Source organism: Rousettus aegyptiacus, unplaced genomic scaffold (assembly GCF_014176215.1).
Source record: "Rousettus aegyptiacus isolate mRouAeg1 unplaced genomic scaffold, mRouAeg1.p scaffold_m13_p_14, whole genome shotgun sequence".
NCBI classification, from domain to species: Eukaryota; Metazoa; Chordata; class Mammalia; order Chiroptera; family Pteropodidae; genus Rousettus; species Rousettus aegyptiacus.
This window is the reverse complement of record NW_023416289.1, coordinates 31144134-31287161: the sequence shown is the minus strand read 5'-3', so window position 1 is coordinate 31287161 and position 143028 is coordinate 31144134. Positions and strand designations below refer to the sequence as shown.

At 46.1% G+C, this 143028-nt stretch overlaps 4 protein-coding genes, 2 non-coding genes and 2 pseudogenes across 11 annotated transcripts; 4 read left to right on the top strand and 4 right to left on the bottom strand.

Annotated features, from left to right (window-relative positions):
• The first annotated feature begins 12042 nt into the window (after window positions 1-12042).
• Window positions 12043-27697, top strand: SLC7A10 (solute carrier family 7 member 10). Its single transcript, XM_016133264.2, has 11 exons — window positions 12043-12341; window positions 21529-21733; window positions 23755-23906; window positions 24139-24264; window positions 24334-24487; window positions 25234-25357; window positions 25440-25543; window positions 25897-25993; window positions 26193-26342; window positions 26914-27091; window positions 27334-27697. Exons 1-11 carry the CDS (start codon window positions 12197-12199, stop codon window positions 27462-27464), a joined length of 1566 nt encoding a protein of 521 aa, XP_015988750.2. The 5' UTR covers window positions 12043-12196; the 3' UTR covers window positions 27465-27697.
• A 1053-nt stretch (window positions 27698-28750) lies between these two features.
• Window positions 28751-41374, bottom strand: LRP3 (LDL receptor related protein 3). 5 transcript variants are annotated; one of them, XM_036231572.1, is made up of 7 exons: window positions 40919-41347; window positions 39125-39172; window positions 33402-33576; window positions 31699-31913; window positions 30160-31276; window positions 29702-29834; window positions 28751-29406 (listed from the first exon to the last, which is right to left on the bottom strand). In XM_036231572.1, the coding sequence occupies exons 1-7, from the start codon at window positions 40989-40991 to the stop codon at window positions 28822-28824; spliced, it is 2346 nt and encodes a 781-aa protein (XP_036087465.1). In that variant the 5' UTR covers window positions 40992-41347; the 3' UTR covers window positions 28751-28821. The 5 variants fall into 5 exon arrangements, with proteins under 5 accessions (XP_036087465.1, XP_015988745.2, XP_015988746.2 ...); XM_016133259.2 differs by having other exon boundaries at window positions 33402-33540; window positions 40919-41337; XM_016133260.2 differs by lacking the exon at window positions 40919-41347 and adding an exon at window positions 40552-40882.
• A 20824-nt stretch (window positions 41375-62198) lies between these two features.
• Window positions 62199-62272, bottom strand: TRNAT-AGU. Its single transcript has one exon. It is a non-coding gene; the product is annotated as a tRNA-Thr (tRNA).
• A 2106-nt stretch (window positions 62273-64378) lies between these two features.
• WDR88 (WD repeat domain 88) lies at window positions 64379-104305 on the bottom strand. Its single transcript, XM_016133222.2, has 11 exons — window positions 103464-104305; window positions 93066-93176; window positions 91815-91903; window positions 91139-91202; window positions 88566-88704; window positions 87221-87350; window positions 80085-80272; window positions 78202-78284; window positions 76544-76612; window positions 66454-66546; window positions 64379-64552 (listed from the first exon to the last, which is right to left on the bottom strand). The coding sequence occupies exons 1-11, from the start codon at window positions 103779-103781 to the stop codon at window positions 64379-64381; spliced, it is 1458 nt and encodes a 485-aa protein (XP_015988708.2). The 5' UTR covers window positions 103782-104305.
• On the top strand, window positions 70205-70323 carry LOC118611700 (annotated as a pseudogene).
• Window positions 98769-98899, top strand: LOC118611541. The gene has a single exon (XR_004954501.1). It is a non-coding gene; the product is annotated as a small nucleolar RNA SNORA70 (small nucleolar RNA).
• A 3-nt stretch (window positions 104306-104308) lies between the features above and the next one.
• LOC118611902 lies at window positions 104309-104427 on the top strand (annotated as a pseudogene).
• A 488-nt stretch (window positions 104428-104915) lies between these two features.
• On the bottom strand, window positions 104916-140766 carry GPATCH1 (G-patch domain containing 1). Of its 2 annotated transcripts, XM_016133256.2 has the most exons (20): window positions 140654-140766; window positions 134925-135059; window positions 132758-132843; window positions 130028-130188; window positions 129408-129505; window positions 128827-128885; window positions 128194-128436; window positions 127045-127192; window positions 124120-124199; window positions 121419-121623; window positions 119350-119646; window positions 118263-118441; window positions 117863-117990; window positions 116743-116879; window positions 116233-116399; window positions 110963-111179; window positions 109457-109564; window positions 107622-107719; window positions 106316-106464; window positions 104916-105193 (listed from the first exon to the last, which is right to left on the bottom strand). In XM_016133256.2, the coding sequence occupies exons 1-20, from the start codon at window positions 140724-140726 to the stop codon at window positions 105163-105165; spliced, it is 2799 nt and encodes a 932-aa protein (XP_015988742.2). In that variant the 5' UTR covers window positions 140727-140766; the 3' UTR covers window positions 104916-105162. The 2 variants fall into 2 exon arrangements, 1 of the variants encoding a protein (XP_015988742.2); XR_004954266.1 differs by lacking the exon at window positions 104916-105193 and having other exon boundaries at window positions 106446-106464; window positions 106675-107719.
• Window positions 140767-143028: the final 2262 nt, after the last annotated feature.

The window sequence follows — 143028 nt, the reverse complement described above, 5'->3', positions numbered from 1 at the left end:
ACTCCAGACACTCACATTCTCCCAGTTTCCCATGAAGACTCTCTGGGACTCACACCCACATGCTCACTCTCACACCCTCTCTCGGGTTCATCCTTCTCGACACAGTGACAAAGCCACTTGGGGCCATGGGGGTACCCTTGGGTCCTGTATCCCAGGGCCACTAGCCGCCACCCACCACCCCGCCACCCCCAGGTGTGCCCCAACCAGCCAGTCCACCCTGAGGAGGGAGGTCTGGAGAGGATTACGCAGTGATACCTTGGACTCTCCGCCACTGGGCCTCACAGATGCTGCTGATAAAAACAAACCCGGGACAGAGGCACGAGGCCAAAGTCGAGAAGCAGCAAGAACGCAAGAGGTTGCCATCCTGACCAGAAGCCTTGGGAGAACCAGCCCGTGGGCAAGGCCCGCACCAGTGAAGGAGGTGACTCTTGACACCAGGCAGGGGAAGGGCCCTGGGAGCCGGGCCAGACCCAGGAGCGGGCATGTCCACATCAGCCAAGAACAACCTCAGCTGAGCCAGGCCCAGGCTGTTTGCATCACTGACAGGAGCTTGAGGAACTGGGGGAAAGGCCTGGTAGGCAGGATACCCAAACCCTACCAACTGAGACATGGGGCACACACAACCAACAGTGCAGGGAGGTGCCTGGGGCCTGAAGGGACCCATTTCAGGTATGCCAGCAGGAGAGGAGGGCAAAGGTCTTTTCCATTTCCCCACTTCCCAGTCGGGGGCACTGAGGCCTAGAAGGAGCTGACAGTGACAGGAGTCGTGTTGCCTCACTTCCCAGGCTGCAGAGTATCAGGGTCTCCACCTCCTCTGTCCTCCCAGGACCCAGACGTCGCTCAGCACTGTGCGCCCAGCCCTGCCAGCTTAGAGGTAGCCTCGTTCACCAGTGCGCTGCCTGCCAGACCCCTCCCAAATCTGGCCTGTAGTGGCTGCACTGCACAGAAGAGGCGACTCAGAAACCAGGGCATCCACAGGACAGGAAGGGGTCTCTGCCAAGGGCTGAGGAGTGACCAGGTAGGGGCAGCTGCCGTATTTCACTGCCCTTGCCCATAACCCTCACCTGCTTGCCTGGCATAAACCTTGGTCAGGGACAGGCAGGCTTCAGGGGTGGACAAAGAGAGAAGTGAGGGCCGGCCCCGGGATGCCTTTAGCTGCTGCCGTGCTCAGTGCTCCACGCTGCGGGGACACATTAGGAGCTGGAAGTTTAGGTGGGTACCAGGGGCTGGGCTCGAGGCCGGCCTCCTTAAGGGGTAGGAATGAGGGTACCCCTCTGCCTCTCCAGGCTCTCCCTCAGCTCCAGCTCCACTTCAGATTAGAGCGGAGTTTCCCAGTTGAGCACTCTTGGTTGGAGAGATTCATGTCCACCTGAGCCCCCAACCTTCCCACATTCCTGTAGGAGAAGGGGCAGAAACTCTGGGCAGGACGCCGAATAGCCGAGTAGCTGCGTCCCTCCCAAGTTGCTCCCCTCCAGTGCTGTAATCCACTGCTCTCCCATGTATGCCCCTAAGTGTGCACCCCTTCCGGTTTGTGGGGGGGGGGGCGGCACTCGAGGCCTCACTGAATGAAAATAGGATCGAACTGAGTCATGGTCTCAACCATGCCAACTTCTTGGAGCCAGACTCTGACAACAGCACTGGGAATGGGGCCGGAGAGTGGGGGGACAGGCGAGAAGCATGGAATGGTGGATGGGGCTGGGGGGGGGGCTGGGGAAAGCCATGCGGGGGAGGGGCTGGTCAGGGAGGACTCCCTGGAGACGGACACCTGGGCTAAGAAAGCTCCTCCAGACCTGGACTTGGATGGAATTCCAGGGTAACCCAGAGGGAAAGGCGCTGAGGAAGGACAAGACCCCACACCACTGGGAGGGAGAGGCAGGAGGGGTGAGGCAGGCAAGAATGGAGCTTGGGGGCGTTGGGGCTGTGGCAGGGATGGGCCAGGTGCCCGTGCGTGGGCCAGGGAGGAAGCGATGGCTGGGCCTCCTCTGCGGGAGAAATCAGGATGGCAGATCTGACTGCGTGTGTAGGGAAGGGGCCAGGGCTCCTTGGCATGGCTACCCCCGCCCCCAGATTAGAGGACCAGACAGGCGAGAGGCCCTCAGCAGGGGCTGCGCTTCTCCCACGTGGTGTTTTGGGAATGGAGGGGAAATGTCGATGTTGTGGTAACGAGGGCGCTACGGGAATTGTCGGTGGGGGCCTGGGATGTGACGGGGGTAGGGGGCGTCCTGCCCAGCAGCAAGCTGTCCTGCCTCCCACACAGTGTCTGAATATTCCACTGGACACTTAGACACACCAGTGGTTCCCAACTGGAGAGACCTTTGGCAAGGTCTGGAGACATTTTTGATCCTCAGGACCAGGGGTAGGGGTGCTACTGGCATCTAGTGCGCCAAGGCTCGGGGTGCTGCTGACACCCCACTGTGCACACATCAGCCCCAGCCCCAGGACCAGTGCAGAAGCTGAAGGTCCTGGAGAAAGTGAAAGCCCTGTGTCAGTAATGATCAGAGTCCGGAACTTACCTCTTTTTTACATGGTTTTCAAATACGGAATTTCCTGGGGATGCAAAAAGCATGAAAATCTAGGGGAGAATGGAACCTTCTTTCATTTAAAAATTTACCAAAAATTGTTTGCCATTTGGGAAAATCATGTCCCTGAGATGGCACAGGGGCTCCAGCAGCCATCTGAGCCTGGAAGGACTCTCCGACCCGCCTGCGTCTGCAGCGCTTACAGCCTCCGAGTCTGCAGACCCAGCATCCGAGTCCGCCGTAGGTCATACCCAGGCATTTTTCAGATCGAATACGCATCACGAAGTTATAAATTACTTTCTTTTTATTTTCTCTTTTTTAAAATTTAGAACATTATATTGATTTTTAAAATTATGACTGTAGGTTAAATTATCTATGAATTTTATTTTGGAGCAGCAAGAAGGCATTATACAATTCTTTACAGGAATCTGACTGGACGGACCAGATTTAGGTGCTCACAGGAGGTGGGAGATGTCAAGGAGATGAGGAAAACCTCCAGGGTTCTTGCCTGAGCAGCAGAATAAGGGTGAGGGAAGGTAGGGGAGACCTGGGCATGAAGGAAGGAAGACCCATGCTTGGCTGGGACCCTCAGCTTGAGGGGGGCTGGGTCTTCGAGTAGGCAGCACAGCAGAAACTACAGACCCATAAATCAGCAAGTGCATGAAGGGGCCTTGGAGGGAGCTCCAGGGGCATCATGGGAGCAGGTGGAGGACAGGGGCTGTGGAAAAGACAGAGAACACGTAGACAGTCAAGTCTACAGTGGCTCACAGAGCAGAGGTCTGTGGGCAGCTCCTCGAGGGAAGTCTGAGCCGTTCCGGGGCACGGTAGGAGCACAATAGGGGCCACACATCCTCTGACCTATGTGGGGGCCTCCCTTTAAGACCACAGGCAGTTTTGGGAAGAAGCCACCACTCGGACCCACTTGGATTCACAAGACTGGCCACGTTGGGCCATCAGCAGACCAGAGTTTCTGCCCGTCAAACTGACAGGCCGGGGTGAGTGCCAGAAGGAACCCCAGAGCAGTATGGGGGTGAGGAGCCCCAGGACCAGGAGGCCCATGCCACCCAGGGGCTGCAGAGACAGGATCTGGCTATCCTAGCTCCCTATTTATCAGCTATCTGACTTTGGACGGACTATTTCCAGTCTCTGTGCCTTAGCTTTTCCCTCTTTAAAGTGGGAAGATAACGCGACGCTCCCATCTCCCCCAGACAATGACCTGATCCTACCAGGCCAGCGCCTCCCTCCTGGCAGGACCCAGTCCTGGCAGCCTGACTGGGGCCCCAAGCCATGGGAAGCCTGGAGCCGACTGAGGCCCATGGAATCCTGACTTCACACTTCTGCCTCCAGGTAAGGGGGCCCCGAGAGGACGTGCCATCTTCCTCTTAGCAAAGAATTCCAACAGATGTTGGTCCTGAGGACCCCAGGTTCCCAGCCCCACTGGTGATTCACGCGAGGACGGGGCAGCAGGGCCAGATTCGCACCCTTCCTTAGTGGAGGTTTCAGCCCAGCCCATCCACAGAGGTGGTCCCAGCAGGATGGCCAGGTGCTGAGAGTGGGAAGATCCTTGTGACACTGAGACCGTTTCTCCTTGGACCCCTCTGAGGGCATCCGGGAGCCCGCAGGTGCCTCCGGACAGGGTCCCTGGAGAAGTGGGCCTGGTAATTCAGAGTGGCTCACCCCACAACCCAGGGACGTCATCCCTGCTTCCTCCCTGCCGGCTCTGGTGTCAATCAGCACAGGGGTGCCCCCACCGGAGGGAGCTCTAGCCGCAGGTGGAGGCACCCAGAGGGCCATCCTGTCCAGGATCCCATGGTCAGACTTTCTGTGTGGTCCCCCAGTGACATTCCACACATGGTCCCCGAGCTACCCACAGGACTGAGGACAGTCCACACCCCTGGAATGACCTTCCGCAAGGTCCCATGTGTTCTCAGATCTAAATAATATCTGGTGATGTGCAAAGTCTTGTTTTCACATTAAAATGTCTTGGTTCGCTAGAAGCATATACCTAGATCGTCCCGATTTTTTTGTCACTAGTTTTAACATTTGTTGGTGTTTGGAGCCTCAGGGGGTATTGGCACTCAGCCCCATGGTGCCTGCTCCCCTCCAGCGGGGCCCACTAGGCCGCCCACGCCTTTCCCAGGCTTGCTGCCTCCCTGCATGTTGGGCAGGTGGGGAAGCTGGCCCATGGGCCCTGCAGAGCCCCTGCCCACTAGGTCATGGTTGGCCTGCCAGGGCAGCTCCGCTCCACTGTGAGAAAGGCTGGGGCTCATCAGATAAAGCTCTGGGCCCTCCCCCACACCACCGCCACCACAGAAGGCTGTATCGCCTCCCAGTCCCTCCTCAGCCCTGCACCGAGGCAGGTGTGCTGCACAGAATGAATTTCACTACGAGATCTCTCTGCTTTCACTATGAGTTTCCTGACCCAGGCCAGCACCCACGACCTTTGGGGCCTCCCCTGTTCCTCTCGAGCCAAGAGGCGAGCCTCCTCACTCAGGCAGCAGCCCTCAGGAAGGACTTGCCTGGCTCCCAGCTGAATCCAGGGGTCCGAGGACAGGCGGGGTCCTAGGCCTAGGAAGCCTGGCCTGCCCTCCTCAAACCCCAGGACAGAGTCCAACAGAGGTCTATGCAAGGGAACAGGAGACTGCCCTCTGGTGGTACCTTGTGGAATGGCAGGCATCCTTAAACAGCCAGGGAGGGTGAGGGTGCCCCTGTGAAGGAGGCTGGCAGGGCAGAATTTGGTGCTCGGATGACCGAGAGGGAAAAGAGAGCCTAGTTCCAGAGCAGAGGCCGTAGTCCCAACTTCTCATGTTCCCTAATGGTTCCTGTTAGCCAAAGCCCCCACTACCAACTACAGGAGGCTACACGGGGCTATACCTCAGGGGAGAACGTTGGGTGACACAGGGAGACATGAGAGTCCCAGGCCTCCCAACAGGTCACCCCTCCCCTCCATTTTCCTGTTCTTACCAATAGGCCCAAAAATCCCATAGCCTAGGCAAGCTGCCACTCAGAACAGCCATTGACACTGAGAGATCACGTGCCCCCTCCACTCTCTCCATCTCACAGATGTCACATGACTCGCCAGTTTACAAGTCAGTGGCAGAGCTGGAACTAGAACCTGCATCTCTTTGTTCCCAGGTCAGACACCTGGGAATCTTCATTGAGGACCTACGATGTGCTGGGCTTAAGGCCAGGTCTCTATCTTTGAGGAGCACCTGGCCCAGTGGGACGAGAAGCAGTAAGGAGACGTAGCAACACGGACACAGAATAGACACATCATCCAGTCTGGGGACCAGGATGGCTTCCTGGAGGAGGTGATAACCAGGCTAATTCATGAGGGACAAATGAACATAAAGGTATGAGGGTGGTGCAGGCCAGGAAGACAGCATGGGCAAGACAAGGTAGGGACCACCATCTGAGCATGCAGAGCTGGGGACAGTGGCTTTACAGAGAGAGACCACACATCCCAGTTTGCTCTGACATCCAGCTTTATACCTGTTGTCCCGGTTTAATTATTAATAGCACTCCCTTTCATTTTCAAAAGTGTCCCAGTTAGGAAGTAAGTTAAACGATCTCTCTTACTGAAACATCACTGTATTTGTAGCTGCTCCCCAGAGCTAGCATCACCACCTCAGCTCCACCTCAGATCATCAGACATTAGGCTCTCATAGGAGCACCGGTCCCTGGTTCCTAAAAGGTCAGGGACCACTGCTATAGTTAACACTCTAATTACCCCCAAAGAACTTATTCTAGCCAATGCCTCTTGATTCATTTATGTTTGGTCTACAACTGCCTCAGCTGATAGTGCCCATCTGTACAGGCATGGGGTACAGGGCCAGGGTGCAGATGAGTAGGTCATGGCAGTTTCATTTGTAACTTCCAAATATTTAGGCATGTGGCATGTGGAGCCTTCGTTTATCCTCTTGCCTGGGGAGTGTTAGGCCTGGACTTGAGTATGAGCTATCTAGACAGGGTGCAGAGGGAGGAGAGAAAAGAAGGCAGGAAGGGGCAGCAACAATATCCAGGGCGAGAACCTCACGAAACAAAAGCAGAGAGTGGTCCCCAAGACCATCAACACAGAGATGCTTTTGACTTGGACAGGGAGTGGTTTAGTATCAAGATAGTGGAAATCAAGGAGAAACTGAGGCTGCCTGAGTGGACGTCTGGGCTGGGACTGCGGGTAAGAAGAGGGGCCAAGGCCAGAGTGAGTGTGGGAGCGCTGAGCAGTTTCAACACCCATGAGGAGCTGGTGGAGAAAGAACAGAGACACCCAGTGCAGATCCTGTGCCACCCAGGGGCCATGCCAGGACATGTTTACTGTCCTATTCTTGTTGAATTGAGTGTAACCCACATACAAAAAAAACTGTACAAATCCTAAGTGATCTGCTTGATGAGTTTTCACAAACTGAACATATACATATAACCAACACCTAGATCAAAAAATAAATATGACCAGCACCCCAGAACTTCCTCTTGTGCCTCCCCAGTCCTTGTGTCCAAGGCTGACATCTTCCTTGACATTTCACATCCTATATTAATTTTTGTCTGTTTTAGAACTTCATGTGAATGGAATCATTCCAGAATATACTATTACATTTAGCTTCCTATGCTCAATGTTATGTTTATGAGACCGATCCACACTGTGGCATGTTAATTTGTTCATCTCCTTTGCAGTACGGGACTCCATAATTTGAATGTTCTCTGATGTAGTTAACCATTCTACTGATAATGGTTATCTGGGCTTCCAGTTTGGAGCTATTGTGAAGAGTGTTGTTGGGTATGTACCTGGGAGTGTATTTTAGCCTGGGCTCTCCAGAGACAGAGCTTGAGGCAGAAGCTTAGGTGGTACTTCTTAATTCAAGGGTGGAATCAAGAGCAAGGGGAAAGGGAGTGAGGCAGAAAGGCAAGACAGCCAATAGGAGGATAAGTTTCTGAGCTGACCATCACGTAGCATCAAGAGCATCTGATTGCTGGGCCTGTGGGAACTCCTCGCAAGAGACTTCATTGTGAATGTGATTTGTAACAGTCAGTCTGGAACAGAGAAGAATTTGTCCACTGACCCCCATCTGCCCTCATTAAAGGTTAGGCCAAAGTCTGTTCACTCCCCTGCATTTTTGGTTACAAGTTGTGAGTGCCAAGTTGGACCCTCATCATCTTATACCTTGAGGACAGCAGAAAAGCCCTGATGAGAGGTACCAGAACGTTGTACTTAAGTGGGAGGAAAAGTAGCCAAGGCGTCTACAGCAAGGTGAGTTTAGAAGATCTGAACCAGTACCCAACAGGTGTTTGCTAGGGAATGGAGATCCTGGGCCATAAGGATTTAGAGATACTATTGCCAAATTGTTTTCCAAACTGGTGGAAGCAATGCGCACTCCCTCCAACAGTATGTGAGAGTCTTGGGATTCTCCACATCCTTGCCAACACTGGTGTTTAATTTTAAGTGTTCTCATGGATATGCAGTGTTTCATTCTGGTTTTAATTTGCATTTCCCTGATGACTAATGAGGTTGAACACCTGTTCAGCAGTTTGCCAGCCATTTGGACATCCTCTTTTGTGAAGCACCTATTTTAAGTTTTTTTCCTATTGATTTGTAGTCGTTTTCACATTTTTCAGATACAAGTCCTTTATCAGATATATGTTTTGAAATAACTTTTCTCACACGTGGCTTACTTTTTCCTCTCTCAATCATAGCTTTTGATTAACAGAAATTTCTAATTTTAATGGAGTCCAATTTATCACATTTTTACCAATAGTGTTTTTGTGTCCAGTTTAAGAAAATGAATTTATTCTCTCCCTCTAAGTCTTCTTCTAACAGCTTTGTGATTTTACCTTTCGATGTACAATAACCTTTCACATACACACCCATGGATTTGGTGTTGGGGAATGGTGTAAGGTAGAGATGAAGAGTCTTTTTTTTTTTCACTATGGATACTCAATTGATCCAGCACTATTTATTGGAAAGTCTGTCCTTTCTCCACTGCTCTGCAATGTCAACTTTGTGGTGATAAAACAGGAATCCATAGATGGATGGGTCAGTTTTGTTGTGCTAGTTAATTCGTTTATCTTTGCACTGGTATCATACTGTCTCCTAGTAGTATAAGTCCTCCAACGTTGTCCTTCTTTATATATATTTTAGATTCAACTTGTCAAGTTTCATCCAAAAAAAAAAAAAAAGCCAAGCTAACCACAACAGAAACCTTTGGGGCTTTGTGAGTGCATTGGATCTATAGAGCAATTCTATAGATCAACTTAGAGAAAACCAACATCTTAAATTCCAATGCATGAACAGAGAATGCCTTGCAATTAATTTACATCTTTTATAGTTTCTCTCAGTAATGTTTTATGGTTTTCTATTTAGAAATTACATACATAATTCACTAGCTTTGATTTTTATGCTATTAAAAAGTTCATTTTCTAATTGTTGCTGATACATTGAAATACAATTAGGCTTTTAAAAAAAAAATATTGAACTCATATCCAGTGCTAAATTAACTAACCTTAAATTTACTTATATATTTTTTTTTATATTTTCTATCCAATTATGTCATATGTGACAGTTATAAGTCCTCCTTTCCTATTTTTATACTATTTTACTTCTTTTCAGACTGTCCTTTTTCACTTAGTAACATGCAGTTAAGTTTTCTCCATGCCATTTTATGGATTGATAGCTCATTTCTTTCTAACTGAATATTATTCCATTTAGTAGATGTACCACAGCTTACCTACCAGTCACCTACTGAAGGACATCTTGGTTACCTCCAAGTTTTGGCAATTATGAATAAAGCTGCTATAAACATCCATGTGCAGGTTTTCATGTGGATATAAGTTTTCAGCTCCTTTGGGTATATGCCAAGAAGCATGATTGCTGGATTGCATGGTAAGAGTATTTTAGTTTTGTAAGAAACTGCCAAACTTTCTTCCAAGGTACCATTTTTGCATTCCCACCAGCAATGAATGAGAGTTCCTGTATCTCCACATCCTTGTCAGCATTTGGCATCGTTAGTGTTGTGGATTTTGGTCACTAAAAGGTGTGCCTTTTTATTGCCTTTGCTTGCCTTATTGCAGCAGTCTCCAACCTTTTTGGTACCAGGGACCAGTGCTCCTATGAGAATTTAATGCCTGATGACCTGAGGTGGAGTCGAGGTGGTGATGCTAGCGCTGGGGAGCGGCTGCAAATAAGGACGTAGCTTTGTTCGCTCACCTGCCGCTCGCCTCCTGCTGTGCACCCTGGTTCTTAACAGGCCACAGACTGGTATGGGTCAAGGGCCCAAGGATTGGAGACACCTGCTTTATTGCACTGGTAGGACCTCCAGTATGGTGGCGTATAGAACTGTATAAATTTTCTCATTTCCAGTCTCAATGAAAAAGCATTCAGCATTTCACCATTAAACCTGATGTTACCCGTAGGATTTTGTTTCTCGGGGAGTTTGGGGTTTAGGTAGATACCTTTATCAGGCGGAGAAAGTTCTCTTTCTTTTCTAATTTGATGAAGGTTTTATTGTTTGTTTAAATCATGGATGACTTTTCTGAATTAAGAAGATCTTATAATTTTCCCTGTTTTTCTCTGATAATGTGGGGGATTGTATCGACTGACTTTGGGGTGGAAAACAGATTTTACCAACCTTTTCTTCCCATTGAGTTTGCAGGTTCTAGCTCATTTCCACTAAGATGGCCTCCTGACTGTGTCTGGACAACATGCAAATTCCATCCCAAGCAGGGTGCTAGAGTCTCCCCTTCTCCACAAAAACATACTCCACAAGTCAGGCGCCATGACAGGCTTACCCTCGAAAACCACAGGCTAGTGAGGCTCCAGCCAGGTCCTGAGTGCATTGACCCTGGCTGGACTTTCTCCCAGTAGACTTTAGCATTACAAGGGTAACTGGGTAGGGAGAGTCAAACCAGCAGGTAGAGACCCCGGCCCCCCCACTACCCACGAAGATCAAGAGTCTCTAGTGCTGTGCTGCTTCCTGCTACCCTATCCTACGTGAGGCTCCTTTAAGAGAGCGGGCACTGAACTTGTCTCTGGGGTGGGAGGTTGAAGGCGCCAAGAATGCCGACTGCAACCCCCAGAGAGCAAAGGCCGAAGCTTCGCAGCCTTGGCCTTCACCTTCGCCTTCGCCGGGTGGCCTCCCAGTCCTTGTCTCCCCAGCGTGTCCTCCCAGGGCCGTCAGGCTCCCTACCCCTAGGTCCCCGCCCCCAAATTCGAAGGTCTCTCCTGGTCCAACAAGTGCCCTGCTCCTCCACTCTCACAGGATGGATGCTCTGCGTGCAGTCTGAGACCAGAACCCGCCCCAACCCCGGGTCAGCCTACAGCTCGGACCTCAGGAGGCCCCACCCCCACCCGCAAGCCCAGAGGCTGCCAGCGCGAGTGGGGAGTAAGGGGTAAGGAAAGGGTGCCCCGGGCAGCCTCATCCACATGCAGGGGACAGCGCGTCGCAGCGGCCGCCAGAAAAGGACAAAGGCTGTTCCGCTGCCGGCCGCACTGTGCCAGGCTCGCTCTGCCCGCAGCCCCGGTGGCCCCCGACGCGGCCCCCCTAGCGTCTGCTTCGCGGGCGGGGCCTGCACAGTCCCGACAGCTTCCGGGAGGATGAACCTTCTCTGGACCCTGCACACCCGAACTCCTGTGACCTCAAGCCCCCTTCTTCGTGCCTCCCGGGCAGTTGAAGTGGCCTCATCTCCTTGAGCGAGGCCGAAATGCGCGGGGCCTTCGACGAAGACCCGAGTTCTTGTTCAGGGGGCCCTGAGTCTGACCTACCGTCAGGTGTCTGCAGATTGTACCTGCCAGTAGCAGCCCAGAACCCAGACGGGTGGCAGGGCAGAGAGGGTGAGATGGTTGGACCGAACTCCTTTCAGAACTCCCACAAGGCAGTGGGTCCCTTCTGGATGAGGGTTGGGGGCTCCAGAGTCTTCACCCGACCCTGTCTCTCCAGACTTTTGAAAGTGGGTGCTTAGGGTCTTCGGAATCCTCAGAGGGATTCCTGGACACAGCCTCCAACCCTCTTAGGGCTGTGCCTTACACCTCGCTGTCACCGTCTGGAAGCTAAGGAGGCATCTTGTGTCTTGCTTGGCACCGTCACTTGATCTTACGAAGCTCTGAGCCTCCGCTTCCACCTGTAGCATGGACCCAACCTCCACCCCTCTCCCCGCACACATGCTCTCAGGGTCCGTGCCAGAATTTAATCTGGGTCCCAAGACACGGACAGCCCTTATTTTGCAGGCCTCCTTAGTCTCCTTGAGGGCAGGGACAGTCTTGCCTTTGAGCTCTGCTCCCCCACCCCCACCGCCACCCCCACCCCCACCCCCACCCCCACCCCCATTCAAGAATGTAACTCAGGCAGCAAGAGGGGCCCTTCCCTCACTCAGCGGGGAAGTTCTTCCCAGGTCTGCCCCAAGTCTCCTTCTCTCCCAGGCCAGGACTGGGGACTGGGGGCGCGGGGAAAGTTCCCTTTAAGGAAGGTGGGGGAGGAGGCTGCCAGCCAGCCCTCCTTCCGTCCCTCTCTGGCCCCTGCCGCCCCGGGGCCCTCAGCCCGGGCCCTGCGCCAGCGCATGCGCCCGCCTGTGAGCGCTGTCCCGGCTGTGAGCGACTCGCGCACCGACAGTCTGACGGACTGACTGACTGACTGGCTGCTGGTCGGACAGACAGGGCAGCGCAGGGAGTGGGGACGCGGCGGGACAGCGACATGGCCTGCCACACACTGAGCGGACGCGGGAACCCAGGCCCTACGCCCTCGCCCTCACCCGGCCCGGGCCCGGGCCCCGGTGCCTTGGAGCGGGTGGCGCTCAAGAAGGAGATCGGGTTGTTGAGCGCCTGCACCATCATTATCGGTGAGCGGACCCCAGACGGGCGAGTGCCTGAGGCGGCGGGGCCAAAGGCTTGGGGCGCACGGCTGCTTGGAAAAAGGGGCACCCCTCTCCTGGAGTTCTATCCGGTCTGTGACTGTGGGACAATAGGTGAGGAGGGCTTCTTGTTCCCACCTCCTCGAGGCACCCCAAATTTTTGCATTTGAGGGAGGTGCGGATTCCATCCACCGCTGGCCTCCTCCTCCTGCCTTTACTTTGCTGTGGGGCTTATGCAGACAATTACAGTCTGTTTTTCTCATCTGTGAAATGGGGAGGACCATGGCGGGGACTGGGTAGGCTGACCTCAGCAAAGGTCTCAAGTTCTGGGCTGTGGCTCTAGCTACTTTCTACTGTGTGCAGGATCCAAGTACCAGGCAGTGTGGGTGACTTAGTCTTCGAAAGCAGGAGGGACTGTGGGTAGACTGGACACAGAGAGCCAGCCCACGGAGGAAATAGGTTTAGAGTATGTTTATTGCAGAGTTTGGTGGCAGGACTCTGAGGGAGGGGGCAGAGCAGTCCCCTGGAGGAGGCCAGTATTGGGGTGGGGCAGAGGAAGCCTGAAGAAAAGCCCACCACTCCCTGGGCTGGGAACTCAACAAGCACGCACATCCTCTGGCTTTCTGGCCCCAGCTTCCTTAACTGAGAAGGGGTCCATATGTCCTGCCCCCATATAGGGACTTCTAGGTAGGCAGAGGGCCCATGGGACAGTGAGAACAGTGGTGAGATTTTCCTCTTTCTGTCCCAAGTCATGAACACTGACGTCTTAGGAACTGGCTAACCCAGACATGTGCCTGTGTCCACACCAGGTACCTCAGAGACCCTCCTGGGAGGCATCTATTCCACCCCTGTGTCCCAGGAGACATGGGCTGGAGGGATGAATGACAGGGGTCTTGACTACTCTCGATCTCCCACCTGCTCAGTCTTCCCCTCCCCACCAGTAGGAGCTACTGGAACATCCACAGCCCACCCATCCTCAGACCCCTGTGAATGGAGAAAGCTCAGAAGGGCAGGTGGGCTCTTCACCTCCTCCTCCTCTGCTCCCACATTGGGGGCTCCTGGACAGGGCTGAGGCCTGGCTGTTAGCCATCCCCTACACTCTCACCAAGAACTGCCCCAGCTCACAGCCTCTGTGCAGGCAGCTCTCCTGCTTTCCCATTGCCCCTGGAATGGTACCTTCCAGGAGTAGATCCTGGCCTGGCCCTGAGATCTTCTTTGCCTAAGGTACCCTTGCTTGACTGTCTGCTGGGAGGAAGGGTTGGTTCCAGGGACTATGCCAAGATACTGATCAAAATTTTGTCATAGTCCACATTCCATCCAAGAGCTGTGCCCACAGGAAGGGGATATCCACACATATAGGTGGGCCAAGAGGCATGTCTGGAGCCAACTACAGTGCCAGGAAGGTGCAGGGAGAGGTATGGATCTTCTTGGGCTGGTTCAGCAAGCCCAACATCCTTGATTGGTGTTCCTACTCTGCCTCTTCCCCACGTCCCCTCCCCATCAGGTCAGACAGAGCCGCTGGCTCCTCTCTCCACAAATGAAGGCCCTGGTGGTGGTGGGAGTGAAAGAGGCTAGCTCCACCATCATGCTCTTCTCTTATAGACTCTGTGAGAATTTCGCCATGTGGCCCAGCTCTGCCCTTACAGCTTCCCCACCTTCAGTCCACTCTTGCTGTTCCAGGTCCGCTGTTCCCTTGGCCTCCAGACCTTGACAGTGGAACCAGGGTGAGGGGTGATTTGGCCAAGGACGGCCCACTCAGGAACAGAACCCAGATGACCTGACCCCATCCCAGGACACTCAGTGGTGGTCCAACAACTCTGCTTGGGGAGCTTTGAAGGATAACAGCAGACGAGAGGCTGGACTGGGAAGGAGACCCGGGGAGCATTGATCTAGACCAGGAGGTGACAGGTGATGAGGGAGGAAACAGGTGTGGACTGGGTCAGGATCTGTGCTGCCCTCCCCACCTGATGCCCTGAAGGCCCCCACCAATGACCCATTCACTGTTCTGGGGCCATCACCTCCCACATCTTACCCCACCTTGGTCAAAGTCAAAAATGTCTGCACAGTGTCATGTTTTAGCTTTAAAAGTTTTGAGAACTTTATATCCAACTCCATAATCTTTCATTTGTCACCAGCTACTAAACTTATTATCTCCAAATCTCCCAGATTGACTCACCCAGAAGACTCTATAATTCTCTTCCCTGTACTCCCTGCCCTGTCCCAGGCTGAAGAGTGAGACTTTCAGGAATGGAACAAAATGGAAGGGCTTTGGGCTGGAATAAGACTTCACCTAAAATGTGTTTAGGACAGCTCCTAATGGCCTCAGCAAGCATGCCTGGAGGGGGACAGGCCAGCCTGGATGAAAAAAGGCCAGCTGGGGCGGGGCTGTGCACTGCCACGCCCAACATCTATTCAGAAAACCACCTCTTATTACATTATAAAAACATATTCTCCCTTTATCTCATTTGGTCTCGCGCCCACCTTGCAAGATAGAAATTTTCATACCCGTTTTACAGACATAGAAACTGAGGCTCAAAGTTAAATCGCACTGTTGCAGGCGGTGGATTCAGGATTTGGGACCAGATGAGGATTCACTTCCCAGTCCAGAGCCCATCTTCATACTGCTCTCACGCTGGGCAAAACTGGGGCCAGATTCAGAGTCTTTAATGGGGGAAGGTTGAGATTGAGCTGGGAGCTCATCCAACCAAGATTTACTGAGCTCCCCTCTCCACTATAGATGGGTGAACAAATGGACAGAAATCTCCCCTGACTCCCCCACCCCCACCCAGGGCTGTACATACAGGACATCTTGTCCTGTCTCAGGGACATCGGCCAGCTCCCTCTCTCAGTCCACACCCAAGGAAAGGATATGCCCAGGTCCAGCAGAGTGATAGTCACCCCTGGGTCTGCTGACTGGGCTGTTCTGCCCTCCACTGTCTCCCTTTGACTCGAGTATCCAGCCCATACAGGTCTTTGTGGATCAGGCTCAAATATGCTCAGGGACTCAGGAGTCTGCTTCATGAAGTCCATCTCCTTAGAGCCAGCCCCTGCTCACCTAGCCTTGGCCAGACCCCTCTCTGTGGTCTTCAGGACCGGAAGTGGCTGGTCTGCTCAGAGGATGGCCCTCTCTAGAATCCTGGCTCCTCCTCACCGGAACCCTGAAGAGGCATAAAATCACACAGGAGCTTGTCTGTGCCTCACCCAATTTACAGAGGAGGAAACTGAGGACCTGAGGCTGGCCCAGGGTCAGGTGCCCTAAGTGTGCTCTGGGATGCCATTTGGAACCAAGGCAGCTCCAGCTACAAGGACGGGGCCTGCCAGGGCTGGACACATTCATTCATCTGTTCAGCAATTAGGTACTGAACAGTGCTGGGCACTGTTCTAGGTGCTAGAGACACAAAAGGGAACAAGACAGATAATATCCCTGTCCCCCTGGAGCTGACATTCCAGCATGGAAGTCAAAGAGGAAACAAGATAAACAAGCTGACTGTTCAGCATACAGGGTGGTAAGTGTCCTACAGTATGAAAACTAAGGCAGGAGCAGGGATTGCAGGTAGCAGATGAGTCAGGAGTGGGATGGGGCCTGGTTTGTGTGGGCCTTGCAGGCCCCAGTAAGGACTTCGCCATTTTCTTTGTGCGATGGGAGCCCCAGGAGGACTTTGAGCAGAAGAGGGATGGCATGGGGTGAGATGGGGCTGACTATGGAGCAGAGGCTGTGGGCATCAGGGGCAGAAGAAGGAAGCCCAGTCAGAATGAGTCACCTGGGTAAGAGATGACAGTGTCTCAGAGCAGGTGGCAGCTGTGGAGGTGCTAAGAGGAAGCTCGATTTTGGGTGTGTTTGGAAGATAGAGCTAAAGATCTGTAATGGCAAAGGATTTGTGAGGACACCGGCTATGGGAGAAAGAGAGGAAGCACTAGCAACATCGAGTTCAGGCCTGAGCAGCTGGGAGCATGGTTTGCCATTTATTGATCCCAAAAGACTGTGAGAGAAGCAGATCAAAGGGAAAGGCAGGGGTGAAAGTCAAGAATCCTATTTTGAACGTGTAAAAGATGAGATGCCTATTTGTTGAGTAATCAGTTGGATATACAGGTTTAGATTAGCAGAGAGGTCTGTGCTGGGAATATAAATTTGAGACTTGCTAGCAGAAGCTGGGGTACTGAATGAAGTCTCCAAAGGAGAGAGGGTAGAAAGAAAAGCAAAGAGGCCCCACCCAGGACTGAGCCCTGGGCACCTGCTGCCTAGAGGTCAGGACAGATGAGAAGAGGCCAGCAGGTGAGTTTGAGAAGGAACAGCCAGCCAGGTGGGAGGAGGGCCAAGAGGCTGCCTAGGAGATAGGGGCTAATCTGCCAGATGCTGAAGATGAGGCAAGTATGATGCAGCCGGGGGTTTGACTGCTGGAAGCAGCAACATGGAGCTCATCAGGGACCCGGCAAGACTTGGCCTAGCAACAGGGCATGGGCGAGGCTGGGCTAAGCGAGCCAGGCAGAGAGCGCTCCACACTTCTGCTCATCCCTCTCTCGAAAGGAAAGTGGGTTAGGCCGGACATGCACGCTGGCCAATTGGCAATTCCAGGCATGTCCTGGAAACATCCCCACTCACCTCCCTGGAGTTCTGTCAAGACCTCAGCAGGCACTTCTGTACCCCTGGAAGAATTCCTAACACGTGCTTACTGTAAGGACCCTCATGTGGTTGGAGGTGCAGGTTCAACCAGGGCGCTGGCAGGGCCCCTGAAGCAGGGCCCTTGCTGCTGACCCGGGGCGTTGAGGTCCCATAGGAGTAGATCTCCAAAGGCCAGATAGGTTGGCCTAGGTGTCTCCAAGGCATATGACAACAGTGAGATCCATAGGCACTTCCTGGAGCCTCTGATGTGCCAGGTGGGAGGGAGTATGCCTGCGTCACTGCCTCCTCGCCCCATTTTACAGATAAGAAAGCTCAGAGGGATGAAGTACCTTGTCCACAGCCCCCATCATGAGAGATCTGGGATTTGAACCCAGACCTGGGAGTTTTCAACTAGGAAGTGCCACTGCCCGTGGCCTAGGGGTTTGAGACCAATGGGAATTTGGAGCTCTTTTGGAGCTCCTGTACGTTCCAGAGAACAGGGAGACCAGAGGCCTCATTGATCCCATCCTAATGCAGAGGTGCTGGGACTCATTGCCAGGGGCAAAGGAAGACGGCCTGGCCCACTGCCTGCCCCTGAGCAGGCCTAGCAGAGCAGTGCGACCATGCTCTCTGAAAGTCAGGGACAGACAAGGCGGGTGTATGTCAACCTAGCCCTGTGGGTTCCCTGTCCTTCTAGGGGCTTGGGCCTTTCATCTCCTCAGGCCATGGCACTGACCCTGCCCTCTGAGAGTACACGATCCACCCAGGATGGAAAATAAAGGAATCACTTACTGGCCGTCCTTGGATACCATAGCAGTGGCGTCCAGGTCACAGGGACTAGGTGGGAAGTCCTGGGGATAGTGTTGTTTCTGGAAGGCTAGTGAGCTAGGGAGAGACCTCAACAGTGGGGTACAGGGGTCCCTGAGCAGACTGTTTCCTTGCGCCCTGTGCAGATGTGCAGGACACAACCACTCTGCCCAGCAGTGCTTCCGCCAAAATCAGGTTTGGACTAGCCCTTTGCTGCTCCCTAGCCCGATGGGCCTACCTGGCAGAAAGGGAAACTGAGGCCCAGAAGGGCAGCACAGGCCTGAGGCCACATAGCTGACTCCTGGAAGTGTTTCTAGGACTGAAAGGCGATGCCCACAGCCTAGTCTGACAGGACTCCCCATACCCTGCCCAAGTCAGACTGTACATTCCCCCCACACACCAAGGACAACTGGCTCCTCCCACCACCTTGACCTCCAAAGTCCACCTCTGTGACCTCCATGGATGGCCACTGCCTCCCAAAAATAGGTCAGCGTGCACTGCAGCAGCCTGGGGAACAATGGCCCTTTCTTCATTCCTCCACGGAGCCCGGTAAGCCCCATCAGGCCAAACATCTTAATGTGATAAAAACCACCAGCGCAGGCTGAGGAGAGAGGGGCGGGAGGGGGCGGGGCTCGTGGTTGGAGCACTCACATCTTCACCCATCTGTCTGGGAGCTCCAGACCCACTGAGGACTTGCAGGGACCACAGAGCAGCTGTCCCATTAGGTGGATGGGAATGTGGAGGCCTCACAATCTGAATTTCTCCAGCCCAACATCAGTCAGACACCTGAGCAGACACTCAGCAGTATCTCCAGGCTCATCCCATGTTCCCTAGTTCCTGCCCCTCCTCCTGTTCCTCCAGAGCAGGATGCCCCAGGGGCTGGGCTTGTCCACTGCTGCTCCCCAAATCGGGCAGAACTGATTCTTCTGGGCCTGAATGTGAGGACTGAAAAGAAGGCCTGCGCCCACCACCACCAGGAGGGCTGGGCAGGTGCCCCTGCAGCACCCCCTTATAGCTTCATGGTCTCTTCCCTACAGCTCCTTAATCATCCACGCACTGGAGGCTCCCACCCCTGTCCTCAGCGTCCTCCATCCCCCTCCTTGCCCTCTGCCACTCGCCCAAGACTACAGCCCCTGCTGCTCCTTGCAGAGCTCCACCCAGCCTATGCGATGTGGTGCCAAGAGTAGCCAACAGATTTGGGGTTTTCTGCCACCTTCTAGCACAAATCTACAGTTGCCCAGGCCCAGAAAGAGAGGCCAAGGACCTCAGAGAAATAAGCTGGCAAATGTATTCCTTTGAGCCACATTGGGAGAAGTCCTGCGCTATAGCCTGAGGTCCTGTGTCCAAAACAATAGTGATGCCCTATCCCCCAGCACCGGAGTCTCCAGCTCCTGGGCACAGGCTAGTGATGTGTTCCTTTCAGACCCAGGTATGGCTTCCCTGAGGGCAATGCCTAGGATGCCCTGCCAGGCTGAATGGTGTAGAGTGGTGGTACCCCTAGCGCGAAGGCACCCAGTTCCTTCCAAGGCCACCCAGCCCCCATTGGCTTCCAACCTCACTGGCTTTTGGCAAATCCCACTCCACCAGGTCCTGAGAATAGAGGCTCTGCTGCTGGGTAGAGTGAACTCAAAGGCCCTTTAGAAACCCAACAGCCCACCCAGGGCCTGAGCCCTTGTGGGAGATGTGGGTGGCGGCCCCTCTCCCCTTGGAAGGCTGAGGGCACAGCTTGCCTCTGGGGGATGGGGGACAGGAATTCTTTCGTCCTTATCTGGATGTATTTAGGGCTCCTGGGATGTGACTGGAAAACCAAGTGGGACGTTGTGGCTGTCCAGACTGGGAATCTGTGTCGGCCGGGGGTGGGGACGGAGGGGAGCACCGTGGACAAGGAATGCATGCAGATTGGCGGCCACAGCTGTGTCCTCGTCCAGACCCGCCTGTGGGTCTAGCAGGTGGAACAGCCAGGTGGTGCTTTGCCCTGATGGATGTCTACTCTCCCCCAGACCCCTGGCAGGTGGGGGCCATGTTGTTAAGGGGCTGAGCCCCAGGGCCCAGCAGTGTTGCTCTTTTATTCATGTAGTCTGTGGATTCTGGGATTATGTTCTTTGGGCAAGCCCTAGTACAAATCACCAGTGACGTGACCTGATTCATTCGCAAGGATGCTGAGACCTAGGTAACCCAGAACGCTGCCCACTGTTTTCCCTAACCGGCAGGAAGCTCAGGGCTAAGTGGGAACCTACTCTGCAGACCATGGCTTGACCCTCTGAATATTTCCTACTGTTCCACCCCCAGACACTGTGAGTCCAGGGAGCACCACCGCCCCCTGCCCAATGCCCAAGACTCAGAGTCAGCCTGAGGGGCAGGGCAGACCTACCATGAGCACAGCAGTTTGCACTTGTACCTGAGCTGGCCACCGCCCCCCCCCCCCACTCTCTGTTCCCCTTCACACTCCCCCCCCGGCAGGCCGAGGGGAGAGTGTTGCCCCCACTTCACGGATGAGGACATCAGTCCTTCGCATCAGGGTATTGGTGCCACTTCGGGCATTAGGCCATTTATTCCCCCACTAGTTTACTCAACTGATGCATATTGAGCACCTACTGTGTGCTAAGGGACTGAGGTGAGCTAAAGCAAGTGAGGGTGCAGACAGTACACACAAATGAAGATGCAAAGTACATCTGGATACAGCTGTGGACAAGCCGAAGGCTTCTCTTACGGTATCTCACTGAATCCTCACGATAATCCCATTGTACAGACAAGACCGAAGATGTGGCCCAAACAAGGGAGAGGTCCCCAGGCCTCCCGAGCCTCGCCGGGTTTCCCATTGTAGTCCTGGAATTAGAGCATTGACTTCTGTTTGCAACCAGGGAGAGGCACTCGTGTCCAGACCTCAGGCTGGGCCAATAGTCCCTGCCAGCCTTCCTCTGCCCACTCAGTTCCTTACATGAAGACTGCTGACCAACCCCCGGCCCTGAAATCGCATGCCGGTTCCTCTCTGTCACCCCACTGGCCCTTGCCCAAGACCTGAAACATTTTCACAGTGCCAGAAAACAAGGTCTCTTCAGCGTCTGTGTCCATAGCCTGAGTCCTCGGTCTGGGAGGAGCCCAGGAAGCAGTCAGAGCGGATCCTCGATAGGGAAAAGGGAGATGGACGATAAAGAAATAAAGCATAGGGCAAGGTCTGGGGAACCACAGGGCTGAGAATTGGGATAGGAGCCCAAACTAGCATGGTCAAGGAGGGCTTCATGGAGGAGGTGCTACTTTCTGAGCTACTCTATCAGTTTGGACTTCAGCCACTAGGAAAGTGGCATGCATATGAGTGTCATGGTCAAGGTCTTGCTTTAGGCAGTCGGCTCGGGCCAGCAAGTTGGAAGGACAGGTGGCTAGAAGTTAAGAAGACTAGAGGCCTCGGCCAGGGGCAAGGGGCAGAGCCTGGGCCCTGTGGGGATGCACAGGAGTCGCCGGCACTCTGCCATCCCTCGTATGACTGAGCCCCATCTCCTGTGGTTGCCCCCGTTGTGGGAGTAAGCAGGGGGAGGAGCGGGGGAGCAGAGGAACTTGGAACAGGTCCCATCTCTGGCAGGGAAGCCTGGCTGAATGGATGAGGTGCCACTCCCCATGCCAGGAGCTAGGGAGGGAAGACGGTGTACCCAGAGTGGGACTGGCAGGACTTGAGGAGCCCTCTTCCTCTAGGGAGCAGCCTGGGCTCCCTTCCTTGCGGCCGCATCTGGAGCCCCACAGAGAAAGCTGGTGCCTCCCCATCTCCCCCTGCAGGGAACATCATCGGCTCCGGCATCTTCATCTCCCCCAAGGGGGTCCTGGAGCACTCAGGTTCCGTGGGACTGGCCCTCTTCGTCTGGGTCCTGGGCGGGGGCATCACTGCCCTGGGCTCCCTCTGCTATGCGGAGCTGGGAGTCGCCATCCCCAAGTCTGGCGGGGACTATGCCTATGTCACCGAGATCTTCGGGGGCCTGGCTGGGTGAGTTGATGTGCCAAGGACTCGGGGTGTGGGTGGGGCGCCTCTGCATAAAGGACCAGTTGGGCCTGGACCTGGATTTCCTCTTGTTTCTCACATCACAGGGAGGTCATGGGGGTGGATGGAGGGAAGGGGGTGGGGGCACCTTCCCGTGCTCACCCCAATCCAGCTGGACACTTCAGCTCACCAACATGACCTCTCCATGTTTCCTTTTAAATAATTCTGTGTCTAAGCCCCATCCCCTGCACCTGGGTGGGGAGGCTCTTACTATCTGAAATCTCTAGATAATGCTAGCATCTGGGCAAGGATGGCTTTGATTGTAGTAAGCCCATATGCGGGGGTAGGAGGGACACGCTATACTATCGACACTCTGCAAGAGCTCATCTTTAAATAGCTCCCCAACATGCCCTTTTTAACCAGTGAACATTAGCTGAGCACCTACTGTGTGCTGAGGGCTAGGGATGCTGTGATAAAGAGATGCGTCCCTATCCTCACGTTACTCACAGTGCAGAAGGGAAGCTGCCCCTTACACGTGAGTAATACCTGGAGGATCCCAGCTTCACGGGTGTGTGTGAGAGGCAGCAGCCCAGCAGCCAAGAGAACGAGGTGCCAACCACCTAGGGAAGGCTCTCAGGAAAAACCAGATTTGTGCCAAGGCTTGGAGGAAAGGTGACATTTTCTCGGCCACGCAGTGAGGAGGGGGAGCACGTACGGAGGGTGGTGGCTTGGGCCAGCTGGTCATATCCACAGTAGGCAATGGGGCTTGGAGGGGGTAGGGCAGCCTGTGGGTGGAGGGGACTCAAAGCTATTACAGTCATCCAGCTGAGCCTGCTGAGGGCCTCAACAAAGGTACAGGAAGATTCCAGAATCCTTTAGGAACCTGAATCAAGAGGATGTGGCAGCCAGCGCAGCATGAGGGAGAGGTGGGTGCAGCTGGCGTGGCACCTACTTTCCATTGGAGAGACTCCGTAGATGGCAGTTCCGGGGCTGGGGAGGAGGAGGCTTTGGGATGGGGCTTGCCACATCAGTAGGGTCTATGGCACATCCAGGGAGATGCTCGGTCAGGTTGCGTGGGGGCTCTGGAGCTCAGAGGAGAAGTCTAGGTTGAAGTACATGAAGTTTGGGTCAGGAGCCTTTAATGGGGCAGCCATGGATGGCGCTCCAGCAGGGTGCGGGTGTGTCCATGGGTGCGCTTCTCTGGGATAAGGTCTTCAAAGGGCCTAGGAGCCAAGAAAGCAGAAAAAAATGTGCTGTGCAGCTTAGAAGATGGGAGGAAAAGGAGGGTCCAAGACCCTACCTCCTTACCCAGCCAGGAGGCACCCAGCATCAAGGGTGGGCAGAGGCGAGCACCCAGCAGGGAGGACGGCCATGGGGTGTGGGGTACAAAACAGGGAGTAGAAAACAGAGCTACAGCGCAAAGGTCAGAATCAAAAGGAAGCCACCACACTTGGTGCCCCAGAGGTCAATGGATGAAGCAGTCCCGACTCTGGAGGGCTAGACGGGGGGGCTCAAACCACCTCCATGGACAGGCCCAACCCCCAGGAGTAGGCTGAGCCCCCAGCCATAGGTTGGGCTTCACTATGACCTACGTGGGCACCCTGCAGAGGTAAGATTTTGGCTGAAAGAACATAAATTACTCCCCAGCCTCTGCCATAGCTCTCTGCAAGGTCCGGTCCCTCGGGGTTACAGCTCAGTCAGCCGTTTGCAGTCACAGGGCTCTGCCGAGTGCTGGGGCTGGAGCTATGACTGCAGGTCCCAGGATAGCTCACCCAGCGCAGGAGACAGCCTGAGGCGGGGGGCCAGGTGGCCATTTCCTGACACCTGCCCCAGGGCCGCACTTCACTGTTTAACTGTACGGAACACCAGCTCTGTCGAAACCATCCACGAATAGAGCAGAGCCTAGACAAGGTCGGCCATGCATGCCTGGACTGAAGCTGGCCTCCGGCAGCAGCACCAGCCTCTGTGTTCTGGGGCCCACACACCTTGGCCAGAGGGTGTGCCACTCGAGCCCTCGCTCATTCCAGCTTCTTGCTGCTCTGGAGCGCCGTCCTCATCATGTACCCTACCAGCTTGGCCGTCATCTCCATGACCTTCTCCAACTACGTACTGCAGCCCGTATTCCCCAACTGCATCCCCCCGGCCACAGCCTCCCGCGTGCTCTCCATGGCCTGCCTGAGTGAGTACCCATCGTGGGGCTGGGCTGGGCCTCTGCTCTCAGCTCTGTGTGCATGGGCTGGGGGACGTGAATTACTGCCAGCTCCTGAGAGGTCATCCTCAGGGAAGAGCTCCTTGCAGTCTGATTGCTGCATGGGATGCTGTCCTCCTGCAACTCAGGCTGGACTTGGCTGTGGCCCACCATGGGGGGCTCAGCCTCAGGCCCCACCTGCCTGCTCGCTTTTCCTCCCCAGTGCTCCTGACGTGGGTGAACAGCTCCAGCGTGCGCTGGGCCACGCGCATCCAGGATGTCTTCACCGGCGGGAAGCTGCTAGCCTTGTCACTCATCATTTGCACGGGCTTTGTCCAGATCTTCCAAGGTAGGGCCAGGGTGGGGCTGTGTCCAGGGCTGGGGAGACGATGCTGAGCCTTGACCTCTGGGCCCCCAGGACACTTCGAGGAGCTTCGGCCCAGCAATGCCTTCGACTTCTGGATGACGCCCTCCGTGGGTCACCTGGCCCTGGCCTTCCTCCAGGGTTCCTTTGCCTTCAGTGGCTGGAACTTCCTCAACTATGTCACTGAGGAGCTGGTTGACCCTCGAAAGTGAGTGGGGCACCCGGCCAGGCTCTGTAAAGGCAGCCTTCCTGCACAGACCCACTGTCACCTGTGCCTCAGTCCGGTCATCCGCCTGATCGCACCACTACCCCACAGGAATGGCTCTGGCAAGACAGCCAGGAAGTTTGTGTTCCAGCCCGGCCCTATTCTATATGGCTTTGGGCAAGTCACAGTCCCTTGCTGGGCCTCAGAAACACCGGGCATCATTGTTCTGCTGTAAATGGATCCAACTATTTGCATTTGGCCAAAAATTATACATGTGCACACAACATGGTCCCTGCAAATGAAGCCAGTGGCTCTATCTGATGCTCAGCCAGAGACTCCGAGAGTGAGCAGCTCTGCAGCTGGGGCTGAGGCTGATAGGGAGTCCCGGGGGGCACCCTAGGTCTGTGGACTGGGCTCTCAAAGCACTTTGGGGATTTTCAAGGCTGATTTTGGCTGTATGCAATTTTCTCTTTATGTGCAGATGTTAGACCCGCCCCTGAGAGTGCAACGTGGCCCCTCCCTCATACGCCTTTCCTCCTACCAGCCTACGCCCAGGCTGGAGGTTGAGGCAGGGGGTAAACAGACAGCCATGCTGCCCCCTTCCCTGTCCCAAGGTCCCTCAGCAGGTGCAGGAGAAGGAGACTCTAAGCCGCTCCCTTTGCAGGGTCCCCTGGCCCTCCTCCTCCCCCCTGGGCCCCGCTCCCAGCTCCCAGAGCCCTGACACTGATACACTCCACCATCGCCCCCAGGAACCTACCTCGTGCCATCTTCATCTCCATTCCACTGGTGACTTTTGTGTACACCTTCACCAACATTGCCTACTTCACTGCCATGTCCCCACAGGAGCTGCTGGCCTCTAACGCGGTGGCCGTGGTGAGTGGGGCCTGGTGCGACCCCCAGCCCTGCCCAGCCCCCACCCTGCCTTACGTGCTGCTTCTCTTCTGTGCCCACGCAGACCTTTGGAGAGAAGCTGCTGGGCTACTTTTCTTGGGTCATGCCCGTCTCCGTGGCACTGTCCACTTTCGGAGGGATCAATGGCTACCTGTTTACCTCCTCCAGGTGACTGGACTGGGGAGAGGGGGGTCCAGGTGAGGCCAGGCAGGCGCCCTGGCACACAAGCAGTGCAGGGGGCCAGAGGAAGAGAAATCCTGCCAAGTGGGGCCCACCTCAAGCTGGGACCATGAACTCCCCCCAACAGATGTCTCATCCCAACTCTGAGGAACAGAAAGCAAGAGGGAGGTGGGCTAGATGAGGGAAGAACTGCCCAGTGGGGCTGTTGGGGCTTGGAGCAGGGGGTCAGAGGCAACAGCTCAAGATGCACATCAGGTCCAGAGCTGAGGTTCGTGATGTGGCTGTGGGGAGGCCCAAGGCCAGGCTCGCAGCCCCCACCCATCTGTGTCCTCGCCCTGCAGGCTGTGCTTCTCTGGAGCCCGAGAAGGGCACCTGCCCAGCCTGCTGGCCATGATCCATGTCAGACACTGCACTCCTATCCCTGCCCTCCTCGTCTGTGTAAGTTGGGGGACCCTGGCTGGCCGGGTGGGGAGCTGAGCTACCCAGCAGTGTGGGTAATGGCAGGGACGGCCCTGGTCCTGGAGGGCCGCCCACAGTGGGAGTGGGCGGGGCCAGGGCTCAGCAACCTCCTGGCCTGAGCCGTCAGGGCTGACCAGAGGCGGGTGGAAGGCTAGCCCTCAGCCCAGCCCTCTCCCAGTGCGGGGCCACGGCGGTCATCATGCTTGTGGGAGACACGTACACACTCATCAACTACGTGTCCTTCATCAACTACCTCTGCTATGGCGTCACCATCCTGGGCCTGCTCGTGCTGCGCTGGAGGCGGCCGGCCCTCCACAGGCCCATCAAGGTGAGGCCTGGGGGAGGACGTCCTGGAAACTGTCAGAGCCTCACCCATTTGGGCACCGGGGGAGGTGACGACAGCAATGGGGATTCCAGCTTTTGCCATGTGCTGGGCCTGCTCAGGGCTCTGCGTGCACTGACCTAGGCAGCCCGCATAACAACCCCTGAGGTGGGCGCTTCGAATACTCAGTTTACAAACAGGAAAATGAGACTAAGACACTTGCTCACGAGTTGCACAGAATTCCACGAGCCTACACAAAAACAGAAGACCCCAAACCAAGCTAAAAGTCCTCCCATTTGCATGTAAATCCTTGAGCCGGAGAAGTGTCCAGTGCCTGAAATGTGACACACCAAAAAATAACTGACCTTCAGCCAAGTGTAGGCCACGGGTCCACATGCAGTCGCTGTGTGGAGCGTAGAGCTGCCGACACTGACAAAGCCTCAACCGTTAGACCGCGAATGGGATTCTTGCACGCTGGGCTTCCGCTCCCAGGCGAGGGTGGCAAGCGTGGCCCCCAGGGCGGTGGGGCAGGAGAGCCCGGGGTCCTGCACCACTGGTGCTCCGCTCGCTCTCCCAGGTGAACCTCCTCGTCCCCGCCACATACTTGGTCTTCTGGGCGTTCCTGCTGGTCTTCAGCTTCATCTCGGAGCCCATGGTGTGTGGGGTTGGTGTCATCATCATCCTCACCGGGGTGCCCATCTTCTTCCTGGGAGTGTTCTGGAGAAGCAAACCAAAGTGTGTACACAGACTCACCGGTGAGCCAGGCAGCGCCCCCACCCCCAGGTGCCGGGGCCGAGGACGGGACCCTCGTGGGCGCTCACCCTAGAGCAGGGTCTCCCAGCAGCGGCGCTGGCAACACCGGGCCCAACCACCACCCACGGTCTTCCCACGATCTGGCCCAAGTGTCTGGGACCCACCTCAGAAGGAACAGCTCCCCGAAGACCCCTGTCCATAGAGTCAGAACCCCAGGTCCATCTGTCTGTCTGTCTGTCCTTAGAGTCAATGACACGCTGGGGCCAGGAGCTGTGTTTCGTGGTGTACCCCCAGGAAGCCCCCGAGGAGGAGGAAAACGGCCCCTGCCAGGCCTCCCCACTGCCTGCCACAGACAAGCCCTTGAAGACACAATGAGACATCTGTGGAGCCTGAAGCAGCTATTTCTGTTTACATGTTGTTTATTGAGGAGGTGTTTTGCAAAAAAAAAAAAAAAAAAAAAAGGGTTGGTTGTTTTTTTTCCTGGAAAAAGAGATCCCACTCTTAGAGGCCTGTGATAAGGAAGCCCTAAGACGAGGACTGGGTTCCCTGCCGGCACTGCCCTTCTAGCTTTTCCTGAAAAGATCTATGAATAAAACAGAGCTGGCGGTGCACTTGTCTTAGGTGAGACCCAGGGGGCATAACTTGGCGGCCCCCGTGGAGCTAGTGGGGGAAGGTGCCCGGCAGCCTCTGGAGAATGCCCTTGGCACTGGGGATTCTGCCGCTTGAGCTAGGCACTCCACCTCTGGGGCTGGCACATTGGGTCCAGAGCCACTCCTACCCCAGAGGGACATTGAAGATTGAGAAGTGTTTGGTGCGCCCCTCCCCAGGCCCAGGAATGCCAGCCCAAGGCTCATCCCCCCGACCCTCCACCCCAGAAAGTCCAGAGATTCCCTCCAGAACTGTCTTTCTTCCCCAAAATCCCCATAAAATGTCAGGACTTCAGAGCCCATGGCCCCTAGTTTACAGGTAGGGAAACTGAGGCTCTGAGACAAGATGGGATGGATTTGGCCACTGTCAGTTTGTGCCTGGGCCTCTGTCCCCTGAGAAAGCACTGAGCAGCATCTCCCAGGGTCTCAGGGTCTGCAAGAGGTCCATGGGCTTCCTCTGTCTTGTGCACACATTCTCAGCCCTGCCCTAGTGCCCAGGATATTGACCCCCTCAGCTAAAAGGCAAAGAGCAAAGGTCGTCAGCCTGGACAGGCCCATGCTAACACCACAGGCATAATATGGATGGGGGCGGAAGCCTCCTAGCCCAGCCCCTCTGGGTCCTGCTGGGAAGACGGAGGAGAGCTCAGTGTGGACAGAGAGCTGGCCACGGATTGGGTCCAACATGCCCATGACCCTGTTCCGTCCGGGCACAGCTCTGGCGCCCTTCAGGGTGAATGAGGTGAGAAGCCACAGATAACACCCCCAGAGAGCCCTGCCCCGGCCCTCCTGTTTCTCTGAAAATGGGTTCCCAGAATGGAGAGGGAGAGATTGAGGTGAGACCTTTGGTGCCTGGTGGACACCAGGGCCTCACAGTGGGACTCATCGCTCTATTCTCCTCCCCTGCTGAGGCCCCCACAGCCCCGCCCACCTCACCACCAGGGATGGGGGATGCTGACAGGGCAAGCTGGCCGGGCTTCTGAGAGGGGATCTCTGTGAGAAAGAAATACACGGAGGCAGGGTAGAAATGACTGTGTATTCCCTGGTTACAAAGCGGGGCTGTGGCAGTCACCAGTGCATCCAGTGGGTCAGCAGACCAGCAGGGCCTCATCGTCACTGGCCTCCAACGTTGGGGAGCAGGGGGCCTGGGGGCTCCTGCAGACACCCAGTGGCTCTGCTGGGTGGGAGCCTAGGGTGCTGCTGGCAGTGGGCGCTGGGGGGTGAGCATCTGGGGCCGAGCAGGGCTCCCAAGGCGTGTCCACAGGGGCTAGGCTATCCACCAGAGGGTCCCTGCAAGCCTTTCTGTCCTTGTCCACAGGCCTGCACTCTGGGTCTCGCAGGCCTGAGGCAGGCGGCACAGAGGGCCCCACCTCTGGCACATGGCCAGGAGCACTGGGGGGCATATCCCCAGCTGCCCCAGGGCTGCCTGTGTCTGTAAGGGGTGCCTGGGGGTCTGCGGCGGCCCCCGGTGCAGGCTGGAGGAGCCCATCACCCAGCACTGTCTGTGAGGTGCGGGTAGCGGTCAGCAGCGGGATTTGTCCACGTGGAGCCCGAGGCCGGTGAAAGAGCCGGTTCCAGAGGCGGCCGAGGCGGCGGCGGGAGGGCCCTCGGCGGGAGGCGTGCCGGCGCATTTGTCGTCGCATGGCCGTTCGAAGGTTCTGCAGCACAGAGGCCTGGAGGGTGGGGCAGCGGCTGAGGGGGCAGAGGTCAGCACGACCCCCAAAGGGCTCAAGACCCCAAGAGACCAACTTCTCCCCTGCATCTAGCGTGGTCCAGTCCCCGCCTCCCACCCTCACCCCTCCCCCACCCCGTCTCGACCTGCCCAGGCCTCACCTCCTGCCTCCGCTGACCCCTGGACCAGCCTGGCTACATGCTGTCCAACCTGCCCCTCGAGCTCCCTCTCAGGCATTCTCGGAGGTCCAGCCGGGACCCCGGGGCCTGTGGGGTCGCATGCTCTCTGGCGCTCACCTGGGATGCACTGTAGACGGGGAAGTCCTCCACAGGTGGGATGAGGCCCTGTGCTATGAGCTGCCCGTAGGATGGGGGTGCCTCCCGCCGCACAAACTCAGCCTCTAGGCGTGTCATCTGGGTCTCGAAGGCCCTGAAAGCAATGAGCAGAAGGGCAGCATGGCAGGGCTCGCCAGGACCCCACACTCCCTGCCTCCCGCAGCGCCCTATGTAGGTCCTTGGGCAGGCCATGGGGCCCCACCGCTCCCTCCAGGCATTCTAAGATGCCTGGACCCTCGTCTCCACAAGAGAAGTCCTGTGCGGGTGGCTCGAGCCCCAATTTACAAACCCACAGCTGTAGCGACAGTGAGCCCAAGGCCTCTCTCAGGGAACCGAAGAGACCAGGGCTCCGGGCCTGCGACCCCAGACGCCCTGCAGCAGGGCAGCGCCACCCGCCCACCTGTGCGCCGCCCGCCCACCTGTACTCCTGCGTGCGCAGTGAGTAGAGCTTAAAGGCGCAGCCCAGGGCGATGACGAGCAGCAGGCCGCAGACCAGGCTGCCGATGAGGGCGGCGGTGATGACCTTCCGGGGCACCGCGGCTAGGCAGCCGTGCTCGTCGCTGCCATCCTGGCAGTCCTCCTGGCCGTCACAGCGCCACGTCTCAAAGATGCACAGGTTGGTGCCACAGTGGAAGGTGCCGGGCTGGCAGGAGAAGCAGTTCTTCTCGTCGGCGCCATCTGGGCAGCTTTTCTGGTTGTTGCAGCGGTCGGCAGACGTGTAGCACAGGCCGCTGCCGCCCTCGCAGGGGTACTGGTCAGGTGGGCAGGCAGGGCAGCCCTGCTCATCTCGGCCGCTGGCGCAGTGCCACCAGCCGTCACAGCGCTGTGGCTCCGAGAAGCAGCCCTGCTCGCCCACGTCACTCACGTCAGCCTCGCTGCTGCTCCCACACGGCTGCTCCCACGGGAGGCAGTAGCCCTTCACCTGGTAGGTGGCGTTGAAGCCGTGGCCGGCGCTGCGGGCACGGGCATGGTAGGCCACAGTGAGGCGGCCCTGGGCGGCCTCGAGGCTCACGGGCCGGTGGTTGCTGCGGTAGGACAGAGTCTGCAGCAGGCGGTCCCCACGCTCGCCTAGGCCCTCGTACACCTGCACGTAGTCGTCATAGCCCAGCCGCAGCTCCAGCTGCAGCAGCACACGTCGCGGGTCCTGTGTGTCCACCAGCCATGTGCAGTGAAGGTCCGAGGGTCCGCGGGCTGCGCCAAACAGGTCTGGGGACGCGAAGGAGCCATAGAAGTTGCCCAGCCGCCGGCCGCACGCCAGGTCAGGGCAGCCGGCCTCGTCGGAGCCGTCGCCGCAGTCCTGCGTGCCATCGCAGCGGCGCTCTGCCGGCAGGCAGCGCGTGGACCGCGCCCCACTGCAAGGGAAGGTGCCCCCAGGGCACAGGCTCCCCGGCGGCTCGGAGGCAGGTGCTGAGCAGTTGCCCTCATCGGAGCCGTCGCCACACTCGTCCACGGTGTTGCACTGCCACGGGCCCGGCAGGCACTTGCCGTTGTCACAGCGGAACTCATCAGACTGGCAGGATGCCTGGCCCAGCTTCCCTGTGGGACGAAGAGCACGGGGGGAGGCAGTGAGGGGCAAGCAGAGCCTCCCCCAGCACGGGGCCTGGGACCAGGAGTGGGCAGGGTGGTCCCTATCCCAGGGGGCCTCTGCAGGGCCCAGGATATTACAGGGCCCCTGGCCACAATATGGCCACCTGACAGAGACTTCTGGAATGCCAGGGTGGGCTCAGTCCCTGATCTGAGATGGGGATAAGGGGTGAGCCCCCACTCTAGCCAAGTCTGTGAAGTGGGGTCGGTGACTTCAAGGGGCTCCAAGGCACCCTGAGGCAGCAACGTGAGCAGTCCTGGTCCCACCACTGATGGGGCTGCTGGGGGAGACTGTAGGGGGTGGGCCGGTGGGGGTTACTGCTCTGACCCCGGGAGCTCACATGGTGCCCCACAGCCCCTGCTGCCAGTGTCACCTCGGATGTATGAGAGACGGAAGCCCTGGGCCTGGCCAGAGCTGGAGGCGTCCGAATGGAAGAAGATCCAGACGTGGTCCCGGGCGGAGATGAAGGCAGGCGGGATGGCAGAGCCACAGAGCCGGAAGGCTTCCTGGCGGGGCGGGGCCGCTGGGCCCAGCATGAGCCAGTCCAGGGAGCACTGGTGGGACTCCTCCACATCAAAGTTGCGGAAGCTGCAGGGGTGGAGAGGACTGTAGGAAGGACCCACGCGGCTGAGGACCAGCAGGGAATGGTCAGGCCTGAGCTTACGGAAAGGATGGCTGGCCCCATCCCGCCCCTCCTCTCCTCTACTCCTAGCCTCCCAAGGGTCTAAGGGTGGGTCCGTGACAAGTGTAGACAGCATCCTTCACATCAGCTCCCTGCAGCTCTGGGAAGGCTTTGTCACCTCCCTTTCTACCCTTTCATCAACACGCGCACAGCATCCCCAACCCAAAGCCAAAGTCAGGAGCCCCACTGTGGGCAACTCCGCCCCTGACACTCCCTCCTGAGGGGGTAGCCCCGAGGGTCCAGGTCTCACCCCATGCCGGGTCTACTGGGACAGACCCTTCACAAACACAAAGGCCTGTGTACTGGGAGCAGGAGGACGTTCCCATGGGGCTGGCCTCGGCTAGGTAGGGCTAGGTGACAGTTTGTCACTTGGGGAAAAACACTGGCCCTGGACCCCCAGCCTGGGGGGTGAGCAGGCCACAGGACCTGGAGTCTGTGGAAGGTGGAGTCTTTGAAGAAAGGGTGCCTGGAGTCCACAGCCCTGTGGCCAAGGGGACGCAGGCGCAGACACCAGGACAGGCCCCGGCTGCCCATCGCATCCCATGCTTTGGAGCTTTGGAGTAACTGGCGGGCCTTCTGGGCACTGGCATTTAGGAAAGTGACTTCCCAGCCAAATACCTCCATAGCCACCCCAGGCCAGGGGTTCCATCATCTGGTCACCTCACCCCATTTCCTTCTGCACATCCTTGCAGCTCAGGTACCTGGGCTCTTGCCTGGTTCCCTCTCCTGCTGAGACTTCCCCGAGGCCCCTGGAGAAACCCTGCTCTGGGATCCATGCTAACCTGGCCTTAAACCACCCCTGCAGGACAGAGAAGATACTTTTGCCTCCTCAGAGACAGTTGGACCATGCCCACCAGCCCCCAGGGCTCCCTCCCTGACAGGCCCTGAGAGAGGCTCAGGGCAGGACCGGGCCCAGCTCCATGCACCCAGCCACAGAGGCCCAGAGACCCAGGGGGGAGCTGAGCAAACTCACATGCTCACACGTGCTCACATGCACTCATATGCTTATAGCTCACACATGTTCACATGTAGACTTACACATCATGCATTCACACATACATGTGTTCACACATGTGCCCTCTGAATTTGCTCAGGTATGTGATCATGCACGTACATACGCTCACACACACTCACTTGTCCTTTATAACTGCTCAGATGTGAATGCATGTATATACACAAGCACATATGTGCTCACACACATACACACTTACACATCTGCTCATGCATGTGCTCTCCACACATGTCCACACATGTGCTCCCATATATACATACTCGCACATCTACTCACACATGCACTCGTGTACATGCACCAGCACACATGTGCACTCACACATACACACTCGGCACACGCAGACCCGCACGGATTCCGCTGACACCCCCCAGAACCCACGTACCTGATGGTGATCATGTCCCCACGGTCGCCTTGGATGTACCAGCTGCAGTTGGTGCCCGGCGGGTAGTTGAGGGGCCAGGCCGGGCTGTAGATGACGCCACGCCGCTCCGTGTGCTGTTCCAGTTTCCCGCTGCAGGCAGCTGTCAAGAGAGGAGGCCGAAAAGTGCTGGCCTCGCCTTTGGGTAGGAAGCAGCGGGAAGGGGCACTTGAGCCCCACATGGATTGAACACAGACCTCCCAGGGCAAGGCCACAGCTCAAGACTTCACAAAAGTAGTGTGCATGACAGGGCCAAGGAGGACCCAGATGGACTTAGGGCAGCTATAGTCCCCAACCCCGTCCTGTGCACCAGATCCTAGGTCCTATCCTCCGCCCCTGGCAGAGCTGGGAGTGAGTCCACTAACAACACCCCTTGGCACCTAAAAGGTGCAGCCTCTTGGCCTTGGGACCTCAGTTCAGTGGAGAATTCTGTACCGCTAGGCCTGCTGGCCCTGCACAGGCCGTCCCGCTAGGGCTCCCTGCCTGCCCTCCCCAGGGCTTGACAAATACAGGCCTAAGCCCAGGAGGCGGGGAGCTTTGCTCACCCAGCACAGACTTACTGAGTACCTACTATGTGCCCAGCACAGTGCTAAGCATGCTAAGTAATACAGGAAAACATCCTGCTCTGCAGAACTCACAGGCTGTGGTGAAGGCAGGCCGACTTTATGCAGATGTCCTGAGTGGAATGAGGATAATAAAACAGGCCTGAAGGGAGGGCCTGATGTCCAGATGGGGCTAGAAATGCAGTCTGGACCTGACCATACTTCGTGCAAAATTGGGAATTTTTTTCCCCTGAGCGTAAGTTGGAAGCCACTAGAGGTAGCTGTCATAACCAGATGAGGAAACTGAGGCACAGAGAAGATAAGTCTCCAGCCCATGGCCACAAAGCCAGTAAGTGCCAGAGTCAGGATCCACCCGGTCCCCTGGCGGGCTCCGCTCTCACTGCCAGCCCCGAACCAACACACTTATAAAGTGTCGAGTGGATGCTGTCGGGGACCAGCACAGAGCATCACGCCAGGCAGTGTGCGTGAGGAGCCGCCATGCCAGCCCCGCGGGTTCGCTGTACCCACTTGGTCATACACGCCCTCTGCTTCCTAGCTGGAGGTGCAAAGCCTGCCTTGGTGTGGCCTGGCCCCCTGGAACCAGGCAAGGCCCTGCACTGAGCAGCCCCCACCCCCACAGCCCCTTCAACCCTCAACGCCCTGCTTCACCCCCTCCTCCCAACAGCCTGTGGCGACGGCAGGGCCCCATTACACAGACAGAAAACCCAAGGCTCAGGGAGACAAATGACCCTTTTCCTGTGCCGGTTAACATCACCTCCTCACTCTCCCACTGCCTGGCACCCTCCGCTGTTGCCCTAGAAACAGGAGCCTCTGCTGGCTGTCAATGGACTCTTCAGGACCCCAAACAGCACAACTGTACAAAGGAGAGTAAAAACTCTCCAGCCAGCTCTCATGTTCTTAGGACAAGGATAAAATTCATCATAGTGACACCAGTCCCCTCTTCTGTCTCACCTCCCTCCACAGCCTATCTTGGCCCCCACACCTCCTGTGGTCCCTCCTAGGGCAGGGAGACTTGTCCTGCAGGATCCTAACAAAACACCATCCCCATTTCTCTTTGCCCGTCAATTCCTATTGGCTTCTGATCTCAGCCAAGCGGCTCCGTCCCCAGGGGGCCTGTGCTGCCCCCATTGGGACTCCGGTCCTCCCCACCTGCCTCTCTTTCCTTCCCAGTCCTGGCTATAACAGCAACTTCCCTTTGGGCTGTGTTGGCTCTGGCTCCACAGTGTGTCCCCAGGATCCCACACAAGGCCTGACACACAGTAGGTGCTCAATAAATATGGATCAATGAGTGAACTGGCAGTCCAAGCGCCTACTTGGCATTTAGAAGCACGGGCTGTGGGGTGAAACCCCTTCCACTGGGGCATGCCATGACTGGGGGTCGGGTGATCCAACATTGTGACTAACAGGAAGCCAAAAACCCTCACCGACAGTTCACGAGAGATTCGAAGGTCTAGAAGAGAAACACCACCACTCGACACTAAAGCAAAGCTGACCACCCTCGGCTCACCACCAGAGCCTCAGCAGTCTCAGGGCAGGGAGGTACCAGCCAGGCCTCTCCACATGGCACTCACCTACGACCTGGGAGGCCAGCCTCCTGATGCATTTTGCTCACCAGCCTGGAGGGGAAGGACTACACAAACCAAATGGAGCCAGAGGCCGTTCCTCCTGACAGGTGAGGCCACCAGCTTTGTAGACGTCACTGAGAATCCTGGGTACTGGCCTGCAGACACCCTGGAAGGTGCGGGGTTATGCAAACCAGAAGAGGCTTCTCCAGAGGGCGGGAGGGAGGTCCGCAGGCAGGGAGGACCTAGGATATATCTTTTCCCCACATGGAGTCGCTGAAGTGTATGTTAAACCAAAGCCCCCAGCCTCTGAGAAAGGGGGCTCCATCAGTCAGGCCGGGAGCCAGCTCCCGTTCCCCCGAATCCTGTCCCCAGGACAGGGCCTGGGACAGAGCAGGGCCCAGTCGATACCTGCCCCAGCCAGGGACACGGTGCTCACAGAGTTAGTTTCTCACCCACATGGGCTGGGAAAGTCAAGCTCGCAGCAGGTGTCCTGCAGGCACCACCTACCACCTTTCTCTCTTCCGCCCCTGCCTTGGCCCGAATACTGCTCCCTCCAGAACTTATGTCTGGTGCTCTTTCTGGGGTCAGAAGGCCTGTCCCAGAAATTCCCACATCCAGAGCAGCAATGTCATTTGGTTACTGTTTGCTCTTCTCTGAAATGGGCCACAGCCACCTGCCAGGCCCATGAAGAGTGAATGTGGAACAGGAGAAAGGCAGGGTCAGTGCGAGGAGCTGGGAGCTCCTCAGGGCCCCTTGACTGGACGCCTCTTGGCCGTGGGTGCTTCCAGCTCAGACAACCAGCCCCAGGCCTCTGTGATAGCAGGCCTCACTCCCACACAACACACCACCCCTGGACCCACGCACAGGTGGGAGAATGGGGCTCGTGAATCCAGTCCTGGGGCCCACAGTGCCAGATACACCATTCCACCCTAGGCCTCAGCTTATCCGTCAGTAAAATGGAGTTAGTGGGCACTGCTTTTCTGAGGATGGTTGGGAAATTCAATGAAAGTGGCAGTCTCTACAGACATTCGTGTGATGGGGTGAGTGAGGCCACACCCCAAGGGAGGTGAGGGCTGTGACAGGGTGTGTGATGATGAGCTAGCAGTGAGGGGAGCTGTGAGAACTGTGTGTTTGGGACGATATTGATGCAGGGTAAAGGGTCTTGAGGGTATCCAGGGTGCAGTCAGAGAGGACCAGCTGAGCTTTAACAGGGGATGACCTGTGTTCACCTGGGCAGAAGATTGCCTCGGCCCACGGGCTAAGGTGGTCTGGTCAAGTGGGCAAGGGATGACTGCGCACTTTTAGACCAGTGAGCATCTTCACTTCCTGCTCTAAAGAGTCATCGAGTACTCCTGAGAGGGCATGAGCTGAATGCAAAACAATTTGCAGATCCGGTTTCTAGAGGCAATCAATACTCCAGACAACCCGCCTGGTGTCAGCGGATGACAGGGGACTGATAGCCCCACCGCAGGCACTCGGGGAAGCTGCCAGAACAGATCTCCCCAGACTACCCCTGGGGTCACAGTGGCTGCGTGGAGGAGCCCAGAGTCCAAGGTATGGGAGGTATTAGTCAGCGCCTGACAACCTGGGGCGAGACAGGGGCTGAGGGGCAAAAACCCGTGAGGTCCCCAGGGCCAGGAAATAGTTGTGATTCAGCCTCCTCACAGAAGGAGTCACAGGGGAAACCCAGAAAATGCAGGATTGTGGGGCCTCGGGCCTGGAGGTAGTGGGACACCTCAGGCAGCCAGAGGCTGTCTCTGCAATGCTAGAGGGGTTGGAACTAGACTCTGAAAGAGCTAGGGCCCAGACCGCCACCTGTGGACACAGACACTGTACTTGCAGCTCACGACATTGGGGGCTCCAGGCACAGGCATCATGATGTGAACTTCAGCCCCTGGAGTTGAGCCACATGGACCCTGCTGGGGCCTGAGGTCTCGATAGGTAAGAACAACCAAACACGTGGACTAGGGTAGCTGTCTTTATCTCCTGGCTCTATGAGTGAACCTTGTCCCTGGAGCACGAGTCTTCTAAACCTGGGGCACATGCATGTGGCAGACTTGTTTGGGGTGACATGCCCGCCCACCACACCAGCAGAGGGGCTGGCCTGGGACTCACATTCGTAAGACCTGCCACCTCCTTCCTCTCCTTCACAGCCAGTCAGTCTTCTCTCAGAAACTGTATGGAGAGACTGGCAGCTAACTGTGGGGACCAGGATGCCAGGCAGGGCTGGGGCTGGCTCAGTGATGAGCAAGGCGGGGCCCTAGACCAACGGAGTCAGCAGAGGAGTCCAGGCTGCAGGGAGCCAGAGCTGGTGGGCAAGGAGAATCGGGAGGGAAACTGAGGCCACATCTGAGACACGGGCCTGCAAGACCAGCTGCTGTGGACCCTGGGCCTCCCCATCCCGGTGACCTTGGCTAGCAGAGATTCTGTTCCCTGAGCCGGCCTACAAGCTGGGCTCTGAGCAGAACTAGAAATCCCGGGTACCTCCTGCCCCTCCATGCAGCACAGCAGACAGCAAACAAATCAGCAAACAAGTCCCCCAAGACTAGGGACCACACATTCTCCCTGCCTCCTGAGGTCCTCCTTGGTATGGTCTCCTGGTAGCACCAAGGGCCATGAGGCCCTGGACTTATGCATTTGCCAACCCCTGGCAGTCCCTTCAGCAAAGAGCAAATGCCTCTGATGGCCCAGGCCACCCCTCCCGCTCTTGACAATCTTTGCTGCACTCGGTACTAGGCCCAAGTTCGAAGATGGCCAGTGGATGCACAGACCCACTCTGACAGGCAAGAGGCAGGGACAGAATTCCAACTGTGTTTTCTTAAATTCCATATGCCTATTTGACATCCGCTAATCACAGGGCCAAACTATGAGCCAAAGTGTTTCCAGCATGCCAACTTGCTTAGAATGCGCCTTTCCCCAGGTTGGCTGATCCAAGGCTGAGCCCCAATTCACCTTCTTGCCTACCTCACGCACCAAGCCAACACTTCCCCTGCCCTAGGTCATCCCAGGGCCAAAGGTATTCAACCTAGCCAATCCCGAACTGTTTCCCTTGCCCTGCCTTGCCTTTCCCACAGAAACTCCAGTTGAGGCTCTGGCCCAGGCCTGACCAAGCTAGTAATTGCCCCCTCGAGACCTCTAAGTAGCAAATTCTTCTGTCAGTGGCATTGGCCTCCCCGTGTCATCACTCAGGCATTTCAAGTTTTAAAACAGGTAAACATCTCATGGCATCTCATGGCCCTTTGGGAACCCTACGACCTACATTGTACCAGGCCTGCGATAGTTTACTAGTGGTATTAAGCCACCATGTGTCAACACCATGTGCTTAGGGCCTTGCCTCATTTACACATTCAACCCTAATAAAGTAGGTCCTGTTATTGCACCCCTCTTATGGAGAGGAACCTGAGACTCAGAGGTTTAAGCTTGCCCAAGGCCAAACAGCTCCTATGGGATTAACAAGGACTGACCTCAGGGGGAGAGTCAGGACCCTGAGGCCTGTGCTCAGACATCACTAAACCAGAAGACAGGAAGAACAGAGGAAGGAGAGAAGCATCTCACTCACCTAAAGCAGGAACTGCACTGCTGAGCCGGCCGCTGAGAACGATGTTCACTGTGGGAAACACAAAGAATGTCCAGTGGAGGGCAGTAGCTCTTGTGACCCAGGCACCTGCCTGGAGCCAGCAGCAGCCCTTGTGCGGGCACAAAACAACATGGCCTGAACTCAAGGCCGTTTCTCTTCCTCTCACAGGACAAAGCCCAGAGTGCTGCCACGGAAACTCCTGCTTCCAGCCTGGGCCCGCCAGGACCTCAGAGGGTCCCAGAACCCAGCGGAAGAGAGCAGTGTGTAAGCCTGGCTGCCCCAGACCACTCCTACTGCTCCCCACACCTGGGAATTTATTCACTTGGGAGGGGGTGTGTTTCTGTCTCTCGATGGGCTTGGGAATCTTGGTCCTGGACCACCGTCACAGAGGCACTGGCTGTCCACCATGAAGAGCTGCCTCCCTTTAAGGGGCATTACTGGACACCTTATCCACTGGCAGTCAGGGAGGGAGGGAGACAGTTCTGATTACCCCATTTTACAAGGATGCACAGTTAGCAGAGTTCAAGGCTGTCTTCACTGTGCTATGCTGACCTTGAGAACGGAGGCAAAGAACTCTCCTGCCACCCATCCTCTCAAGTACCTATCTCCCTTTGCTTTCACTTGTACTTCTTTCCAGCAGGGGGACCAGGAGGAGGATACAGACAAACCCAACATGGGGAGCGGGGATCAGGGTGGCCCCTCCCCCCAACACCAAGTGTGCCAAGGAAGGCGGAGGGCATCTCTATGGGGGCTACCCCCCACCTGGTGAGCAAGCGGGGGCAGCTGTCCCCTCTCAGAATACCCAGGCTCCCAGCGACATCTGAGCAGGAAGGGCCAAAGGGCTGGTCCCTCTGTCCTGTTCACCCAAGAAGCCCACCCAGCAGCTGAGTCCAGAGCACGTGACCAGCACCAGACTGAGGAATGAGCACTCTGGGGGGTCACAGCCCTCATCCAGACCAGCTCACAAAAGGGAGGCAGGAGCCTTCCACCCGAGACACAGCTTAAAATCTTCAGGTTTCTTTTATACTTTGTCATTTCAGTGGCTTCAGCAAACCTGAAGGGTTACAGTGCCTTCCTAGGTGACACCACAGGGCGGCCCCTAATGACCTCAGGCTCAGATAATGGTCTCCCTCATTTATCATGGTAAATAAAAGAGCCATGTGCTTTTAGGATTTAACTCCTTCCTTCTCTCCCTCACACGGAGCCCTGGAAGGGTGGACAGAAAGACTTCTGGGTTGGACACGAGCCCTCCCCACCCAGGTGCCAGGCCTGGACAGGCCCCTCGGTCCTCCCTGAACACACCACTCTGGGCTAAACAGGCCAGCTCCAGGGTCTGAGAAGGGAGTATTCTCCAAGCTCTGTCCTGCCCGGCATCCTAAGTCCCATCTCCATCCAGCACCCGCCCCTACCCCAACTCCGGCAGGAAACAACTTCTTCAGGGGACAGCCGGCCTCGCCTTTGTCCGCAGCTCTGGAGGTCCCCATCGCCAGTCGCCACCAGGCCCAGCGCGGGCGGCCCAGGCCGGGAGAAAAGCCGCTGCCTACGCACCCAGGCGCCTGCACACACGCGCCGCCCAGCGCACGGCTCACGCGCGCTCGCAGCTGCTATTCCCAGGGGCGGGAGCGGGGGCTCCGCGGCCGGAGTCGCCCACCCAGGCCTAAGACCACAACAGGCCCGAGCTCTCGCGGTGCCGGCTCCGGAAGCCCGGGCCGCAAACCCGAGGCGGGGCGGGCGGGTCCGGCCCCGGCGCGGCGCGGGGCTGCGCGGCCCACTCACCCAGGCAGACGACAGCCAGCTGCGCCCGGGCGCCCGGCGCCCCTTCCGGCCCCGCGGCCGCCCGCTGCTCCATGCCGGGGTCGGCCGCCTTCGGGCGCCGCCTCTTGCCCCCCGGCTCCCGCTCCAGCTCGGGCTCCGGCTCCCGCGGCGGCTGCGGGCCTGGTGCGGGCGGCGGCTCGGGTGGTGTCTTTGTGAGGCGGCGGTGCAGGCCCGCAGCACGCGGGGCCACATCGGCCGCGGCGTCACGGGCCCCGCGGGGGCTCGGCGGCGGCCGCCAGGGAAGACCCCTGCCCGCCGCTGTCCCAGCGCCCCGGGCGCCCCGCCGCGACCGGCCACTGCCCCAGGGCCCCCGGCGAGCCCATGCCCCACGCCGTGCCGCGCCGCCCGCCCTGGCCCAGCGCCCCCGGGCCGCCCCGCGCTGCGCCCAGCCCGCCCGGCCGGTGCCGCCGGTGGCGTGTCCGTGGGTATGTGGATCCGCCCGCCCGCCCGGCCCCTCGCGCGCCCCGAGCCTGGAGGCCGCGCCGCGCCTGCCACGTGACGCGCCCGCGGAGCCGCAGTGGCGCTGACAGGGCGGGAGGCGGCGGCTGGGGCGGGCCGGGGGCGCGCGCCCCGCCTTGGGTGCTGGACAGCTCCGCGCCGGCGGCTTGGTCCAGTCCGTGCCCTCCGGTCTTGAGCCTGGCATTCAAAGCTGGCCTTTGCCCAGGGCCCCAGTCGAGCGGTCTCCTGGCCTCCTTTGGGACCTCGGAGCTGGTCCCTCCCCGGAGCCTTACTGCGCAGGGAAGGGAGGACTGGTAGAAATTGGCAGAGAAAGGGGCTACTCAGGGCTGTTTAAGAAACCTGAGGGCAGGACAGCACGTGGCGGCTAAAGCCTTTTTTCCGCGTGAGGTTCCTGCCCCTCGGACCTTACTCCCTGGATTGCCACAGCCCAAAGATCCATATCACATCCCTGAGATGAATCCCCCTGTGCAGAGCAACCCCTGTGAGGGGATATTGGTGCCACTCTAAGAAGCTTCCGGAAATGCACCCCACCCAGGGACCCCTGAGCCCAACCAGTCATCCCTACAGGCGCTGGGAAATGGAGAGGAGGCCTGCTTTTCTGACTTGGGGCCTGCCACCTGGCAGAGCAGTCAACAAAGGGGCTGGGCCCAGAAGAGGCAGACACTGGAGAGACACCAGAAAGGACTGAGGGAGCCATTTAGACTCAAGCGCGGTCAGCCTTTCTTCCTTGAAACTGATGTGAAACCAGAGGCCCCAAAGGTTCCTTGGCACGGAGGCTTGGTATGGCCTGCCCAGCCTCAGTGGAGGCTCAGGACCCCTCTACAACCCCTCCCCCCCTCCCCACCCACCTTTGATAAGCGTTTAAGAGATAAAGTAGAGAGGAGCTGGTGTTATATTACTAAAAGTTGAAGACAGAGTAACTCACTAATTCACTTGCACTATGCAGGTTAACTGGATTTTAATTTTAAAAGTTTGTGAAAAATCGCTTTTAGTTTTTCCTTTGGTTATTTTTCCAAAGCAGACTTGTCTTAGGAGATGTATTAAAGGATTTAAGATGATAACATGATAAACAACTCATTCATAGTAAATAGCACTAGCCCGCCATGATTTAGTTTAGAATTTTCTCATACTACTGTCTGTTAAGACGTTCGTGCATGGCAAAATGTTCAAGCAAAGCAGGGGCACCGGCAGGGAGGGTCTGCATCGTTTCCACTCCAGTCTATGCTTTCTACTTCAATCTACATTATGCAAGTTACATAAGGAATCCAGGGTTGAAACTAATGCCTGAGGAGTCCTATTAAGAGCCTGTGAGCCCTCATATACATATACACTTATCAAAATATTTTTCCATATTTTGAACCAAGTGGAAAAGGTTAATAAAAGCTCAATAATCACAAAACATGAATACAATAGTTGCCCAATCTGTGCATACCCAATTGTCAGCCCTCACAAAGCCACAGGGCAGGGGACAGCCTAGCTATCTGGGAACTCCCGGCTCATTGGAAACAACTTCCCATCGCACAACAGTGCAAGGTCATAAAACAAACAACCACCTATCTTTATATAAACGCAATAATTTGTTCATCATGAATTTTTTGCATTTATTTTTTTAAAAAATATGATTCGTCTTTCCCACAGTCACATATCCTTGGGTCTGTGGGTCCTCCTGTCTGGCTTGTTCTTGGTCACAAACTTAGACCCTGTCCTTACGGAACTGACTGACACCCCATTTCCAGTTTAGTCGCGCAGTGGTCTAGTGCCCTCTAGAGGCTACTGCCCAGGCAGGGGTTTCTCTGGGGGTCCCTCGTGTAGGCCTGGCCCTGTCCTCTCCCTCAGTCTCACCACTTCTGTCACATTTCCTGGCATCCCAGTCTCTGCTGCAGGATTCAACATCCTGGCTGCAGCCCCTCCGCCTCTGCAACTTTTTAACAAACATCCCGTATCAACTTGATCTGTATCCAGAAGGTTTCGGTCCCATACAACCCATAATCTTCCAACTTGTGGAGAATTTAGTACCGGAAAGAGGGTGCTGTGAGTAGTAGATCCTGAGAACGTGTAGACCATTTGGGGAAGAAGAGAGAGCGACAGGACGGAGAAACCCAGGCAGGGGGTCAGGGTCCTCGTGGTGGGAAGCTGGCCTTCCTAATTAGGAAGAAGGTAAGATGCTGTCACTCTTGTGTGTCTCATGAGATGTGAACTGTGGCCCATGAGGCCTTCTGCAATCTCTTCCAGGAGTGAGAAGAAGAGAGCGAGCAGAGGGGAGAGTGAGGGGGCACAGAGGTGTCCTACATAAATCTATTCAGAACAACAGTGTCACTGACATTGCCCACTCACTGGACGGATACCCTCAGGCCACCATAGGACATGGAGGAAGCCACTGCCACTGGAGAATCTCCTATCCGCCTCCATCTTTCACCTGCATGCAGATGCAAACTTAAGTCCATTCTTATCCAACCAGTTGCTGGATACTACATAGAGAATGCTGAGTTGGATGGTAATTATCTTTCTTGATTTCAAATAGTCAGAATTTATCTGAGGACAGAAGACCAAAAGTGGCTTTGGCAAGTAAAACTGAAACAAAATCCTACAACTACCTGGCCTAGGTTTAGCTCAGGTGCCATCCAGGTTGGCAAACCCTTCATCATCCCAACTGTATTCTAGTCCTGACACCTCTTACTCCATTGTACCCAGCTCACTTCACGGCCACACCACTTACTGAGTCAATACCCAGCCACCATCCATCACTAAGTCCAGATAGCTAGTTCCCACATGTATCTCCATCTGCCCACTTCTCTCCATAACCATGGCCACCTCCCTGGTCCCAGCCACCAACTCCTCTTTCAGACCTCCGCAGAAGCCTCCTATGTGGTCCCCTCCCAATGAACAGCTCACATTTTTAACATGCAAAGTGGATCATGCCGCCTGCTGAAAGCTCCAGAACAGACTTCAACATCTGTTGAAGCTTCATGATCCTGTAGGACTAGCCCTGCCTACCATGCTCTCCAAGTCCCCTCTCTCCACCCAAGTCTTCCTGGCCTCAAAACGTTTCTATTCTTCCCAGAGCTAATTTCTACCCTTTCTCTGCTCTGCCAGGAGAATAACCAAGAGGCAGAGCAGAATGCATTTGGAGAGCTGTCCTCAGCCCTATGAGCAGCCCCTCCAGCATGTGGCTGTACTGACTGACCCCCAGGTTCTAGTGTCCCCTTGGAGAGAAACATTACAAGCACACAAGGCCAGCTACTCACTCAAGCCAGTGGTAAGAGATAGCTCTGTCTGCATTAGTGAGCTAGATTCTCCTTGGACAGAAGCTGCCCTTGGATGCTTTATAAGATTCCTTCTTGGGATCCCAGCAGAGAAGTCTCACAGGACAGAATCTTCTAAAAGGCTATTTTGCTCTCATATACATTAAAATTCCTGTTTCTCAAACAATGCTATAAAATCTCAGCCATGTAGGTATAAACTAACATGAAAATGTGTGACTATGGGATTTCGAATAGCGATTCATATTGTGCAACTTTGAAACAGAATGGTGGGAGGACAAGAAAGGAGGTAAGAAGAGATAAAAAGAGCTTTAGAGAAAGGGAGTTAAGGTTTCTTTGAATTAAAAATACTGGAAATATCAAAACTACAATGAAATACCACTTTACATCCATTAGGATGGCTATTTAAAAGGATGGAAGGAAAGAAGAAAGGAAGAAAGAAAAGAAGAAAGGAAGAAAAGAAGACAGAAAAATGAAAGAAAGAAAGAAAGAAAGAAAGAAAGAAAGAAAGAAAGAAAGAAAGAAAGAGAAAGAGAGAGAAAGAAACAAGCAAAGAAAGAAAGAACAAGAGAAGAAGGAAGAAGATGAAGGAAGGAAGTAATAAGGCCCTGAATTCAAGCCGTACTTCTTCTGGAAGGATGCGTTGAGGTTGGAGGTGAGGGAGGGAGGCGCAATTGGGGAGTTATTGATTAGCAGGTACAGAGTTTCAGTCTGGGAAAACGAAGGAGTTCTGGAGATGGATAGTGGTGATGGTTGCACTGCAATGTGAATGTGCTTAATGCCACTGAACTACACACTTAAAAAAATGGTTAAAATGGTAAATCTTGTGTCATATGTATTTTACCACAATACAAATTAACTGGCAAAATTCAGAATCGTCACATTTCCATCTGAGCTCTGTGGGGCGAGCCACCCCTCCGGCTCGCCGCTTCGGGTTTAGTGTGGCTTCGTAGTGTCCCTGCCCTCCTAGAGCCTTGGTCTGCTGGGGTTGGGAGCGGGAGAAAAGGGAAGGAAGGGGTGGGGGCGAGGCAAGGCCCACAGCTCAGACCCTGCTTCCCCCTGAGAGGCCCAGGCCCAGGCCCTCCGCCCACTGCCACCGTCCGGCGATCCTGCCCTGTCGCCTCTGCAGGCACGTCTGCGGTGATGAGCCCGGTGTGGCCAAGCACATCTACGCACAGACACGCTTCAAGCCATTGCCGATTTTCACAGCTTTAATACACCAATGCCAGCAAAATCATTTCACCTTCAATATGGAGCAGGAATTTTAAAATTATAGGCCTGGAACAATGATAGTAAGTATGTCGTAAAAGCACCATTAAAAAAAAAAAAAGGCTTTATTGCAATATAAATATTAGCACCCCTTGGTTTATATAACCCTCTCCACAGTAATTTTGAGTGATGAGCGCAGCTCCAACTTTCCATCCAAAAGCTCCCCTTGGCCTTCCTGAAGGCCTCAGAAATGCCCTGAAACAATAACCATTTGTATATTGATTTGAGAGAGTCAATCCAATTCAGCCCACCTCACTAAATTATTAATGGAGCAAAACAAACCAGTCAGAGGCCCGAGGTGGGTCATCAGATAGGATTTGTTCCTTAACCTTGTTGCTGCCACAGGAATCAAGGCGGCACGTGGAGAGGACCTGAATCCGGAGGCACACGTGCAGAACTGGGAACCCCGAGGCTGGAGGCATGGGTTAGAAAAGCTTTTGGGACGAGCCCTCACGTCCCTAGGAGCACGTGTGGGAGATGAAAGCAGCCTGTGGAGGTGGCCTCTAGTGAGGCCGCCCGTCCCTGCCAGAGCTCCTAGGACTTCCCGGGGGACACAGAGTGGGGCAGTGAGCTGCTACCCACTTGCCAGGGTGCGAAGGGCCCCTCTTCCACCATGGTGGACACCAAACCTTTATTATGGACATAACGATTATACTCAGATCAACTAATTTTTAACTTTTCTTACTTCAAAAGGAAATTTTATATCACTACCTTGAATGTAAATCCAGTTCTCTAGCCATCGGTAGGTAACCCCCAATATAAGCATGACCAAAATGCATCCTTGTTTCCCTCTTTCTCTCTCTCCCTCCTCCCCCTCCCTCTCCCCTCTCCCCACCCCAATTCTGCACCAGGAGAATTCGAAAAGTAGTCTAGAGCAATCAAGGCACACTAGCATCAAAACAGAGACTTCCTCCTCAAAGAGAAACTCTGGAGGGGAACTGAAGAGAACGATGTTGTTGCGACGTGGTTCAGAGGTATTTCCTGCAAGATGTGACATCCTTGATCCGGATCATCCCGGTCACACGGGAAGTCACCCCCAAGCACCCCACAAGCAGGAAGACTGGCACAGGGAAGTGCAGAGGCTCTGGGGTCCCCTACTCACTCCCCAGTGAGCGGTTTTCTGAACCTTTATGAGCTTTGGCTTCCTCATCTGTGAAGGAGCACAGCGGCACCTGCCTCACTAGGTCACGGTAAGAACTAAAAGCGTTCTACCTGTAAGGCACAGAGGAAGCCCTCGGCAAACACCAGCCGTTCCCTGACTGCTCCCCTCGGGGAAAAGTCCTCTTCAGTCTTCAGAACCCAGGTCAACTATGCCCTCCGTGCCCTCCCAGGGAGAGATAAAACTCCCTCTCGCTTCACTGTGCTTTCTGTTCACGGCACAGATGTGGGGCGGCACACGTCGTCTTCCCATATGTGATTTGTAGGCTCATTTTCATGGCTGTCTGTGTCCTTAGGCTGTCAGCTCCTTCCCAGAGGTATTAACATGTCTTCTCCATCCCCATCATCCAGGGTAGCTCTGCTCACACCTACGTAGGTGATGAGGATGTGCTGACTAACAGGAGTTAAAGCAGATGACATCATGGCTCGGGTTGCCTATGGGAATGGTGTTCTTTCATTGTGTCTCTAACCGCTCATTCCATAAATCACAGCCTGTGGGACAGGAATGCCACCCAGCATCCCTTGGAACTGGACATCATTGCAGGGAATCCTGCCCCATGCCATCCTCTTCCCTCCGTATCCCGGCCTGGGTCAGTGTGCATACTTCTCTTCCCCATTTTTATACTTTTACTACGTGCTATGTACCCAGGACCAATGATCATATTGTTTTGTGTGTTTTAAACTTTTATGTAAGTGCCAACGTATTGCTCGTATCCTCTGACAACTAGCTTTTTTCACCCAACATTATTATGTCTTCAAGATTTAGCCACACGAATATGTGAAGACCTAGTCTGGTCACCTGGCAGCCATGAAAATGGGTGGTGCCCAGGCCATGCTTCCCGCATGCTGCTCCCAGCCAGCGCTGAGCCTGGCAGCGGCACTAATGTCAGTCCATCGCTGTGAGTCGTGGGACTCCTCTAAGGAGCAACTCTGACGCAGCCTGGCTGAGCCTTTCTTGTGCTGCAGTGCGAATGTCTCCCTACCCACCCTTCCCTCACAGGGTCATGTCTGCATCAGACCTGCAGGCAGGCCCCCACTTCTAGGGCTCCCTCCCTTTATTGTTCAGGCATTTCTTCCAGTAAACACCTTGTAGATCTAATCTCATCTAAGTGTCTGCTTCTCAAAGGACACAAACTAACACAATTCCTGTTAAATTTTTTTTTTTGTATTATTATTCTATTGGATACAGAATGCCGTACTTATGTATGCATTCCATACTGAGCGACATTCAGACTGTTGCAGTATTTTGCTATCGCCAGTAATGCTGACACGTGTGATGGTTTCTGAGTCATGAGAGACGTACAACTGGGGTTTCCCCCTTAGCTTGGCACTGGGGTATTTGAGATCCTCAATGGTCCGCAATGACCCCAGACTCCTGGCAGTCATGTTCTCGTATACTCCTCTCCTTGAGTGTAGGCTGTACCTAGTGACTTTCTTCTGAATGGTAAAAGCAATGAATGTCCATTACAAGATTAGTTTACAAAAAAAAAAAAAATTACGGCCTCCACCTTGGGCTGCCCTCTCCCGCACACTTGATCGCCCCAAGGGAAAACGTGATGTGAGTTGTCCGATGGGCAGGCGCACAGGGCAAGGACTGAGGGAGGCCTCCAGCCACCACTATCAAGAACTGAATCCCACCTATGGTCACTGCATGAGCTTGAAAGAGGGTCATCCCTTGAGGGAGACTTTAGTTGAGCCTGCAGTCCCTTGACTGCAACCTCCTGAGGCTCCCAGCTGAGCAGAGTCCTGACTCACAGAAACCATGAGAGGATACATGTCAGTTTTAAGCCACTAAGCTTTGCAGAACTTTGTCATGTAGCAGCAGATAACCAATATCATGTCCAAGTGCATTCATAAACATCTATCCAATTCTCTTACCCCAGAGCTAGCAACAGACCCTGGGCTCTTGCCTATGATGATGCATGGCCCTGATCCTCTTGTAATTATAGGCTCGTTTTCATCCTCGCTCAGCCTCAGAGGCTATGGGGGGCAGCACCATCTCCAAGCTGGGCACGCCTAACAGATCCTCACTCCGCAGTGCCCACACATTCATTTTTCCTTCCTTCCTTCCTTCCTTCCTTCCTTCCTTCCTTCCTTCCTTCCTTCCTTCCTTCCTTCCCATCCCTTCCCTTCCTTTCCCTTCCCTTCCCTTCCTTCCCTTCCCTTCCCTTCCCTTCCCTTCCCTTCCCTTCCTTTTCTTGCTTTTCCTTCCCTTCCTTTCTCTCCTCTCCTCTCCTCTCCCTCTCTCTCTCTCCAAATATATTTGAACATTTATTAGGCATCAGGCAATGTCTGGGGCTTAGTGATACAGCAATTAAGAAGAGGACCAGGACTCTGCTTGGGGACTGTTATGGGATGAACTATGTCCTTCCAAATTTTACATGTCGAAGCCCTAGAACCCTAGTACCTGAGAATGTGACTGTATTTGGAAACAGCGTCTTTAAAGAGGTAATTAGGTTAGACTGAGGCCATTAAGATGGGCCCTAATCCAATCTGACCGGGGTTCTTATAGGAAGAGGAAATTGGACCGAGATGTGTGCGCACATAGAGAAAAGGGCCACATGGAGACACAGCAAGAAGGCGGTCATCTGCAAGACAAGGAGAGAGGCCTCAGGAGAAACCAAACCTGCTGATGCACTGACCTTGGACTTCCAGCCTCCAGAACCATGAGCAAATACATTCCCAGTGTTTAGGCCCCCAGTCTGTGGTATTTTGTTATGGCGGCGGTATCTGACGAATTCAGGAACTAACAGAGAGGTGGCTCTAAAGATGCAGGTAAGTAAGTGAGCATAACACGCTGAGGTGAAGATAAGTGCACTACTGGGATCAGGATGGAGGGATCTCAGGTGGCCTGGCAGAGGGATGCGCCAGGGTGACCAAAAGCTACCCAGGTGGCCTTCGAGCTGAGAAGTAAATAACAAGGAGCTAGTCGGACAAAGGTTTGGAAACGGAGGGAACAGCTTGTGCAACAGAAGAGAGCTGCCGAGCAGACAGGAGCAGGGCTTAGATGTTCTCCCTCCCCGGCCCCGTGCCTCAGTTTCATTTTGAGGATGCTCTGCCCCTTGCCATTGCAAGAAGTCCAGAGAAGTGTATCTATCAATACTCTCTATCCCGCTCCCAGCAAACATGGACAGAGACTTGACCGAGACTGGCCAGTCACCACCTCTCTCAGGCCCTGGTTCCAGAGAAGGGCGGGCAGAGGCGGGAAGTGAGGGCAGGAAGCGGGGGACAGGGAGTTTGGCAGCTAGCCTTTGAGTCCGCCCCTTGTTCCACCAGTGCCAGGCTGATGCCCAGTTTTGCTGCTGTGGGTTCCTTTGTCCTCTCTCTCCCTGACAAAGTCCCTCGTGGCTAGAACAGGCGGTGGTGCCCACTGTGGGGAAGGGCAGGCTGCAGGGGTGGAGATTGATGCTGTCCCCACACGTGGCAGGACCCGCACCCAGCGTCTGTCTTCTCAACCATTCTTGTGGGAAAGGGTAAGAATTACACATTTGCTTCTAAGGGATAATTTGGCAAACAGAAACACCTGACAGAGGGCATGGGGGCAGGTTCCATGTCTACATAGAGACATTTTAAAATTTTAAGTGGAAAGAGAGGTATTCTTTACAACAACGTATTCTTGTTGTAAAGAAAACAATGACCGACCACACAGAGAATAACACTATTATTTTGGCAAATATCCTTCCAACTGCTTTTGTAAAAAAATTTTATTGTGGTAAAATATGCACAACATAACATTGACCATTTTAACCATTTAGGTGCACAATTCAGTGGCATTAGGTGCATTCGCACCGTTGTACAACCATCACCATCACCCATCTCCAGAGCTTTTTCCATTTTCCCAAACTGAAACTCTGTCCCCATTAAACGGTGACGCCCATTCCCCTCCCTCAGCCCCTGCCACCACCATTCTGTTTTCTGTCTCTATGAATGTGACTCTTCTAGTATCTCATGTAAGTGGAATCACGCAGTAGTTGTCCTTTTGTGGCTGGCCAGACTGCTTTTTCAAACCCACACACAGACTTTACCCAGAAATGGAATCACAGTAAGCAAGTTTTGTAACTTTTTTATTGGCAGCTCATCGACACCACATCTCCACGTGGGCATAGGAAGTTCTGCATCCTCATTCTGAGTGCCTGCCCCACACTCCAGGGGAAGCCGTACATGTCATTTGCCTAACACGCACCTGCTGGTGAACATTAGGTTGTTTCCAGTCTCTCTCCTGAGCGATCCTCAGTAGACGACCTCCTCCGTCTTCATCCTCACAAAGGGATCCAGTCAGGTCTTTAAGATGAGTGCCAAGGGGTCTGGTTTCTGAGCCACAGGGAGCCGTTTAAGCACTAAAGCACACTACCAGATTGTGCCTAGAAGATGGGGCATAAAAAGGGCTCGTTTTCTAAGCAACTCAGGCTTATCATCAGCCTTTATTATACTAGTTTCTTATGTGGCTAGAGGGGAAAAACCTCACCGCTTCAGTGCATTTACTGATTGAACATCTTCTCATGTTTATTGGCCATTTGCCTTTCTTCCTTTGTGAATTGCTGATCCCTACTTTTGCAATTTTTTCAAGGAAAAAAAAAAGGATTCAGAAATAAAGAGGTATGCTTATGAGGAACAAAGCTAAATAAAATTGTGCCTCCATAAGCTTCTCAGAAGGGCACATTTGTCAACAGAATGAACGTGCTTTGAAATTACTCCTTTAGCAGGTTTCCGGGATATTTTTTGTCAATATGTGAATCATTAGCATCATGATAGCTGAAATAATCAGCACCCAAAGCTCACAGGTTTCCTTCCAATCCCTAAATCTCAGATAACAAAGAAAATAAGCAAATTATCTAGCATTGGAAATACAAACTTACATTCTCTCAGGATGCTGAGGCCAAGCTACACTTAACATCACTTCTGGTACCTCGTGAGCTGTGTGCAGACAGGAGGTCACCAAGATCCTTGGGGCAGGCTTTCTTGCACTTGAATCCCTCTATCGTCAGCAAAGGAAATTATGCAAAATATAAGAATGTAACGTTCACCCCCACCCACAGAGAATGAGCATCCCAAAAGTTCACTCAACTACTTATTTAAATAATACTCTGTGCCACTTAGAAAACGAAGAGATAATGTTCTTTTTTATTTTGTCTGTTCTTTTAGATTTCTAATAAAGAGGAGAAAATAACTCTAGTTTTCCTTAATTTTGTCAGCAAGAGCCAAAGTCTAATTTGATTCGATCTGAAGTGTGGCCATGGGTAGCCATGAAGTAGTCAAGTCTGGGAGGCAGGGAGAACATAGGCATACCCAAAACTACTGCACCCAGTCGAGTGGAGTTATAACAATAGTGACAATGACAAAAACGATAATAACAGCTCTCAGAAACACTGTAACACCTTCAAGGCAACAAGTTTGTTTTCTGCTCCTTGGGAGATAAAAATCTCAAATCACTATCCCCATTGTCACTCTTCGATACACCTTAGTCCCAAATTCAGCCTCGGTGTTCCTCCTTACAATATCTTGTCCTGGCTGTCCTCTGAGCACCCTCTCCATGCAAGATCCTGTGTGCAGTAAGTCAGAGTGGATTTCCCTCACTCGATGAAATATAAAAGTGGGAGCAGTATGGCTCAGCCACAGTGGCCCACCACTTAGACTAAGGAGGAGGAAGTCAGTTGAGGAAAAGTGACAGGTGATATGGAAAAACTCTCCTTTCTAGAAGAAAACATAAATTATCCAAGGAAAGACATTAGAATGCTTTCTGCTGCAAGTAACGGACACCCGACTCAATTTTTCCTAAGGCACTCTGGCCTGGGGTGTGTCGCAGAGCTCAGGGTAAGAATGAACAGAGAAACTTGGAAGTAAACTGTATGGTTTGGGTCTCTCATCCCAGCCTGCCTCCCTGTGCCTGATCTGTTCTCTTCCCCAGCTTCTTCTGTTTCTTGCAACCACGTGGCAGAAAACAATGCACCCCATCACCACCACTATCATCCACAGCACCTAGGTCTGCACATTACAGGCCAGCCACCCAAGTTCCAAATTCTATAAAAGGGCTGTTGTCGGCCTAGCCTGATCAGGTGCTCTTCTTCATAGGCCATCCTGGGTCAGGTGTCCAGCTGTGGTCCAGGGCTGGGGATCTCTGGTCTTGAGGCCCTGGAAATTGGCATCAAGTAGAAGCAATTTTACAGATATTCCTGTAGTATATCCTACAACTTGCCATGAACTTCTGAATTACAAGGTTTTGGTGTGAATATAAGTTTTCAATTCAGTTGGTAAATGCCTAGGGGTGCAATTGCTGATCGTATGGTAAATATATGTTTAACTTTATAAGAAGCTACCACAGCGCAGTCAAGAAGAGGTAGATAAAGTGAATAGTGCTATATCTATCAAAGAAATTGAAATTATAACGAAAACCTTCCAACAAAGGAAGTTTCGTGCCCATGTGGTTTCATTGGTGAGTTCTACTAAACAATTAAGGAAGAAATCATATCAATTCTACACAACCTTTTTAAGAAAATCAAACAGGAAGGTAACTTCCCAATTCACTATATAAGGCCACATTTATCCTGAAACCAAAACTCCTTTATAAGAAAAGAAGGCTACAGACCATTAGGCCATGTGAACATAGATGCAAAATTCCTCAACAGAGTATTAGCAGCTTTAATTGAGCAATATATTAAAAGGCTAATATATCACAACTAAATGGAGTTTATCCCAAGAATGCAAGGCTAGTGTGATATTTCAAAATCGGTCCATGAAATTTGTCAAAAAATTATAGATCTGTACACCACAAAAAGGGAATTTTACTGCATGCAAATTTTTAGAAATCACCCAGAATGTCAGGGGAATCCAAGATGGAATGAACACTGTGACAAATGAATCTGCTTACAGATGGGTGGCTTAATCACATTAAAACCGATGAGGAAGAAAGGAGCTAAACCTGAGTCTTGACTAGATGCTAAAGGCTAAAGAAAAAAGAGCTGCTCAGAAACTCTGCTCTAGTTGGGAAATTTGTTTCTCAAACAGATAAAGGCGATTTTATATGTATAACAGAGGTGGACAAATAAGTAAATGTACTGTAAATAATGAGAGAGACAAAGAAAGAAGTTACACAGAAAGCAAGTGGGGAATGTTAGAATGAATGCTGGGGTGCTGCATTGGAGTATGAAGTATCATTATGCAACCATCTGTTAAAGTCAGTACAAAGACAGACAGAAATACACATGTGTGTGTATGCATGTTTAGAATATGTGCATAAAATCTCCCAGCTCTGTTTGCTGAGAGGGTCCTGAAGCAGAGACGCCCCAGTAGGAATGAACACACCCAACACTCATTGACCTCTAAATACCATTCTCTAACCAGGATCCTTGAGGAAGAAGGGGATTCTAGGGCTGCAACAGAGAATACACAGATGAGCTGGCAGAAACCTGTATGGTATTCTCCCCAAAATACGTAATCTCAGTCAATGAGAAAATATCAGACAAATCTAAACTGAAAGACATTCTGCAAAATGCCTGAACAGCAGTCTTCAAAAGTGTCAGTCGTAAAAGACAAAGTCATGACGATCGAGGAACTGTCACCTGTTGGAGGAGACTAAGGAGACATGAGGACTACATGCATTGTGGGGTCCCAGACTGGATCCTGGAACCAAAAATGGAAAACTGGGAAAATCTGTCAAAGCCTGTATTTTAGTTAATAGTATAGCACCAATGTTAATTTTGTTCTTTTGATAAACATATCATGGTTATGTGATATGTTAATATTAGGGGTGCTGAGTGAAGAGTACATGAGAACTCCCAGTACAATTTTCTCAGCTCTTCTGTAAGTATGAAATCAATTCCAGGTAAAACATTTCTTTTTTAACCACGAATAGAAACGACTATACACTTAATACAATGGCTAAAATAAAAACACTGGTGGTACCAAAGGGTAGTGAAGTTAACAGAGCAACTCGAATTCTCATACATTGCTCGTGAGAATGCAAAATGGTATGGGCGTTGTGGAAACCAATGTATAGATTTTTATAAAGGTCAGCATACACTTCCCTTATCATCCAGCAATCCCACTCAGGTATTTATCCTGGAGAAATGAAACTATGTTCACACAAATCTGGATTTGAGTGTTGATAGCAATCTTATTTATGAAAAAAAGAAAGAAAGAAAGAAAGAAAGAAAGAAAGAAAGAAAGAAAGAAAGAAGGAAGGAAGGAAGGAAGGAAGGAAGGAAGGAAGGAAGGAAGGAAGGAAGGAAGGAAGGAAAGAAAAAAAAGAAAAGAAAAGAAAACTGGGAATAACCCAGCTCTTGTTCAAGAAGATAAACAAACCCTTGTACACCCAAATAATGGAATGCTACTCAGCAGAAAGCAAGAAACAAACTACTGATCTGTAAAACAACATGGGTGAATCTTAGTGTGGATGAAAGAAACCAGACTCGCAAGGCTCGCTACTGTATGATTCTATTTATATGACACCAACAAGCAAAACCTTAGGAAAATAGTAAATCAGTGGTTTCCAGAGGCTGGCATTTGTGGAGGGGTTAACTACAAGGGATATTTTGGGGGTGATGAAACTATTCCTTATCATGATCGTAGTGGTGATTACATGGCTTAATGTGTTTGTCAAAACTAAAAACCATACACTAAAAATAATGAATTCTATATGTAAATAACTTTTTAATTAAATTTTTAAATTTAGTCTAGCATATAGAAAGGCAAAGGCCTCTTGACATTGACACTTCATTCCAGTCTCCATCCCACCTTCCCAGAGGTAACCTCTGAAATGAATTTAATATCTACCCTTCTGATCCTAAAAAAATTTTTTTTGACATATCTATATGTGTACCCATAGAAAATACACCATTCAAATTTGTTCTTTTAAGCATAATAAACATATCCCATTGCATGTATCTTCCTATGTTTGTTTTATTTTTGCTCAGCAATGAAGGCGCTTTCGAGGGTCCCCTCAGAAGGTATCTAGAGTCATCCAGGAACAGATGCTGATGTGTCACCGGGACCACATGAGGACACTGTGGCCTTCGCTCACCCGTCCCTCCCTTCCATTCCTCCTGGAGACGTCATCTCCAGCTATCTTTGGGGACTCACCACCCCCGTGCTCAGCCCAGGGGGTGAGTGGAGCTGATAAGCCACCGAAACCCCATCAACCCCATCTCAGGGACCGGCCTGTGACTCAGGCCTGAGCCAATCATTACACATTTTATATTCCTTCCCTAGGTGTCAGAGACCACATCCAGGAAAGGTGCAAGGCCCAACTCTAGCTCACAAGTTTGGCCCACGACTTTAGAGCAGCAAGAAACTCCTTGTCCTGAGTCGGTGGGGTAGCGGGATGTCAGTCTGGGGCCGCCAGCAGTCAGCTCTTCTCCTGCCTGAAATGGAGGCAACCCCGGAGGGAGCAGAGCCAAGGAATGGAGAAGGAGTGGGTATTAAGGCACTGCCAGAGACCCTAGAGCCACCCCAACATGAAGTCAGTGCCACACTCGGATTTCCCAGTGTCAGGAGCCACTTTGGTCCTAAAGAGTCCTAAGGAGCATGCAGGCCCATGTGCCAGCCGCAGACTGCAGGTCACCCAGACCCACCCAAGAGGTCACTTCCCTCCCCATCTGGTCTCAGTCCTGTGCGCTGCTGCAGAGGCTGCCCTTGTGCCCTCCATGTGCTATGACACCCTCTCCTTCAATTGGACTTGCCTCCAAAAGGCACTGAAGACAATACCAGGAAGCACAGCCCGGTCAGTAGCACATGCTTTGTTTACATCCACTTTATCTGTCGGAATCCTCTGGCCTCTTTGTCAAGGACTGCTGCCTGCATTTGCATGTTCCGATCCATCATGCTGCATGTTTTGGTGGTGGAAAAAATTTTAAAGAATATTACTACTATTTAAAAATTACTGCAAAAATGATAGATTAAGAGATGCAACAATAAAAGTGTATATACCATATCGTGGCTGGATATCAAATCCAACATTATCTCAGAATTATTGGGAGATTTCAAATTGTGGAACTGCAGGAAAAATATTTGACTATTTAAGCAATAAAACTACTAATGACTATTATTCGAAAAAAATTATTAGAGAAATTGTGCATGTTTATGTAGCTAATAGATTACTACACACTAATTACAAATTTGTTTATTGTAGAAGGAATAAAGACTATAATAATCGTAATTGCAGGTTTCTTCATTTGCCTACCTCCGACCTCATTTTGAAATGCTGTGATCTAGCATAAATTCTTAACTCATATTTTACAAATTTAGAAAAAACGTGGTCTAGAAATGTGTTTGATGAAATACGTTTATATAACTATATTTCTGTACTATAAGTTATGGTGATTCAAACAAAAACATGTTAGTACCATGCACTAAAAAGAGCTTTGGGATATGCTGAAAGAGGGAGCTCAGGGCTGCAGGTCCAACCATGAACCTGGTCAGCTCAGCCATCTCCCAGGAAGCCCCACAGAGGCATTCACCAGCAGACTCACCTCCAGAACTCCCTTAAAAACAAGGCTCCCAAGCTCCTCCTGTATGTAACTCAGTCCCAGATACACCACAGCACACCAGGTACCCTGCCATACTCAGCAGAGTAAGCACAGCTAGTGGCTGACCTGGGACCATTTTATTTTTCAAAATAATTTATTGTAAGAGCGTTCTAAGGAGCCAACCTCGGTTCAGAGGGAAGGGAGAGTATCTCAGAACCACAGATCAGTAAGGAACCCATTATGGAGGCTGGAAATCAGTCCACACTAATTCCTACACCTGCCTTTTGCTCCCCATCCTAAAGCCCCACCAGCCTGAACTTGCCCCCCTAGACTTTCTAATCTGTTTACAAGTCCCAGAACACGCAGTAAATCATCCTATGTCTAGTAGGCACTCCACGTTTACTTCATTCAAGCTAAACTTGGATGAGTTTTTTGTATTAAAGTATAATTTAATTAACTTTAAGAAATAAAATGTGTTGTGAAAAGTTTTCTGTTTCTACATTAGTTAACCTATTAAATAAATAACAAAATCATGTAAATATCATTTGTACAAATATATTCATCATTATGGTTCAATTTATAAAAATAATCACATGATTGAGCAGGGGTGGGGGAGGGAAATCAATGACTGATTTTGTCTCCCTCAGCTGAGAACCCAGCACAGCGGAGACCTAATTTCGAGCCCTTCCCTGGCAGCATGACCACACCCCTCCTGAGGGTTCTTCTCCAATGTGGAGGCCGTCTCTCCGGAGGATCATTAAATGTGAAAGCCTTCCCAGGAAGCAGCTGTTCTCTGCTTTCCTAACCCAGATGAACCTTTATCTGGAACCCCTTAGGCTGGATTTGCACAGGAGGTAAAGAGTGGGCGATGAGACAGCCCCCAAATGGAAGCCTTGCCCTACTGTGAGGGTGCAGGCAATGGGCAAGAAAAGCTAAATCTGCATGGAGCCAGGGGTGGGCAGACTGGGGTGAAGATCTAATTGCTGTCAACATGACTTTGATTGCTTTAATATTTTAATTGAGATTAACTTTCATGCAGTGAAATGCCTAGATCTTAAGTGTACAATTAAATGAGCCTGAAAAATACTTACTGGTACCCTTACTAAGATAAAGAGCATTTCCATCACCCCAAAAAGTTATTTTGTGCCATTTCTCAGTCAGTCCCTCTACCACACAGGCAACCACTGGTCTGTTGTTTCTATAGATTAATCGGCATTTTCTCAAGTTTCATATCAAGAAATCACAAGTTCTGTGCTGCACAATGTGAAATTTCATCCATGTCGTATAAGCACCAGAAGTCCATTCCTTTTCATTGCCATTGCTTGGACATGGCACAGTTTATCTATGTCCTATGGTGGACACTTGGGCTGATCCCAGTTTGGGCTATTATATTTAGAGCATCTGGAAACATTCGTGTTCAAGTCTGCTGGTAGATATTGTTTTCATTTCTCTTGGAGAAATACTAAAGAGTGGGATTGGTGATAGTTAATATGGCTTTTCAATGCTGACAAAATAAGGTAATTTCCACTGCTCTGCTAATCTCACCAGGCCTTCCTCTGCCATAAATTATTTTGTTACTTATATGTATTGCAGGTATATTTTTCCAGTTTGTAACTTATCTTCTCTTTTCCCTATGATTAAATATACCATTCAATAGCCCAATTTGCACAACCCAGAATCTGACAAAAAAAAAAAAAAATCTAACAAATTACTGGCAGTAATAAAAGAGTTAGGCAAGAGGGCCACTTTAAAGAGTCACATCCAAACATCAAGGGAAATCATACATAGCAGTAGTGTAGGAATTAAAAATTAATAGACAATTATCCCATTCACCATACTTAGAAATAAACCCAGCAAGAAACGTACAAGACCTAGATTAAGAACACTGTAAACTGACCAAAGGACTTGAAAAACAATGTAAATAAATGAAAAGATAGAAGATTCTGTAACAAAGTCAAAAGGCAAATGACAGACTGAGAGACAATACTGATTTTATCTATGATAAGCAAAGGATTCTTATCTAATATAAATTCTACCTACAGATCAGTAAGAAACACACAACTGAAATAATGAGCAAAGGATACGAACAGGCAAGTCACAGGAGGAATGCATAAAACCAACAAACATATAGAACATATGTATTTCCAACATATAGATTCCCAACTCCACTTATAAGCAAGAAAAATATGGATTAAAATAACAATAAGATGGGTTGTGGTTCTATAGTGTAGCAGTTAGCACCTCTGCTTTACATGCAGAAAGTCCTAGGTTTGTGCCCCAGTGGAGCCACCATCCATGGTCCACAGCTATGCCTCCCCGAACAAGCCCAATGTCTGATCTCAGAAGCTAAGAGGGTCAGGCCTGGTTAGTACTTGAATGGGAGACCACCTAGGAAGACCAGGTGCTATAGGCAAAAAATAATAACAATGAGATGGCATTTTACATAACTGCCCCTGATATTGGCAGGGTGTGAAAGAGTGAGTACTCTAGAAAAGCTCAAGGAGGGGAAAATCAGTGTGGCCTGTACGTACTGCACTCAGCAATCCTCTCTCAACCTTGTTTTTAAAATACTCATGAGCACAAAGAAACCTGTGTTTGAGGGGAGCACCATCCCAGCTTTGTCCATCGTAGTGAGATTTAGAGAACCCCACTCTACCAAAATGTCCACCAACAACGGATGGATCCTCGTCTTCATGTAATAGTCACAGCCAAGCCAGAAACACTGTAGAGTGAAAACATAAGAAATCTAGGGCCACTCACCTGGTAAGACTTCCAATGTGAAAATGTTGATCATTTATGTTAAAAACACATGCAGGTGAGATTTATCTCAGAAATGCAAAGTTGGTTTAACTTCTGAAAAGAAATTAATGTAATACACCATATTAGAATAAAAAACAAAACCCACATAATTATCTCAACAGATGCAGAAAAAGCATTTGACATAATCCAATACCTCTTCCTAGTAAACACACTCAACAAGCTAGGAATAGAAAGGAGTTTATTCAACTTGATAAAATGTACCTATGAAAAACCCACAGCTAACATCATGTTTCATTAAGTATGAAGTACAAAAGACTAGATGCCCCTAGACTGTGAAAAAAACAAAGTTGTGCTCTCACAACTTTTATTTAATATTGTACTGGAGGTCTAGCCAAAGCGATTGGGCAAGAAAATGAAATAAAAAAACAACTGGAATGAAAAAAAGAAGTAAAACTATTCACAGAACACGTGATTTGTATATAGAAAATTCTAAATAATTCACTAAATGTCATTTGAATTAATAAACGAGTTGAGCAAGGTTGCAGGATATAAGAGTAAGATACAAAATCAAGTGTATTTCCATATATTTGCAATGAACAATCTGAAGATGCAATTAAGAAAATAATTTCATTTACAATAACATCACACAGAAGAAAATACTTAGGGATAAACTTACAAAAAAAAAGAAAAATGTATACTCTGAAAACACACACACACATACACACACACAACACACACACACACACACACACAACATTGTTGAAAGAAATTAATGCTCAAATGCTCAAAACTGACCTGATATACCACAGGCTAACAGTAAAGATGTGCCAGAAAAATATCAGCCCCACGAGGACTCAAGCCCTGTTAGCAGTAAACTCATCTCTTATGATCCTATCAGAACTGCAGAGCCTCAGAGTATCCTTACAAGTGTTTCTTTGCAATGTCAATCAAAAACAACCAAGCTGCAAAAGGCAAGAAGTGACCCCGAAACAAGGGAAAAAAGAGACGAACTCAGACACACGGGGGAAAGCAGAGAGTGGAGCTGCTTCTGGGGCCGGTGAATTTAACTATTGACAGAACTGCAATTTTTGCAACTCATTGAAACTCTCCTTGTTGCACCTACATGAATTTTGTTGAGTTTGGCATAAGAATTCCTGGGTAACTTTAAAAAAATATTTCCATGCCTCACCGCACCCCCAGAGATTCCAATACAATTGCTCCAGGTCAGTCCCCGCAGCCGCATGTTCGTACCCCGCCCCTGGCCTGAGGGAGCCGCCTCACACCTGGCCCTCTGGAGAACCCGGCTCTGGACTCCGCACACGGAGACCCCAGTCTGTCTCCCTCCGTGGAGTTTTCCTACTTCTATCAGCCTGGGGGTCACGAGGCCAGATTCAGTTCTCCACTCTCCCCGGCGCCCCTGACTTTGGCCCTCACTCGATCTCGGGGAGTTGATCTTCCATCTGTGACTGGTGACAGCGACCGCAGCGCTGGAGAGGAAAAAGTCAATAGGTCAGTGAGAGACTCAAGACACGGCGTCCAGTCGGCTGCTTCCCGGAGAAATGGTGGAGGAGACCCTGGCTCTCCCTCCGCAACGCAACCGCGAGGGAACAGTGACTCCTCAACGTCCCCCGGCCGTGGAGACAGCACTAACGAGGTGTCTCGTTCTGACTGGCGGGTGTGAGAGCGCCGAGGTCGTCCAGCGGCTCGCGGAGGAGACCCAAGGGGCGGACCATGGGGCCAGCTAGCGCCCCACCTCGCGGTAGGCAGGGAACCCAAAGTGGCTTCTTAGGCTCACTCTCCCAACCCCAAAAGAGGATGGGTAAGGGTACAGAGCAAAATAAGAAGCGACAAAATGTGAGTCGGGGTGCTCGGTTAAGGCACCGCTGGGATTCGAACCCAGGATCTCCTGTTTACTAGACAGGCGCTTTAACCAACTAAGCCACGGCGCCGCCCGCATGAGTACCGCGAGAATTTGTTCCTCATTACCATTTACTCCAACAGTCGTATACATGCGCACAAGTTCTGTCAGTGGTGGGCGCATGCGTGTTGTAGGATCCTGGTCACAAGCGCTGGAGTAAAGCGATAGAATGCAGAGGACTGAAGCTCCGGCGGCTCGCGGTGGGCGGAGCCGGGCGGAGTTCTCTTCCCGATCTCCTCTAAAGTGCATATCTGGATGTGGAGCTAGGGCGGCCCCTTTCTTTAGGCAATGCTAACACGAGGTCTGGGACTTCTGCCCTCCAGAGCTGGAGCAAGAAAGTACCCCAGGCTGTCCGGCGAGATCAGGCCCCCTCCTGCTCCGGAAATCTCCGCCCGGCCAGCGCAGCCGAGCTGCGGGCTCCTCCGGCTTATGATCAGGGCTCACGCCCTGCGGTGGTCCCTTCGGGACCGCGCATCCTACTCACCGCACTGGCACCCTCCGCAGGGAGGCCAGCGGCCCACCTCGGCCGCACTCTGACCATAGACGTCAACAGCCCCGTTATCCTTGGGGCTCATCTGCCCTCCTGTCGAGACCAGACCCATTGGGCCGCTTCTCCGGCGGACCCTGAGGGGGGAAGAAAGAATCCGGGGACGCTGAGGGATCGAAAGCTTCGAGGGGTCCAGGCTGCTGGCCTTAGAGCACCAACGCCATTCGTGGGGAGAATTTCACTGCGAGGCAAGGCCACCCTTGCCCAGTCTGTGTGTCCTCACTCAGAAACATCTGCCGCTTTGTCCCAACACTTTAGGGGACCTTTGAGCAACAACGAAACCAAACATTGCTAATCTATTCACCCAGCAACTCCTCTGGTGGGAGGGTCTCATCCACAGAAATTTAAGTCTTCGCAAAAATATATGCTCAAGATGGTTCACAAACGAAAAACAACCTAAGTGGCCGTCAACGAGGGCAGTGTTGGTGCATGCAGTCCGGCCACCCTCCGCGGCAGTAGGAAAGAAATACTTCTATGCGGGTCTTCGCGTGCCAGAGGACGGAGAACACTAGCAATAAGACTTCTCTTCGAAGGAGAGCCGAATTGCTGAGAGAGCGTGGAGTGGAGCTTTGACATGTTCATATGTTATTCGTGTAAATGAATGGATAACTACTGACCAGCCAGCTCCAGTCTGAGCAGTCATCAGGGTTGTGACTGAGAAGAACATTACCAAACACAGGACCTGCCCAAAGAATGACTACCAGGTTAGATGCTCCTGGGCAGAATTATTGAATGCCAGTCAATCGACACTAAATAAATCAGCCCTGCAATTAAGTTTTAAAAACAGGCCAAAAATAATAAATAAATAAATAAATAAATAAATAAATAAATAAATAAAAAAAGACCAATGGGCATACAGATGATATTTGAGGGGAATCATGATGTGAACAATCCCAAGTGGAAAAGGGAGCCCTTCACATTTGTCTGCTGAAAAGTTCACTCCTTAAGTATTTATATTGTCCTATAACTTTCCTCAGCATATAGGATATCAAGCATTATGTTGTCGTATAGGCTGTGGAAGGGCTGTGTATATGCATGGACACAGTGGAAATTGAAAAATCTGGAGAGCATGAACCATTCTGAGATGGAAATGTCCACCACCCGCCTGCCTCACCATACCTTCCTCTGCCATGGTCAGGTAACCATCTGGGAGCATTTGACAGGGAGACACCCACAATGCCTTGCCACAGTACAGTGCTCTCCACGGAAGGGGCCCCACACATCTTCTTCATTTGACATGCTCTTAGTCAAAGGGCTGCCTTACGGTCAACTCCAGAATCTAGAATGGGAGTCCAGAAAGTGTCTGGATGAACGCTAAGACACAAAGCTTCAAAACAGCAAAAATGCTTCTAGAATTCACATGCACTTGTTTTTAAAGGAATCTTGGTTTATTCTGCCTGAAACTAAAAACAAAGCATTCAGTCTCATTCAATAAAGGCGCCGTAGAGCTGAGGAGACAGTGATAGGGGCCCAGCCAGGGCCTGGTCCCTACCCCAGTCTGACAAGCCCAGCAGGCCAGGGAGGGGCCTCAGAGAAACATCTTTGCAGAGCCTTGAAACCTACATGACAGGTGGCCTGTGATCAAGTCACTCAAAGGGCCCAGTGGGCATCGCTGCACTTCCTTGCTGGGAAGTCCTTCTCTTCTGATGATGATGACTTTGCTGACAAGTTTTTTGCATCCATCCGGCAGAACACACATTTGGTTACTGCTTCAGAGAAGATGTCACTTTCATAGATGGAGAAAGGCCTGTCACATTCTTCGCACTGACATGAAATATTTAGAAGGAACAGAAAAGAGGTGCTGGTTAGAGAGGATCAAAGCACGAAGTTAGAATTCTCCCACCCGATCCAACCACCTTGGGCTAGATCAAAGTGAGATCTGCCTCTCCTCTCTGGGGTCTGCAACCCTGCAAGGGCAGAAATTTCAGGCCACTGAGAGAGAATGAGCACAGGCTTCTCCCTCTCTTTCCCTCAAAAGCTATGCAGGTAATGCCAGCTCATGTCCTCTGCCATGGGGGTCCTGGGGGCAAGAGTGGCAAGTCACTGGCAGGAAAGAGGACAGGGGGTGGGTGTCTACCCCTGTCCTGTGCTCTGTGCAGAGCAGAACTGTGGGGCCAAGGGGATACCCTAACTCCCTGACATCCTGGAAACACCTCACTTTTACAGAACCATGAGAAGCAGGTAGGCAAGGTTTCTTAACAAAGCAGGAATTTTTACTAGATGATGAAGGTATTGAGCATCATCCTCCATCTCTGAGCCTGTTTCTGGCCAAAGCACGAGAAAACAGTGGATACTGCCTCACAGCTTACTCACCATATCTGCTTCCCACAGATAAGTGATCAACAGCACAGGGTGGGTACTCGGGCCATGGGCAGAGGTCTCTCAGCACAGTCCCCTGAGACAAGACTGCAAGGTAGCATGGCCCTGCCTTGGCCCCTGTGCTTGGCCACCCTTGCCCACTCCAGGGCACTAAGACCTGTAGGAAAGGGAGGGCAAACCCTGCCTGGAGCAGGCCCTCTGGGAAATCCAGCCTCTGAGAAAATCCAGCCTTTTTATTGACCCTTCTTTGTTCTATGGCATAACTCCCCATGGCCCAACCCCAGGACAGCAGGTCTTTAGAGGAGGCAGCTCCTGCTGGCAAGTGGAGGACATGGGCAAGCACTACACTGTAGCTAGTCAGCTTCCAGGGCCTGAGGGCCAACATGGCCACAGAGGCCGTGAGGACCAGCTCGCGGTAAAGATGAGGACAATGTGGCTCCCACTCCTCACCTCCTTGCCCCAGTATTGTTCCCAAGTGAGTCGTTCCCAGAAGCAGTGGCTCCCAGCCAGACCTTCTGAGAGGAGACAAGCCTAGGTGGCTGCAGGATTCCGAGGGAAGGAAGACTCAAGAGGGTCCAGCATAGACTCCTCAGCCTCTTGAGGTGGCAGCCAGATGTCTGCTCTGTGGTCCCAACAGGGACAGGTCTCCACTGCCCAAAGATAGCCTTTGTAGCCACCCCTGGCTGCACCTGGTGATGCAGAAGATGTGCCCTCTCTACAACCAGGATTTCCACTAGAGTTACACAGGCACCTGAGCCCCATCTTTGGGAACTGGCGCACTGGGAGCCTGGCCAGAGGGTCTGCTGCTGGAGCATAGGAGGCTCACGTGGTGTCCGGCAGTGTGCCCAGCCATTGCTCCAGTGCTTCCTCTGACCTCATTTCCCAGTCTCCCTCACTTGCTCCACTCCTCAAACACACTAGGCTCACTCCTACCTCAAGTCTTCACACTGGCTTTTCCCTCTGCTGGGAAGTTCTTCCCCTAAACATCTGCATGTCTCACTCACTTACCACCTTCAAGTCTTTGATCAAATGTCACCTTTTCAATGAGACCCACCAATCCCGACCACCCTTTAAGATGACGTAACCTCCAGCACTCCCATTCCCCTTTCCTATATTGTTCTCCAAATTACTTATCACCATATGACTCACTACACATTTTTCTTATTTTTTTTATTTGTTGTTTGTCTGCCTTTTAGAATTTAATTTCCCTTAGGCCAAAGATTTCAATCTGTTTGTTCATGGTTTTATCCCCAGTTGCCCAATAAATGTTTGTTCAAAGGATTAAATTAAAAAGTAGCAGTAACTAATGAAAACTTTCATTGGGCTTAATTTTACTCAATACCAACCTGTTCCAACTTTAAGCCCAGGGCCTTTTTGCACTCAATTACCAAAGGAATTTGGTCAATTTCTTCAATATTCCATAGTCTCATGGTTCTATCCTAAAACAAGCAAAACAGCAAAACGATAGTCACAAACTGGCTCGTTAAGCAGGGAGGGCCCAGGGAGGTGCATTGCATCCAGGTTATGGTGGAGAGCCTCAGCCCGCAGATGAGCAGAGTGAGAGTGACCAAATGTCCCAGTTTCTCCAGCACCCTTCCAGCTTTTACACGGTAAGTCCCATGTCCCAGCAAACCCCTTTCAGGGTGCAAAAAGTCTCACTTTTCAGTGATAGGTGTAGAAGTTTGTGGGGGGGGGGGAACAAAACCCATATACTGGCCCCTAAATAGAAGCTGAAAGCAAAACTCTTTTTAATGCCCACTATATATGCACAGATGATCCACCTTCCGTAACTGCTGTCACTGTTTCCACAATTTGCAGTTCACAGGAATAGATTATCCATTTTGTGATTCCTCCCAGCGATGCAACTTAAGTATTCGACCCAACTGCACTGTAATTGGGAGTTTTAACAGTCTGCCTTTGATTTTACCTTTGAACTAACTGTTGTGCTTTGTTTCAAGATAGTTCTGGTAGAATTGTTAACACTGTGAATATCACAATCATGTTTTCTGAGAGTCAGAATAATGAAAAAGAGAACAATTATGAGACCAATAATAACAGATAAACAGACACATAAAATTAGATTGGAGGGTAAAGAGCCAGAACGAAGGCTGCTGCAGAGTATGCAGAAAGTAATTTGAGATTGGGTTTGGTGGAGAAGGGGATGTGAAAACACTTATCTTAACTGAGTCTCACAAGTCTGGGCTGAGACAGTCAAGTTCTAAATCATTCAAAAGTTCTTCATCTCCCCAAAAGATACTAATGTGAAAGAAAATTAAATGTAAGGCATCAAGACCCGAAAAGAAGAAGTAAAACTATCTCTATTTGAAGATTACATGGCCCTGTATATAGAAAATCCTAAGAAAAGCTCTCAGAACTAATGAACAAGCTCAGTTCAGTAGAGTTGCAGGATACAAAATCACTATGCGAAAATCAATTGTATTTTTGTATACTTGCAATGAACAATCTGAAAATGCAGTTAAACAATTCCACTAAGTATCAAAAAGAATAAAAAGATCAGTAATAAATTTAACAAAAGAAGTACAACACTTACAGACCAAAATCTAAAAAGTATTGTTCAAAATAAAGAAGACATAAATAAATTGAACAACATCACATGTTTAATCAATCAGAAAACTTAATATTAGTAAGAAAAAATACTGCCAACATCCCCAAATGATCTACAGATTCAATACAATCCTTATGAAAATCTCAGCTGACTTCTTTGCAGAAATTCACTAACTGATCCTAAAATGTATATGGAAATTCAAGGGACTCGGAATAGCCAAAACAATCTTGAAACAAGAACAACATTGGAGGACTCTTATTACCTCCCTATTTCAAAACTTACTATAAAGCTACAGTTGTCAAGACAGTGTGGTTCAGTTATAAGGACAGAAACATAGGTCAATGGAATAGAATTCAAAGTCCAGAAATAAACCCTCACATTTATGATAAATTATTTTTTACCAGGGAGGCAAGACCTAAAACTATAAACCAGAAGAACTAGGTTTATAACTAGAAAACTAGAAAAACCAGAAAGCTATAAAACTTAGAAATAAGCACAGGAGTAAATCTTTGTGACCCTGGATTAGTAGTGGTTTCTTAGATCTGACACCAAAATACAAGAGACAAAATAAAAAACAGATAAACTGAACTTCATCAAAATTTAAAACTTTTCTGCTACAAAGACATGCATCACGAAAGTAAAGATATATAAGTGACCAAAAGGCACAGGAAAAATGTTTATCTTCATTAGTTATCAGAGAAATGCAAATGAAAACTGCAAGAAACCACATCCTAACTATTAGGGTTACCACAATCAAAAAGATAATAACAAGATTGGTGAGGATGCGAAGAAATTGTAACCCTCCTATACTGCTGGTGAGACAGTAAAAGTGTTCGGTGCTTAAGAAAACAGTTTGGCAGTTGCTCAAATACAGTAAATAAGTACAGTTACCATGTGACCCAACAGTTTCATTCCAGGGTGTATACCCAAAATAATGAAACACAAGTTTTCAAACAAAAACTTGTTTATGGATCTTCATAACATTAATATTCACAATAGCCAAAGGTAGAAGTAATCTTGTTTTCATCAACTGATGAATGGATAAAGAAAATGTGGTGTATACATACAATAGAATATTATTCAGCAGCAAAAAGAAATGAAGTATTGATGCATGTTACAATATGAATAAACCTTAAAAACATTATGCTAAATAAAATAAGCCAGTCACAAAGAGCCACACCTTGTATAACTGCATTTATATAAAATGTCCAGAAGAGGCAAATTTATAGAAACAAAAAGTAGATTAGTGGTCTTAGGCAATGCAATGAGACAAGAAAAGGAAGCATATACAAAGTGGCAAAGAAGAAATGAAATGGTCTTTGTTCACAGATAAGACAGCCTATGTTGAAAATCTGAAAGAATCAATTAAAAAAAAACTCTTGGATTTAATAAGTGATCATAGCAAGATTAATGTACAAAAATAAATCACTTTCCTGTATACTGGCAATGAACAAATGGAATTTTAAATTAAAAACACAATAAAATTTACATTAGCACCCCCAAAAATGAAATACGTAGATATAAATCTAACAAAATATATATAAGATCTTTATGAGGAAAGCTACAAAACTCTGATGAACAAAATCAAAGAACTAAATACATGGAAAGATTTTATAGATTGGAAGGCTCAATATTGTCAAGATGTTGGTTCTTCCCAATTTGATCTATAGATTCAGTGCAATCCCAATTAAAATTCCAGCAACTTATTTTGTGGATATTAATAAACTGGTTCTAAAGTTTATATGGGGAGGCAAAAGATCCAGAATAGCCAACATAATAATGAAGGAGAGAAATAATGTTGGAGGACTGCCATTACCTAACTTCAAGACTTACTATAAAACTATAGTAATCAACACAGTGTAGAACTGGCAAACGAATAGACAGATTGATGGACCAGGAGAGCCTAGAAATAGACCCACTTCAATATAGTCAACTGATCTTTGACAAAGGAGCAAAGAATATACAATGGAGAGATAGTAGTTTCAACAAATGAGGCTGCTGCAATTAGACTTCCACATGCAAAAACAAAAACTGATTCTAGACACAGACCTTACACCCTTCACAAAAATTAACTCAAAATAGATCACAGACCCAAATGTAAAATGCAAAACTATAAAACTCCTAGAATTAATACAGGAAAAAGTCTAGATGACCTTGGATTTGGCGATGACTTTTTAGATACAACACCACCAAAGGCATAGTCCATAAAAGAAAGAATTGATAAGCTAAATTTTATTAAAACTACATTTTTTTTTTTTTTTTTTTTTGCTCTGTGAAAAACACAGAAGAATAAAAAGAGAAGCCACAGACTGGAGATAATATTTGTAAATGAGATATCTGAAAAAGGACTTTTATCCAAAATATACAAAGAACTGTTAAAATTCAATAATAAGAAAACAGACAATCCAATTAAAAAATGGGCCAAAGATCATAACAGACACCTCAACAAAGAAGACATACGAATGGAAAAGAAGTGTATGAAAACACGTTCCACATTATACGTCATCAGTGATTTGCAAATTAAGACAAGAGTCTACGGCCATGCTACCCTGAACAAGCCCGATCACATCTGATCTCGGAAGCTAAGCAAGGTCGGGCCTAGTTAGTACTTGAATGGGAGACCACACAGGAAGACCAGGTACAGTAGGCATAAAAAGATTAAAAAATAAGGGATTGTAAGCTGACAAGGTCCTTGCAATCTGTGAGGTTAACCAAGGGTTGCCTAGATAGATAGATAGATAGATAGATAGATAGATAGATAGATAGATAGATAGATAGATAGAAATTAAGACAAGACGCCACTACGCACCTACCAGAATGGCCAAAATCTGGAACACTGACAACACCTAGTGCAGGTGAGGATGCAGAGCAACAGCAGCTCTCTCATTCATTGTGGTGGGAATACAAAATGGTACAGAAAATTTGGAAGCTTCTTCCGAAGTACACATACTCTTACCACATAATCCATCAATCACACTCCTTGGTATTTACCCAAAGGAGTTGAAAACTTATGTCCACACAAAAACCTGCACATGGATGTTTATAGAAGTTTTATTCATAATTGCCAAATCTTGAAAGTCACCAAGATATCCTTCAGCAGGTGAATGGATTAAAAACCATGGTACATCTAGACAGTGGAATAGCATTGAGCGCTAAAAAGAAATGAACTATCAAGCCATGAATAGAGATGGAGGAACCTTTAAATGCATATTACGAAGTGAAAGAAGCCAGTCTGAAAAGGCCACATACTGTTGGCATCCAACTATTCTGGAAAAGGCAAAACTATGGAGACAGTAAAAAAAATCGATGTTTACCAGGGGGTGGGGGAGGAAGAGAGAAATAGATGGAACACTGATGATATTTAGGGCAGGATTTTTAGGGCAGTATAGCTGCTCTACATGATACTATAATAGTCAGTACATGTCATACATTTGTCCAGACTCATACAATGTAAAACACCAGGAGTGATCCCTAATGTAAACTGTGGACTCCTGGTGATAATGAGGTGTTGATGTAGGTTCACCATTCTTCGAAATGTTTTATCTGGTGGCAGATGTTGACGTGTGGGGCAAGGGATATGGGAAATCTCTGTACCTTCTCTCAGTTTTGCTGTGGACCTAAAACTGCTCTACAAAAATAGTCTATTGAAAAGAAAAGTAGATTAGTGGTTGCCTAGGGTTGAAAAGAATGGGAGATCGAGGGCGATGGCTAAGTGGTGTGGCGTTTCTTTTGGAAGTACCAAAATGTTCGAAAATTGATTGTGATGATAGATGCACAGCTCTGTGAATATAATAAAAGCCATTGAATTGTATACTTTAAATGAGCAAATTGTGATAAGTGAGTTATATCTGAATGAAGCTGGTTTTTAAAAAAGATACTTTAGCAGTTTCTTACAAAGCAAAACATATCCTTACTATATAATCCAGCAATCACACTCATTGGTATTTACCCAAATGTCCTGAAAACTCATGTCTACACAAAAACTTTCACACAGATATTAATAGCAGCTTTATTCATAATTACCCCCAAACGAGAAACAACTGAGATATTTCTCAGTAAGAGAATAGATAAACAAGTTGTGGTACATCCACACAATGAAATATTCAGTGATAAGAAGAAGTGTGCCATCAAGCCATGAAGAGACTTAGAAGAACCTTAAATGCATATTGCTAAGTGGAACAAGCCAGTCTGAAAAGGCTACATACCGTATGATTCCAACTATGTGATATCGTGGAAAAGGCAAAACTACAGAGGCAGATAAATGGTCAGAGTAGCAGAGGGATGAATAGATGGAGCACAGTGAGTTTTTAGGGCAGTGAAGCTATTCTATATTGTACTATAATGGTGGACACATGGCATGCATTTGGCAAAACCCATGTAACATAAAGAATGAAACTTAAACTATGGACTTTAGTTAATAATAATGTATCTATATTGGTTCATCAATTATAACAAATATACCACGTTTAATGTAAGATATTAATGATAGTGAAAACTGTCAGGGGGAGGGGGTACATGGGAACACTATTATTTGCTCAATTTTTCTGTAAATCTAAAACTTCTTTTGAAAAATTTTTTTTTAATTATTTTTAAAGACGACAGTGCTTCTTGGAAAACAGTGATTACTGAATTGATCTGAGAATACTGCTTAAGTGAACATCCATTATCATATCATTTCATTAGTCTTATGAAACTGAACGGTCAGCAGAACTGTGTCCTCCCCCTAGAGAAGTCCACATCCTAATCCCCAGAAACTGTGAATATGTTAGGTTACATGACAAAGGGAAATTAAGGGTGCAGATGGAATTAAGTTTGCTAATCAGCTGATTTTAGAATAGGGAAATTACTCTGTCTTATCAGGTGAGCCCAACATAATCGGAAAACTCCTTAAAAGTAGAGCATTCAGTCTGAGGAATGTGTGATTATGGAAGAAAGGCACAGAGAGATGCAGTGCTGCTGGCTTTGAAGAAGCCAGTGTTGCTATTCTTGGAAGAAGGAGTCACACACCAAGGAATGTGGGTGGTTTCTAGAGGCTGAAAATGGCAAGGAAGTGAATTATCTCCTAGAGCCTCCACAAGGGAATACAATCCTGTTGACACCTTGATTTTAGCCCACCCAATGAGACCTGTAAGATATTTCTATCTCACAAAACTATAAGATATTAAATTAATATTTAAATCGCAAAGTCTGTGCTGATTTATTATAGCAGCAATAAAAACTATTACACTAAATGTCTAATCAATGTACTGTGTACTTGAAACTAATAAGATGATAAATTTTTTTTAAAAAATGAATACACTAAGTAATGTTACATTTCCTGATTCAGCAGCCACAGCTAAAAGTCCTATGGGAAAACAAAAGGGGAAAATTTGGTAAGGTATGTGTTGGTCCCTTGCAGTGTCAAGCTGTTAGATTGTTCCAATAATCATACTTTCTACAATATATCTACTCATTTGTCTGATTATGGTAACAATGACAAAAAATGTTTGTTCCCTCTAACTCTTAGATACTTTAATTCAAAAGTTGGAGTTTTGAATTATCTTGATTTCTGTGAAGATTTTAATGAAACTAAGGAAAATATAAAACAAAAGCATGTTGACATCTTATTGAAATACAAACTAGATATGGCTTACCCATCTATGTATTCAGCAGACAATGCAAATGTAAATTTTGGCAAATTCTATTCAGTCTATTAACTTCTTACCAAAGTAAAATAAAAGATCTTACCCATTAAATGCCCTGCACATCATGTACACAAAAGGAGTGTGATTTGCTTAACTGTGGTGTTGGGTCTTTCTTAATAAATGTTTTTAGTTTCTAAATGAAAGGTTGCTCTGTAATAAATCTGAAATTTTCAAGTGACTGAAAGTAACATCACAGGGTAATTTGATCATAATTCCTAACTGGGCAGGTAGTTCCTAACTGGGCAGGTAGTGTGGGTAGTCACGCCCCAGGGCTGTAATTTCCTTAGTAAAAGTCTTATCTTTGCCTAAAACAAACTCTGTCCATTGTTCTTGTGCATTTTGAAATGTCAGAGCAATCCTCTTTTTCAGACCCCTCCCATGTTACCCAGTATTGGAATTTCTAGTCAGAGCGATCAGGTAAGAAAAAGAAATGAAAGGCATTCAAATTGAAAAGGAAAAAATAAAATCATTTTTTATTACAAATGGTATATTCTTATACATAGAAAATCCTAAGCACTCCCAAAAATCTGTTAGAACTAATCAACAAATTCAGTAAAGTTGCACAATACAAAATCAACATACAGAAATCAGTTGTGTTTCTATATGCTAACACTGAAGCAACTGAAGAAGAAATAAAGGAAACAATCCCATTCACGATAGCATCAAAAACAATAAAATCCTTAGGAATAAATTTAACCAAGGAAATAAAAGACCTATATACTGAAAACTATAAGACTTTGATGAAATAAATTGAAAAAGACACAAAGAAATGAAAAGATATCCTGTGTTCTTGGATTGAAATAATTAATTTTGTTAAAATGTTCATACTACCTAAAGCCATATATAGATTCAATACAATCCTTATCAAAATAGTGATAGCATTTTCTATAGAAATAGAAAAAAAAAATTCTAAAATTTGTATAGAATCACAAAAGACCCTGAATAGCCAAAGCAATCCTGAGAAAGAACAACAAAGCTGGAGACATCACACTTCATGATTTTAAACTATAGTACAAAACTATAGTGATCAGAACAGTGAGGTACTGGCATAAAAATAGAGAACCCAGAAATAAACCACCACATATTCTATCAACTAACATTTTACAAGGGAGTCAAGAATATTCAAATGTTAATTTCTTCATTTTTTAAGTAGTATTGGAAAAACAGGATAATCTCATGCAGAAAAATGGAAATTGCCAATAGCTACATAAAAGATGCTCAAAATTACTAATAACAAAGGATATGCAAATCAAAACCACAATAAGATATCACCTCGCATCTGTTAGAAAAGCTATCACCAAAATGACAAGAGATAAGTGTCACTGAGAATGTGAAGAAAAGGGAACCCTTTATACTGTAGGTAGAAATGTAAATTAATATAGCCACTATGGAAAACAGTACGGGGATTCCTCAAAACATTAAAATAGAACTACCATATGATCCAGCAATCCCACCTCTGGATACATTTCCAAAGGAAATGAAAACAGGTTCTCAAAGAGATATCTGCACCCCCATGTTCATTGCAGCATTATTCACAATAGCTAAGATATGGAAATTGCCTAGATATCCGTCAACAGATAAATGGATAAAGAAAATGTGACATATATATATACAATGGAATGTTATACAATCACGAGAAAGAAGGAAATTCTGCTATTTGTGACAGCACGCATGGAGTAAAGCGTCATGCTAAGAGAAATAAGTCAGACCGAGAAAGACAAATACCATACAAGATCATTTATAGTGAAATCTAAAAAAGCCAAATTCATAGAAACAGAGAGGAGCGTGGTAGTTACCAGGGGCTGAGAGGGAGATGTTGGTCAAAGGTAGAAACTTCTAGTTGTAAGGTGATAATTTTGGGTGTCTAATGTAAGGAATGGTGATTATAGTTAATAATACTGTACCATATACTTGAAAGTTGCTCAGAATGTTCTCACCACCCACAAAAAAAATGGTAATTATGTAACATGAAGAAGGTGTTAGCTAACACTATAGTGGTAATCATTTGGTGATGTACAAGCGTATCAAATCAACAGGTTATAGATATTAAATTTACACAATATTATATGTCTATTATATCTCAACAAAGTTGGAAAAATACATAAGTAAAGAAAGATCTATTTGATTGATTCTATTGTATTTATATTATCTTTTTTAAAAGCCTTACATTTATGTATCTTAAGAATATACAATAATATAGCCTGAAAAATTTAACCATCCAGTAAAGACTTTTTAAAAATGTAAATAAATTCCTGTATCAGAGGACAGAAACAATATAAAATATCTTTATATTTTTCCTAAACATATTCTTTTAGTTCTACTATTAATTACTACTAACTGCTGCTGTTCACTAATCCTATTGTTTTCATTTAAATAATAGCATTTATGTAACAAAAGTAAAAACACAGAATAAGACATAATTTCAAATAAACTCGTTTTTCATATTTTATTTTATACTTTTACTTTTTCCAGCTTTATTAAGATATAATTGACAATCATTTTTCATGTTTTATATTAAAATAATAACACATAGGCATTGAATTTTTATTATGCATTATGTTATTATGGGTTTTTTGTCAGGTGTGGTGGTTGGCTCTCAGGATGGCTCCCTAACAGGTTGGTCACAGTAGGCAGAGTCTGGCCCCTGGTCTCAGAGACCTGCAAACCCCCAGCCTACAGAATTACATGCTTCTAATAAAGGTGGAGGGAAAAGTGAGACCCCACTTCTCTGGTGCTCACACCTGGAGGACAGCCCTCGGGATATCCTGGGCTAAGCAGTTATGTGCCATTGGAACAGGAATCCCAGGAGGTAGTGACATAGGGAGGGAAGACCTACTTGGGACCTCGGAGTGGCCTCTGCTGTTATTGACAAGCTGATGCTTTCGCCTCTAAGGCCCGTTGTTGGCTTCATCACTCACTCACCAGTGACTAGGCCCTTGCTCCAACAAAACAAATGTCAGTGGTGCAGACACAGAGATACCTGGCAACTAACTCCCCACCTGAGCGACACAGGCACCTGCTTTCCACATTCCCAGGCAGCTTCTTGATGGGCATGGCCTGGCCAGGCATGGCCCTCAGGCTAACCCTGCCCTGGAGTTTTACTTGACAGTAGCATTTCTATTATCGCCAATTCTAGCAAATGCGCGAGAGATTATGTTAAGTCACTCGAAGGTTGGCCACTTTTACCTTTGAAGCAGACAGGATCCATTTCTTGTTGCTGCTAACGTCCACATCCATCACCCAGTCATTATGGCCCTGGGAGGTGGGGGGGAAGAACTTTAACGAAGACTCAGAGGAAAAGACTTATAAGAACAAAAACTAAAACAAAAGGACCCAACGTTGCTTACATTGAAGTGTAACTAATTGTGCTTCTCTGGTTTCACTAGGACATTTAAGGTAGAATACAAAGTGTAAAGGCTTGTGATACATGTATGTGTATGTCATGGAACTGTATGTGTTTTCAAAACTAGTACTCTGGTGTTTAGCAGGATGGGAAAAAAAACTATTGTGTTCCAAGCTGGCCCCAGAGTACCTTTTGCTGGTTTTGCTTGCTTTCTCTGTTCTAGGGAATACCTCTTAGAGGTCCATTTGGTGAAGGGGCTTTTGGCTTCAAGGAACTGGCCCTGAAGCAATTGGGAGATTGTTTTCCTCAGCTACAAAGCAGCTCAGAGAGGATACCGCTGCTGGTTTAGACACTTAATTGCGTCAGGGTTCTTTGTCAGCATCTTTATCATTCTTTGGTCTTTCCCTTATGAAAAGAGGTGGATGGTGAGGCAGCTGTGGTGTGGCAGGGAACCCAAAACTTAGAGAGAAGGTTAAACTGCTGTGCACAACAAAACAAAACAAAACTAAAACTAAAACTAAAACTAAACAAAACAAACAGGAATTTGAGGGTGGGAGAATAGAGAGGAGAGGAGAGGAAAAACTGAACAGAACAAATTAATAGGGGGACAAAGAGACTTTTAAACACAGAGAGGTTGAACTTTCAGCTTTAAGCTGTTGATTTGCTATGATGTAAACTCCCTTTGCCTCTCCAAATCCTAGGAGAAGAGGGTTCAGATGGACCACCCCTGGGAGCCTGTATGTTGTAGTGATCAATGGGACACAGGCTACCTTTGAATCACAGGGAACAGAGACACCAAGACTCCTGGATGCAAGCATTCCCAACCAAAGGTGCCCATGAAATTGTAGGACCAGAGAGTATGCAGAAATCTCGCGGTGGAGGGCACCTGGAACAGAAGCGCTGAAGGAGCTAATCCTAGGATGGCCAACCTCTGGATTCTGGCCGTGTTGCCTAATCCTTCCCCTGACTGTAGAGCTACTTCGAATAGAGTCTTCTCTGACTTGCGGCCACAAGCACTCAATTGACACTCCCCAGTGTGGAGCCCCACAGCTTTCTGTTCATGCCTTATTATGGCGTTCAGCCTTCTGCACAGTAATTTCTGCTGACTTAAACACTTCCCCATCTCTGAGTTTCTGCATTTTGCCGTTCCAACTGCCTGCAATATCCTCCCGCAATATCCTCACTCATCCAGTCCCTCCCTGCCATCCCTTTCTCAGCTCAAAGGCCACCTTCTCCAGCAGGCCACCCCTGCCCACCCACTGTGGATTAGTCCCCAGAGTCTGTTTCTATCACATCGCCCTGTTGTGGTTTCTTCATTTCATTTATAACTGTTGATGATCCGTTTGTTGGTTTCTTGTCTGTCCTTCCTAACAGATGTGTCAGCTCCATGAGGGACACCTAGGCCTACCTTACCCTCTGCCGTACTCCCAGCACCTAGCATCCAGCATGGAATGACTAAGGAACGAAGCTCAGATCTTCTATCTCATGCTGGCATTTGTACCTTCAAGGAGAGCTTCCGGTAGCCTTCGCCTACATCCCAAATAGCCACCGTCTTGTCATACCCTCCAGACACAAGAAAAGATGCTGCAACACAAAACGAGAGTCTCAAGGTGGAGCCAGTCTTCCCCGGCCAACTGCTTCCTCCTGTGGTGAGGTCAAAGCGGGCCGAGGATGCATCTGTGAGCTGCGTCCATGGCTCACTCTGAGGACACTCGAACCCCTTCCTGGTGGTTCAACCACCCCCAACTAATTACAGTTGATTCTCATTATTAATGGCAGTTTTATTCCATAAAGTTGTCGCAAACACTGAATTAGCAAAAACTGAACCATTGCTCCTAAGGAAAATACAGGGTTAGGCCCCTGTGAGCTTCTGGTCACAACATTTCATTAACCAATCAATACATAACCTCATTTTTATGTCTTTTTCTGTTTTGTATTTGATATATATTGTTTATTCATTAGCATTGAATTTGTGGTTGTCAGTGCTAAAATTCATGCTGAACAAAGCATCTCTAAAACATGCATTTTCCACGTAAGGCACATCACAGTATTCCTGCACTGAGGAATGCTGGGCAATCCTTCAGCTCTATGCTTGGAGGCCGTTTTAAATAACTAAGTCACTAACGAAAAGTTCAAATTGCAAAAATGTGGCACTAAATAGAACACAAAAAGACACTTTATGGTAAGAGAGATGAATCAAGAAGGCAGTGAATCGCCTTGTTCAGCTTGAGCTGGGAATGTGTGCATAGGCTAACACGAACTTTCTACAGCACGTCGCATGTCCATAGTTTACACCATAAAAGTGCCATGCACATTGACTTTAGGGTTACAAATAAATTTTGGCCAGTAGGAGAATTTACAAATATGGAATCCGCAAATAACGATGATTGACTCTGTGCAACTTTGAAACCAATAAAGCCCAGGACAGAAACTGATGGGGTTCCTCACAGTGGGGTTTGCCTTACACGAAGACTCCTTCTGAAGAGAGAAAGTTGTTCAGAAATACCCTAGCATTTCTCAAGTCAGGCCAGGATTGTGTGTGTACTGGCTGGGTATCCCCCGCACACGCACGCTTCATGAGGATGGAAGAGTATAACATGTGATTCCTGCGTGTCACGAGCAGTCACTTCCTCTACTGGAGTTAGCTGCCATGGCAGCTTTTTGTCATCGCCTTTGCTCGCATCCATGCTCCTTCACCTGGAAATAGTGTCCCAATTTCCCATGGGGAAACACCCCTCACCTAGTCTCAGTCCTTCTGATTCAGAAGGTACTGACACCAACCTCTAGCTCTGGGAGTGGGCAAGCCACTCCAACCTGGCCAATCAGAGCCTTGCAACTCCTGCTAAAATGATTGGTTCAGAGATGGGCATGTGACCCAAGCTGAGCCACTGGGAATCTTCCCTGGGACTTGTGCTGTCACCATCAGAGGAGCATCTCTCTTTCTCCAGGATTGCTGGAGACCAGAACTGCTTTGGGCCTGGATCACCAGGGGCCATCTTTACCTACTTGAGGAAAAAGGCCAAATCAAGAGGAAAGCTGATCTGAGGGGCAGAATAGAAGAGGTGGCTCCCTGACAGCGCTGTCTGAGTGTCTGAAACCAGCCATACCTGAAGCGAGACCTGCTCCTGACCTTTCCCATTACAGGAGTTAATAAATTTCCCCTGTTGCTTAAGCTACATTGAGTTGAGTTTCTGTCACTTGCAAACTTGTGCCTATGAAGGTCTCTCTTGGCTTTTTGTTCCCGTAGAAAATAAATCCACCCTAATGTCAGCATGATTGGAAATTGACTGCCTGTACTAAGGAAAGTCCATGTGAACAAAGCAGGAAGAACTCTGCCCCAGCACTCCCGTAGGTGCAGAATCTTTCTTTGTGTTTATTACTCACTGTCTCTGGCAAAGTGGCAGGAGCTTACAGAACCATCATGGCCCTGCATCAGAGTCACACAGGCTCCACGGTTTCGACACTCCCCTGTATGAACGTTCCATATTTTTAAGGTTTTATCCCAAGAGCTTGTACACAGGAAATGGCCACTGAAGGTAAAACAGCAGTTTGAGATTGCATTGGTATGTGCACTGAAACACAGATGAAAGGGTGCACATGTTAGCACTGCGCTCCTGGAAAATCCGAGGACACAGCTAAAGGGAGGGGGCGGTGAGGAGAGGGGACATTGGAGCCGATGCCCTGTGATGGAATGGGCATCATTCCTTCAATCACTGCCTACCAAGGACCAGGTATTAAACGCTCTGATTATGTCACGCTATTCCAGGATTTCTCAATCATGGCAATACTGACATTTAGTGCTGGATAATTCTTTGTGGTGGGGGTCTGTCCTGTACACTGTAAGGTGTTTGGCAGCATCCCTGGGCTCTAAACACTAGATGCCAATAGCCCTCATACCCAGTTGTAACAACCAAAAATGTCTTCAGACATTGCCAAATGTCCACTGGGGTATAAAATTGCCCCTGGTTGAGAACCGCTGCACTATCCAGAGCTCCTTGAGGCTTGAGGGGAAAGAGAAGCTGGAAAAGCTAAAACTGGTGGTCAATGGACTAACGGTCCTTCAAGTTTGGTGCTGGATCACATTTACAAAGTGGGCCTCTCCTGTTCATGCTCCACCTCCTTTCTCTCTGAGATGTGGAGGCCTGGCTGCTTCTCGCCCACCCTTCTCTCCCACCCTCCTCTCCCACGCTTCTCTCACGTACTCCTACTTCTCTTCACGCCAATGGCTCTCTCTTCTCTCTCTCTCTCTCTCTCTCTCTCTCTCTCTCTCTCTCTCTCTCTCTCTTATCTATCTGTCTTCAGTGTCATTAAAGCATATTTTAATGTTATACATTCAATTTATAGAATTTTGGGTTATCCAGTCTTAATTTTTAAATATCTCCTTTTTTGAAAAGAAAAATATCTGTCAGCATTTTGCTGCTTTTTGTTTTGTTTGTGATTCTCAAAGTATTTTCCCTGTGATTCTCATCTCCTATTATAAACAGAATTTTCAAGCAAACTTGTAAACATAAATGAGCAACTCTGAGTAGCCTGGATCATAAAATCAACCATTTTACCTGATAAAAAGTTTAGATGAAATTGTTTTCTAAAGCTCAAGTCAGCATTTTAGACTGTGTTTCAGTTCTTTAAAATGCGCAAACTGAGTAAAATCAAAGGTGGGGGGGGGGAGTCAACTTCTCAGGGGTGTGCAGGGTAAAACTGCCCAAATCCTGGTGCCTGGTGGGCTAAGAACTAACCCAGCATCCAGACACCATCATTGGGGTTTAAACCAGGGCTATCTCTGTTTTCCAGGATAGGGTTCCCATTTCAAATAAATCCCACTTCTCATAAAAGGCCATTTTACTTAGTACAAAAGTTTGGGGGAAATGCACATGTTGTGCTTGCATATCTAGACAAGGTGGAGTCCACACTCTTCTCTCTAGTCCTCCTGCTGAGTACAGCTAACGAACCTGGGCATTTGTAAAGCAAACAGAAGACTCTGACAGGTGGAGAAATGATGGCAGACCAGCTAGGGCTCTTGGGACCCAAGAATGGCATGCTGTGAGTCCCTAGAGTTTTTCTCTGTTTTGTATATCTGGAACTGTTTACTGGGAAAGCCTGTAGCCCAAGAAATAGAGAACCAAAAAAAAGGCCTCCAAGTAAAGTCGTTCTCACTAGCTGCAGGAAGAGCCTAACAAAACAAATCACCTTTAGATAATACCCACCTTACTCCAGCCAAATATCTTGGGGGGAAAAACTACAATCGCATCCCTACCCTACCCTTGTCAGCAAAAGCCAGGAGGGGAGCCTAGGCTGCCACCCTTGCCAAGCTGTAATGAGGTGGCCTGTCAGAAGATTTAAGTAAGGCAGAGTCTCATAATACCCAAAATGTCCAGCATACAACTGAAAATCACTTGTCATACTAAGAGCCAGGAAAACCTCAACATAAATGAAAAAGATATCAACAGGTGCCAACACTGAGATGACACAGATGTTAGAATTACCTGATGAGGATTTATAAGCCGCCATCGTAAAAATACTTTGATGGACAATTATAATCATGCTTGAAACAAACAAAAAGATAGAAAGCCTCCGCAAAGAAATAAAAGATATAAAGAATGATTGAATGGAAATTTTAGAACTGAAAAATACAGTAACCAAAATAATAAAAAAAAAACTCAGTGGAAAGGAGAAAGGAAAGCATCAGTGGATACAAAGGCAGACAATATAAATTAACCTGTCCAATAAACAGACCGAAAAAAAAAACCCCAGAGCCTCAGGAACCTATGGGACTATAACAAAATCGCTAAACATTTGTTTCATCAGAGTTCCAGAAGGAAAGGAGAAAGAGAGTGGGGCCGAAAGAGAAATTATGTCTGAAATTTTAGCAAATTTGGCAAAAGGCATAAACCTATAGATTCAAAAAGCTAATCAATTCCAACTTGGATAAATCCAAAGAAATCTACACCCAGATGCATCATAATTAAACTTCTGAAAACTGAATTCAAAAGAAAAAATCTTGAAAGAAATCAGAGAGAAATGGCGCCTTGCCTAGAGGGGGAAAACAAGTTGAATGGCAACGGCTTTCTCCTCAGAAATTAGGGAAGCCAGAGCAAGCGGCATGATAGTTTTCAAATGCTAAAAGGAAAACTGTCAACCCATGTTTCTACATCAAGGCAAAATTTCTTTCAGGAATGAAGGGAAAATCAAGAATTTTTAGATGAAGAAAAATTGAACTTATTGCCCTCTGACCTACCCTAAACAAAAGGCTTACAGAAGTTTTTCTAAACAGAAGGAAAACAATAAAAGGCAGAAACTTGGAACATCAGAAAGGAAGACAAAAGTACAGGTAAATACAATAGACTTTCCTTCTCTTCTTGAGTTTTCTAGATTATGTTTGACAGTTGAAGCAATATATATAAGTACTTATGTTTACTTCTTGCAAGCTTCAAAATCAGTTGAGATTGTGAATTTTCAAACTCCTCTAGCAAGATCAGCTGTATATCTTGCAGGAACAAGTACAAAATTAAAATGCAATGTCTCAGTTCCTCAAAAAGCTATACATAGTATTATTACCATCTGACCCAGAAATTCCACTCCTAGGTATATAGCCAGAAGAACTGAAAGCAGGGACTTGAACAGATACTTATATGCCAATGTTCATTGCAGCACTGTTTACAATAGCTAAAAGATAAAAGCAACCCAAGCATCCATCATGGATGAATAAACAAAAGGTGGTACATGCCTACAATGGAATTTTATATAATCATAAAAAGGAATAAAATTCTAATACATACTACAACATGGATAACCCTCAAAAACATTATACTAAATAAAACAAGCCAGATGCAAAAGGACAAATAATGTATGATTCCATTTATATTAAATATCTGGTAGAAGCAAATTTATAGAGGCAGAAAGTGGAAGAGAGATCACTAGGGGCTAGGATTGGGGGGAATGAGGAATTATTGTTTAATGGGTACTCAGGGTGATAAAAGGGTTTTGGAAATAGTGGTTTTGGTTGTATGATATTATAAATTATTATCAGTGAATTAACTTGAAAATGGTTAAAGTGGTAAATTTTGTCACATATATATTTTACCATAATTAAAAAAAAATAACAAAGTAATATCCAAAAAGCCACCAAATTGTACAGTTTAAATATATGAATGGTATGGTATATGAATTATACCTCAATAAAGCTGTTAAGAAAGAAAGATGCTCTCACCACTCTTATTCGGTATAGTGTTGGAAGTCCTAGCTACAGCAATCAGGCAAGAGAAAGAAAGAAAAGGTATCCAAATTGAGAACGGAGAAGTAGAATTATCACTTTTTGCAGATGACATGATTCTCTATATAGAAAACTCTAAAGACTCCACACACACCAAAAAACAAACAAACAAACAAACAAAAACAATTAGAAACAATAAACAAATACAGTAAAGTTGCAGGATAAAAAAATAATTGATGTACAAAAGTCCAGTGTTCTCATAACAGTTAAATTTCAGAAAAAGAAATTTAAAAACAACAATTTCTTTTGTAATTGCAACAAAAAGAATAAAATACCTACGAATAAACTTTACAAAGCATGTGAAGGACCCATACACTGAAAACTAGAAGACATTATTAAAAGAAATTGAAGGTGTTCATGGACTGGAAGAATCAACATAGTTTAAATGGCCTTATTACACAAAGTAATATACAGGTTTAATGCAGTCCTCATCAAAACCCAATGGCATTTTTTAAAGAAATAGCCAAAGCAATGCTAGGAAAAAAGGACAAAACCAGAGGAAACACACTGCCTGACTTCAAATTATACTACAAGACAACCATAAACAAAACGGTATGGTGTTGGCAAAAAAAATAGATACATAGACCAATGGAACAGAATTGAGAGCCCAGAAATAAATCCTTGTATACATAGGCAAATAATTTTTGACAAAGGAGACAAAAACAAACAATGAAGAAAAAAAAAAAACCTCTTCAATAAATGGTGCTAAGAAAATGGAGAGCCACATGCAAAAGAATGAAACTAGATTGCTATCTGTCATCATACACCAAAATTACCTAAAAATGGATCGAAGACCTAAATATAAGACCTGAAACAATAAATTGAAATGGAAGAAAACAGGTACTAAACTCATGGACCTTGGATTTAGAGAAGATTTTATGAATTTGACCTCAAAAGCAAGGTAAGTAAAAGCAAAAATAAATGAATGGGACTATATCGAACTACAAGATTCTGCACAAAAAAATGAAACCATCAACAGAACAAAGAGACAACCAAATGAATGGGAGAAGATATTTGCAAACAACACCTCCGATAAGGGCCTAATATCCAAAATATGCAAAGAATTTTATACAACTCAAAACAACAAAAAAACCCAAACGATCCAATTAAAAAATGAGCAGAGAACCTGAACAGATCCGTTTCTCCCAAGAAGACATACAAATGGCCAACAGAAGTATGAAAATATGTTCAACTCCACTAGGTATTAGGGAAATACAAATCAAAACCACACCTATAAGAATGGCTGTCATCCACAGGACAAGTAATATCAAGTGTTAGAGATGTTGTGGGGAAAAAGAGATGCTGGTGGGAATGTCAATTGGTACAGCTAGTATGGAAAACAGTGTGGAGATTCCTCAAAAAATGAAGAATATAATTATCATACAACCAAGCAATCCCTCTTCTAATTATTTACCCCCAAATCTTGAAAACATTTACCCATAAAGATATATGCACCCCAATGTTCATTGCAGCATTATTTACGGTGGCCAAGACATGGAAACAACCAAAATGCCCTTCAATAGATGATTGGATAAAGATGTGGAACTCATATACAGTGGCATATTACTCAGCCGTAAGAAAAGATGAAATACTGCCATTTGTGACAACATGGATGGATCTTCAGATTGTCATGCTAAGTCAGGCAGAAAAAGCTGAGAACTATATGATTTCACGCATATAAAACTGAAAGCAACAAATGAACAAGACAAACAAACAGAGACTCATGGACACGGACGACGGTTTAGTGGTTACCACAGGGAAGGGGGAGACGGGGGAGGAAGGTATGAGCAAAAGGGATCAAATATAAAGTGATGGAAGGAAACTTAACTTTGGGTGGTGAACACACAGTGCAATATACATATGGCATGTTATAAAACTATACACTTGAAACCTATGTGAATCAATGTCACCCCAATAAATTTCATAAATGTAATATAAACAAACAAACAAACAAACAATAAAACTGTGGAAAAAAAGGAAAGAAAGAAGGGAAAAAAGCGATGGCATCTGGGGAAACTGAATGGTTACAAGACAGATAAGAGATTCTTTACATCTTTTTGTACCTTTTTAACTTTGTACCGTGTTGCACGTTTTATGTGTTAAAAAGTAAATTACATAGTTTTGAAATAAAAACATGCAAGGTCCCTTGTTTGAAAACTAAGATTTGAAGACATTGACCACAGAGCATTAAGTCAGGCGTGGGGCCCTCCTGAGTCGGGGCTCCAGCGTAACGGGAGAGATTGCATGCCGTGAAGCCAGCCCTGTCCCATAGCACCAAGAATCCTTGCCTCTATATTTTCTGGCTAAGAGCTGCATTTCAAAAAAAAAAAAAAAAAAAAAAAAATCACAAATTCAGGTCAATAAAAAATACCAATAGACATTTTGCTTATTTCTCTTTTTCATTCCCATTGGGGCAACAGAAGGGAGTGGATCGCAACATTGCCCACAGCTGGAGCTATGGTCACCTCTGCTGCCCTCGCCCCTGTCACTGCCACTACAGAGTGTCTCTAAGGAGTAGCGCAGGCCTCCCCAGTGCACAGGGGGGACCCACAGCCCCTCCCAACCCAGGTTTCCATGGAAGTCACTCTCAGGAAGAGAGCACATGCTGGGTGCCCACGGTGTGGCCTGTGCTAGGGCCTGCATCTTGTGCAGACCTCACCTCTGCTCAGTTTGCAGATGAGGTAACTGAGGTCTGAGGTCACACAGAATGGGAACCTGCAGATCCCCATGGGAAAGGCTGGCCCAGGCCAGCGAGGCTCATAATGGAGCAGAAGAGGCAGGGTGACAGGACATTTGCACCTTCTAGGGATCCTTACTCCAGGGCTTGCTGGACAGGATTGGCCACCCATCTAGTGGTGGCGACCTACAAGGTTGCCCTTGCAGGCCCTGGTTTATCGAAATCTCCCCATTTCACAGGAGACACTAGAAAGTCACATTTTGGCAAGGGGCTCTGCACAAGTTTTTCCAGCGTTGGCTCACATCGAAACAAATGCACCTGAAGCCCAGCCCAGCCCTCTGGCCACAGCTAGTGGTTTCCCCCCACCCCAGTGCCCTCCTCCATGCCTTCCTTCCTCTCCAGCCTCCTTCTGGCGCCCATGACCAAGTTGGAGATGCCCCATATGGATTACGGCCTGGCCAGCAAGCTGAAGGCATGCAGGCTGAATGCAGGGGGGCATGGCTGGGGACCCCGGGGACCCCGCCCACCTCCCCGCTGTAGCGTGCTGCCAGGCCTCCCAGGGCCCCTCCTCACTTGGCGATGGTGAGCAGTGTGGCCTGGTTTGTAACATCCCAGATCTTGATGCTCCTGTCCAGCGATACGGAAGCCACCTTCTGGCCGTCCGGGTCAAAGCAGCAGGCTGTGACCGACCTTTTGTGATGATCTGAGGCACAGGGAAAGTGACTCTTTACACAGTTTCCATATTCAGGGGCACACACTTCACATGGCCCAGAGGCTCACACTACCTGCCTTGGACAGTGACAATATTTCAAAACCACAATTCTGGTTTTCACTAAGGACTATTCACTCACAAGAACATTCTTGAGTGCCTACCACGTCCCAGGCTTTGAAGAGGGGGGATAGCTGAACCACTCCCTGTCCCCACAGAGCTCCCAGTCTGCAGGCTGATGGGGATTCACCAGTGAGAGGACAACGACCCACAGCACGTCAGGGGCCGTCAGAGGAGGGTGAGGTGCATCACCGCCAGCCAGCAGAAGCCGGGCCCAGCCAGGCGCAGCCCTGAGAGGTTGAGAAAGGGCCCCAAAATTTAGCAAGGAAAGCAGAACAGGAAGAATGCTCCAGGCAGGAGGAAGCACGTGCAATGGCTTGGAGGGGGGATGGGACACGGAGAAGCACTAGAGCAGCTAGAAGTCGGAGAGTGAGGAGAGGTAGGGTAGAGGGTGATACCTTAAGGGAAATATGCCAGCTGTGGGGCACTGCATACGCTGTAGCCCCATCTTGATAAAAATAAGCCTACAGTGCGTGTGGGAAGTGGCATTGTGTGTGTGTGCACACGCGCGCACACACACACACACACACACTTCAGAAAGGCCGACCAGCAAAGGACAGGTACAGCAGCCTTTCGCTTTTGACTTTGCACACCTACCAATTTTTTTTTTTTACAAAGATCAGGTATTTTTTTTTTAATTTTTATTTTGAAATAAGTGTTAACTGATATGCGTTGTAAAGATAACATGGAGAGATCCTGTATGCCCAGTTTCCCCCCCCTGGTGGTAGCATCTTGCTTAATGGTAGTACAGTATATAATGATCATTGTTTTCAGATTTTAAAAATATAGATAAGAATGAAGGCTGAGCCTCCACTCAATAGAAGACTGGGCTTTAAATGTCTGAGTGAGGTGGAGCAGAACATTGTTTCATTTATTACAAGCATGAGACTGCATGAAAGAGTTTAACTGATGAGAACCAGTCTTGGTTTTGACTGCCAGTGTTTTATCAATTAGTATTCCATCTTTAATGATGTGGCTCGGACTATTACAGTTTCACCAAATAAAGCAATCGAAAGTTATGGTCAGTCAAGTGACAAGCAGCTATTACCGTGACAGGCAAAACAGAGCAGGGAGACTGTACAAACTCACCTCTGACGTATGACACCGTCTTGGCATTTTCCGCGTCTGTTAAACAGATTCCGCAATCCACATCCAGGCCAGAGACCACATATTTACCATCAGGAGAAAACTTACAGGAGGATATGAAGCTTTCATGGCTGATCTTCCACTGAAATAGGGCAACAATCAAAGGTTGTGTTCTCCTAGCCCAGCTGTCCAGTTGAACTTTCCATGATGTTGAAAATGTTCCATCTGTGTGCTGTTCAATATGCCAGCCCCTGGCCACACGTGGCCATTGAGCACTTATAATGGGCTAGCGCAAATAAGAAACTGAATTTTTAAGTTTGTTTGGTTTTAATTAATTTTTTAATTAATAACTATAATTAATTAATCTGTGTCCAGGACAATGAACAAGGTTAGGGAGAACACCCAACAGAACTGGCAGTAAGGGTCTAGTAATGGCCGACTTTATTCCTATTCATTTTGGTAAACGAGTGGTTATTTCCCAGCACCGTGCATGAGACAGCCTCAATCCCTCAGGCAGCTCACAGTCAGTCCCCTGGGGGAAGGCTGGCAACAAACCACAAGGAGGGGACAATGAGCTGCTCAACATTCTAGAAAAGGAGGACCTGTCTGCACGTTGTAAATTATGGTATTGCTATTATGACTATTTTAAAATAGGCCCACCAATTCTTTGACAGTCTTCCCTCCACAATGTTGAGCCTAATTTCCTACCCCTTGAATGTGGGCTGGACTTAGCAATTCACTTCTAATGAATAGACAATGGCAGAAGTGACAGTGCGTTACTAGCTCATAAAAGAAACCATGGTTTTCTTTTTGCTCTTCTTGGATCACTCGCTCTGGCAGGGAACAAACTGCTATATCCTGAGGACACAGAGAGGAACTGAGGCCTCCCATCCACAGCCAGATGAGTACGCCATCTTGAAAGGGGATACTTCAGCCCCAGTTGAGCCTTCAGATGACTGTCGCTCCAGGTGACATTTTAACTGTGACCTCACAAGAGACCTGAGCCAGAACCACCAAGCGGAGCGGCTCCTAGATTTCTGACTGTCAGAAACTGTGTAAGATAATAAATATGTGTTATTTGAAGCGGCTAAGATTTGGAGTAATTCGTCAAGTAGCGGTGGAAAATTAATTCAACCCTATGGTTGCAAGTGGCATGAATGACTTGTGCAACAAAAATAAATCAAAGTACAAAAATAAATTTCTTAAAGAGAAAGAAACATCCCAAATAGAAAAACTGGCTAGAGACAAGAGCAGGAAATTTAAGAGAAGAAATAAACTTTTGGAAAAATGCTCAAAGTCAAGCATAATCAATGCTAGGCTCATTTTTCACCAACGAAATTGGCTAAAAAAATTTTTTTTAATTACGATATCTGGCACGTGAAGGTAGAAAATGATGGGCTCGGGCACAGATTTCTGGAGGACAATTTAAAAAACACCATGTTTCTATACCAAATTAGCAATAAAATCCAGCAACATATCCAAAAATACTGAAGTAATATGTGAATATATTATCATTGTGAAAGTTCATACCTTAGAGATAAAACATAAAGTGGCCCCTGACCACTGTATAAAATTATATGCAAACTTTCCTCATTGTTTCATTGTTTGTAATAGAGAAAAGTGAAAATAGCCTTAATGTCCCGTAACAGGGAATGGCGAAATATGGCATGACCTATCCAACCTGTGAAATCCACGTGTCCTTTTAAAAAGATGATGATGATGAGTATGTCATCACCATTTATTGTTAAGTGGGGGTAAAGTCAGGGTCCAGGAAGTATGAATAAATGACTCTATGTGGTTAACAGAACACATTTGCCTGGGTTCCTATGTACACGTGTGTAAACACAGGAAGAGAGGCAGCAAGGCATTAACCGTAATCTCTGGAGGGTGCTTTGAGGCCTTCGTTTTGTTTTTTTAATCTTGTCTTTCTAAAAATGTTTTACAATGAGTTTGCACTGATCTTTGCACTAAGAAAACAGTCGCTGATTTAAGGAGAGAAAAGAGGAAGAAGGGAGAGGAGCGGCAACACAGACCTGCTGGGCGGAGGACCCTGAAGAGGCCCCATCCCCACTGCCCTCCGCCCAGCAGGTCTGCGTTGCCTGAGCAGGGCGGGGGCTGCCTGGGCCGGGGGCGGGGGAGGGGGGTCTCCAGGCGGTTTGAATGGATGGGTGGTGGCCCCTCTAGGCTGGAGAACAGATTGGGAAGGGCCCAGAACCCGCATGCTTTGGTCACGTGGCCTTTGTCCCATGGCCTCAGCACTACTTCCTGCTTCTTCAAATCCAAACGCCCCACAGAAAAGGGACTCTTTCCCTCAGCCTGAAATTCCACACCCTCTACCCTCCCCTTCGTCCCACTTCTTTCCCTGTGTCCCTCCTTCCCATCCTTCAAGCAGAAGCCTTCCTTCTAGGAAGTTTTCCTTCCCGGATGCCTGCCCTCCATCATCTCTAGTCCCTGAGAAAATTCTTCTTTCCTGGAAGACTGTCTTCTCCTTCCACCAGGGTCCCAGCCCTAGGCTCCCTAAAGCCCATTCAAGACCCCGTGCTGCGGTGCCTCCCCTGGAGCGTTGGCATGCTTACCAGCAGCTTGCCTGTTTCAAGGTCCCAAGTCCTCAGTGTTTTGTCATAGGCTGCTGCAGTAATTCTGGAAATAAAACGCCAAGCATAGTGTCTTTATGACAGAGTCAGTTACGTGTATGGTTTCCTCAGAGAAAATTTTGCTAATTAATGACCAAGATCGCAAATAATACCAGAATCTTTCTAGAGATGCTCCATGAGCCCCCCTAAAGAGTGATGTATTCTCACTGAAAACAGAGAGAACCTAACACAAAAGCCCTACAACACCATTCTCTTCCCTACTCCCTCAGCCATCCACATATGTTCTTTCATGGTTAGGGTGTTAAAGGTATTGTTTCTTCTGTTCTTTAACTGACCATCTTCTTCTAAGGGGATAGCTACAATTCCCAAGGATCAATCACTTCTGCTCACATGTCTATCTTTTTTACAGGAAAATACTTCACTAGACAGCTCATTTCATCCTGAAATGTCTTCTTGTATATTTAGTAAAATAATAAAAATGTACCTTTGCCTTGTCATATTGCATGTTTCCGTGGCAATCTCTGTCCTTTATGTGAGATAAATTTCCATGAAAGTTAAATGCCCGTATTGTTTTACCAAACTCTCCCGGGTGTGCTGGACACCGGCCTGCCTCTTCACTCTCACTTTTCCTGATCATGTAAAATGAAGGAAAGGTCACCTTCTGTTGTCAGCTGTGACACTGCACTCTAAAACAGGAGCTTTGGGCCCGTTCTCAAAATCCCGAAGAAGAGATCCGTCCATAGCATCCTCAAATCAACAGGAGAAAGGGAGAGAGAGAGCAAGAGGTCACTGAGGTATTGACTGAAGTTGTAAACTGAGTTCGACATCAGCCCTGAGCTTCTCTGCAATAGTAAAGTATGAGAACTGCATGGTCGTATGACTCTCACTCAGCTCAAAGGACAAAAAGACTTCCTCACCCAGAAGGTCACATAATTACCTAGGTCACATAGCTAGTGGGTCCCAAATGTAGGGCCTGAACCATTTGGACAGTCCCCAAACCCTCCTGCCTTGTCTGCCTGAACTTGGTACCCACTAATGACACAGAAGATGCTCTTCAAGGTTATCTGGAGGGTGGGGAGCTATCCTCCACCCAGTTACCTGAACCAGAACCCAGGACAGGAACCAGCTTTGACTCACTCCACCTTGTCCCCCTGAAGCCAGAGAAAATGACAAAACTCAAGACTGACTATCTGCCCCCAAGAGCCCAGTCCCAGTCACGTGGTCATCTGTGGCCTGGCCCCTCAGGAGCATTGCCATCCCCCAGCCCTGTTCCTTTCTCACCCACTCCTGACTGACTAGCAGTGCCCCCCTCCCCAAAACAGTCCTGCAGGGTCTGCTGGCTATGCCAAGAAGGCTTTGGTAGCATTCTCAGTGACCACCTCCCTGCAACTTTTTCTGACCATCACATCCCTGTTCCTTGTGCCTCTGCTTCCTGAACATTGGGTCACTGATTTGTGCTCAGGCCTGCCTCTCCCAACCACCCCTCAAGGACAGGTTCCAGGCATGGCTACCTTTCTGTTCTCTGTGACCGACCAGGCCTGGCCATACCACCTCTGTGGATAGAACTCAATTTTCCAAATGAGAAGGATACCCAAAGAGAAGACACAGCGCAGACATCCCAGGTAGGCCCTGGGCACAGCTGGGACCCTGCCACCAAAGGTGGGGAAGGAGCTCCCGCTGCTTCCAAATCGACAGGCTAACAGCAGCTGCACGAACCTCATCTCTCTCTGGAGGCTTGACAATAGTGTGAGCCCTCACTTTGCTTTCCTTTCTTGTACTTTTTTCAGAAAGTTTTCTCCAAATCTTTGTGATCCTTGAGTGCCTGGAAACTCAGTACTGGGGAACTCCGCACAAGAAGTGACATAAGCTTACGGGATGTTTTGATCCCGCCGAACACAAGGCCACCTACCCACAGCTTCACGGTGCAGTCGTAGGAGCCACTGAGGAGCTTTGTGTCATCCACGCAGAAGCGACAAGAACTCACAATGTGCTGGTGTCCCGTCAGAATTTTAAATGGGATCTGGAAACAGATAGACTGAATGAGTTAAGTGGGTTGCAGAATATGAGACCAATATTTTTAAAAAATCAATTGTATTTCTATACATTTGCCATGAACAATCTAGGAAAAAAAAATCTATTTCCAAAAGCATTGAAATAAGAATATATTTAACAAAAAAAGTGTGAAATTTATAGTCTGAAAATTACCAAACATTGTTAAAAGAAATTTAAAAGGACCTAAATAAATGGGAAAACATCCTATGTTCGTAAATTAGCAGACTTACTATTGTTAAGATAAAAATATACTCCACAGATTCAACACTATCCCATCAAAATTCCAGCTGACTTCTTTTTCTGAAATTGAGATAGAAACTTGCAGAATAGCCAAAACAATTTTGAAAAAGAAAAGTGGTTGGAATGCCCAAATACATGGAGACTAAATAACACATGGTTCGAAAAAGAAATCTCAGAAAAATTTTTAAATATTTTGAACTAAACAAAAATGAAAACACAAAAACTATTCAAAATTTGTGGGAAGCAATGAAAAGAGTGCAATTTATAGCACTGAATAGCATATATTAAAAAAGAAGAAAGATCTAAAATTAATTATCTAATCAACTTCCACCTTAGGAAAATAGAAACAAAGCAAATTGAATGCAAAGTAAGAAGAAAAGAAATAATAAGGATTAGAGCATTAAATCAATGAAACCAAAAATAGGAAATTGATAGATAAAATCAATGAACCCAAAAGCTGGTCTTTAAAAAGATTAATAAAATTGATAAGTCTCTGGCCAGGATAACTAAGAAAAATGAGAGAGGACACAAATTACTAATACCATAAATGAAAGAGACATAAATGATGGACACTAAAAAGATAGAATAATATAAACAGCTCTGCTCCCACAAATCTGATAACCCAAAATGAAATGAACTAAATTCAAATTTGAAATAAAGTGGACTAATTCCTTGAAAGACACCTTTTGCTAAACCTCACATGAGAAGAAATAGGTCATTTGAATAGGGCTTTATCTATTTCAGAAATTGAATCACTGATTAATAATCTTTCAAAACAAAAGCACCAGACCCAGATGGATTCACTAGTGAATTCTACCAAATACTTAAGGAAGAAATTATACATATTTTCTACAGTCTCTTTCAGAGGATATAACCAGAGGGAATACTTTCTCTTTCTGGGAGGCTAGCTTATCCTAATACCAAAACCAGACGACATCACAAAAAGAGAAAACTACAGACCAATAACTCTTATGAACAGAGATGCAAAAATTCTCAACAAATAGCAAATAGAATTCAACAATGTATACATATATCATGACCAAGTGGGAATTACTCCAGATATGCAAGGCTGGTTCAATATTCCCCCAGAATTAATGTAATCAAACACATCAATAGACTAAAGAGAAAAATCATATCATCAATAGGTGCAGGAAAAGCATTTGACAAAATCCAACATCAATTCATGATAAAAATGCTCAGTAAACTAGGAATAGAAGGGAACTTCTCATCTTAACAAAAAAAAATCTACAAAAAACCCTACAGTTAACATTATAATTAATGGTGAGAAACTCAAAGCTTTCCCACTAAGATCAAGTGCAAGGCAAAGGTGTTCCCTCTTACCAGTCATTTTCAACATTGTGCCAGAGGTTCTAGTTCATGCAATAAGACAAAAAGAGGATATGAAAGGTATAAGATTGAGAAAGAAGAAATAAAACTGTCTTAGTTCACAGATGACATTATCACCTATATAGAAAATCGAAAAGAACAAACAAAAAAAACTTCTGGAACTAATAGCAAGGTTGTAGTATACAAGATTAGTACACAGAAAGTCGATCGCTTTCCCATATTTCAGCAATTAAAAGTGGATTTTAAGTTAAAAACACAGTATCATTTATATTAGCACCAAAAAATTAAATACTTAGGTGTATAGCTAAGAAAATATGTACAAGATCTATATAAGGAAACCACAGCTCTGATAAATAAAATCAAAGAATTGAATAAATGGAGAGACATTCATGGATGGAAAGACTAAATATTGTCAAGATATCAGTTCGTCTCAACTTCATCTTCAGATTTAATGCAATCTCAATCAAAATCTCAGCTAATCATTTTGTGGATATTAACAAATGAATTCTAAAGCTTAGTGAGGTAAAAGATCCAGGAAAGCTATTGAAAGAGAATAAAGTTGGAGTGCTGACACTATTCCACTTTAAGATTTACTATAAAGTTACAGAAATCAAGATGGTGCAGTGTTGGTGAAAGAACAGACAAATAGATCAACGTAGCAGGACGGAGAACACAGAAATGGACCCACATAAATAAAATCAACTGTTCTTTGACAAAGGAACAAAGTCAATTCACTGGAAAAATGATAGTCTTTCAGCAAACTGTACTGGAACAACGTGCAAAAAATAAATAAATCTTGATACAGACCTTAAGCCCATCACAAAAATTAACTCAAAATGTACTACAGACCTAAAAGTAAAATGGAAATTTATAAAATTCCTAGAGAATCACATAGGAGAAAATCTAGATGATCTTGGGAATGGCAATTACTTTTTAGATACACAACACCAACACCACAATTCATGAGAAAAAAATTGATAAACCAGACTTTATAAAAACTTAAAATTTTTGCTCTGTGAAAAACTGTATCAAGAGAATGGGAAGAAGAAGAGACTGGGCAGAATGGCATAATGATAGAGGCTTCGTTCAGCCCTCTTGCGACCACACCAAAGGTGCAACGGAAACATGGAGCGAACAGCAGGCAAAGTCACCTGGAAGTCTAGATGAACAGAATCGCTACAACTAGGGAGACAAATAAGACATCGACTTGCGACTGTAGAAGGTAAAAGGGGGCGAAATGCGAGGCTGCTGGGTCCCAAGTGGCTGAGTGGGACAGAGGCTGGGCAGCGGCCGCCAGCAGCTGCAGACACCTTTTAAAGGGGCCATGCCCCCATGGGACTTTCACAGTGACGGACTCGCTCACTCTGTGCACCAAAGCTGGGTTGGCTGCTTGGGGGCACCAGAGACTTATACGGAGACACAGAAGTATCAGAGCAAGGGAAAGAGGCAAGGCTCTCTCCCTAGCAGAAGTCTTGGCACTATCCATTTTCTTCTGTTGAGCCTTCCCTGCTCCCAACGTGTGAACCCAACGCTGCCCCAACTGAGATGTCATCAAACAGGATAACAGAGGTTGCTCTGCCCAGAGAATTCCTTGAAACTCTGCCTCCCCCAACTTGTGACCCCACCCAAGCTACATCCAGTTGTGTCCTCGGTGAGTCCTGTGTCCCTCACTGATCAGCTCCAGGACCCACACTGGTGGCAGCTGACCTTGGTTTTTGTTGTGGCCTCTTGAAGCAACTATAAGCACAGCATCTGTGAATTGCTTGCTGAATCTTAACAGGTGGCCCTGGAGGGACACAGGCTGGGTCTAAACTTGGCCTGCAGCTGAACCCCTCTTAGGACTGTGCCACTGGATACCTACTACACAAAGCCACACTAATAAGACTGGGAGACTTAAGAGCTTTGCTTAGTACACAGAAATAGCCACAAAAAGGCAGCCAAAATGGAAAGACAAAGAAGCAGAAACACATGAGAAAACAGAACAGAGATCAAGAAAAAATGGAGTCAAGAAATCTAACAGATGCAGAATTCAAAACACTGGTTATAAAGATGTTCAATGAACTTAGGGGAAAAGTAGATGAACTCAGTGAGAACTTTAACGAAAGATAAAAACATAAAAATGGAAATGGAAATTATAAAAGGGAACCAGTCAGAAATGAAGAACACATTATCTGAGATGAAGAGCATATTGGAGGGAATTAATAGAGTGGGTAAAGAAGAGGATGGAACCACTGATATAGGGGATGGGGAAGCCAAGGACACTCAATCAGAATAGCAAGAAAAAAGAAGCAAAGAATATCATAAGAATTCGGGGAGCCTATGAGACAAAATTAAATGCAAAAATATCCGTGTCATAGGGGTACCTGAAGAAGAAAAGGGAGAACAAGAAGTTGAAGGACTATTTAAAGAACTAATGATGGAAAAATTCCCTAACCAGGCGAAGGAAATAGACATACAATTTCAGGAGGCTCAGTGAGTCCCAAGAAAAAGCAACACAAAGAGGCCCACACCAAGACTCATCATAATTAAAATGCCAAAGAGAGGATCTTAAAAGCAGTAAGAGAAAAGCAGTTAGTTACCTACAAGGGAGCACCCATAAGACTGGCAGCTGATTTCTCAAAAGAAACCATGCAGGACAGAAGAGATTGGCAGGAAATATTCAAAGTGATGAAAACCCAGGATCAACAACCAAGAATACTTTATCCAGCAAAGCTATCACTTCAAGTTAAAAGACAAAGAATTTCCCAAACAAAAATAAGCTAAAGGAATTCATTGACATCAAATATTAGTTGGAGGTACTTCTTTAAGAAGGAAGAACGTGTATTATCAAAAACATGAATAAAGACTGATAATAACTACATATCTATCAACAAGTACCTCAAATAGAAAAGAATTAAGTGCTCTAACCAAAAGATAGGGTGGCTCTTACATATGCTACCTATAAGAGACTCACTTCAGAGTTAAAGACACACATAGGCTAAAAGGAAGGGGGTGGAAAAAATATTGCCTTGATGGACCTAGAAGGTATTGTGCTGAATGAAGTAAGTCAGATAAAGACAAATATCACATGATTTTATATACATGTGGAATCTAAAGAACAAAATAAACTACAACAACAACAAAAATGGAAACAAACTCATAGATATGGGACTATTTTGAGGGCTAGTAGATGGGAGGGGATTTGGTGACGGTGAAAAGGGGCAAAGAGATTAAGAAGTACAAATGGATAGTTACAAAAGTCATGGAGATGTAAAGTGTAACATAAGGAAAATAGTCAACAATGTTGTAATAAATATGTAAGGGAGAAGAGGGGTACTAGATTTAGTGGGGCAATCACTTTGCAAGTTATATAGATCTCTAATCACTATGCTGTACATCTGAAACTTATATTGTATGCCAACTATAATTGAAAAAGAAATTCACTGAACTGTACAATGTAAATAGGAGCAACTAATTGTTTATTATATTTCAATAAAGCTGGAAAAAATTTTTAAAAAGAGAATGGGAAGACAAGCCACAGACCAAGAGCAGATATTTGTAAAAGACACATTTGCTAAAGGATTGTTATCCAAAACAGAGTCAGCCTTCCACATCGTCAAATTTTCCATCTCCTGATTCAACCAACCATGAATCAAAACTATTAAAAAAAAAAAAAAAAAAAGATTATGTTGTTCCTGGATCTGCACTATGTAGTTAGGCCTAAAATTGTTACATCTGTACTGAAAATATACAAACTTTTTTTGTCATTATTTCCTAAAAGATACGGTATAACTATTTACATAGCATTTACATTGTATTAGGTATTATAAGTAATCTAGAGATGATTTAAAGTATATGAGATATGTATATGCAACTCCTACACCATTTTACCCAGAGACTTCAGCCTCCGTGGATTTCGATATCTGAGGTGGTGGTCCTGGAACCAATCATCTGAGGATACCGTGGGAAACTGTATACAAAATACTCTCAACGCTTGCTAGGCCAATCAAGCCAAACATGCTCTCTTCTCCATGGGGGCCTGGTGTGCAACAGCAGCATCCTTGGTAGTGTATGCATGCAGCCTGTTGCTTGTATGAGTTGCCCTAAGGGACTTTGGAGACAGCCCTTTGCCAGTGGACACTCATGTCTGACCTCACACTGTCCCCAATTTAGACTCCAGAAAGGTATGCAGGGTGCCTTTGGAAAGCCAAAGGGCACAATGGCGAGGGTCCACATCAGCCAAGAAATCATGTTCACCTGCACCAAGCTGCAGAACAAAGAGCATGTGATTGAGACTCTAGGCAGGCCCAAGTTCAAGTTCCCTGGCTGCCAATAGATCCATATCTCCAAGAAGTGGGGAATTACTAAGTTTAATGCAGATGAGTTTGAAGACATGGTGGCTGAAAAGCAGCTCATCCCAATGGTTGTGGGGTCTAATACAGCCCTGCTTGTGGTCCCCTGGACAAATGGCAGGCTTTGCACTCATGAGAGTCTTGGTGCTGTCCCCTCCTTATATGCTCACCAATAAATACTACTTCTTCTGTCCAAAAAAACAAAAAACAAAAAACAAAAAAACTCTCGAAGCTCAACAATAATAAACAATAAACAACATGATTAAAAAATGGGCCAATGACCTTCATAGACGCTTCACAAGAAAGATATACAGAAAGCAAATAAGCATGTGTAAAGATGTTTCACATCCTATGTGATCAGGGATCTCCAAATTATAACAATAATAATATTTGAATAGCCAAAATCCAGAACACTGACAATATCAAATGCTGATGAGGATGCGGAGCCACAGGAACTCTCATTCAATGCTGGTAGGTATACAAAATGGTACAGCTACCTTGGGAGACAGTTTGGCAGTTTCTTATAAAATTCAACATCCTTAACATACAATCCAGCACAAAAACCTGCACAGAGATGTTTATAACAGCTTTATTCATAAGTGCCAGAACTTGGACGCAACCTTGAAGAACCTGAAGATGTCTGTCCTTCAGTAGTTGAATGGATAATAAACTATGGCACATCAAGATAATGGCATATTTTTCAATGCTGAAAAGTAATGAACTCTCAAGCCATGAAAAGACATGCAAGAAACTTAAATGTGCATTACTAAGTGAAAGAAGCCAGTCCGAAAAGACCGTATACTGTACGTATCCAAATACATGATATAATGGAAAATCTATGGAGACAGTAAAAGGGTCAGTGGTTACCAGGGGTTAAGAGGGTTAGAGGAATGAACAGGGACTTTTTAGGGCAGTGCAACTATTCACAATACCATAATGATTAGTATATGTCATTATACTTTTGTTCGAACCCATAGAATGTACAATGCCAAGAGTGAACTGTAATATTAGCTATGGACTTTGGGTGTCATTGTAGGCTCATCGATTATTCCAAATATTTCATGCAGTGGGGTATGTTGATAAAGTGGAAGCCATGCATATGTGGATATAGGGAATATTGGTAAAATCTATAAACCTTCTGCTCAATTTTTCTGTGGACTTAAAACTGCTCTAAAAAATAAAGTCTATTTTAAAAACATATGTGTATACTATTTAAAGAAACGAAGTACTGATACATTCACGACATGGACGAACCTTGAAAATATTATACTAAGGAAAAGGAGCCAGTCACAAAAGACAAAAGACTACATATTGTTTGATCCTATTTCTAGGAAGGTCCAGAACAGGCAATTCTACAGGCAGAAAGTTAATTAGTAGTGGCCTAGAGCGGGGAGGACGGCATGAGGGGAAATAGAGAATGCCTGCTAATGGGTATGGGGTTTCTTTTGAGGTTGCTGAAGTGTTCTGAAATGATTGTGGTCCTGGATGTACAACTCTGAATACACTAAAAACCATTGAACCCTACATTTACATAGGTGAATTTTTTGATATAGGAATTATACCTCAATAAGCAGTGGGGGTTTTGTTTAAAAAGAAGAAGAAGAAGAACAAGCTTGAGACGTTCCACTCTCTCCTCCCCTGAAGAAAGACGTTATATGGGGGCAAGGGGACGTGGTCCGGGATTGTGGGGTATGAAGGGAAATGAGAGAACATGGGACACAGAAAGGAAGGGTTGGGGCTCTGCCGCCAGGGGGCGTAGGCACACCAGCCAGTGGCGGGCCGGGAAGCGTGGCGCCCACGAGATGGGGACCCGTCCCGCGGTGCAGGGAGCAGCCCCGGGTGGACCATCCCCAGCTCTATGGCACGCCTTCGGCCAGCTGCCTCTGCCTCCAGGCAAGAGTCTCAGGTCTTCCCGATTTCTTTCTTTAAAAAAACAACTTCATTCTGGGAAAGCAGAGACGCAAGAAGGGGAAATCCTTTTAGCCCCATCTGGACCTTTCTGGGACCTCCTCGCAGTTTTTTCTGCGCATAGTTTTGGGGTCCATTGGGGAAAGAGAGATACCCCGAGGTGGTGCGGGGAGAGGTTCCGAACACATGGATACGTTTTCACAGGCGCTAACAAAAATGACTGTCTACTTCTTGTAAAAGCAAGTTAGTTCTTTTATATATGTAGCGGACCTTCATTTGTCCTAGGTGCCACAGGACCGAGGGGGTGTGGGTGGCGCAGGGGGCTGAACAGGTTCCCGCTCTCAGGAGCTGGGGGGCGGGGGGCGGGCAGCCATCAAATGGCCTGGACGTGGTGCCAGGTCATGGTCATGGGCGAGAGCCGTGAAGAGGCAAGTGAGAAGGCTGCTTTAGACGGCTGGGCAGGGAGAGCCTCCCTGGGGTGGAGGTGGCTGGAGCGGACCCTGACCCGAGCAGACCTGCGTCTGCCTGAAAGTTAGCAAGTCAGAGAGAAAGAGAACAGGGAGGGATATGAGCCAGATTCGAAATGGCCTGGAAGGCCACCGTCTTCATCTTTAATGTTCCAGAAAGCCAGGGGAAGGTTTTGAGACAATTTTTTAAAAATTGTGACATAGGACATTTTCATTGAGCTACACAATCACATCGATTTCACCATATAAACACCTCCAAAGTATATCGTTCTCAGTCACCGCTCCCCTCTACTTATCCTAGACTGCTCTCTTACTTGAGTTCTTAAATTTTGATTTTCTTTGCTGTTGTTGTTGTTTGCCTGAGTGTTCCCTTGAGTAACTTTTTTCTCAGAGAAAAGCATCTTTTCTGAGTTTTTGCAGCTCTGAAGAAAATGTCTTTCTGTTGCCTTTATTGGAAAATCAGCAGTTTGGCCAGGTAGAGAATTAGATCACAAACTTCCCTCTCAGAGTTTTCTAGAACTTCTCAACTTCTGTCATTCTAATGGATCATAAAACCTTAGGCCATCTAGAAACCAATATCTCTAAAATATACTAAAACCAGATGCAGAAGAGACCTAAATTTTGCCTTTATATATAAAAAAGGGGGGAGGGGTGTACATGCATGTGCTGGTAAATGGATAAAATATCTCTGTAAGGACACAGAAGAAACTAGAAACATTGTAGAGGGAAATGGGCAGTTGGGGAGCAAGGGTGCTAGGGAGACATTTAATTCTTAAAAAAAAAAACTTTTAAGTCTATCGAATTTGAATCTTGGGAATGTTCTGCTGAGAAAACAAATAAAATACAATTCCTGTTCTCTCTTTTAACTTTACTTAAAAATCAGAATAAATAGCACGACTAAAAACATAGCAAAAACACTGGCACACACTTTGCTTTTTCTTCAAACACACTTCCCCATGGAGACTGCATTTGGGGGGAAAAAGGAACAGGGACGGGACAGAGACAGACAGCCAATCGATAACCCCAGTTATGGGCCCTACTCAGAGGTCTTCCAATGGCTGGAGAAGCCTAGACCTCAGTCTGATCCCAGGCTTTTTCATGTGTGTGTGGGACAACCTTGCTCCAATCTTTGCAGTGAATGCATTCACCAGGTGTAGGTCACACTTCCCTGCAATCTTGCATTGACCTTGAAATCTCTTTCCACGTGAGCGGTCTTTCCTCACCCCACGGAGGTTTTCTTCACTGTGTCCTGCTGTACTACTTTCCTTCTCTCCACACTTCACACACATGTATGTTGGCTCTTCGGGATCTGGATCTCTCCCGCATGCTCCTTATCTTTTCTCTCATAATTATTGTTCTTTCATATATTTTTCTCTGAGTTCTCAGAAAATCTCATGAGTTTATTTTCTAATTTTGTGTTTCAGTTCTCCTCTCTCCCATTTGGGTTTGGAAATCCTCTTTTATCCCCAAGAATTCTCTGCTGGCCTTTGTTTCATCAATGTAATGCCTCTCAGATATCAAAGTAGTATTGTTAGGTTTTTATTTATCTATTTTACTTTATTATTACTCTAAGTTTTGTTACTTATGGTGCTGTTTAATGGGTTGGAAGGGCTCTTCCACTGACCCTGGGGTAGGCACTTGGGAGCGTCACCATAGGGACATTTGGGAGGCTCAGCTGGAGACTACTGGGTCTGGGTTGGGTCAGGATAGCCACTTTGGAACACAGTCCTCCTCTTCCAGGACAGCCCTATTTCCTCAGAGATGACAGTGGGGAGCCCCTGGGCCACCGTGCAGCACTTCCAAGCCTCTGCCCCCCAGGTGTGCCTCAGGCAAGTGACTGGAGCCAGGGTTTCACTGGGGGTCCTAGCAAAGCCAGATGGGTCTCTCACAGGTTTCCTGTCAGCTCATGCCCTCCCCACGTGCGGAACAAGCCACAGCCCCCACCCCCGGGGTGGTTCTGACCTTGGAGAGGGGCTCCTGGTCGCCCCAGGGCTTCTTTGCAGCCATCGGGGGCATGGGTGGTGGCAAGTCCTCGTTTAACTCCAGGGGGTTGAGGGAAGCCAGAAGCCGGCCCCGCTGCACCTCCAAGATCGACAGGTGTATTTGGGTGTAGGCCTTGACCAAGGCAGGCCAGGGCACCCTGTGGGACTCTTGTGCGCCCTCGGCTGCTGGGGTTGCTGGGACCAAGAGCGGCTGCATAGTGGATTCCTGGAGCACTGTCTTCCTGTTCTCGTCTGGGGCTTTTGGGGAGCTGGGGAAGCGCGGTGGCTGGGAAGCCATCTCTGAGCCCCGCCTGCTGGTGGCTGGCACCGGGGTCTGGCGGCAAACGGCGGCCCCACGCGCCCACACCTCCGTGCCCAGCCCTTGGAACTAACATGTCTTCCCCGGGCTCGGCCGTCTCACTGCCTTCGCTCGCTGCAGAAATAGTTACTTCCGCCCCTCGCGCGCCCCGAAAAATGGGCTTCCCGATCTGGGCACAAAAGGAACAATGCCAAGAATGTGAAAGCAGTGGTCCCATCCTCGCGACCTCCATTTGGGTCTTCCTGGCTCCCTCTCTCAGGACGATTTCCGTGTCCTCTGCCTGTGTAAGGGCTCCCGGCCAACCCCCTCATGTCAACCAACAACAGAGAAATAGGAAATAAGTTAGAGAACAGACCCTGGATGAATTAAGACGCAGCTATTAGGGGCAAGTAGACATAACATATAAGAACAAGAAGGAAATATCTGTCACAATGCCAATGACAATAACAGAGAACAAAATGTCACATCCGGTCTATAGCAATCTCACTGCTAGAAAGACTGGAGGAGTCTCTGGCCATGCCACCCTGAACGTGCCCAGTCTCTTCTGATCTCGGAAGCTAAGCAGGTTTCGGCCTGGTTAGTACTTGGATGGGAGACCACCTAGGAATACCAAGTACTGCAGGCGTAAAAAAAAAAAGAAAAGAAAAGAAAAAAAGAAAGCTTAGGTTGTCATGTCTGAATGGGTAGAAGTGCCTTTCTTCCTTTTAAAATCGTTCTCATTTTGTGATGTTACTCTGATAATGTAAAAAATGTCTGTACTTTTTTCATAGGTCTCGTCAGTGCAGATGAAGCAGCCTGAGAGCAAGGAGTGGACGCACACAGTCTCCTGCTTTTGGTCTGGGTGCCTCAGACACTTTGGTGACATCTACCTTGAGAGGCTGAGGCCGCCTGCCAGGATCGTGGCATTGTGCCACACACCGGACTCCTGCTCACCACCATCAACCCCCAGAGGAACCACACTCCCAGGGAAACCACGGGCGTCAGAAAGCAAGGGACTGTCTCCTTCTTGTGCAAGTTCTTAACTAAGTCCAACTCTCCTTATCTAGACTCTGCTTACAAAACCATAGAAAGTCTTCACTTTTCACTTCTGTTTTAAAATTTCAGGAAAAAAAATCATGAATAAAAAAATTTCATTTTAATTAAACTGTACAGTCTGAATTTTTTCCTTGACACTAAAATTAAAAATAGAAAGCAATTTTTGCAACCTTCCAAGAGAGCCTTTGCAATGTCAAGGCTTAAAAATTATTTTACAGCATGAATGTACATATAAATACAATCTGTACAATGTATTAACTGAGGACTCAATGAGTTTCCATCCTGGAGGCGATCTGGTACAAGGACTGGCCAGGGCGGAATTCAATTACTGCCTCCTTAGCGGAAGACGTTTCAGCCTGGAAAAAGAAATAAAAGTGAGAGAGAAGGAAAGTTAGATACAAACTGAAAAACCAGACAGCTCAATTCTATTAGGCTTCACTGTTCTATATCACTGAGATGTAGGGGTTCTTTTTAATTGCAGCTAGCTTACACACCCTAACCGATACTATTTCCTATCCATTTGGAGAAAGATAAATGAGATGCCTACCCTATTCTGTTTGAAAAAAAAAAAAATCCAAATATATTAAACAAAAACAAAACTATAAAAGCATGAGAATTGCATGCGTGTGTGTAATAAAAAACCTTAAAAAACAAAAATGTAAAACAGACCAACAAAGAATATTGGTAAAGTTGAGTCCACCAAAACTTAGTTTCTATACAACAAAGGTAGTTAAAATCATATGATAGGTATCACAGTAACACAAAAAGGATTAATATCCAGAATTATTATTTTTATCCCTAAAAATCAGCAAAACAGTACCTAAAAACCAGTAAAAGAAACAATCTAACAGAAAACAGAATATTGTGCAAAAGACATGAGCAAACTATTCACAAAAGAGCACATGGCAAAGACTGAGACACATAGGAAAGGATGCTCAACCTAACTAACAATCCGGGAAACGAAAATTAAAATGAGATGCCATTCTTTACCCATCATACTGGCAAACATTTTTATACTGTTTGTAATTGATATAACAGCTGCTTCCATAATTTAAACTGATACAGCCACTTTTGGAAATAACTGGGCAGTATTTATTCATTCTAAATGTTCATATCTTATAGATTTATGCTACATAAAATTATATTTAAAATGCATAACAAAATGTGTGTATATGTATGTTACATGTGTCTGGTTATTCAAAAAATTCTTCAAAGTTACATATAAAAGTGACGGCTGAAGTTACTGTGGAAAGAGGAGAGGTTTGGGGAATTGGTCAGGGGCCAGTTTATGTTTTATCTCTAAGGTATGAACTTTCACAATGATAATATATTCACATATTATTTATGTAATTAAAAATTAACTTTTTTAAAAAGCCTAATATGCAAATGTATCATTTCTGACATTTGCCTCTAAGCAAATATAAGATTTTAATAAGCCTTTGAAAGGTCTCTGAAAACCACTGTCTCCTGTTGCCCACCGTCTCAGCAGTTCCTGGGGTGACATGTCTGCGGTCCCTTCTTCATCACTCTGGCTGTCACTGCCGTCTGTACTCTCAGAACTACTACTTTTCTCTGATTTTTTATTCTTTTGCTTGCCTTTGTGTTTGTGCTTCCGGTGTTTCTTTTTCTTTAAAAAAAAAAAAAAAGTAGTTGTTAGTGGTGGACAAAGACACACACACATACATGTTTCCCTCCCTAATTCAGGCTAATGAGACATTTGATAGCTAGAGTTATTTAAAAACGAAAACAAAAAATCTCATTTGGATTGAGCTTGAATTTAGTATGAGACAGGCCAGGAGCATACAGCTGTGCACTCTCTCCACCCGCACACACTCACAGAAATGACCCTCTGGTGACGCACAGCAGAACCAGAAGGATATAGGCAGGATATTGTCTTGACACTCAGCCCCCATCTTATCCAAGGTGACCCCTGCCACCTCCCATGAACCTGACTGGTCCATTTTGATAGGCATATGTGATAAACTGCACATCAGGATGGCAACTGCCCTAGAAATGCACAAAGAAGAAACTGGTACGAAATCAGAGGAAAGCATGTACACTGCTAAGAAACAAACAAATTTGATTTTTGAACCTGTCAGCACCGATTTTTTTCCTTTCTCTACAAGAGAACTTTTCTTACCTTCTATGCTCAGGAATCTTTTTTTCTGATAGCCAATAAGGGAACTATTTCTAATTGATCCAAATACTGCCCAGAAGACTTTGGGTATCTGACACTAACATTAACTGAATTAAAAGCCTGTGCCTAACTGAAAAGACATGGACAATGAAATGAGGGATGTCAACAGTGAACACACACTACTCGTTCAGGTTTCCTTCACTTCAAATGGCAAGCTAGGGACCAACATCTCTATGTATGATGACGACGAAGTAGTTGAGAAGTGTTCAAAAGAATACCTTCAATAATATGGAATGAATAATTAAATAAAACTGTTTCATTATTTGAAACTCAACCATTATTCGAAGACACTTAAATGTCCTTCTTCATACTTTTTAATGCTTACAACTTAAAATTTTTCAAAGTACAACCAAACAAGTTTAAATAGTCTGGCTGAATAAAAACAAAGTTCTGAAAATTGAGAGTTTGCATTGAATGTCTAGTCCACACTTCTGTCAGGGTGTAGAGGAGCCCACGTGCCCTCATCCTGGCAACAAGATGCTCTCTTTGATGGGCTTCACGTGTCACTTCTGGGGGTCTGTCTGGACGACAGAAGCAGGGGAATCAGATCCCATACCCTGATCCTGGGACACTCAGAAGTTACTCACCTTCTCTCTCCTTCGTCTGTGTTCTTTCTTGGTCTTATGTTTTTCTTTGTTCTTTTTATGTTTCTCTTTTTGAGGAGCCTCAAGTGTCTGACGGGCATCTAAAATACAAATGTAATAAGCACATGAACTATAGGGGAAAATAAAGGCTAATTTATTGGATTAGGAATGTGCCTTGATGTTCAACATTAAGGTAGAACTCCTGCCCTACCTCACTGATAAATGAATGGATTAGCACATTCTATGTTAGCTCTATATTTAGAAACTGCAGAAACCTCAACATAAGACCTGTGTGACCCAACTAGTATCTGGTACAGCCTTTTCCATCAGATGACATCAGATGAAGATAAAGTCAGACAGAATACCAATAAACCTTTTGTAATTTAACATCCTCAGCAAGCTCAGAGACAAACCAGAGTCTGAACCTCAGCTCTGCAGCCAGCTGTGATCTTTGGCGTGTTGCTTAACCTCTCCGAGACTCAGTTTCTCCTTCTATAAAAAAGGGATAACAAAAATCCCTGTCTTCTTAGGGACATAGAGAGGGTTGGATAGGACCACACACATGAATCCCATAGCTCCTCTCACATCATCCTCTCTTTACAAAAGCACATTCGACATGAATTTGTATTATCAGAGGAAACACTAAAAACTAGCACCAGAGCAACATAATACATGTAATCATTAAAATGACAAGTTGCAGGCACCTGAATTCTCCACCTCCAAATACCGACCAAAATGTTTTTAAGGTTGTTCATTTCCAGGTACTCAAATCAGCAAAACGTCACAGTAACAGAAATAGTATAAATCATTACATCACCTTTTTCCATCTAAAGAAAAATTCTAAGGTGATTCAAAAGTGTGGATATTTTCCAAACCCAGTTAAGAGTTGCTTACAGTTTTCTAGTTACATAGTTTGGTCAAATATTTCAAAAACTGACTTTCCCAAACTGTTTTTTTTTTTTTAATGTTAGTGTTGGGAAAACCATTTCTCCTCAATAGACCAAAATAAGTTATTAACGACTACAAGGATATCAAGGACAGTCTGGGAAATGGTATAACTAATTTAGCTTTCAAGAGCTGACACACTTATTAAAGATTTGAATAACTAAAGCAAATAAGAAATACATTCACTGCAATTTTTCAACACTTTACACTTTTATTCCTCTCTGCTTCTTATTTCTTTGAAGGCTGGATTAATTAACCAAATCAATATGTATATGTGGACAATATAGAAAACTATAAAGTAGGTAACAGACTTAGGTGTTATTTATATACCTGGGCCATGTCTTCAGATGTTTGTTAACCTAGTCTTCAAACAGGTGAGAAACTAGTCTAAACATTTTAAGGAGAGATGTCAATTTCAGGTAGCAGTGAATAGGAGCTATTAACAGTTATTAGGGGAGGAGGATGGGCTGTATCTACTTCTGAAAGAATTGATTTTATTTTATTTGCTATACTAGCGAAAGTATAAAAAGTCTTACAGTACCCTTCTCCCCGCAATTCCCCTTCCATCTTTGTGTCCTAGACTTTTGCTTCTCTTTTCTATAAGTGACAACATTCAAGATACTTAGGGCTCTATTGTTAAGTATCTGAAATTTAAAAAAAAAAAAAAAGGGTAAAGGTCTCTGAGCCTATAAAGCAATAGCTATCATTTAGGCACTAGGTGGAGTAATAATGAGTTTCAAAATGTGGCTGAGAACAGAAAAACCAGAAACAAATGTATATATTTGGTTGGCCTCATGTTGGATTAGAAGGGTGGGCGTAACACAGAGTTGTCCTGTCTCAGGGGAGACTCTGGTACCAATGTAAACAGGTGAACCAAGGAGCTCTCTACTCACTGGGGCAGAAGACAGGAGGCAGCCGTGGGCCGAACTCTTCTCTTTCATCTATCTGCATCTTTTGTATCAGGAAGGAAGTTGCAGGCTCCTGGGGGCGCGGCTCGCTAGCTGAAAAAAACCAGGGTATTTCATGTATTTGCCAAAAATTAATGTGTTTGCATCTCTAATAAATGTCTGTTACCACCAGCAAACATGTGTTTCTCTTCACCACTTTGCTTAACTAGCTCATGCCAGGTGCTGAGGACATAGCAGTGAACACGCAGACCTGATCTCCAGCCTCATGGGCATCACAGCTGGGAAGACGGTCACACGAGGATGCCTGCAACCAAGTGCACCAGTGGCTGTAATGTAAGGGTATGTAGAGCACACACTCTGGATCACCTACTGTGGCCTGAAGTGTTCAAAGATGTCCTCAAGAAAGGACCATCTGAGAAAAATAAAACTTACAAACAGGGATATAAGCCTATGTTCTGGCTCAGAAGGCTTAATTTCACTCAAATTATCAAAGAGGAGAAAAACTAGATATAAACAAATTATGTTCACATTAATAATCTCATTATTTAAAACAGATGACTATATTTTTAGATAGAAGAGTTAAAAGTGAGAAAAGTCTGAAAAAATATGCATCAAGAGTGTTCACAGTGGTTATCTCTGGGAAGTAGGATTCCAAGGGACTTAAGCTTTCTATATTTTTCTACTTATAAAATTCAAGTATATAAAATTTTGTAATAAAATACAAGTTTGGTTTCTTCCACAACAATAAGAAATAGACTGACATTTGCAATCACCTAAGAAGATACAATATTTTGTACCATTATGTAACTTTTTGGTTAAAGACCCTCAAAAATTGTACACAAGTCCACCACGGGCTGACAGAGGCAGGCAGAATACTCTAAGACTGAAATGAGAAATTCTGACTACCTATCCAAGCATCTGAAAGGGCTCCTACCATTGCAAGCACCAGACAGCCTCCTTCCTTATGTCAAAACTCCTGACTTGGGTAACCGGAACAAGCAGGACAAGCTGCTAACCAAATGTCAGACTCACAGTAATGAGAACAGACCCCATCTACCCCATCTATGGAACAGGCAGTGCTTATCTGATGGTTGATCCAGAGCATACAAAGTGCTCTACGTAGAGGAAATCAGGAAGACGCCTTTATATTTCATGACCAAATGTTATCCGGTAATCAATCCTAGCACCGCCTCATCAACTAGGTTTAAAAAAAAAAAAAAAGCTATTTTTTTAAAATGAAAACTTTACTACCAGGGTAAGTAGGAAATTCAGCCAGGGTAAGTGGAAAAATCAACATTATTGAACATAGCTATCCTAAAAATATACCAGATAGAAAAAATGGAACCCTGCTCTACCCCAATTAAAATGTAAAAGGTTAAGACATCATTTATTGCTAATTGTCCCAGTTTAAAATTACACACTAAACAAAGCAGCAGTCTCTTTAGAAATATCATCCTTCTTTAGATCCCAAAGTCTGCAGTACTGACGTACTGTGTGCCACAGCTGATGTTTCCACCAAGTCGGTCTCTTGGGAACTTTTGAAGTCGGCCTCCCCAGTACCCTCCTGATCATCCTCGCTGTCACCCTGCTCATCCTCAGAGGATGAGGACTTTTCTTCGGAGGAGCTGGCAAAGATGGCCTTGAATAAGTCCATGGATGGGCGGCTACCTTCTCCATCAGTCTGTGAATCCACATCTTTGTTTACCAGCTGTATTAACAGTGAAATAAGAGTCAGAAATGAAGAAGCAAGAGTGAAAGAAGCAAAACATTCTAGAACACACACACACACACACACTCTCTCTCTCTCTCTCTCTCTCTCTTTCTCTCTCTGATGTTTATGCTCAGGTACTTGGTCTCTATTCCCATATACTACCTAACTAAACAATGATCACTCACACTGCACTTATTTTTGTGCTGTTTCTGATTCAATAACTGCAGAATGTGTTGAATGGCAAAAGCAGCTAAAATTTCCCATGGAACTAGGTCATTAATCAGAATTGCAGAGGACTCAAAAATATGTAGTAGGAAATAGCACAGTGCCTCTGGACCTTCTTCAAGAGTTTATCCAATGCAATGAAGACTGTCTACTAATATGAAAATGCTGAAGAGAATGCTGAGCCCTCCATACAATGGAGAGGGAGCCAGGAACCTGCTGATAAAATGGCCACAGAACTTCCCTTTGCAATGACACATCACCCTTCCTAAAAGAAGTCCGGATATGGACAGTCATATTAACCAAATAAAGAGGCAGTAACTTTGTACACATTCGGTTCAATAAACAAAAAGTAAAGGTATGAAGAAGACACTGCTCCCACCTTCCAACAGCTTACCACCAGAAAGACACTAGGTACGATAATGTGCTAAGCAATACAAGAGAGCCCCAGGACCGGGATCAGGAGCCCCAGGATCAGGATTCACTTAGTCATTCCATTTTACCACTGGAGAACCCGAGTCAGAGATGAGAGCCTGTGTCAGTGATGCACCCATGGTAAGCGCCATGGATCTGGACTCTACGACCCAGATCTCCATGCGCTCAGCCAGGGGTCACTCCCCCAGACCACACCACCTCCAATTTATAGAGCAAAGTTACAAATACTCACATGACGAAAACTGATACAAGACAGTGGCATTTATGGTTTTAAAGAAGATAAGGAGGAAAAGTATACCAATCCTCACTAAAAATAACCTTGGAGGGTACCTTGGAGAAAGGACTGATTCTAGTGCTGGAGCTGAGAATTAATAAGAGAAGCCCAGAAAATCTTACTGTGCCAGAATGCAAGGACGTGCTCAGAGAGTAAGAGGAAGTAAGAGGAATATAGCAAAAGGACACAGAAGCCAACCTGAAGGGGCTCCGTTTAGCCAAACTAGGACCATTTGAGCAGTAAAATAAATAATGATAGCACCAAATTTATCCATTAGGATAAAAGAAGAAACCATGAGTCCACAGTGATATAAAGAAATAGTTTGATGAGAAACAGAGTATTTATATTTAAAGCTCTTAAATATTTTTAAAAAATAATTAAGTAAAAAATGAATTTAAAATGAATAAATAAAAGTACTTATTAATTAGAAAGGTGAAAAAACTAACTTTACAGTGAGAAATCCTGGCAGGCACCACCTTGCTCAAAGTGAATATCACCAGTCATGGGACAAATCAACATCCTGCTGCTGGAATCAATGACAGGATCAATGAGAGCACGGCAGCATCCCTTCTGAGAAATTCCTGCCAAAGATGCAGAACCGATGAATCTAGTCATGAGGAAACATCAGATAAGCCCAAACTGGGGGACATTCTGTAACACAGTGGCCTGTATCTTCAAAAGTATCAAGATCATAAAAGTCAAGGAAAGACTGAAGAACTGTCCCAGGCTGAAGAGAATAAGGAGATTGACAGCTAAATGCAACAAGTGATGCTGAACTGCATCCTTTTTGCTATAAAGGACATTATTAGTACAACTGGTAGAACTTGAATGGGTTCTGAGGATTAGATCACAATAACATATCAATGTTAATCTCCTAATTTTGATAGATATACTGTGATTATACAGGAGGATGTCCTTTGAAGGAAAGACAGGGGTGATGGGGCGTCTGGCTGGCAACTTGTGCTCGAGTGGTTTAGGAAAAAATGATCTATACTGTATTTAAATTTTTGAGATTGGTTCAAAAAAATTTTTTAATCATACAAAAAGTCGAAAGAAAAAGCCCTACACTGAAGCACAGGAAATCATGGTAACAATTCCTAGAAAAGTCATGAATCATATATATTTATACCAAAACACAGATGCCAATGTTACATGGGCAATAAACTGAATGAGTTGGCTGATTTCTGTGTTCAGACCGTTCTGGCTTTTAATGATGTCTAGATTATTAAATGTACAAGCAGAACTGATATAAGTACATGAAATATTCTACTCTTAGAAATTTTTTTCTATTTTTTTCCAGAATGTAATAGGAGCTGTAATAGAATTAAATGACAGCAATGACACACACCAAATATACAGTATCTATGTTTTTGAAGCTCCCTCACCGCACCCCCACACCTTACACCAAAAGGTGTGTTCGCTCAGAAAGTTTCCAAAGAAAAAATATTAAATAGCCCAGAGAGGGGAAGAGACCTTCCTAAGGTCACATGGCTAATAAATTAAAAAGCAAGAACCAAGACTTCCCAGGCAAAAGTACCCAAATACTATCTCAATAGGTTTTTGAGACAATCAGAAGGCTTTCTAATCTAATGACCATATCACAGAGCCAGAATCCATGAGTAGGGTTTTATGTCACTGAATTGAATCTCACTGCTTTTTCCCCCTTCCTACCCTTCTGCCACTTGACTCCAGCTGCAGAGAAAGTCACAGGAAGTATAAGGCAGAGCAGGGAAACAAAAGTCCTAGGTTTCTGACTGGAGGATGCAAGGGGGAGCCCACAGACTCGAAGTGTCAGGAAGATCAGGAAGGAAGAACTGAAGAGGGTGATGCTATAAAGTGCTCTATGAGTCCTCTGAGCTATGCTTGCATGGGTCTGACTCTAAGCAGCAAACCGAAGTCTTTGATAACAGAACCATGGGGTTAACTACCAGCAAGGTCCCAGAGCAGCCTTGGGAAGTATACGTGCAGGGAAGGTCTGAACACTACTATAAAGGCTCTGAAGACTGGAATGACTTTTGAATCACAGCCCACAGAACATGGGTTGCAACTGCAACTTGAACCTAACTAGGTCGAGTGCCTGCTTTAGCAAAACAAAACTGAATGAAAAACCAATGTTCTCCTTAGAATTTGGACAAGACCCAGGGTCCCATGACATACTATTCAAAATGTCCACAATACAATCCAAAATGGCTTGATATTTAAACAACCAGGAAAAATCTCAACTTGCAAAAGACAATATTTATATGCCCTTTTGGTCTCAAGATTATGGCCAGAAGGATATCAAGGTCACCAAGAATAATTTGGAGGTTGTCAAGGACTTGTTTTAAAGTGTTTTCAAGTCTGATCAAGAACCCTAATATTTAGAAACAAATAAGAAGATGTGAATATTAAGATATATTAAAATGGATACTAAATATTATTCAAGTATTACAAAAGAAGGCAGGAAAGGAGAAAAAGAGGAACAAAAAAGAGTGAGAACAGACAAAACAAATAATAAAACTGTAGACCTAATTCAAATATATCAACGAATTACATTAAACACAAATAATCAAAACACAAATTAATGTATACTTGAAACTAATAATAAAAAAAGAAAAAAATCATGAAACTATCATCATAAATCATCACGGATAAAAAAACACACAAATTAAAACATAGATTATCACATGTATTTTTTAAAAGACCCAATGACAATGACCTGTTTATAAGAACCCACTTTAAATATAATGAAATAGGTAGGTTAATAGGATGGAAAAATATATACTATACAAATTACTAAGGATAAAGAGTGATATTACATAATGATAAGAATCAATTCACCAAAAAATAATAGTAATCCTAAATAGAGTATACATCTAAGAAGAGAGTTTTGAAATACCTAAAGCAAAAACCACTTTGGAATACAGTTCGGTAGTTTCTTATAAAGTTAAATCTAAAAGTAAATATTACCCAGCACTCTTACTACTAGAAATTTACCTTAGGAAAATGAAAACTTATGTCTACACAGAAATCTGCACCTAAATGTTCATAGCAGCTTTATTTATAATAGCCAAAATCTGGATATAACCATATGTCCTTAAAGAATGAACAAACCAACCAACTGTGGTACACCGAGGCAATAAAATAGTATTCAGCAATAAAAAGGAATGAACTTTTGAATCACAGCCCACAGGACATGGGTTGCAACTGCAACTTGAACCTAACTGATACATGCAAAATACTGATAAATCTCAAAGGTATGATGCTGAATGAAAGAAGCCAGGCTCAAAAGGCTATATATGTATACTGCCTGATTCCATTCACACAAAACCCTAGAAAGAGCAAAACTATAGAGACAGAGATCAAGGGTTGACTGGGACTTAGGGTAAAGAGGGAGTATGACTACAAAGGGACAGCATGAGGGAGTTATTTTTGTGTGTGTGTGGGGGGGGGTTGTATTATGCATCCTGATTGTGGTAGTGATTAAATGTATCTACATATGTGTAAAAACTCCTTGAACTGTACATCAAAAAAAGTTGATTTTAATGTAGGTTAATTTGAAAAGTAAAATAAAAATTTTAAATGAAGCTAAGAAATAAAACCAACTTTTTATTAAGTTCAACTTTTAACTATTAAAAGAGTAATTTTTTAAAAAACTCAGTGGATGTTTTCTCAGTAGTCTCCACAAAAAAGAATACTTGTTGCTTGAAAAATTACATTTTCCAATACAAATATATTGAATTTTGTTTCAATGGTTGATGCTAAGTGAAAGCCATTCTAGGCAGAGAAGTTTATAACCTCCCTTCAAATGATGTAAGCTATGATTCAAATTGTCGGACTGTAGAACAGGTGTTGGCAAACTACAGGCCAAATCCAACCTGCTGCCTGTTTTTGTAAATAAAGTTTTATTGAAACATAGATGTACCCAATTGTTTTCATACTGCCTTTGGTTCCTTTCACACCCAACAGCAGAGTTGAATAGTAACAGAGATTATGGCTCACAGAGCCTATAATATTTAATATCTGGCCCTTCATAGAAAATGTGCCGACCCCTGCTAGTGGGTAATGAAAAAGCATCACCATGGAGAAAGTTAAAGGCCAGAGCCAGCCTGGCAAAGAGAATCTGCAAGCCCCAAATACCTTATCTGATAGTGGTTCTTTCACATGCTCTTCCTCTTTGTTTACTAATGGACTGGACTCTTGTTTAGGTGGACCAACTTTTGATCTAGCCAAACTTAAGAATTCACTAATGGAATCATCTTTCTTTTCTTGTTTAGATGTATCCCATCTGGATGCTTTTCTTGATTCTGAAACATAGGATATAGACATAATATCAGAATTAGCAAACAAACAAGTTCTTCCTTACAGTTCTTTAATTCATTCAAGAGCATCATTCAACCTACTTTAGGCCAGGCACTGTGCAAAGTGATAGGGATGTGGCAGATGCTGAGGTAGAGTCCCAACCCCACAGTATACATCTGGACCATTACAACATAAGCTAAAGTATTCATATGAGCAATTCTCTTAATGGAGAGAGAGTTAGCACTGTGTGTATCCTCAGGATTAGATGACCCTTTATTTCTGTCCTCCCAACAGGCTAGAGGTTGAGACCACGCTCAGCACAAGGACCTGAGGAAGTCTCCTACTCACTGTCGGGACCTCGGTGCTGTGGTACTTTTTCACTTGATGTTTGAGTCGTAGGCAAGGAAGTTGTCTCTGGGAGTGTCAGAAAGTTGAAGACTGAGTATTTGTCACGTTTCACTCTTGGTAAGCCAACTAAAGTTGAGCTGGAGGTTGAAAAGAAAATATGTATCTATAATGTTAATAACAACTATGAGAAGCAAATCCAGTTCCTATAAAGCTTACCATCTCACGTGTTTCACCAGTAGCTCTTCTACTTGGCTAAAAAGATCCCCTAAGATATTTTCACTTCTCTAAATAGTTTAAGAATTTATAATGGGTAACTTGAGGACTCATTATTTTTTTTCCTTATTACAGTAAGAACCAGGATTTAACTTTGAAGAGGGATTTCCATGGAGGAAATGTTCCACTGATAAAAAACACAGTTGACCCTCGAACAACATGAGTTTGAACTATGTGAGTCCACTAATACATGATTCTTTTTTTCAATAAATACTATAAAGGTATTTTCTCTTCCTTATGACTTCCTTAATAACATTTTCTTTTCCCTAGCTTACTTTATTGCAAGAATACAGTACATGATACATATACCATACAAAATAAGGTGTTAACTGACTGTGTTGTTGGTAAGGCTTCTGGTCAATGGTACTATTAGTAAAGCTTTAGGGGAGTCGAAGGTTATACATAGATTTTTCAACTACATTGTTCAAAAGTTAATTATATACCTAAAAATTCTGACAAAGCCTCTGATTCAACTGTATATGCTTTCTTGCAGTGTTTATAATCAATTGAGAAAGTGCTAAACTTGTACAAAGAATTAGAAAACATAAGTAACATTTTAAATGTAAATGTACGTGCATCACTGAAAAGGTGGCAAATTAGACAGCCATTAAGTTTTTATAACTTGGCATATCTGAGTTGCATATCGCCAACGTGAAATAAGTTTGCTATCTGGATGTTTATTTTTTTAGTAACAAATTAATAGAGGTTAAAGCTGCACAATATGCAACTCTAAGCATTTCCAAGTAAGTTCATCTAGAAGAAAAGAATTTATATGAGCATGTAAGAAGAAAATTAGCTTTAATACGGGGAATAAGCAATGATGAAAGGGCAGGTTTATCCAACTTACTCTGGATACGGGTCAGGGACATTAAACCTCTTACACAGAAGCTTGTCAGGGTGCCATTCAAATGTGTCTCGAGTGAGCTTCCCAAACATCTTCATCTTCACAGCCGACTGCTTGTCACTGACATCATTCTGGAAAAGACATTCACTCTGTTTCATCAAGCAGTCACACCAGTTGACCTGACAGCCTTTCCATTTAAAAGTTTTCAAGCAATCTTCCAAAATTATAAAACCGCTTTTACTACATTTTTGTTAAAGTGCATTGGAAGCTAAAAGCATAAAAATCACTTCTAATTCTACAGTGCCATGTATATTTTGATCTTTTCACTGAGGATTTTAAAATAGTTGGCCATACAGTGTTTTAATTTTAAAATGCACCAGGTAGAGACATGATGGCAACAGACCTCTTGGTCTCGAGGAACTTCCACTTGATCTGAATCGTCTTCCTCCTTGGCATGCGTGAACCTGGAGGACAAGGTCGAATGGGAAGACACATACAGCTGGGCTGCCCGAGCAAACTCGTCCCGTTCGCGGCCTCGCTCCCACTCTGTCATACTGGGATCCAGACAATGTTCCAGAGCATCTGTGGTATGGAGAACAGGAGAGTGCTTCGCTCTTAGGAAAAACATGGGGCTTAAAGGAGAACATCTGGTGGCCCCACTGTATCCCTATGGATTTCACTAGAGGACAGAAATCCTTATCCTGGTTTGTAAGAGCATGTTGGGGAGGTACCTGGCAGGTAATACTACTGCTCACTCCCTCAAAATGATGTTTTTATTGAATTCTGCCTACTTATAAGAGAATTAATGCCTGGTTAAATGTTCGAAACAAAGAACTTGTTACCACTCCCACACAATGACATTAAGTGCATTCTAACTATAGTCCTATTATTTGGCAGAAAAACACTGCTTTTTTTTTTTTTTTTTTAACAAATAAATGTTAGGAGTCTGGATCCTCAGTAGGGAGTTCGGGCACAGCACACAAAGATCTGCTTTTGAAAACCAACCCCTCTAATTTGCTGACTACCTCTCACAAGGAGTACTGCATATAGCAGCAAGCCTTCTCCTCAGCCTTGCTATATTTATTTATTTCATAGGTCACAGAGTGACTTTTTTCCCCCACGTAATGGTTCAACAGCCAACTTTCTTTGTAAGTCAAATTTTAGACTATGATTTAGGGCTAGATGGTTAGGACCTTAAGATAAAGTAGGAGATGACCTTGATCTCTTGGTGTGAAATGCAACACTTACAGAAGCCAACCATTTGCAGACAGTAAATGGTCTGTGGCTTAGCATTACTCACCAAGGCATGTTCTCTACTTAAACAGTTATCTTTGGGGCCTGAGATAGAGAGAAACACAAGCTAATTATTCTCTCTTTTTGAAGAGAGAAACTCTGGCAGAGCAGATCACTTCAACTTTAAATCTCAGACTAGGGTCAGAACAGTAAGAACAGTGCCCCTGAGACATGGGAGACCCAAGACTAGCACCCACCTTTCTGACCCCGTTTCATATTTACTAAAAACTCCTCGTATCGTTTTTGCTTTTCTGGGTCTTTGGCGAAAGGTTTAAAGTTGCTGGCTCTTGCGGTGGCTGTCCCACCACACGATGCCACGTGCCAAGAGTGGTGTCGCACATCAGGAGAGGAGGGCTGCGGTCGGCTGCTTGCGGCATTCTGGGCCAGAGTCCTGGCCTTAAGTTGAGCTGCTTTAAGGTCAGTTGCCTGCTTCATTTCTTTGATCCTCTCTTTATCTTTCTGGGTCAAAAATTCTAACACTGAAGTAGCTGAACCTAAATAAAAGAATACAAAGATATGAAAAACATCATAGACAAATATATTTACATTTCTGTGTATACATTTTCAATATCATTTCAATTGGAGATGAGTATTTTACATTTAGTGTTTCATCTGTATTCACATTATCCCTGTGAACTAGAAAGTATTAAAATAATGAGACTCTATTTTACAGTTGACAAAAATGGAGACAATACTTGGATGTTTATTGGGCCAGTGAGTGGTCCCAGAATGAGGAAGCCGACATGCCCAACTCCAGACCTGCATTCCGTGGTGGCCACCATGTCCACAGTACTGCCCTGCCCAGCACGAGCCCCGGTTCAGAGCACAGCCACCCATCACACACTCGCTCATGTCACAAATGTTCACTGAGCATCTGCTCCATTCCAGACACTGGCTTAGGACTAGGAGGACAAGGTAGACGAAGTCCTGCTCTCACTAGTGAGGGAGGACATTAAAGAAGCCAAAAATCAACACCAGAGGGTTGGTACAAGAGGACTGAAGGGGAAAAAAGAGGGTGATGAGATTGAGGGTGACTTAGATGACAGAGCCGGGAGTGGGAGTGGATGGAGAGATAACTAGGGTATATGATGGGCAAAGAAGGCCTGGAAGGTCCCTCAAAGAGACAGTTGAGGTAAGCTCTCTAAGTAAAAAGAAGGAGCCAAAACATGAGGGAAAAAGAGAGGCAGAGGAAACAGCAATCATAAAGGCCATGTAGGGGTGTGGTTGGCAGATTGAGGGTAAAAAGAAGTATCATGAGGTCAGACCTCAGGGGTTAAGGGAAAGCAATATACAATGTGGATTAAAAGGCAGGCATAGCTGGATCCATAGAGCCTTTGTGGGGAATCTGGATTTCTCTTTAGTATAAGAAGTACTAGTTTATTTTAAGGGGGATAGTGATGTAATTTGGTTCGTCTAGCTGCTGTTGAGGGGAATAGGCTGCAAAGAGAAAATAAGGAGGCCAATCGGAGGCTGCTGCAATAGTCCAGGTGAGAGTAGATGGGCCTTTAGACAAGGGAGAAGCAGGAGAAATGCAGTGAAGTAGACAGAGTCCCCACACGTAGGGGTAGAAATGAGAGGACTTGCTGATAGGTTGGGTACGGTCAGGGGAGGGAGGGAAAGAGAGGAGCTAAGAATTAGGATTTCTACGTTCTGGTGTGAGCAGTGCGTCACTGGTGGTACCATTTACTGCCAAGGGGAAGACTGGAGGAAAAACAACTTTGGGGAAGTGGGAACCACAAGCTATGTTTGGGTCTATTTTATGTGAAATACCTGGCAGGCTCCCACATGGCAAGCCCAAGTTCAAATCTCATAGTGGGTCTTCCTGCTCCAACCTACAGGGGATCCTCCACATTTGTCCATACTTTGAGATGCACTCATTCCTTTGAGGCTCTCAGGAAAAGAGCTACAGTACCCTTATCCCCTGAGAAAAAAAATCTTATGTTCCCAGGCTGTGCAAAGAAAATGAAGGTACACATGTCCCTGGTCTTCGCCACATTCCTGGACAATTATTAAAAATCTTAAAACTGCTGAGCTTAACGAGTTTGTAGTTTCAATGACATAAACTGATGGTGGGAAAACAATAAGTCTTAAGAAGTAAAGAATATCCACTGTTACATATGCTGGTCACAGTAAGCAATGTTACGCCCCTAGTTCGGGAATACAAAATCATGGAAAGAATTTCAATAGGAAAACATCTTTCCATTTTGATTTTGATAACACAGATTATTATAAATTTAATGATTTTAATCTTTTCCAAAGCACATACCTTGAATAGGTTTTTCTCCTAGCAACTCTCCCCGCTTGGAGGCATTCAGTTGGTGCCTACTGTGTGTCCTTGGGTCATGTATTGGCTGTCCAGCTGACTCTGATAATACTTGAAGTAAGTGGGAGTTCTCTGAGGTTGCAGCTACCACGGGTCTGAAATAATGCACCGGTCGATAGTCTCTTGGTAATTCAGGTGGTGGGTAAATCTTAAGAAAAAAAAAAAAAGACTCAGAAAATACAGGCTGGAAGATGATCAGGTTTGATTTAACCAAGAAAATCTGATACCTCGGTGCCCTGTTAACCCAAGCATCCCCCTGGCTAATATTCAGCAGGTAGGTAGCACTGGGGACAGCCTGTCCAGGTGCCCAGCCGCCATCCATTCTGGATCTAGAGGGTCACCGGAACCGTACTGTTCTAATAACTAGACATTTTTAATACCACCCCTGCTCACTTCTATACAGAGATGCTATCATGAGTGTTAAGTATGAACAGAACAAGAACAATAACAATGGTTAGCACAATGTACTGGCCCATTGTAAATCAGAAAATTTAGAGAAGTATCATTCAAGGGATAGAAAAAAATAACAACTTGAAATAAGTTACTTTTAAAAATTCTGAATTTTTTTCTGGTTATGTTTCAGTTCCAAATTGGAACTTCAGAACTTATTTTTTGATCTGAGGTATTTTTAATTCGAAATCTGACTGAACTGAAATTGAAATATATTTGGGGAGCTCAGGTAGGTATTAATGATGGCAGAACAGAAAAGTTTTTTAAAAGTGTTAAATTTTTTAAAATTATTGCACTAAAATAAATGGTCTCCCTTGCTCTTGGTCTAACAACACGTATTAAAGGACAGTCCGATTTAAGCTGTTTTCTGGATTTGTCAGCTACCTGAAACTCTGAACTCGTACCCAGTGAAGCACTGAATGCTCACTGGAGGAAGCAATCAGCCCCAGCGGCACACTGGGCTCACCCTGAGGCTTTTAACAGTAGTATGTGATGCCTGGACCATCCCACAAAGTCAGCTCTGATTCGAGTTTCCAAGTCTTCCCAGGTGGTGGTAAGGTTCCCAAGTGGTTTCCTGGTGCGAGCACCCAGTATGATGAAAACCCATGAAAGACTGATATTATCACTGTCAGGAAATCTCATTCTCTATCGCCTTAGCCTGACCACCTTCTCTGAAAAGCAGAGACTCCCCAGTCAACCTGCAAATCCTCTCATGTTTCCAAGACATGAAGGTCCAGAGGAACAGGGCAGAAAGGAGGCGCATGTGCACACGACTTCATAATAGCCTCCATCAGATCCAAAGCATTTCACAGACTGGGTTTTTAGCCACATATTTAGAAAACTTGCCCATCAGTGAAAGGCCAGGTGAACACAGCCCTCCTCTGAACCATTCATGTCCAAAGCCCTACTCCAGAAAGGAGCACCTTGGGAGCCCTAAGTGCCTGTCTCTCCACTATGACACTCTGCCTGATAGTGAATTTGTCTGTCTGGCACGATCACTGAACAGGAGCTACTTGGGGGCCAGGACTTAGTCTTATTTGTCCTTGATCTCTGTGTCAACTGAGTACTTCTCAACCATTTTATTTTTATTTTTTTTATTTTGTATTTATTTATTTTTTCTACCTCTTCCCTCCTCCCCTATCCCCTACCCTCTGGTCCAACCCTTTTTATGCCTCCTTTTCATACACAAAAAAACTCACATTCTCCTTTGACATATTTGATATTTCCGGTAATAACAACAGCATGCTATGTGCCCAACACTGTTTTAAAAATATTCTGCTTGCTGTTACAACACATTAACTATCACCACTAAACCAATCAAAGCCACCGTAATACTGAATATCATTTCTCAGGCTGCACTACTGCCAGCTGCTCCTGTTCTGGGGACCCATAGGCCAAGCCAAGAGGTACTTAACTCATGTTTGTTGAACTAAAAACAAAAAAGCCCATTAAATTGTAGAACATCCTGAAAAAAGTTTGCCCTGATCTCGGAAGCTGAGCAGGGTCAGCTTGCTTAGTACTTGGATGGGACACCACCACCTGGGAATACAGGTGCTGTAGGCATTTTTAGAAAAAAAAAAAAGGCAAATGGCCAAGCACCCCCTGAACTACCAGTACCCACAACTAACCTGCGATGCCCACCTGGGAACACGTGACTCTGATGAACATTAAAGAGCACCACTTGGCCTACGCTGCAACAAAATCTCACAGATACAGGATGATCTAGAAGGACATGCAGAGTTCTTCACGGGACTTGTCCGGATGCATGCAGCATCTCTCTCTTCCGCGTGCCGAGGCAAGGAGCCCAGGGAACCTCACTCACACTAGCGAATGAGCTTCACAGCACTCAGGAGGAGTCAGGACTGTGGGTCATTATAACTTTCAGAAAGTTCTGTATTTTTCTTCAAGTCACATTGCCCCTAACCTTTCATCAATTCCATCCTCCCACCAGTTTTGAACATAATTCCTTTTTAGTGGAAATAACTACTCACTTGAAGTTTGAATTTAAAAAATTAAGAGTTAGCTGTTGGGAATATAAATGTGGCCACTGACTGAGATTTCTAATACAGATTACGTTTTCCTGGACAATCATTAGTTTTGAAAATAGAATTTACATATCTTTCTAGTTGTTAATAAAACATAGCAGCAAAACTTTTAAATACTAAACCAGTAAAAAAAAAAAAAAAAATCTTACTTTCTTAGAAGATAAAGGTTTAGAAGCCAGAGAAAATCCATCCAATATTTTGCCAACGTATCGAAGATCTTTCTCGGATTCTACAAAATGATGTCATTGATTAATTCCAGAAGCATGGATTAGGATAAGACAAAAGGCACTAGTTTGTTTATCTCCAAGAACACAAATACTACATGTCATATACAAGCTCACACAGAGATAGCAGTAAAGAAGGGAACAATGGCACATAGAGCGCTCACACCTCTGTTGACTCTGGCAGCCCAGCCCACACTACCTGCAGCTGACGGAGCGCAGGACAGAGGCATGGCCCTCCAATGCAAGTACTTCAGCATTAAAAGTGCCTGAGGCCCAGCTAAGGGGCACCAGAGAATATACTCTGTGAGATAAAAGATCTCAAATAAACCATCAAGAGAATAAACATAGATAAAAGTAAAAACCATAACTGTGAGTCATTTCAAAAACTAGGTGAAGAACCATGGAGAGAGAACCTCTCAACTTCCTTAGCAACCATCAAAATAAAGCACAAAAGGCAATATATATAAGCAGGTCAGCCAGTAATCTAATCTTAGCAAACATTAAAAGGTACTTTTGTCTTTTTTGTGAATGAATTTCTAAGAGATAAAGATCACTGATTCAGTAAAGAAAATGACCAACCCCTCTGACTTGGAGCCAGGGATCGTCCATTAGTCGCAGAGACAACTCCCTCGACAAAGGCTCTTTCATTACCAAGGCTGTCCTGAGCATAGAGGTTCTGTTAAAAATCCATAAATACAAAAAAAAATCCACACGTACAAACTGCATTTTCTATAGCCAAAAGCCCCTTCTCCATGACCACCATGAGCACTGACACAAGCTAGTTTTCAGTCCCGAAGCAGGCACAGCCCCCAGCAGTGCGGGTAGGACTGATACTTCCAGCCTCGTAGACGGCTTCATGGCTCAGTAACAGTCTTCCCCCACAATCCCTGTTAAACTTTTGTTCCAGCTTCTGGAAGTTCCTAAAATTCTGTAGTGTAATTTGGGATTGAATTTCAAATTCTTGCCATGCTGAGTGTGCCCAATCTCGTCTGAACTCGGAAGCTAAGCAGGGTCGGGCCTAGTTAGTACTTGGATGGGAGACCATCTAGGAATATTGGGTGTTGTAGGTGCTATAAATAAGTAAATGAATGAATGAATGAATGAATAAAATCCAGCAATTTTACTTTTATCAATTTATTCTGAAGATGTAAACAGCAAATATGCCTAACAACAGCACCATTAGAATATTTATTATAGCACCACGGACCAAGGAAAAAAATAAGAATGATTCAAGAATCGACCATGGCTCAGTGAAAAAGCCATGGGAGAGAAGAGGCAGCTGTGTGAGGGTGGGGGGACAAAGAGGGGACACGGGGAGGCTGGGAAGCTCGGAGAGAGACATGAGCCCAGGCCTGATGTGGGACAGGGTGGGGATCAATTAGCAAGGTAAAAGTGTTGTATAAAAGAAAAGCCAAAGATTTGGCTCAGAGGCAGGTTTAAGTATGTATACCTATTATATAGATCAGTAACTATTATACAGTTAATTTAATATGTTAATATTAGTAATTAGTATTGTTAATACATCTATATAATTAATAAAATTAATAATTAAAATGTTAATATAATCTATAGTGATATTGACTAATATATTATACTAATATCTTATATGTAGTATAATATACATGGGGTAGGTAAGCCATTATCATGCCCATTGTTCAGGCAAGGACGCTGGGGCACAAAGAGATTACGTAGCCCGTCCAAGGTCACAGCTGATAAATGGGGAGAGCCAGGACTGACCCAGGCAGTCTGTCTTCAGAGTTTGTGTTCACAACCATTAAGCAAACTACCCCTTAAGAACTGTTTTACACCTGCTTTTTGTTTTCTAGAAATGGAAAATAAACAACATTTTGGAGAATATGCTTAAGTTATTTCAACATGTATTTTTCAGATGTCTTTTATAAGAATTATATCAAAAAATATCTGACTACAGCTAGATTGTTTTATCTCAGCTCTCACCTCCTTTATTTGGGTGTTATTATTACTACAACTGAAGAATAGTAGATACCATTTATACAGTCTTTGAGGCAGGTACTGTGCCAAACACCAAGTCATGCCATTTAATACTCACAATAATCCACAGAGTGGATTTTATCCTCACTTTGCAAATGACACCCAGAGAGGTTATAAGCCTTGCCCAAGGTCACAAAGCTAGGTAGGAGAGAGCTACAACAGGTCTGACTGGCTCCAAATCACATGCTGCTAATACCTATGCCACACTGTCTCCTCCCTACACCTTTTCTGAAATGAAAAACTGAAATGCTATTTAGAACCAGAGGATCTGAATCTAGAATCTGACTTGAAATTCAAGTTGGGTTGAAAGAATGTCCATCTCCTGGCCCAAAGAGAGCTCCCAAAGAGCCAGGGACCCAAGTGGGAAGACAGGCTGCGTGCTGAGCTCCATCTTACTGGGGGCTCTTAGTGTTCCTACCACTTGGTCATCTTATTGGGGGCTCTTAGTGTTCCTACCACTGGGGGCTCTTCGTGTTCCTACCACTTGCTGCTTGAGTTGGCCTACTTTGGCTACCTGCCCATTTCCTCAAGCTGGGAGTGCTTCCCTCTGACCCAGTGCCAGCTCAGCAACATGAGCACCTGTCCACACACGTGCACCTTTCCTGATTCCAGACCTCTTCCTCCTCCTGACTTTGACCCTGTCTTGACAACTTGCTTTGGCTTTGACCCGATCTAGATACCATTTCTATCTTACTTCCCACATTAGGCCTCTCTTTTCCCCACTTCGTTTCTCACCTTGCATCTTTGACCAACAACACCCTACTCCATGGAGGCTAACGCTCCAGTATCAAACTAGCAGTCTCTTCTCCCTGATATTCTTACACGGGTCTACAAAATTACCTTTCTGACTTTGATATTGCTTGGGCGCTGTCCAGCCATAGAGTCCATCTCCAGGCTCCTCGTCCTTCAAAACGGTGTCATACTTGGATAGAGTTTCTGTGGCATAGATATCATCATCTTCCTCTTCCAGGGCACCAACACCAAAAGCCTTTTCAAAAACAGGTTTCAAATAGCAATTACAGTTTTTAGGGTATGTCTGCCCTGGAGGATAAAGCTACTTTAAGGATGTGATTGAACAGACTACATTAGCACTGTAAGATCACCAAGAGAGAAGAGAGAGGAGATCCAGATTAACACACAGCCTCAAGTGTTTTGAAAAACAATGAGCAGAAGCTAATGCCATGCCTCCAGGGTCCTCGCACAGGTAGAGGAGTGGAGAACACACACAAGCAGCAGGGGCAGAGGAGAAATGGGGCCTCCCAAAGGAGAGAGGCAGAATGTTCATCTACCGTTCAATGTGGCCTGGGGACAGTACTGGTGACCAGGGTCTGAAGACCAACACTACACTAATGGCTGCTGTAAGAACCACCAATCTTTGTAAGAAACGGCCTCTAACAAGTATCATTTTTTGTTAAAAGAACTGGAAAAAGCACATGTATAGGAAAAAACAAAAAAAGGTAATAATGACACTTTCTAAATGTAATTTAGGAAAGAACCTCTAAATCAATTTGAGGAGGCAGGCAATCAGTAAAAGCTCTCCATCTCCTCAAAGGTAAAGCAGGTTTCCTTAATGAAACTTACACCCAGCTCCCAGTTTTAGGGCTGGCAGTGCTAGGAAATAATCCAAAAGGTAGTAAAACTTGGACCTCAATTGGGAGAGGCAGACTGCAATTCAACTATTAACTAAATCAAAGGGGTAACTGTGGTTTTCTGCTCAGCCTCACAAGGATGTGGAAAAGCAGTAAAATTGTTCGCTCCTGGGAACACACAAACTCTACTATGAACATAGGTAACAGAGACTAATGAGTACATATGAAAGTCAGGAAGGTGTGCTTTGCATGTCTCAGAAAAACCCCAAGGAAAATATAACCACTTCAAAGTCTTCATGCAGTCAGTGAATCATGAGTGCCTGTCACGCAGCAACCATAATAAGGAAGGTGTTCTCATTTGTCACTGGTTCCATGTTTTATAAAACATAAACTCTATTACCTGGCCTGAAATTCCCAATTTTCTTCCTTTAGTCTCTCCAATGTCTCCAAGAAGATTGCTGGGCCTCTCAGGTCCCCCACTAAAAAGATTAAAATGTTCTCCTGAAGTTCCGAACAACGCTTGGTGGGGATCCAGGCCCTTGTAAGCCAGTCCGTGCACGTCATCTTTAGGTGTGAAATCCACAGGCATGACGTCTTTGGGTGCAAAGGTCACATTTTCTGGCAAGTAGTCATCATCTTCATCCTATTTACAATGTTTTAAAAGTGGAATGAAGGTAAGCCACTGCCTAGTGCAGAGTAAGCCTATAAAATACTATTTTCAAATACAGTGACTAATGTCAAACAAAACAATTACCAAACTTTCATTTCCGCTGTTCAAAATCACTAAATCAAATCACTGAATGATACTAATATAAACTCCACTTTAAGAATCTAAACAGACTTGGGGTGGCTGTGTTGCTGGCATGTTACTGAATATAGTATCTGACACAATGGGGACAGCTTTAGGGTCTGGGTATTTCACTGTAATAGGATATGACTGATTTCTAAAATTGTTTCCAACCCTAGAACTTCACATTCATAAAGCCACAGATGCTATTCTACCACATTAAAGGTCAGTCATCCCATACCATACCTCGGATCCTTCAGAGCCTCCAGGAGGTAATGCACAGCCATAGATTTTTACTCCAGGATCTATAAAAGAAATTTCAAATGTATCAGTCATGAGCAAATGAAAATACAGAAACCAGATTTGCTGACACTCTAGAGATTACATGGCTGTGCTTGTGAAAGGTGCTACAGCTTTAGGGTAGGAGACTGATCACTCAGAATTTGTTTTCCACCAGCCCCAGCTCAACCCACACTCTTGGAAACAATGTGCTCGGTGAGAAAACACTACTGCCCCAGCACCCAGGAGAACCTGAAAAAAATTAATGCTGCTGCCAAGAGTTCACAGTCTGGCTGAGGAGACCACCCGCAAGGAATAAATAGAAAATAATCATGTTAAGTTGTGACACAGTTTCGGCAGAAGTAGGAAACAGTTTCATATTCTGCTGGTGGGAATGTAAACTGATACAATTCTTGCAGAAAGCTATTGCACATTACACACAAAAAGCTTTAAAATACATGCATACCACTGACCAAGCGATTTTATTTCTAGAAACATGTAGCCATTAAAAAATATGCTGTAGAATTAACGACAATCATTATACATACCAGGTTTCTGTCGGCGTGGTCTCCTCTTTACTCGGGGACCAATTCCTTGTCCTTCCTTCCAACCCATTTTTCTTAGCAATTCAAAACCAACAGATAATCTAGGATATCAAGGCATTGAAAATGAACTGCTTTTTATAACATTAGAGAACAAGAGGAAATAAGCAGCCTTTGAGTTTCCGCTTAGCTCATATACTTGTCATGCCAGAACCCATTCCTTCATCCATATTAGAATTGCATGGCCCCGCCATTGTGGCCACAGTTGACTGACTGGGGGAAGTCAATCAGATGCCGTCCCTACTGGGCCTCTGAAATAGACTCTATACAGTCCTTGTTAAGCATGTGGCCTGGGAAACCATGACAGTTTGAGGTTGCCACATCAGGCCATGTGCCCAGGAGCAGCACAAGGAAGTATGAAAAAAGAGAGAGCAGAATGAGGCTGGAGCTTCACAGCACTCCATGCAACACAATGCAAGATCCTTTCGGCAAAACCCCTCTTTGCACTCAAGCTAGGCTAAGAAGGCTTGTCCTACTTGCAACCAAGTTGTCCCTAAGTAATATCATCAAATACATGCAAAGTAATAATACAAAGATCAGAAAAGTCGAAATTAAATTCTTCTTACTTCGCTGGTGTTATGAAGTCGTCAAGCAGAATGGCTCCAGGAATAGGGGCAGTAACAGCTGCTAACTGCCTGGCCTTCTCTCGTATTCTATCTTTGGTTTTGGAAGCAAAATCATCTGTGGTAACAATCGCTTTAGGTGCTATCCCAAATTCACTAAGATCCTTAAAAAATTCAAACAGAATTACATACATTATTTGGAAAGTGTTTAAACATAATCTATCACATAGCTTTATTTTATTTTATTTTTAACTTATTTATTTAAATTAGTTTCAAGTATACAGTACATTGGTTAGATATCTATATAGTTCATAAAACGATCCCCCCAAATACTCCCTCCCTCCCCTGGCCCTCTATCTAGGTATCATATTAATGCTAACTGCATTCCCTCTGCTGTGCTCCCCATCTCCGTGACCAACTATCAACTACTAATTGATACTTCTTTAACCCTTCACCCCATTCTCCCAGCCCCCTAACCCCTCTCCCCTCTGTCCGTCACCAAACTGTACACTATATTTGTGAGTCTGTTTTTGATTAGTTTTGTTCCTTAGATTCCGCATATAAGTGAAATCATATGGTATTTATCTTTCTCTGTCTGTCTTATTTCCCTTAGTATAATAACCTATAGGTCCATCCATGTCATTGCAAATGGTAGGATTTCATTCTTTTAATGGCTGAGTAATATTCCATTGTATATATGAACCATAATTTCTTTATCCAATCATCTGTTAATGGGCATTTAGGTTGCTTCCATATCTCGGCTATTGTAAATTGTGCTATTGTAAATTATTGTTTGGGGTTTTTGTTTTTATTTTTGCTTGTTTGTTTTTTGGGATAAATACCCAGAAGTGCAATTCCTAGGCCAAAAGGTATATCCATTTTTAATTTTTTGAGAAACCTCCATACTGTTAGCAGCTGTACCAATTTGCAACTGATATGAGGGTTCCCTTTTCTCTGCACCTTGCCAACACTTATTGTTTTTTGATTTATTGATGATAGCCATTCTGACAGGCGTGAGGTGATATCTCATTGTGGTTTTAATTTGCATTTAGCTAAAATTACAAAATTGAGTAAGAGATTAAAGAAGTGACTGACTTTACACACTGACTTTGGAGCCTTCATATAAGCTAAGGCCAGTGGCCAATGACAGGGCATTGCAGTAGCTACTCATTGAGGACACAAGGGGTACTACCAAGCAAGTAAAACAGGAAGATTGAGTTCTTCTCAGACAGTATTCCAAAGGTCAACGTGAAGGGGGCAAATCTTGGAGTCACAGCCAACAGCATTCTTGAGCACCTATGTGCCAGGCCTTGAGTTCAGTGCTTTTGCATTTACTGCCGGCTGCCTGTCCAACAGCAGCCTTCTTTCTTTGCAGAGCCCTGAGGTTCTCCAGGCACCTGCCTCCCTCTGTGCCACTATGCACCTCAGGAGGTGTCCCTGGTGTGTGTGGGCTGGGGCTAGGGGAATGTGAGGGAATGGGGTTCGTGTCTCTTCTAAGCTAGTCATTTTGATCCCATTTTCCTTGCCAAGGACTGCTTTAAGAATGAGCATGAAAAACAATCTGTCTGAGCAGATGGGTGGGAAAATCCACTGAAGGATTTATAAGAATGGTTTCTTTGCTCTGAAGAAAAGATACCAAGAAGAAAGTCCTCCTTCCACTGGATAATGTCATCTTGGGTATGCCACTGGAAACTACTGCAGCCACAAGGAGAGCTAGTGTAAGGACAAGCTGACATGCAGAAGATGAATGAGAAGAGAATCTTGGGCCTCGTTGGCATCTAGACTTCTTGTTACATGAGATATGTTTCCTTATGGATTATGCTAATCAAATAGGAAGGGGACCTCCTTTTGCCTCTTAACTCCAGCTGAAAGCATGCTGACATTTTATTTCGTCTTTATCACAAATAAATCCATGACTAGGTTTTAAGCTAATAGAGGGTTAATTTTTCTTAAAAAAATGGAGCACACCCTGCAGGCTGGCAGGACCACTTTAGAACCTCCCAACACATATCAGCCTCCATTTGCCTAGATGCTGCACATGGCTTCCTTTCACTCCTTTCTCATCTAATTGCTCACTGTTCCTTAAACTGCAGTGTACATAAGAGCTACTGTGGAAGCTGCACCCTGGCTCCATGGTACCACACTTTTAGGGCAACTGGGGCTTTTTCTAGTAGATTTGCCTCTACAGATACCTTGTTTAATTATGCTTTGCTTTATTATGTTTTGCAGGTATTGTGTTTTTTACAAATTAAAAGTTTGTGGCAACCCGGCTTAGGGTAACTCCATCGGCACCATTTTTCTAACAGGCTCAAATGATAGATAGCAGTTTTTTTAATTAAGGTAGGTAGTTTTTTTTTTTTTTTTTTTTTTAGAAATAATGCTACTGCACACTCAACAGACTATAGGACAGTATAAACATAACTTTTATATGTACTGTGAAAAAAAATTCGTGTGACTCACTTTATTGCTGTGGTCTGGAACCAATTCGTAGTATCTCTAAGGTGTGACTTTCCCCTTACACTCCCGACTTTAGAAACTGGCCCCAGCATAAGACACTACTCCAGTGAATAAGAATCCATTGATGTACAGGGCACTATAGTCCAAATGCCTAAGAGATAAAGCCTTACAACGAGGAAATCAGACCCTGAACTTTCTGGGGAGAGATAAGGCACTACAACAACCAGCTATAAGCATCCCACAATGTAAATGGCAATTAAGGTTCTGCACACCCACCTCTTCATCCATAAAATCCTCAGGACCAAGAACAGATTTGTCTGCTCTGTTCTGCCGTGAAGACACAAAGGAAGAGGGTGTCCATCCTCGAAAGAAAAGAGTTTAGAACATTACAATCCTAGACGGTATTTTGGTTTGTAAGTAAATAAATAACACGATGCATATGAAAGTCCTGATAACCACAAACTCCTAGCTACTTCCATCTCACCGCTCAAATAGACATAATTATTCCACATAAACTTCTTATTAACCCTCATATCTCCTCCTGTCAGAACTCAGTAAGGTTTCCCCCATAAGAATCTGGAAACAAGAGAAATCAAATTATATACTGAAAGCTAAATTGTGATAGGAACACAAGTAGATTTGAGCAGAAAGATATAAATTCACCTTAAAAGAGACCACTTTAAGACCAGCAGGAAAGCAACCTACACTACCAAATTGACAAATTAGAGAAACAATATGTCAAGGTCAGTCATGAAAGAATGGCTAAAGAGAGAGTCACAAGAGCAATGAAGACAACATTGCAGGTGCCCTGGCTCAAGGACTCAAGCTGGCTGGTCTAAGGACAGGCAATGGCCATACCAGGCCCCCAGTTCCATCAGGTACCTGGGTCCTATAACTAACACCCCTGTTCCCCACACAGTCACCAGGCATATGCTGTGTCTACAAATGTGCCGTGCCTAAGAATGCTCTGGAGGTCAAACGTATCTGTAACCCTCTGCAGATAAACTTTAGTTTTCTCTAAGAGTGACACACCTACTTTCTGATTTCCTACAGGAGTCCTACAGAGCTGAGGAGTCTAGGGCAGAACTACTCTTGGCAGATGGGTGGGACAGGTTTCTGGGCCAACCTGGGAGATATTCCAGGAGAGTGAGCATCTGTTCTCCTGGGCAACACCCTGGGCTCAGCACCTTCCTCCACTCTGGATTTTAGTCTTTGCCCTATTTCTGCACAGTCCTTGGATAAGTCACTCCTAATGATAAAGAGATGTTATAGTGGACTAGCATATCACAGTCTACCTGACTAATCACTTGAGCTGGTCTTACTATTTAATTATAATATACAACACAGCATAATTATAAGAATCAGCAATGTATTAGTGTACTTCTTTCTATTGCCATTTTAAACATTTTAATAAGTGTGTTATTTTAATAGTGCCTTAGTTATCTTTATTTGCTTTTCTTAATAATAAGGTTATTTCATTTTAACCATCTTATTCACCCCAAGATTTTTCTTACATGGCTTTTTTTCTTTTTTTTTGCATTGCTTTTTGTCTTTATTTTACTGTTACGTACAAGTTGTTTTTTCAAATTTATTTTCCAATTATAGTTGACATACAATATATTAGTTTCAGGTATACAACATAGTTATTAGACATTTATATACCTTATGAAGTGATCACCCTAATAAGCCTAGTACCACCTGACACCATACATAGTTATTACATAATTACTGACTATATTGCAAGTTATCTTTTTTACAGGATAGTAATTATTTTTTTACAAGTTATTTTTAAAATGTATATATAAAACATCTATCCTATCTTCTTCTTAATAATTCCTATGAGTTAGTCAGTTCATCTCCCATTCATATCTGAGATACATAAGCCATTTTTCTTCCAGTTTCTATGTTAAACATAAAAACAAACATTACTGTAAACAATACAGAATTTATTATATTTCACCCTGTGAGAAACTTAATGGATTTTTCTCCAAGACAAGAGCATGTACTGACAAGTGATGCTTGGTCCCAGTGTCAGGAGAGAGCAGCTCTGACCCTCAGTGGCCTCATCTACAAAACAACTGTGACACCTGCCCTCCTTTGACAGTGAGTCATGCGAGACAGTGATGACCTGAGTAAATCTGTGTGAGGGTGCTTTGTGCATGCCAAGATGTAATACAAAATGGAAGCCATTACATCATTTAATCATCCAGTTAGACTATACCTACTTTTTTTTTAATAGAAAAAAAACTTCTTTACCTTCAGGTTGCAATCAATGAACAACATACACATTGACTCTGGAAACATTCCAAACATTTCAAAGAACTCAAAAGTGTACTAAAATGTTACAAGAATTTTTTTTTTAAGAGAGAAGTAGGGAAGCGAGAATCTTATATTTCAATCATTAGCTTTAATAGTATCATAACTATAAATAGGAAAATTATACCTTCTTTTGAGCCAACAGTGTTGAAATACCCAGCAGAGAACCCTCCACTGAAGGCTCCATGAAACCGTTTATACCTTCCTTTTTCATCCCTGACAGTCTGATCCTGAAGAGGAACTGGTTTCTTTGGTCTTTCACCTAAAAAACAATTTTGAATGAGAAAGAGAGAAGGGGATGATGGACTGGAAAAATTCAGGGATGATACCATTTCTTAAACCTAATGAATTGTTTACGTCTCATAATTTCAAATACAATAATTTAAGTAAGCTGCTACTCCTAGACTTCATTAGCTTATGTGCTTAGGAAGTGATACATCTTTTCAAGCTTCTTTATGGTTCTAAGACAATTACAGATACCTCTTATTTATATTAGAAATATGTTTTAGCAAAAATGGCCTGATTTTCCTACTATATTCCATTATGAAAACTAAATTACATTGAGGGGAGGAGAGTTCGAATAGATGGACGTGACATCTGCTGGCTGGCAGCAAAGGAGGCAAATTGCTTGGGTGGCACATGGCATGCAGAAGCTTGCAACAGAACAAATGCTTCTTTTTCTCTTCTAGAACTCATAGCATTCTTGACTCAAGAATTTTTCCTTTTGTATTGCCCATTTCCCCCAAATTTTAAGTTTCTTTATCTCTGGGAATCTTCTGACTCCATAATTAACATTCTTTAAACTTATTCCTTTTTCTACTTTGCTGAAAGGACTGGGTTGCTACATTACACATTTAACTTAGGCTTAAGGTTGCTATGACACAAATTATTGGCTGATTTTATCAACTCTAATTCAAGATTCTGACTATATTTTATATAAAAAGTAATCATAAAGTTAATGTCAAACATTCAATACAGAGAGTAAGTTATGCAGTAGTTAACAGCACAGGTTTGAGAATCACGGCACTCTGGATTTTAAAGCCAACTCCACCTAGTAAGCACTGAGACTTTGGTCATCTTTACCTCTCTGTGCCTCAACTTCCTCATCTGCAAAATGAAGATGACACTAACAGTAAAAACTCAGTCATAGAATTGTTATGCAAATTATAACAACTTGGATAAAATAATACAATTGGGATAAAATAATGCCTGTAAAGTGCTTAACAAAAAGGCGGTCACGCAATCAATATGTTAAAAGTATCAGCTGCTACCATTGTTGTTAAGACAGCAAAGTCCATGTGTACCTGTTACTTCAATAATTAATCTTCACCTCACTATTTGCTAGGTTTGGGAACTTAGGCAAGTTACTTGATCTCTATAAGCCTCAGCCTCCATAACTACAAAATTAGGGTAATAACAGAGCCTACCTTGTAAAGCCATGCTGAGGATTAAATATCACGTGCAGAGAGCTGAGCACAGTGCCTGGTCTTAGCAAAGCTCAGTTAATATCAGCTACAATTTCATTTCACTCTAAAGAACTGACTTACAACTTCAGTCCCACAATCCAAGACTTTCACCATTTCTTAGAAACGTAATACACACACTCTATGACTGTAGGTACACCTGGCATGATTCTTGGCTAAGGCAGGGTTTCTCAACCTTAGCATTATTGACAGTTTGTACTGAATAACTCTTTGTGTGGGGACAGTCTTGAGTACTGTAGGATGTTTAGCAGCATTCCTGACCTGTAACACTATATGCCAGTAGCAACTCACCCCCTTTCCAAGGCACTGTCTCCAGGCATTACTAAATGTCCCCTAGGACAGTGGTCCCCAATCTTTTTGGCACCAGGGACGGGTGCTCCTATGAGAATCTAATGCCCGACCATCTGAGGTAGAGCTGAGGTGGTGATGCTAGCTAGCGCTGAGGAGCAGTTGCAAATACAGATGAAGCTTGGCTCACCTGCCTGCCTCTCACTTCCTGCTGTGCGGCCCAGTTCCTAACAGGCCACACAACAGTACCGGTCCATGGCCTAGGGGTTGGGGACCCTTACCCTAGGAGGCAAAATCACCCACAATTGAGAACCACTGGGTTAAAGTGAGAGAGGGTAAGTTCTGCCAATCCTAGGTGCTGCTCTTGCTCTGTTCTCCTGATATGAAAGGGGTGATAAGATCTACAGACAACTATGCAGAACTGTGGCAGCAGATGATGAGGGCCAACCAGCAAAGCCGCCCAGGTCCCACAGGGCTCCTGAGGAGGAGGCGCCACCTCTAACCACAGCACAGAAAACTCCAGCGAGAAGGTGGCATTTTAGCCAGGCCCTGTTATAATTATTGCTACTAATAATAACCAATCCCTTCTTGTCACACATGTCATCTCATTTATCATATCCTAATAAGGATGCTCTGATTAAGTAATTACCCAGAAGTCCACAGCTAATAAACACAAAGCTGAGATCAGACCTCAACTCTGCCTCTAAGCCAGGGATGCCACCATTACTGTCCTTCACTCATCCCCAACCAAGTTTACTGAAGGGTTTTACTATGGAAGCAGTTCTGTCCTAGAACCTGGGTGTGGAAAACAAGCACAACTCCATCCCTGTTCCCAGGTCACTCTGAGCCCAGCAGAGACCTGCATGTACAAGAAGTCTGACAACATGCAACGCCCACAACAGCACAGACACCCTAGACAGGAGCAAAATTTGATAGCCACAGATAAGGATACGATTCCCAATAGAAGCAATAACTCCATCAGTAAACAGGAGGTCTGTAATACCAGATGCTTTGAGAAAGTAGTCTAGACTGACCGAGAGCACAGAAGGAATAGAAGATGGAACCAGAAAGGCAGATCCTGCAGAGGTCCTGAAACATGGTGCTGTAGAGTCTTTGGTAAGTCTTATGGCTGATGGGAGCCGCAGATAGTTTTAAGTGGGATATGCATAGCATCAAGGAGGAAGAAAATGATCCTAAAATTAATCTGGGTACAGGATGAGCTAAAACCAAATAAAAGTGTCTAAGAAAAGAGTAGATAAGTACTGATCCCCCCTTCCTTCCAGGCCAGAGGGTCTTTGTGTCTATAGGTCTATGTGTGACAGTTCAGCCACTGTCTCTTAATCAATAAATGTTTCTGTCAGGGCCAGCAACTTTAAGTGGTGGAGTCCTTCCCCTAACAATATTTGTCTAATCTGTCACTGAAATTTCAAAGCAGAAAGTAAAAATGATTATTGGTCTAATATGTTATATTGTAAAATGTGCTGAGAGTGAATTTAAACTTCAAAGTGCTTAGGAAACAATGAATCAATCCTTAAAAACGTCTAATACTTAGAAGTTAAAGGATGATGTTAGGTTAGAAACAAAATCTACAAATCAAATCTCCCTTCCACTTCAAAAGCAAGGTTAAATATTGTATATCATAAATCATAATGATGGAAAAAATCCTTATCTATCAAATTGGTACATAGTTAAAACAATGGGTATGAAGTACACACAGAGGTTAACAGATACTAAAGTTTAGGTGCCAGGAAAAATGAGGTTATTTCTCTCTTGCTATATGCCTTTGTATACCATCAAAGTTCCAAAAATAAATATATATAAATTTATAATAAAAATAGAAAAATTTTCAAATTAGGGGGGAAAAAAGCAAGGTTAAATCATTAGACTTCATTTCAGGTTTTGTGCATTCGCAAAATGGGAAGAATTAGAAAAATATAGGTAAGTAGTTGATGACTTACATACAATATGTCACTTCACAAGGAAACGTGAAACCAGAAATATAGAAATGATGTGACAGATGCCTAACATGGTTGTAATAAGCACCACCCATGCATATTTGACACTTATTCTCTTCCTGCCTAAATTCTAAAGTTTTCAAAGGATCCCATGCTGCCTTCTCAGGTTGCCCCTGTTACCTTGTATAGTTTATTTCCTGTCTGCCACCACATACTTTTGCACTTGAGAACCTTGTTATTTTTGTTCTGTGGATGAAAAAGGAGTTCTGTAATAAATCTGACAAGTCCAGCGATGGATCATAAATTCCTAACAGGGCAGGTCATAACCCCAGACATACAACTTTTTCAGAAAAAGGTTTATATTTGCCTTGAGAAAGTCCTGTCCATTGTTCTTCTGCATCTAGGTTAACACACCTTTGAAATACCAAAGTAATCCTTTTTCAGACCCCTCATAAGTATAACCACCCTCGAGGAAGCACATAATCTTTGTAACTACACTATAATATACCTTGCTTTCTCCCACTTTTATTCAATTTTCCTTATGTTCCCTCCTTAATTCTAAATGCATTTTTTTAAACCTGCAAACTGCCATTTGGGGGGGGGGGGGGGTCCTTTTTCTCAGTCTGCTGAGATCTTGCATCCAGATGTATACACTATTTGGATTAAAAAAAAAAAAAGACTTAAACAAACTCATAAAAATTCCCTACAAGTTCAGACATTTCTTAACAAGTCAACAGTTCTCAACTAGATTTGAAACTCTTCAAATAAAGGATCTTTGTCAAATTCTTTGAGATCATGGGGTGATGCACTTGCCAATAGAGCTAATGTGATCTTAGGCTGTATTAAAAAAAAAAAATACAATCTAGAATGAAGGGCACACTAGTGATGGCCCTGCTTCCCGCACACTGGTCCCATACCTAGAGGAAGACTTTGACAAATAGGGTAGAGAACATTAAATTGAATGTATCAGAGAACTAAGGTTGTTAAATGTAGTACAGAGATGTCTTAAAGGATATGCAAAGGCTGTCTTCAAATACGTGAGAAGCTTTCAAGAGACTAGGTTTTTCTCTGTCTTTTGTAGGCAGAGGGTAGCAGGGCTAGTATCTGGCAGAACTATTTGTAGGGAATCAAAAGGTCACCATTAGTATGTCCCAGAAATAAAACCAACCTGGCAGGATTTGGTTAGGGTGGGGAAACATATCTCACCAAAAGGAGGTCTGCAAGGAACTCCTAGTCCACCATACTTCCTTTGTCTTTCCCACAGGGCTATCACTGTCATCAGTCCTTAGTGGACACTCAATACATACTTTGCTGAACAAATTAAATCATTAAGTGGATCAGACCGGAAACATAGGAGAAAACCTTCCTTCATCTTGTCTTCTCCCTACATTCCACCAGCAAGTCCGGGTCAACTCTGCTTTCAAAGTGTATCTCCACTCAGGCCAATGTTTACACCGCTAATGCTACACTCCAATCCAAGTCATCACCATCCCCAGATTTCTTTTTGTTGATCTCTCTGCTTCACTCTTGCGCACCCCCAGTATCTATGCTCAAAATCGATAACCTTTAAAATAGACATTTTTTCTTTGTGTAAACTCCCCCAACGACTCTCCTACACTTAGTATAACTCTATCATACTCAGTAAGATCCAGTCCCTGTCTTTCCCTTTGACATTTTCTACCAGTCTCTCCCTAGTGCCGGCTGCTCCACCCACGCCAGTCCTGCCTGCCCCTCGATTTGCCAAACTGGCTCCGACTTCAAAGCCTTTGCATGTGCTGTTCTCTCTGCCTGAAATGTTCTTGCCCCCAGATCTCAGTATGGTTGTTCCTTCTGTTTCAAGTATGAGCTCAAACGTGCTCTTCTAGAGAAGACTCTGCCTGACCACTGCCACTTTCACATGAGCCCGTTTGTCATCTTTCTGTTTCCCATCCCTCTGGGATTCTGATTCGTCTCTCCAGAACGTGGGCACCCCGAAAGCGCAGCGCACGCGTCTCTGGTCGCTGTTCCCAGCACTGGTAGCTAGCGAGTCTTGAAGTGGCCGGGTCCAACCAAGGGTTATACTTTTTCGCCCCGAATCCTGGGCTCCCTGTCTGTTTTCCAAAGGCTCAGGAGACCAATCTGGCTCGCACCTTCTTCCAGTGGCTCCAAACCCGTCCCATAGCTGACCAAATCCTCATCGCTGTCACTGTCCAGCGCCGCCATCCTGTTCCCTTCCGGGCCCCGCCTCCTCGCTACGGAAGCTTCAACAGGCCAAAAGTGTCTGCTGTTTCTCCTTCGCGAACCTAAGCCTCTCGCTTTGGATCTGGGACTTCTCAGCCCTCTCTCGGCAAGGCGGACCCCACAGACATAGCCTCCGAGGCTTTGGCAACCACGACATTCTGCCGTAGCTCCGCGGAGAGCCTGTCTGGGGTAAACGCCTGGAAGAATCTGGAAACCACCCAGCTGTCCCGCCGCAGGGCGGGCTCTCAGTGTTCTGCCTACAACCCCCACGCCCCCGTGGCCAGTTTGCCTGCCAGCAGAGACTGCTCTTCTGAGAACCACCGCACGTCCCATCCCGCCACCTGCCGGGAAAGTGTCTGTGCTCCAGGTACACACACACACACACACACACACACAAATGAGTATAGGTCACCCTTAGGTTTGCATAACTGGAGTCCCCTTCCCGACATCTGGAGGGATTTTGACACGGGAACCTGATATCCACGGTGAAGAGAGCTCGAGACAACACTTGATCAAAGAGTAAAATGAAAAAGAGACCAAAAGAAAAGGAGAAAAAGAAAGGAGTAACAAAAGAGGAAAACAGGGATAGAGAGGGAAAGAAAACTGAAAAGAGAAAGAAAACGAGAAAGGGGAAAGAAAAAGCAAGCGACAAGTCATGGGTTCCTGCGAGGTGGGTGGGGGACGCTGAGGGCCCCTTTATTGAACCTAAAGCAGCAAACATCCATCAAATGGGGCGCTGTTATCCCACCCCAAAACTCATGTTCTACGGAAGAGAAGAATGAAGCTGAGCTAGTCAGTGGTGAGGAGGCTGAGATGAAAACCAGACCTTGAAAGCTCAAGTTTTCAAAATGGGGGTCAGAAAGCTGTGAGTCAGAATCACTAGGATGTTGTTAAAAGGCCCCTCCCACCCATCTCCCAGGCCTCCTGAATCCGGATCTTGGAGTGGGCTCTTCTTTGAGCACCCCTAGCACATCTGACTTCAAAGCCTTTGCATTCACTGTTTCCTCTGCTTGGAATATCCTCCCTCCCAGAAACCACAAGACTCACCTTCTTCAGGTCTCTGCTCAAAGGTTACTTACTCCACGAAGTTTTTTTATTTCAAGAACAATCCATACCTGCTTCAATTCTTATCTCCCTTACCCTACTTTACATTTTCTACAATACATATCTTTAACACACTATATAATTTGATTTACCTTATCATGTCTGTTGTCTTTCTCCATTGGAATGTTAGCTCCACAAGAACATAGATTTAGGCCAGGTTTTTTGTTTGTTTGTTTTTATTTTTGTTTTTGTTTTTGCTTTGCTTTATCCATAAAGCTTAGAATAGTGATTGGCAAGTAGTAAGCACTCAATAAATAATTTTGAAAAAAAAGAATGAATAACTAGTTAAATAAGTCACAGTATGTGATTTTTTTAAAAAAAAGTTTTTTTAAAAAAAAAACAAACAGATTTTAAGACACAGCCACAGAATTGTTTGACAAGTCTCCCATCAAGAAGTGGAGTCTGTGTCCCCTCCCCTTGAAGCTAGTTTTCATAAATAATGTAGGGAGGAGGCAAGAGAACTGAAGTGTTAAATCAAGCTAAATTCAGAGACTGCAATATGCTGATTAGCCAGGCCATAAGGACGCCTGCGGAACAAAAGATTTCTGCTAAGATTGCTAACAACTCATTTCTCACACCTGTGAAGCAGAAACAGGAAAACCAGTCCTTAAGTGGTGCCCTACACAAAATAAAATCATTCATTCCCTATGGCTTAAACCATAGGGAACCTGTGGATTAAAGGCTGGGAACCACCAGCCGGCCTTTCACACTACATATTCTTACCTTTTCTCACTACATACTCTTCCCCTTCCCTTTCCTCACTGTATGTCCATATCAAAGTAAATGGGTAAACAAAGTCTTTAAACTGTAACTCACAGGAACTAAAGAATGATATACAAACTGAATTCCCTGAACACTAGGGGTCCCTCTCACTGTCTTTACTCTGTCTCTCTCAGTATCTTTCTCTCAGTGCCTTTCCTCTCTCTCACTGTCCTCATCTCTATTATCTCTGTCCCTCTGAATCTCTCAGGCTCCCTCACTCTCTGCTTCCGAGAGGAGGCCACGCTCTAACTATGAGTTAAACTTTCCTTTTAACTCTAACTTTGACGTTGAATTCTTTGTTGAATTCTTTCTACAGTCTTCTGCCAAAGAATCCTCTTCTCTCAGTATAGGGCTTGTTATCCCCCAACTCAGGGGCATTTGCCCTGTCCTACATCATGACATCTTGACCAAAAGAACA

Coding starts and splice junctions, on each gene's coding strand:
- LRP3 (XM_036231572.1), bottom strand. CDS start 40,991: ATGGAGCAGCGGGCGGCCGCGGGGCCGGAAGGGGCGCCGGGCGCCCGG. Junction 31,914..33,401: donor GGGGACATGATCACCATCAG/GTACGTGGGTTC, acceptor CCACCCCTGCAG/CTTCCGCAACTTTGATGTGG. Junction 29,835..30,159: donor CTGCGCACGCAGGAGTACAG/GTGGGCGGGCGG, acceptor CATTGCTTTCAG/GGCCTTCGAGACCCAGATGA.
- GPATCH1 (XM_016133256.2), bottom strand. CDS start 140,726: ATGGCGGCGCTGGACAGTGACAGCGATGAGGATTTGGTCAGCTATGGG. Junction 128,886..129,407: donor ACCACGCCGACAGAAACCTG/GTATGTATAATG, acceptor TTTCTTTTATAG/ATCCTGGAGTAAAAATCTAT. Junction 111,180..116,232: donor AAGAACCACTATCAGATAAG/GTATTTGGGGCT, acceptor CTGTTAATACAG/CTGGTAAACAAAGATGTGGA.
- SLC7A10 (XM_016133264.2), top strand. CDS start 12,197: ATGGCCTGCCACACACTGAGCGGACGCGGGAACCCAGGCCCTACGCCC. Junction 21,734..23,754: donor ATCTTCGGGGGCCTGGCTGG/GTGAGTTGATGT, acceptor CGCTCATTCCAG/CTTCTTGCTGCTCTGGAGCG. Junction 25,358..25,439: donor CCTCTAACGCGGTGGCCGTG/GTGAGTGGGGCC, acceptor GTGCCCACGCAG/ACCTTTGGAGAGAAGCTGCT.
- WDR88 (XM_016133222.2), bottom strand. CDS start 103,781: ATGGCTTCCCAGCCACCGCGCTTCCCCAGCTCCCCAAAAGCCCCAGAC. Junction 93,177..103,463: donor ACCAGGAGCCCCTCTCCAAG/GTCAGAACCACC, acceptor ATCTGTTTCCAG/ATCCCATTTAAAATTCTGAC. Junction 87,351..88,565: donor GACGGTGTCATACGTCAGAG/GTGAGTTTGTAC, acceptor CCTGTGCCTCAG/ATCATCACAAAAGGTCGGTC.